The following is a 140,606-nucleotide window of genomic DNA, read 5'->3' on the forward strand; positions in this document are numbered from 1 at the left end:
CTCCTGAGGCAGCCTGCCCTGTCCAGAGAAAGCACCCGCATTGCCGTCCACCCTCAATTTCTTCCAGTTATCCCTCCGCCTCCACCCAAGGAACCACTAACCTGGTGCCCAACTTCCCGGCTGTGTGTCCTTGGGCAAGTAACTTCCCCTCTCTGGGCCTCAAAGTCAGCTTATCTGTAACATGGGAATCCTGATATCCCGTGGCTCCCTCATACGGAAGCCCCTCCGTATGAGGCCCAGGATGGGTCTCAGGGGAGCTGTAGCCTCCCCTCCTCCACGAGGCATGCGCAGAGCCAGTGCGTGGCCACACCAGGTGTCTGGATGAGTTAATTATGGAAAATGAGAGCCAGTCGGATTCCTGCCTCCAGGAAACTCCCATTAAAGTCTGGACAAGGCCACACGGGGCTTTAATCATTCTCCAGGGGCTGGTGACATGAAAGGCTCTTCCTGCTGCTACAGATGATCCATGGAGGAACCAATCGAAATATGCAAATACGGCTGAGGCCGAGCTGGGAGCCTCTAGGAGGGAGCTTGACCCAGCAAACCCTGAGCAGGGACAGGGTCTCCCGCCTCCAGGCTTTCTGCAAACAGGCTGGGGTTCCCCTCCCCGCACCCTGAATCCGCTCCTGGTCCAGGGGGACTTCGTAGCTCCTGCCATGAAGAAGTGGAGACCACCACCCTAAAAGCTGGCTCTGCTCTGTAGAATACAGTGGGAGTGGCCATGGGACAGGTGGCTCCCAGCTGGGGGAAGACACATGGAGCAGACCCAAATCAGACCCAGAGACAAACTGAGGAGTAGCAACTATTTGTTGGAGGTCACTAAGACTTGGGGGTATTTGTTACACAGCTCTACCATAGCAATAGCTGACTAATACAAATATTCCATTCCTGAAAATGCAAAGCATTTTCCTGAATTAGCATATTCAGTCTTCACAATAACCACAGAAAAGAGGTACTAATCAATCCTCTGCTGGTCTACGTATTCCTTTGCCCACCCTGACATTAGGAGAAGACCAGCATGCTGCCCAGGACATAATATATGCACAAAAAAATATTTAGATGAATTAAAGTGAACGTAGAAACATAGTACTTACTTGCTCTGTGACCAGTATCTGAGTAATAATAACAACCTACTGTATGCCAGGGAGTTAGACGGTCATTTACCTAAGAAATTATTTTGGCCAAAGTATCTGGAGAGCCTGCTTCATTCTAGGCTTTGTTAAGTGGTGCACATTCTGAGAAGGTCCAAAACAGGACCGTTCAGAGGGGACAGTCTTACATGGTAAGAGCTGGAACCTCATGGGTGGGTCAGTCCACTGCTGGGGATTCACTGGGAGGTGACTGCAGGCAGGTAGGGAGTGGCTGGAGGAGGTGACCCCCGGGGGTGTGCCCTTGGGATCACAGCAGCCCAGGCCCCTTGTTCTCTCTCTCTGTCTGCCTCCCGAGCTGAGCTGCTTTCCTCCACCCCGTCCTTCCGCCATGATGGTCCACCTCCTCTCAGGCCCAGAGTCCTGGAGTCTGCCGACCGTGGACTGAACCTGTGAAACCATGAGCCAAAAGAAACTTTTTATCTTCTAAGTTGTTCTCACTGGGTCTTTTAGTTACAGTAACAGAAAACTGACCAACACCACACACACACACACACACACACACACACACACACACACACAAGATAAAGATGCCTGGTGGTGACTATGTTACCTTGATTTAGTCATCCCACAGTGTAAATAACCCCACTAATTATTATATGGCAGGAAGACTTTTTTTTAAATTAGAAAACTGAGGTATTGAAGGGACTCAATTTCTTGGCACGTGGCGGAGCTGGGATTTGAATCCTGTGCCCCTTTGCAGAGGATCTTCACCAGTGGCCTCAACTTAGCTGTCAGCCTGGGGAGCCATGAGCTGGGCCCCCGCTGGCTGTGGGATCGGGGTTTCTGCTGTGTCCACTGCACACCACCTCCCAGAGGGGAGGTCTCATCCCAACGTGGCGTCCTCCAGGATGGAAGCCACGTACCTCGTCTGACTGTGGAGTCCTTTGTGCCTGGCCTGACCAGATGGAGAGGGTCCACAAGGGGACCTAGATGCTGGATGTTGTAGGCTGGACACACACACACACACACACACTCACACACTCACACTCACACACACAGGCCTGTTGGGGCTGGGGGTAGCTCGGTGGGAGAGCATTCGCCCAGCACGTGTGAGGCCCTGAGTCTCACCTGCAGCACACACAGAGCCAGCCCTAACTTAACCCTATAATATCTCTCCAATAATATTTTCCATTGATTTCCCATCAAAATGACAATATCTTTGCTGCATCAGCCCCTGACAGGCACCACACCATATCTTTGCTGTGTTTAAAATATACCATTTCATCTGGTTTCCTTTCTTACCATGGACACTAGGAAGCTCACAATTACACCTGTGACTTGAATTGGTGGCTCTTTACCAATAGAGTTCTCATGAAGCTCAAGGATGGCACACAAGTCACCAAAATCACATGGGAAAGGAACGAGGACCCTGGAACCTGACAGCAAGGGCCAACCCACGCCCCGTCCCTTCACCCATCCATCCCTCCAGGGCCCATTCGGCCAGCATGTCGGTGATGTTCCCACAGTGCCTGGGCCTGCCTGGGTTCAATCCCAGCTCCGTGCTGTGTAGACCTGGAAGGCTCCCCAACATCTCCCAGCCTTTCTTTCCCCCACTTTAAAACGGGGACCATGAAGCCAGCCACCTGGCTCGGCTCTCCTGGTGAAAACAACAAAATACACTCAAACCACATTCAGGTGAACCCAGAGACGGAGTGCGGCCGACCCACGGCAGAGAGCAGGGTCATCAGTAGCACCACCTGTTCCCACACCCACTCATGCATTCAGTTAGTTATGCGTGGAGCATTTATGGAGCACCTACTGTGTACCGCTCCCTTGCTCTGTCTGTGTGTACATATCCTAGTTCCGAGCCAGGCTCCCCTCTGGGACCACGAGGGCTTCCTAACGAGGTCCAGGACTCTACCTGCAGGGGAGGGTCTCAGGGTCACCCTTGAGCATGGACAGTGGGGACAAAGTGAGTGTGAGGGGTCTGTACTCAAGGGGCACCAGCAGCCTGGCTTGTCTCCTGCAGGTATCCCCTAGGTCACTTGTCCTCAACCCGCATGGGACAAGGTGGATGAGACAATACAGGCCCCTGGGAGCATCTGGCCCAGAGAGTCTGAGGATCAGTCCCCGACCCCAAGGCAGCCCTGTGGGAACAGCGTCCTCTCCAGCAGTGCCCTGGACACGCGATCCCCAACACCGTGAGCCATCGCGCCCCAGAACCACATGATTGGGGTCACACCCCTGCCCTCGGCCCACCGTCTTGTCTCTCTTCTTCCAAAGCAGGTTTAACAGAGGGAGGGCCTGAGTCTGGGGGGTGGGGCGCCTGGTTATTTTTGGAAGGTCGCCGGGTGGGGGGCTGGGGGGTTCCTCTGGGCTCCGCGGCCTCCAGGAGGAGCAGCCAGACCATCCTCCCAGCCCTGGGCCTCGCCAAGTTTGGTTGGCAACTCTTCCTGCCTGGCGGCTGGGAATGCGGGGAATGTGGGGTGGGCCCCTGAGCCCCTTCTCGGGAATTCCTCTGCCTGGTGCCAGCATGGTCTGGAGTGAGGGGACTCTCCAGACGGCCAGGCCCAGGCAAGCAGGGCCCGGAGTCCGGCCAGCCTGCGGTAGGTCCCCTTTCCTGCTGGGACACTTGGACTCCTGTGGCCGCTGCCCCCAGGAGGCAGGAGGACACCAGGCAGGAGGCAGGGCTCTCCCAGGGGAACCCAATGCAGCTGAGACTGGGCCTTGGCTCCCATCTGGGAGGCGAACAAGGCCACTCCCCGGGGCAGCAGCACCGGGGTCCCTGGTTTCCGATCCTGCCTCTGCCCTGACAGGCTGTGTGGCGCTGAGTAGGTTCTTCAACACTGAATAGGTCCTCAGTTTCTGGACTGATCGTAATCCACGTGGCACGGCTGCCGCGAGGGATGAGTGGATTCAATTCTTAGAGGCTTGCATACAGAAAGTGCTCCATAAATAGTGACCCATGGGTCTTGCATACAGAAGTGCTTAATGAATAGCAGCCGCCATGGGTCCCCGGGTACTGGTTGCTTTCCTTCCATCTGCGGGTCTGTTGGGAACACCAGATGGGAAGTTAAATGGATTCCACCGGGATGTCCTCCTGACTGTACCTGCGGCCTGGACTCGGCTTCCCTGTCTGTAAAATGGGCACAATCCCAGCGGCCACTTCACAGAGTGGCAACCTAGCAGGGTGCCGCAGCACAATTCTGTCACCATGCCCATCCACCCAGTCATCAAACATCTGTCGGGCTCCAGGCGCCAGCCCCCAGGAGAAACGCAGAGAGCTGCTACCTCTCAGGGCTCACTCGAGCACCCGGAGTCCCCTCAAGAAAGGGATTTTGTTTCCAGGAGGAAGAAGAGTGGAAAGTGGGAAGGCAGAAATGCCCGAGTCCACGGCAGCTCCAAGGCTCAGCTGGAGAGGAGGGCGGGGGTCCCACATGGTGTCGGGACCCAGTGCCCCTGCCCAGTCTCTCTGAGGACAGGGGGGTCAGCTGGAGATGTGCCCCCTACTGAGAGGCCGTGGCTATTTCCAGACTTTAGTGATGAGCTTGGAACAACACAAGCTCACAGAGCTTTCGGGGACAGGGCCCGTGTGGCCCATCAGCCTGGGAGGTCCTCCTGGGAGCAGACGCAGCCTCAGTCATGAAGGAGGGAATCCGCCCACCACATGGGCCTCCCCACCCCACCCACAGAGCTGTCCAGGCCCCTGAGCCCGAGGCCCTGACAGTCCCCCAGTCTGTCCCCTTGGCCCCATTGGACTCGATTTCCCTCAACTCGAGCCCTGCTCTGCAGTGCAGTCAGGCTGCGGGCCTTGCTCCCTGGGGCGCGGGGCACCTTTGGGTGTTGAGGAGGTGGACAGCGGGGGACAAAGCCCTCTTGTCTCCCCCCACCCCCTTCCTCAACTGGGTCAGCTCCCGGAGTCGAGGCGCACCCCTGCTGTGCACAACAGGCGCTTCCAGGCCGGGGCGGGGGCTCAGCGGTGGAGGGTTCCCCCAGTGCGCGCGAGGCCGTGGGTTGGATCCTCAGCACCGCATAGAGATAAATACACAAAGTAAAGGATTGTGTCCAGCTACAACTAAAAACAGGAAGAACCGGCGCTTCCAAATTCCCCGGGCTCCCTGGAGAAACCAACTGGGGGGCTGAGGTCCAGAAACGGGGGGAATGCGATGCGCCCTAAGAACCATTAGGTGGGGGGAAATGGAAGAAAATAATTTGGAGGGTTATTTGAGCGCCAGACCCCCAAAGCTATAAACAGGATGTTTGAACCCATTTCCAGCAGAAAGGTCGCCATCTGCAATTGAAACGTGGCCTGTTGCGCTCGGTGAGGTTTCAATGCCACCAATTCCCAGCGCGCCTGCGCGTGCGCCTGAAGTTCTCCCAGAGCGCGCCCCGCTCCGCCCTCGGGCTGGACTGGCCTGCGACCTGGGAACCCGCCCAGGGCGGGCAGATCCTTCGAGGACACAGAGGAGCCTTCTGCTGCACAGTGAGGGCCTTCTTCCTCTTGGGGGAAAAATAGAAGCAGAACTGAACACACCCGGCTCCCTTCGCCAAGTGCAGTGGTTCAGCCCCGAAGAATCGAGTCATTGACACACCAGGCCAGGGCCGGGATCGCCACCAAACCCCAAGCTGGCCCAGAGCCATTTGTGAACGCGGCTGGTCTTACCTGGGGGTTGGGCAGGTACCCGGAGATCAGAATCGCTGCTTGAAGCCTCTCGGGGTGGGCGCACATCTCGAGGGCTCTTTGGGGGCCGGGGGACAGCTCCAAAAGCTGGCAGTGAGGTGAGCATGCGCGTCCTTCTCCTGGTGGGACCCCTGCTGCGGGGCAGAGGAAGGTGGGATGTCACGCAGCTGCAGGAAGGAGGCTGACCTTGGAGTGGCTGCCAGGGACCCGGCTTCCCAAACTCAAAAATGTGTAAGAGTCACCCGGAAACCTTTGGTAAAATGCAGATTCTGACCCGGGGGTCTAAGGCGGAGCTGCATTCCCAGCAAGCTCCTGGGCGAGGCCAAGGTCTTAGGGTCACGTGCGGACAGCCAGGCTGCAGACAGCAGGCCCTTGCACACGATGTCCTACAGCAGGGCAGGGTTCCGGAGCCCAGCAGCCTGGTGGCCTCGTGTGCCTTTGGGGTATTGGAATGCAGCAAGTCAGACTAAAGAACTGAATTATTTTTGAGAAGCACATTATTTTTTCAAATGCTTTGAAGAATAAGGTATTTGTTTTTTGCAGGAAATCTCAAGAGGATATCATATCTGAGTTATGATATCTCATTTTGTAGAAGCATAAACTTAGAAACTGGCATCGGAAGGCTTATCAAAGCTTTGAAATAAACATGGAACGGAAAGGAATACATACATACATACATACATATTCTCAATATACATGTATATATGCATATTTATATTTTTATATATAATACATACATATATATATTCTAGAATTCTACATGGAAGTTCAACATTAACTTTCAAGTAGTTTTGAGCACAAATTAAATTTTCCCCTTGGAAAAGCAAGTTAAAAATCAAAAATGGACAAAGAGTCTCAGATTATTTAAAGTAAAATGTTCTTTTTGTCCCCAGCTTTATTGAGATGCTATTAACAAATAAAGGTTATACATATTCTTAAAGTATACAATATACTGGACCCAGGGGCACGTGCCTGTAATCCCAGTGGATCAGGAGGCTGAGGCAGGAGGATCACAAGTTTGAGGCCAGCATCGAAATGTAGCAAGAGCCTACGCAATTTAGCAAGACCCTGTCTCCAAAAATGAATAAAAAGAACTGGTGATGAGGCTTAATCCCTGGTACCAAAATATGAACAAAAACCTAACTAACTAACTAAATAAATAAATAAATTAGATGATGTTCTGATATACATGTATGTAAATATTGTGAAATGATCATCACAACCAAGCTAATTAATATCTCCATCGCCTTAAATAGGTATCATTTTTTTCTTTTTTAGTAAAAAACAAAAAAAATGGGGGGGGGGAGGAATTGAACCCAGGGGTGCCTAACCACTGAGCAAACTAACCACTGAACCAAGCAAACAACTCAGTAAAAAACGGGCAAGGATTTGAAAAGATTTGGTTGATTTTTTTGGGGGGAGGTGGATTTACAGGGATTGAATCTAGGGTTGCCTAACCACTGAGCCACATCCCCAGCCCTGTTTCATATTTTATTTAGAGTCAGGGTCTCACTGAGTTGCTTAGGGTCTTGCCAAGCTGCTGAGGCTGGCTTAGAACTTGCGATCCTCCTGCCTCAGCCTCCTGAGCTGCTGGAATTACAGGTGTGTGCCACCATGCCCAGGTGTGGTGAAAAATTTTAAGAGCCACTCCTCTTATTTTCCGTGTATGATAGAGTATAACTAACTACAGTCACTAGACTGTGCATGAACTTGCTCATCCCACAGAACCTGAAACCATACCTTTGAGAAGCCTCTCCCTATTTCCCCACCCTCCTGCCCCCGTGAAGCCCCCAATCTGTGCTTCAATGAGCTGGACTTGTTCAAATTCCACTTCTAAGCGAGGTCATGCAACCTTTGTCTTTCTGGGCAGGGCTTATTTCAGTTAGCATCAACTCCAACTTTACACATGTTGTTGGAAATGACAGGATGTCCTTCTTTTTGAAGGCTGAATAATATTCCATGGTATATGTATCTATCATTTTCTGTATCCATTCAGTCACCGATGGGTGGGTCTGTATCTTGGCCATTGTAATACAATTTTGCAACAAACTTGGAAGTCTAACTATCTATTGAAGACACTGGTTTAATTTGCTTTGCATATATATATAATTTGCTGGGTCATAGAGTAGCTTACTTTAAATTTTTTTTAAAAATTTATTCTTAAGCTTTAGATGGGCACGATATCTTTATTTTACATTTAGGTGGTGCTGAGGATCGAACCCAGTGCCTTGTGCATGCCAGGCGAGCGCTCTACCACTGAGCCACAACCCCAGACCCTCTATGTCCTCTTTGGAGAAATGTCTTTTCAAATCCTTGCCCGTTTTTCGCTGGGTTATTTGCTTGGTTCAGATTGTCAGTTTTGCTTAATGTGAGTTATCCTGATTTAACGAGGCCCTCGTGACTAGTGGCTACTGCTTTGGAAAGCACAGCCCCGGGCTGTAGCTGGCTCTTGTGTTCCCATCACTTACTATAGACCCTGGTCCTTTCTGGGTCATTCATAAATATTTACCGGTGACCCTGAGACCTAAAATAATTGGAAAAGGGAGTTTCAAATCATGTTTGTGAGACTCCTATGTCGCCAACCTCTGAAAGCCTCTGGAACTGCCAGAGACCCATCCATTGGCATCTGGATCCTATCAAAAGGCATCATGAGAATGGTAACTGGTTGCCTTCTGGTCTCCCTGGGCCTGTTGCATCATGGAGGTGGAAGGTTCTAGAAACCAAATAAACCCCAAGCAGGCTGAGCAGGAGTTTTGGGGGTGGAGAAACAGAAGGAAGGAAGTCGTGTTCCAGGGGGAGGCGTGGCATATGCAAAGGGCCGGGGGCCGCTGCGCAGGGCTGTGGGGGAGGCTGTGATGGAGACTGGAGCGTGTGGTGGGACCAGAGCAGGAGGCAAAGCGGAGGCCAAGCTTCTGAAGGCCCTGGGCACTGATGGGAGGAGCCTGGGCTGCCTCCTCTGGGTGCCACCAGGAGGCCACTGGGAGGCTTATCGGGCTGTGGAGGAGCTAGACCTGTGTGCGCTCCACCCAGCCATGGCCAGGTCTGGAGAGTGGGTGGGATGGGAGGAGGCCGAGTGCGGAGGATCCTGTGTCCTCAGTGTCTTTAAGGGGCTCCTGCTTCAGAGGTGGAGGTAGCACACCACCTCTGTCCCGGGTCCACAGGGGCTCCCTCCAGTCTCAAGGTCAGGCCGTGACAAAGGACAGGTGGCCTCACTTTCCTGAGCCTCGGTTTCCCATTGGAACCTTGCACTGGTGAGTTGGCAACCCCGAGCCTCTCCGGGACCTAGATCTCAGCCGATGTCCCTGTGGTCACCCGTGGGCGGTGACTCCTCGGCGTATTCACATGGAAAAGGGCCGAGTAGCGACGACATCGGCTTCTCGGAGCGGCTCTGTAACCGGGTCAGGCCCACTCCCAGGGACTCCAGGGTGACATCCATCCGCCAGCCCGAGCCTCTGTCCCCTCCTGGGAGCCTCGTGAGTCTGAATGGGAACCTGCTGGAAGAGGCTGATTTCTCAGGCGGGTCCCCGAGGCCAGCCCCGCATCTGGGGAGAGTGAGGGCCTCGTGCTGCCATTTAGGATGCATCTGGCAGTGACCCGTGAGCCAGGCCCCCAGAGCCACGTGTCCCGGTGGAAGGTCCCCAGGTGGAGCCAGGGCGGCGGGGGCCTGCAGCCCTCCACGTCCACAAGTTTGAGAAAGTCACCTCCCCTCTCTGGGCCCGGGACTCCATCTGCAGGGTGGGGACAGGACCCCCCACAGAGGGCTGTCTGGGGACCCAGTGCACAGATGCCAGTCACCTGGGCTCCCGCGGCCACCGTTTCCCTTGGGGTCAGGAGTCTGCGCTTCCCAGGTCCCTGCAGCATCATCGTGAAGGGCTGGCCACACACAGAGAAGATGTGGATCCTGTCCCCGGGGAAGGCTGGCCCTCCAGAAGCTACTGATGGTAAGGACCGTCCCTTTACCGTCGGGAGGGCGGGTCCTCTCAGTCCGAGGAGTGACCGTGAAGGTGTGAGCACGAATGTTCCATGGGGTCAGGATACACCTTGGGATGAGGGTCCCATCTTGGACAGGCGAGCGCAGAGGGCCATTTGGAAGGCTCGCCAGTCCATAGACACTAACTGAGCATCTACTAAGTGCCAAGTCAGATCAGACGGCGGCCTGTTCTCTTCCGGAGCCAAGCAGTGAATCATCACCACAGGCTCTTAAGAGCCACCGCACCCCCCGGCCCTCCTGGCACCTTACAGGATAAACCGATGCTCATTTGGTGTGAAAACCGCTGACTGATCCCATGGTCCACTGAGGACCAGCAGGCTGAGCCACCCCTCCGTCCCTCCGTCCCTCTTTCCTTCCTCCTCTTCCCTCCCAGTGCCACACCTGCGTGGTGGGCTCAGGTCCCTCCCAGTTCCCTCCCCTTCCCTTTCTCTCTCACCTCCACGGAGGCCTCTGCCCCTAGCCTCCTGCAGGTCCAGTTCCATCCAGGTGCCTCTTTGCCGAGGGAGGCCTGGATTGCTGGAGCCTCCCGCAGAGGTGAGGTCCACACTGAGGCTGGACTCACAAGTAGCCCTGGGAAGAGTGCGACCCGGCCTCCTGGGAGAAGGAGTTAAAAAATAAGCGATCCCACTGGGTTGCTCACTCTCGGGGGGCACAATGACATTAGCTCTGCCCAGAGCTGCTGGATCCCTTGGGAATTAAATGAGATGATCCAGGCTCAGTGGCTCAGGGCTGAACGTCTCTTGCAAAGGCCCTGGGGCCACCCCAGGGCAGGCAGGACTCAGGGGGACTGAGCGTTGCCTGGAGCCCCTCTGCGGTCCGGCTGCGTCACCTCTCTGTGGTCCCCACATCCCCTCCCAGGGCTCCAGGGCTCCTCGTGGAGGAATGAGACCCCAGGGGGACCGGCCTCTGTTCTCTGTGTTCCCAGCCAAAGGGACTGTCTTGCAGATATTTTGGCCACGATGTGCGGTGTCACCAAGGCAGGGTGACCATTATCTGGGTCATTGGATCCCCAGGGACCTGCCAAATCAGATAATTTGGGAGATTTGCCTTTCTCTGTCTCTCGGATCACATGTCCCGGGTCATGACCCTCGTCCCCACCTGGCCTGGCTCGTCCCCACCTGGCCTGGCTCCGTGGCCGCAGTCCCCTTCCCGGGTGAGCCTGAAATGGAAGCTGGTTTCAGGCGGGAGGTGGAAGGTCGAGGGCAGGAGGGACCGCTGGCTGCCCAGGGTGGCATGGGACAGCTCTGGGTCCTAGAGGCAGTCTTCTCAAGACCCTTGTCATGATGTCCAACATGTGGACGGAGAACACGGGCCCAGCCAGGGACAGGCCACCCCCACCCAGGTCCACCACAGGAGCATTCCCCCTAAACACCCCGTCCTTGGTAGCCCCGTCCCGGTCACCCCTTCCAGAGCCGGCCACCCCTTCCTCTGACCCCCGCAGCATGGACACTTTTGCAGTTTGGGGTTTGACATAAGTGACAGTGACCGCCCGCCTGCTCGGCCTTGGGCCTGGCTCCTTTGAACAGCGCGCGAGTGACATTGACCCAGGCGTCACAGAGCCACGATCCACTCCTCCCTCCTGCTGGACGGTGTCCTGTGGAAAGAATGCGACACTATTTGTCACGTTCCCCTGAGGACATTCGGGTGGCCTCCAGGTGGGGGCTGGGCACGGAGCCCACGGGGTGTGCGCTGGGGGACGCAGATGAGCGTCCACGCTGACAGCAAAGCTCTGGCTGCTGAGAGACGTCCCTGAGGGCTGGGGGTGGGGCTGGGTGGCCGTGAACTTGAGCAGCTTGGACCAGGCCCTGGGCTCCGTCCCCCGCTCTGGGTCCCCTGTGGTCAGCTCCCGAGAAGGAGGCAGAGCTTCTGCGGGGCCTGTGGGAAGAGCATCGAAGACCCAGAGACTCTCTCAGACCCTCTCACATGACCTTGGACACCTCACCCCCCCAGCCAGGCTCAGGTCCGAACCAGGTGACCTCAGGCGGTTCCAGTTCTCAAGTAATTCAGACTGCTGTTGGCCATCCAGCACCATGTGATTCAACAGCCACCGCGTGGCCACAGAGGACGTGGCCTCCAGCAACTCCTACACCCCATCTCATTGAATTCTTCCAACAGGCAGCGTTGGAAAGGAGTGGCTGTGTTGAGACCACTGTGGCTCAGAGAGGTTAAGTTCCTGACTGGAAGACACACAGCCGGCAGCCATCACCACAGGGTCGGAGGAGCGAGGCCCGTTCTGTTCTGCACCCTCCACGGCTGCATGGTTCTTTTTTATTTTTAATGAATTATCTCAGGCCTTCAGGAGCGTGCAGAGAACGATAGGATGAAGGTCTACGAATCTACCCAACCGTCCGGGCAACAGAACCCTAAAAATAGCCCGAAGCCCTGCCCCCTTCCCCCCCAGGGCAGTCTCTCTCCCTGAAGAACCTGCTGACCTCACCCCCGGCACGTGTCCACCCTCTTCCCATAGACGTAACTGCACCCATAAAAACCTGCTGGGTTGCTCTTGGGGTGTCTGAACTTTATTCAGGGGTGTCACCTACATGAGCCTTATGCAGAGCAGTTGTCCCCCGAGACCCCACACTGTGTTTTCTGAGATTCCCACAGTGACTCAGGGAGTTCTAGAACATTCATTTCCCCTGCTGCCCTTTGGAGTCGATGCACCCATTTGCTTATTGGCCAGCATCTAGAGTCTTCCCAGATTTTCACTGTGGGGAAGTGTGGCCGTGGATGCTCTCGGTGCTGATTTTTTTGGGGGAGAAGACACTAGGGATTGAACTCAGGGGCCCTTGACCCCTGAGCCCCCTCCCCAGCCCTATTTTGTATTTTATTTAGAGACAGGTTCTCACTGAGTTGCTGAGGCTGACTTTGAACTGGCGATCCTCCTGCCTCAGCCTCCCGAGCCACTGGGATGACAGGCGTGGGCCACCGTGCCCAGCTGTATTAAAATGTTGATGGACAAGCTGTCCTCATCGTACCAGGAGCTGTGGTCTCAATGTTCTTTCCAAGTGCATTTGTCAAAATTCTTGAGGAAGGATTTGAGGAGGTGGTCCTTGAAGGGTGGCTGTGTCAGGAGGACGGAGCCCCCACAATTGAGACCAGTGGCCTTAGACTAGAGACCCCAGAGAGCTGGCCAGCCCCTGGCACCATGCAAGGAGGTCAAGTGAAGGCCCTTCCTACATGTTGAATCTTCCAGAGTCTTGATCTTTGACTTCCAGGCTCCAGAACAGTGAGAGAGAAGTTTCTGCTGTCTATCAGCTGTGCCGTTCATGGTGTTTTGTTACAGCAGCTTGCAGAAACTAAGACACTTGCGTATCTGTGATAATACTGCACAGTTTAATTTGTTCATCAGGGTTTTTTTTCCTGAGCATCTATTATGTCCTAAGTCTATGCTGGGTGCTGGGGACAGAGAAACTGATCTCTGAGAGACCCAGCTCTGGATTTCTAGGAGTTCAGATGGGGGACCAAACCCCAACCTTGGACAGAGGGGGGTTGGGGTACTTAGGACTCACAGGAGGCCTGTGCACACAGGTGCTCGTCACTTAATCTGCACAAAAGCCTCATAAGGTCACAACTATCACTATGTCTACTTTTTAAAAGATGAAGCTCAGAGAGGTTAAGTAATTTACCCAAGGCCACCCAGCTAGGAGGTAGCAAAGCCAGAGCTTCATCCCATGTCCTCCATCCTTGGCAGGGTGGCCTGACATATCTGAACTCCAGTCCCCCTCTTGCCACTTGAGAACAAGGCCGTCAGAGGGAAGTTACTTAGCACCCGGCCCGGCCCACTCACAACCCGCCCATTCTCTCCTTCTGCTTTAGCTCCTGGGGAAATCAGAGCAAATTCTATTTTTAGACACTGTGGTTGAAATGGTGGTGACGGCCGGGTTAGTGACAAATTCTAGGGACCCAGCTCAGAGGTGGTGCCTGCTCTGAACCCCCAGGAACTCCCTGATACCATCTCCTTTGGATCTTCGTGATTTATTTCAAAATTCACTTTCTCTCTTCTCCTCGCTTCACAAGTCCCACCGTGGATGTTTGGCCGGAAACGATACAACCCGAGCTGACCTCAGAGCTGGAGAGAAGCCGGGGTCCCCGCGGAAACCTGGACCCTGGGGTCGCAGAGATAAGGGAGGAGCTGGGCTGGCCTCGGCACAAGATAGAATTTGTCCTCCATGAAGTCACTGATTGATCGACGTGTGTGTGTGTGTGTGTGTGTGTGTGTGTGTGTGTGTAACTCCTGCAACTGTACTGCCCACGTTTTATAGATAATCCTAATCTTTCAAAGACCAACAATGGGGTCAAACAAGGATTGTGGGTGCCCTGGCAACCCCAAGTCTGAGGCAGAAAGAGGAAGAACAGAAGGAGAGCTGGGCAGATGGTGGCGAGTGCAAGGCACAAACGCAGAGTGCTGACCACGAGCCGAGCCGGAACATGCACTACTTGAAACCATTTCATTCCTTGTCAACACGGCAGGGGATCTTGATTCCCATTCTATAGATTAGGAAAACAAGGCCAGAGAGGTTAAGCAACCTACCTCAGGGCACTCAGCTCATAACTATGGGCTTTCAGTGGCAAAATGGAACCCATCAAAATGCAGGACCAGTTAGATTTGAATTCCAGGTAAATAATGAAAAAGAAATTAGTACAGGAATGCCCCACATGCACCAGAGTAACACTAAAGCGGCACCTTAACCTGGCCTACTGTTCTCACCTGCAATTGTCCCCAAGGTTCAAGGTCCATTCTCCTCATTATTTCTCAGACATCCCTTTCCTGTGGGACTATAACCAGCTGACGGGCTTCGAGCAGGCCCCCAGCGTTACAGCCCATAACCAGCCCAGTCACCTATCAAGTAAGTACTGTCGCTGTTCCCACTTTGGGGATGAGGAAACCGGGGCTCATCATGGTGACATAAGCTCCTTCCCCAGAGATTCCCCCGGAATCCCTTCCAGGTGCATGGCATTACCATCACCCCTTTACAGAGGAAGACACAGAGGTTCAGAGGAGTGCTGCGCCTCGCTCAAGGTCATAGAGCTTGCAAGGCCACAGGCTCAGAGAGGGCGAGTGATCAGCCAGAGGTCACACAGCTAAAAACTGAAACAGCCAACGGAACACCAATAAACAAAACTGCCCGTTACTGGGTGTTGACAGTTTACCAAGCACCAGCGCCAGGGCCCGGGGTGGAGGGGGGAGGAGGAGGAGCAGCAGCGGTGGCGGCGGCAGCAGCAACAGCCGCAGCCGCAAATACTCTGCCATTTATGGAGCGCTTCCTCCAGGCCAGGCGCTTCGGCCCTTGGCGTCATCGTCTCGGTTAATTCTCCCCACCACCCTGCGACGTGGGTCTAGAGCCCATTTTGCAGACGGGGAAACTGAGGCGGGAGGCTGCGGGCGTCCCGGGCTGCCCCGGGCGGGAGGCCGGTGGCACTCAAGGAGTTAACGCGACAGCGCGGTGGCTCCGTGCGAGCAGCGAGCGGCGGAGCGCCGGGCTGGGGCGCGCGGCTGGCGGCGGCGCGGGGCCGGGCGCGGAGTCCCGGGAGCCGGGGAGCCGAGCGGAGGAGCCCGCGAGCCGCAGGCCGGCGGCCGGAGGGAGCCCCGAGGCCAGGCGCGCGGGCGTCCCCGGGGGGGTCCCGAGCGGGGCCTCGGCGGCGCGGGGCACCCGCAGTGCCACCCGCCCAGGCTCGGGCTCGCGGATCGCGGCTCCGCTCCCTCCGCGGCCGCCCGCCTCCCCGGCTCGCCGGCTGGCGTCGCCACCGCCTCCCGATCGCCGGCCACCGCTGTCGCCGCGGCTGCCATCCGGGGCGCGCGTCTCCCACCGGCGCGCGGGGGGCGCCCCCGGCAGCAGAGCCCGAGCGACAGCCGCGGGGCCGAGGCTGGGCTCCCGGGAGGCAGCGACTGCGGCGGCCGGAGGCTGGGAAGGCGCCCCCGAAACCCGCGCCCAGCGGACCCCGAGGCGCGAGGAGACTCCGGCGCCGGCCGAGCTCCGCGGGCAGAGTTTGCAAGTGGCGGCGACTCCCCAGGTAAGGACCGCGGCCCTGGACCTGCCCCGAGCCTCCCGGAGGCAGCGCAGCTGCGTGGGAAGGAGGCCACCGCCGCTGGGCTTCCGGGGCTGGCCGCCTCCCCGCGCCCACCGCTGGGTCCGAAAGGAACACACAGCGGTGACAGCCCGGCTCTGGGTGAATGACAAACTTTCCTCCGGTGGAGGATGGGATCCGGTGGCTCCTTCAGGAGGTCCCTTCTCTGGTCATCCTTCTGGTCCCCAAAGCGTGCACTCAAGGGCTGCTGGAGTGGGGCTGGGCCGGGAGACCGCAGGGTCCTGCTGGTGGGGTCTGTGTGTGAACCCCCCGCCTTGGGCAGCTCCGAGTCCCCCGGGAAGGGACCTGGAAGGGACCGAGTTGTATTTACGAGTTGACTCTCTGAGTGCTGGGGGGAGGGGACGCTGGGGAATGAGATCCCTTCATCAGGAACCAGCAGCCGGCCACCGGGCAGTGGGTTTTGTGCATAGTGTTTGCAGACTTGCTTCTGTGCATGCTGAGGTGTGGATGGAGAGAGAGAGAGAGAGAGAGAGAGAGAGAGAGAGAGAGAGAGGAGAGACTGGAGCCTGGGGGTGGGGAGAAGGGCCCATTCCGTTAGCACGCCCCTATCCAAGCCCCAGCAGCCCAAGTGTCAAGGCAAGAGCCTACACACCTCCCTGGCAAAGCCACCCGGAGGGCTGGAGGTGACCACCCGGTCCCCGCAGCTCCAAAAGGGCTTCTCTTTAGGGGGGGGGGGGCAGGGAGATTCCAGGGCTGCTCAATGGGCCATTCAGGCTGCATCCTGGGGAGGTGTGACTTTGTAGCAAAGGTTCTGGAAGAGCCCAGGGGACGGGCTCCTGGCACACCCAGCCCCAGCTCTGGTGGGGGGGCAGACCCCCCCAGTCCAGCTCCAGGCCCCTGGACACTCAGCTGAGCCCTGCCTATAGCTAGAGTTTGGCCAGATTATTTTTCCTCCCCGTGAAGAGCATGCTCCAAAGAGGCCACCTGAACCCCAAGGATCCTTTGGGAGCTGTCCCTGTGGCCACAGCCCCCTAGAGGACATTGCTTTCCTTGCTGGGTCCCAGCCTGAGGCTGAGGTCATCTTGATATTCTGGCCTGTAGCTGATGTACCTGTGAGACACGGATTGGACACGCTGGTGGTCCAAACCCCAAGTCAGAGATATTCCCAGTCCCTGTAATTGTCCCCTGCTGGGGCTGAGTACCTGCCTCTGGGGAGTGGCATTGCTTGCTGTGTGTTTGTCAATTCTTGGGACACAGTGGGATTCCGAGAAACTCCTGCCCTTATTGGGATAGAAGCCTTTTCCCCTGGCTGCCAAAACCCAGGAATCCCTCTCGGGCATCGGAGGCCTGGGCTTGGTACATTGGGAAAAGCCCCAGCTCTGGATCAGGTGGTTAATTTGCTGTGTAACTTTGGGAAACTCACTAGACCTCTCTGGTCTCTAGCTGCTGCTGCTTGGTTTCATGTATCTTCAGAGGTCCCCATCCAGATACTCTAGGGCCCCCAGCAATGTCACAGATGAGATTTTCAGAATCCAGGAGTTGATGGGACTTGGTGTTTAAGAGACCCTGGACAGATCACACTCAAGTTTGACAGACGCTCCCCTCTCCAAGCGTCAGCCTCCCCACTGTATGGCGTGTTTGTGGTCCTGCTTTGGAAGGGTGCCAGGAGCACCCAGAGAGAGCGGGTGCATCAGAGCTGCTGGCCCCGGTCTTGACGTTGCTAGCAACCCCACCGTGTGGTCTGGGGCATTGCGTGTGGGCCTCTGGGTGCTGTGTCCCCAGGGAGGGTGACTGTGTCCCACCCAAGCACCAGGTGATGCTCGGTTGGGGGCAGGGTCCTGGCTCTCCAGTCACGTGATACCTGCAGTCCCCGCCCCCTCCCTGCTTCCTCGTGAAGGACCAACTGCTCCTGGTGGGGAGCCTGGACGCCAGGAGGGCCCTGTGCACCCAGCTGCTGGTCGTCATGACAACGGGAAGTGGAGGTAAGCGTCTCCATGGCTTCAGCTTGGCAGCTGTCTAGGGACCCCGAGCAGAGAAGTTCAGTCTGGGTCCGGCATCCCGTCCACGGAGGGCTGCTCCACGCGGGCTGGCGAGGCTGCTGTCCCCACAGGAGTGTCCCCCGGGTGGAGAAGCGCTTTCTAGCCTGGTGATGGGGCCGGTGGGGAGATGCCCAGAGGGTCGGGGACACAGTGCGCTGACCAGTCTTGCTTCTTTCTGGCTGGTCCTGAGCTTGGGGGCAGCCTGGGCTCCTGGGGGAGACCCTGGCGGGGAGGACAGACCCCATGGGCCTGGTGGGGCTGCCGTGGGGAGAGGGGTGCCCTGGGAACCCGCGGGAGCGGCCCCTCTGCGCGGCCTCCATCTGTGCCCGGGCTCAGGGCTGAGGCAATGGGCAGTGTGCTCTCCAGGGGGAGCAGGGTGTGTGTGCGTGTGCACGTTCGTGTGAAGGCGTGCAGATGTGTGTGCTCTCAGGCAGGACCGTGAGCTCATGCGCTCGGGAGGGTGACTCTGGGAGCACTGAAGCGTGTGTGCACGGGTGTGAGGAGCGTCTATCCAAGTGTGTGCCAAGTGTCTGCCGGATGCACGAGTGTGGGTTCAAGCGTGTGCGAGCATGCTAGAGAACGGACACCGGTGGGAGTGGGTGCAACTCTGTGTGCACACTTGTGAGGGGTCAGGTGTTGTTAACTGCATTTTGTGTGTGTGTGTGTGTGAGTGAGTGAGCAAGCAGGCACGCACCCACAGAGGTACACCCATGTGCGGGAAGCGTGTGTGGAAACACCTGTGTTGGAGAAGCAGGGTGTGCACCCAGAGGGGGACATGCTGTCCCCATGTGAACAGGTGGGCCTGTGGATGTTTGCAAGCACCTTCATGAGTGTGAGTATACACACGTGCAATTTGTGCTGTGCACTTCTGCACATACGCCTCCGTGTGTTTCCCAGGTACCTTTGTGCGTATCTGTGTGTGCAGGTGAGTGCACTTGTGTCTGTGTGTGCGGTGCCCGTGAGCGTCTCTAGGCGTGTGGGTGGGTTTCTGAGCACGTGCACCTCAGAGCGTCAGAGTGTGATTGTGTCTCTGCGTCAGTGCGTGTGTGTGTGTTGCAGTGCACATGTTTGTGTTTCTCTTTTTGTACATAATCCTCAGTGCACGCCCGTGTGCAGCTTTGCACACTTGGTTGAAACTCTATGTGTGTGCTTCGGAGTGTTGGTGTCTGGGTGTGCTGGCTTCGGGGCACACAGTGCCTGTCACGCCTTCGGGTGTGCGTGTGTGTGCTTCTGGGTGTTTGCTTGGCTGCGTGGCAGCGTGACTTTGGCACATCCCGTGTGTGCATCTGTGCGCTTCCCAGCACGCACATCTCCAAGGTACGTCTGAGTGTCTGCGGGGCCCTAAGTGGCCAGGGGGGTGTCACATGTGCAATTTCAAACAGCCCCAGCCCTGAGCCCGCAGGGTCCTTTGCTGGGCCGGGCACCTTCCCAGTGCTGACTCTGCGATTGGTGCCAGCTCTGAGCCGTGTTGGCACCATGCTCCAGAGCCCTGGGGTGTCCCTGGACCCTGCCTGACTCTGTGCCCAGCCCCAGCCTCTTCACCCGCAGCCTCCACTGCCCCAGCCCCAGCCTCCTCACCCGCAGCCTCCACCTAGGACAGCTGCTGGACAGACTTGCAGATGTGCAAAGCTCAGGTAGATTTTAGGTCTGAAGTGGGGCGGCCGAGGCCCCGGAGCCGAGCTCCCGCCAGCAGTCTCCTAATTAGGAGCAACTTGTTTTCCTTAAATAAACAAATCAAGTGAGGAAAGAAATTGCCTGAGATTAATGGCTCCCCGAGCAGGTCCAGATGTTGGGAGATGGAAATGGGGCTGGGCGTGCGAGAGGCTTTGGTCCCGGGGACTAAGGGACTAAAGTACTTGGTGCTCAGGATCCCTGGAGATCCCAGGAGCCGATGAGGCAGGGGCCATGTTCAAGGTCAGGCCGTGGGTGGCTGCTAGCCCCGGTTCCTCCCTCCCTCATGGGTGCCTGGGTTGCGGGAACTCTCTCTGCTTCTCACTCCACGGGTGACATGTTTAAGCTTTTGATCCCTTACTCGGGTTCCACCCTGGGAGTAGCATTGCCACTCGATGAGGTAGATGTCACCATGTGCCCTGTCCTTAGGGAGTCCCGCCTTGCTTGCTCCCCATCCCGGCCGAAGCAATGATGTCAGCAACACCAGGTCCACACGACATGTGGGTGACTTTATATACAATGACCTATCACCCAGAGAAACGCGTGAGATGGTTTCTGCTAAGATCTGTGCATCTCGGAGAGGCAAAGCCATTGAACCGGGTCACGCAGCCCAGAAGGGGTCTTCTGGGGATTTGCACATGGAGCACCTGGCCATCACGTGATACCGCCTCCCCAGTGCCAGCAGGGGTGACGGACATCACTGATGTCATAGCACACAGTTGGCATTTTCCTCTGAGCCCATCTGGAAGTTGGGCTGAAAGAAAGGAATCAGGCCACGGAAGTGGGAAGTGTCTGTTTCAGTATGGGGAGCTTCGCCCACCCACCCATCCTCCCACCTGCCATGATCCATCCATTCAATCCATCCATCCACCCATCTCTCCACTCATCCACCCACCCACCCATCCACCCACCCATCCATCCATCCACCCACCCATCCATCCATCCACCCATCTCTCCACCCATCCACCCACCCACCCATCCATCCACCCATCCATCCATCCATCCACCCATCCATCTACCCTTCCATCCATCCATCAATCCACCCATCTATCCACCCATCCATCCACCAATCCATCATTTGTCTACCCACCCATCCATCTATCCATCCATCCACCCACCCACCCACCCATCCATCCATCCATCTATCCACAAATCCACCATCCACCATCCACCCATCCATCTACCCTTCCATCCATCCACCAATCCACCATCTGTCTACCCACCCATCCATTCATCCATCTACCCACCCATCTATCCACCCATCCACCCACCCACCCATCTGTCCATCTGTCCATCCATCCATTCATCCGTTCACATTCACTCAGCATCGTATGGGCTGACATCAGTGTTTCCTCAGAATCTTCTAAGTGACCTCTTCTGTGCTGGGCACTGACCATCCCGGGATGAGACTCCCGGCTCCGTCTTGCTGAGCGTGTGGTCTGGAGAGGGAGCAGGAGAGTCTGAGCTCTGGAGGCGCCTTAGACAGGCCCCGTCCCCCTCCCTGGGTGGTGGACGTTGGCCAAGTCCTTTGCCCAGTGCCCGGCCTGTCAGAAGCTACAAAACCTGCAGCCCTCCTCCTCCTCCCCTTCCTCCTGCTCCTTATTAGGGAGGAGACAGTCCCCTCTCAGGAGCTTGTGTCCAGCGTGGTGTGGGACAGGGAATCGCTGGCCTCGGTGACTGACAGCTCCGGGAAACAGTGCGGCCCTATCTAGTAGGCAGGGCAAAGGGCAAGAAATGGGGCCTGTGTGAGACAGGTCCGACCCCTGGCCTAGGTGTCCAGTAAGTCAGTGACATCTAATACCCGGCAGAGGACGGCGCTCCTGGGGACATTCAGGAAAGGCAGGTTCTCTGTGTTAGAGAAATCCAGCTTCAGATGGCAGCCGCTGCCCAGGACGGTGGCTCACTCTGGCCCTGGTATCTGCCTGGGGACCTTGGGGATGGAGACATTGGGCCGCAGCTGAGGTAAAAGCTCCTTCTTGTGTGCGTGGCAGAAGGAACAGCACCGTGACGTCCTGCTGTGACACTGGCTTCGGTCCTCTGTGTCTCCCGTGGAGCTGGGCACACGCAGAAAGCTGGAGAGGACCCTCTGGGAAGTGAGGTCCCCACACTGGATGTTGGGCACCCAGCAGCACCCCCAGGACACAGTGCGGGATGGAGTGGGGTGTGGCACCTGCAGAGATGCCCCTCCTCCCTGTGGGCACTCATGTCCACACAGGGGCCACCTGGTTGGCTCTGGTCCCTGCAGGAGTGGAGGCTAAGAGCCTATCTTGGGGACCGAAGGGGCTAATTTTCTCAGTTTTGATGGGCCATAGGCTCTCAGCAGACAGGAAGGACAGGAAAGTGCCCGGGCAGTGCCATGGGGCAGTTCTGAGGCACCCCACAGGGTCCTGTCCTGGCTTTCCACCTCCCCGGGGCCGGGGCTGTGACTGGTCTGCTCTGCGCCTCGGCTTCCTCCTGTGGAAAACCGGGACAGGGAAGATCAGACCTGCCGGGAAGGCTGTGTGACAAATGACCAGAGTGGACAGGGCCAGGGATATCCTGCAGCTGCTCCGGGCCCTGTCTCTAGGTCTGGACTTGAGCAGGGCAGTGGGGACCCCCGGGACAGCTGGTGAGCCCTGCAGCCCCCTGGGCATTGTGAAGGTAGGGTTGGTGGGACATCCTGCAGAGCTGGTGACACAGTTTGGACCCCAACCTGGGTCTTCTGTATCCTGGCCCACAGCTGACCCTGGGCCCCAGAGATTCCCTGCTACCTTCTCATAGGAGGTATGAGCTTCCTCTTGCTGCTGTAACAAGTGACCCCAATGTGGGGTCTTGAGCAGTACAGACCTGTCCTCTTGGGTTCTGAAGTTCAGAAGTCTAGAAAGGCTGTGCCCGGGGGTGAGGGGCCACCGTCCTGCCCTTTCTCACAGCTGGTGCTCCTGCATCATCCGCTCAGTCCCCGGGTGGGTCTCTGGCTCTGCACTCCTGCCTCCCTCTAGGAGGACCTGCGCCAGGGGGCAGTGGGACATCCTCCCCACCCCAAGTCCCCTCACCAGGTACGGCCACGCAGCCCTGCTGGCCAGCGCTGACCGTGAACAAGGGACTGGGAGCCAGCACCGGCTGTAGGTGAGCAGCCTCCTGCAGATCACAGGGGCCATGCGCACGCTCCCCCAGGGCCACCAAGGGCTCCGCCAGGGTCCTCTCCATCCAGCAGCCTTCCGCCATCTGGCCTGACAGTGCTGAGGGCTCCCCCTGTCGGCGCCCTTCCTCGTGGCCTCCCCTCCCCATGGTGGCTGTCCCAGGTCACCCAGGTACGATGAGCCACCTGTCACCTGCTGGGCCCTGGGGGACAGAGGTGCTTGCTGTGAGCGGGACTCTGGTGGTGGCTTCCCTCCGTCACTCATGGTGGAAGGGTCCCGTTATCCCTTGCTCCGTTCAGAGAGCCCAGCTGTGCCCCAGCCAAGCTCGGTCCCCCCCGGGGGCCAAAGCGCCAAACGCGACGCTCACGCATGCGCACAGTGGGACCTGCGTGCATGGTGTGGTCCCTGACGCCCTGGTCCCCTCCACACAGAATGGGACAGGTGTAATAGGTTAGGGTGGGATGCGCGTGTCGTGATGCGCACACGCCACTGGGGACAGTAGGACATATTCTATTTATAAGTGCATGTACGTGTTCCAGTATGTGCTCATCTAAAGGGCCGGGATCCTAATCAGAAAGGAAGGGCACGGGCACCCGCCACAGGCCCCTGACCCTTGGCGTCCCGCCAAGTGAATCCAACCAGACACACAAGGTCACCGCGGACGACCCCACTCGGGTGAGGCGCCCAGAGCGGTCAAGTTCACAGAGACGGAAGGTAGAAGGGTGGGCACCAGCAGGGACTGCGGGGTGGGAGCTGGGGTCTGGGGTCCCTCAGGACACATCTCCGTTTGGGAGGAGCAGGCTCTGGAGAGGAGGTGGTGACGGCCGCACAGTGTGGGAACGTCGAGAGCCACTCGACTGCTCTCGAGAGTCTTAGGTGCATTTGACCAGAAGCAAAATCGGCAAAACCAAGATGCAGGAGGCGGAGCTGGGCCTGGATCCAGGGGGAGCCAGGGGGACACTGGAGGAGCCTGCCCCACCCAGCACCATGTGCTCCTAAAGGCTGAGCAATCTGAGACCCTAGGGCGAGTGGGCGGGGCCTCAGGCTCAGCCGGGCCCAGGGTGGTGTGGGCCCACCCACAAGGGCTGGGAGTCCGCATCTCAGAGCCTTTCAAAGGCAGGGGTCCCCGAGAAGGGGGAAATGAGCTGGGAACAAAAGGATTTGTGAGTAAAGAAGGAGAAGAAGGATGTGAAGAGTATGCCCTAAAATGAAACAGCACATGCAAAGGCCCTGGGGTCAGTAGGAGAGTGCCGCCAGCCCGCCCCCAGGCCAGGTCGGATCCCTTTGAAACCCATTGGGGAGCAGGGAGTCCTGCGGAGCTCAGCCTTCCCTGGGAGAGGCAGCTCTGGGAGAGAGCCCACAAATGAGTTTTTTGATTTGTTGTCAGTTGCTAAAATGCCCTGCCTTGCCTCTACTGTTACCTGACAGCCTGTGGTTGTTTTGACTTTTATTGGAGATTTTTTTTTTTTTATTAAAGGAGTTATGTTTAAAAACAACAACAACAAATCCCAGCTGTGTTTTGATAAGCTAGAATTAAAAATGGCATTGGGGAAATGCCACCACCCAGGGCTCTGGGTTTTCTCCTGATGGCCTCGGAGCTGATTTAAATAATAATGACAGTTTCATTTCCCCCACCCTGGCCGCCCCACAGCACCACAGGGCGGGGACCAGCTGCTGAGACCCCCACTCTCAGCTCCTGGCAGCGGAGGAACCGAGGCCCAGATGTCTAACCCAACAGATGGGGCCCGGGGCAGCTGGGGGCAGGGGAGGGCAGGTCCTGCTCAATGCAAACCATCAACTCACCATCCTGTGGCCGTGGCTCCTTTTACTCCAGCCCCCTTAGCCTCCAAGTCCTCGTGCACCCTGGCGATGATGGCAATCTTCTCCTTTATGGGTATAAGTGACAGAAGCCCAGTTTCCAGATCAGGAAAGGGGATGTATTGGCTTAGGGTCCAGCTTCAGGCTTGGCTGGATCCAGGAGCTCGGCAATGCCAGGGGTCTCTCCTCTTTCTTCCTCTCTCCCCCCCCCCCTTCCTTCCCTCTCTCTCGGGGTGAACCTTGGACCAGGCTGAGGAAGCCGCGCTCCAAGAAGGCACAGGACGGCTCATTCTAGTTCCCAAAAGCTCAAAAGGTGGGGGTCTCAGAGAGGACCCAGGAAGGACCCCGAGGGCCAGGAGGGGACGCTGCGGGCGGGGGAGGGGCGGGTCTGGACTGGAGGGACCCCAGTGGCGAGGACGTGGGTCTGCCTGGGGCAGATCCTGCTTTGTTTTTCTGTTGTCCTGTGTATGTGAGTCACAGTTCTCGCTAGGAAAATGTCCCTGTGTCCCCAGGCGGTCACCTCTGGGGACCCCATCTGGACCCTCCGTGCTGCTGCCTTGTGACAGAGACACACCCTCTGCTGCCCTGTGCAATCCGGGTCCTTTCCGAGCTGACGGCCACACAGCCCGCTGTGCCCTGTCCCCTGCCCCGGAAGCCCCGGGTGGCCGGCCGCAGTGGCTGTGTGGTCAGAACCTGAGCTGCTCTGTTTGGGCCCCGAGGACAGGCAGCTCTTGTGTAGACTGTGATAAGGCTGGGGACAGATGGCCCCAGAGAGACCCCAAGACACAGGGAAAGAAAGACAGATTCAGAACCCGGGAGGCAGCAGGCTTGGCTGGATCCAGGCCCTGGATCCGCAGGCACCGAGGACAGCCGGGGTCAGGTGACGGGCTGGGTCGGGCTGGAGTGAGGACATGCCCCGAGGCCCAGGAGGGCAGGTCCAGAGCAGCAGGCAGGGCCCCTGCGCTGGTCACCTGGTTGTCCTCCGGGGTCTCTGGGTGGGCGGGGGGCAGGTCTGGGCGGTGCCCTTGAACCTGGCCAGCCACAGAGCTGGACCTTGAAGCTCGGGTGGGGCTGGGTTCCAGGGGTCCCTGAAGCTCCGTCCAGCCAAGGGCTTGGGATCAGGAACCCACTGGGGACGCCCTTCTCCGCCCCCCTCCTCCACCCCCGTTTCTCCACCTGTGTGTCCTTGGGACCGAGGGGACCTGGGCCCCTCCTGGCCAGGCTCTGCCCAACCCTGGGGGTCCCCAGAGCAACCAGCCAGTATGGGCCTGCCAGCCTCGGCCCCCCGCCCTGGGACAGGCATCCGCCCCGAGGACCCCGGAGGGTGGGCCAGACCCCACTGGGGGAGGACCCAGGTGGGAACGGCTGGTCAGAGGGAGGTCCCCGGTGGTCACCACGGCAGCCTTGGCGCCTGCTCCGGGCCCTGCTGGTGACAGTTGATAAACAGGGCCACCTGACTCCTGGTGATCGTGGCCACCGGCTGCTTTGTCTTCTCTGGGGCTCAAATTCCTCTCTCCCACTACAGAGGGTCAGAGTTGAGTGGCCGAGGGGAAGAGCGCTAATCCAGCTCCACCCTGGCCTTTGAAAACCAGATTCAGAGTCTTTTTTCTTTGGATTGGGCTGGGAATTCCACTGGGGGCCTCACACAGGCTAGGTGACCGCTCTACCACTGAGCCACGTCCCCAGCCCTGTTTATTTTATTTTATTCTTTTACTCTGAGATAGGACCTCACAAAGTTGTCCAGCCTCACCTCAGACTTGCAATCCTCCTGCCTCAGCCTCCCCGGTTACTTGGATCACAGGTGTGCTTCCCTGTCCCCAAACTATTGGGCTGTGACTACCCGCCAGGCCCTGTGTTTCATGTAGATGGATGGTGTCATCAGAGCCTCTAACAGTGTCTTAAGGGGGTTATTAGCCTGTGTTTACAAATGGGATCTCTGAGGATCAGAGAGGTGGAATGAGTTGCCCACAGTCACACAGCCAGGAGCGGGGAATGGGGGGTCTGAGGCTGACTTCCAGGTGAGGTTATGGGGCACAACCGGCCTTCCACCCGCTCCTTGGGCCCGAGTGCCTCCTGCAGGCTGACACCACCCAGGCCCAGGGCTGCACCTCCCACCCGCCAGACTGGAGGCCCACACTGTCACCTTTGAGACTGCCCTGTGTCACCTCCCAGGAGCTCCCTCCGACCAGGTCTCCCTGATGGCCTGTGGTCATGCTCTGACCTGCCATCTGCTGCGGGTGTCCCACCCCGTGCCCTGTGGGCATGCAGAGCTGTGGGGTGGGGGTGCCGGGTCCCCTGGAGGCCGAGGAGCCGCATCCCCGTCTGTACCCACCAGATGCTAGCGAAACCTCCTCCCTCGACTGGCACCACAAAAATGTCCTTGGATGTTGACGGACGTCCCCCTGGAACATCAGAACCACTGGTGTGGGCAGCCCTTACACCTACTCCAGGATGGCGATGGCCACCTCTCCAGGCCTCAGGCCTCTGTCGCTGGAGAGGGAGGAGGACGTCCTGAGGTGGGACAGCCCCCTCCTGGCTCGACTCCAGGCCATGGGGACGCGTGGGTGACTCACAATGAGGGCATTTAGCAGGTCTCTCTTCCCCGGGGACATCCAGGGAAACTAGAAGAGAAAGATCAGAAATGAAACCCAGTCCCCGCTCAGGGTGGGGTGCCACCTGGGCCAGGAGCCCCGACGGCTCTGATGTCACAGATAGGTTAGACAGTGCCCCTGCCCGGCTCGGTTTCCCTGTCGGTGGGCTGATAGGGGACGGTGGCCAAGCAAGGACAAAGTTAGAGCCCCACTGACCCCCAGGCGGGCCTCCAATCCGAGCAGGGCGGGGTCGCAGCCAGGAGAACAAGGGCTCTCTGTGCGCCCGGGCGGGGGACCTGGGCGCCGGCTCCCGCGGGCTCCAGGCAGGCGCTGGACACAATCAGAAGTCCATGATGTGGCCAGAGAAATATGGGGTTGGGCAGCCGCCGGTGCTGTGGCTTTGAGCCCTGCACAAAGCGTTTTTATGATGGGCCACCACTGGGACCCTGATCAGTTCCAGGTCTTGGTGCCAGAAAATCAGCCAGGCCCATCCCCGAAGCCCGAGGGGGGCTGGGGTCTGCCTCCTTAGAGACTCAAGAGAGCCCCTGGGAGGGGCTGCGAACCCGAATGCCTTTGGGGACCAGGCAGGTGACATGGGCAGGCTTGTGCAGACGGGGACCCCACACCACCTCCCCAGGGCCAGAGGAGTGTTTACACCAGGTGGGTGTTTACAAACCCCCAGTCACTGAGTGTTCGAGATGAATTCAAGTTCGACAATATGATAAGACCTGTCCCCGGCTCTCGGCAGCCCAAGGCCCACGAGCCCACCCACCCAGCAACCCCTGGCCAAGGGCTCTGGGCAGACTTGGCCTCCCTTCCTGGCTCTTGACTGTGGGCTGGTGGCTTAATCTGTCCTCGGCTCGTCTGCACCAAGTGCAGCATCTGTCAGGATCCTGGCTCACTCCAACTGGGGGGAAATCGCAAGGGATGGTACCGCACCCCACAGTTAGCAAGGTTGAGTCCACGTTCCCACTCCCAGGCCCAGGCAAGGCTTGGTCCCTTGCCCAAACCTACCTGCCGAGTCTCATGTTCTGGGAACTGGGGCGTGAACACTCTTGGGGGACATTATTCTGCCCACCATGAAGCTTCCCAGGGGGAAATAATCTTCCCAGTGTGGTATTCAAGAGTCCCCAAATCCTCCAGGTGAGGTGGCACACGTGTGTAATCCCAGCGGCTCAGGAGGCTGGGGCAGGAGGATTGTGAATTCAAAGCCAGCCTCAGCAATGGCGAGGCCCTAAGCACCTCAGTGAGCCCCTGTCTCTAAATATTATGCCAAATAGGGCTGGGGATGGGGCTCGTGGCCGAGTGCCCCTGAGAACTCCCTTCAGTGCCGTGTGGCTGTTTCTTTAAATGGATTCTAAATTGACACAGCTTGGTCCCAAGGGATGACCCCTGTGAAATCGAGTTTCACTTACAACGTGTCTAACTGTCCCCACTAAAAATGACTGCACAACCTTTAACACGGTAAAGACAGCGTGTCTGCGTGTCACCCAGAAGGACCGCGGGGATCGCATTGGCACGCGCCTACCACACCGCAGGGAACTCTGGGTGGCGGCGTGAGTCGTGACCGTGGGCAGGTGGCTGAATCTGTCCTTGGCATGTTCGCATCAGTGTGGCATCTGAGAGCCACTCGGAGGAGGCAGAGTTTGCTTTGGCTCGTGGTGACAGAGGTCCCCTATGTCGTGGGCCCACTCCATTGTCAGGGCTAAGGCCAGGTCCTCATGGCGGAGGGCAGGGCTGAAGAAATCTGGTCAGCTAGTGCTGGCCAGGAGGCAGAGGGCGGGGAGAAAGGGGACACAGGATGACGCACCCCTCCAGGGCACCCAGTGACCCATGCCCTCCAGCCACGCCCGGAGTGAGCACCCAGCCGTCCATCCAGACAAGGAGCCAGGCGGGTGGCCACACCTGCAATCCCAGAGACTCGGGAGGCTGAGGCAGGAGGATCGAGAGTTCAAAGCCAGCCTCAGCAACTTAGTGAGGCACTTGGCAACTCAGCAAGATCCTGTCTCTAAATAAAATACAAAATAGGGCTGGGGATGGGGTTCAGGGGTCGAGTGCACCTGGTTCAATCCCTGGTACCAAAATATGTGTGTGTGTGTGTGTGTGTGTGTGTGTGTGTGTGTGTGAACACTGATGAATACTATTACCGTCAGCAGCCCACCTCCCTCACTGTCGGGGAAGATGGAGATAAACCGTGAAGACCCCCAGCTTCTCCCAGGCCTTTCAGGAGGCACGGGGACCCTGTGTGAGGTGACACACCCCAATGGTGCCCTCACCCACACACCAACAAGCCACCTGCCGCCGCCCAAATACGTGCCCAGGCAATATTTTGAATGTGTCTGGAGATGGAACTCGACGCTCTCCAAAAGTAGAAATTTCACGTGCGCTGAAAATAGATTTTTTATTTGGCTTTGCCTCATGGAATAGATGGCCAGATGGAACGAGAATGAGGACAGGAGTGTGGATTCCTCACAGGGACGAGAAGGAGCCAGGCAGGGCTGGGTCACCTCCAGGCCCTGCCACTTCACGGTGGGTGGTCACCAACCAGCTCCCGGGCTCCCCGAGCTCCTCCCTCCTCTCTACTAGGGGTTACCCTCGGATTAACCAATCAGGTGAGCTGGTCATCCTCGGATTGGCCAATCAGGTGAGCTGGTCATCCTCGGATTGGCCAATCAGGTGAGCTCAGCACCCAGGGATGCCCAGCCAATATCAGCTCCTGGAACAATACTCAGGGGTGGCCAGCACCTAGTAGGGTCTTCATGGGGACCTGGCGGCCTCACCTGGTGGGTGGATTTGGGGTGGTTTGGGGCCGAGCTGTCCCAGGAGACAGCTGACACCCAGCCCTGTCTATATTAAGGTGCTGGTTTGACAGATCTGAGTTCCGCAGGGCGGGCAGGTGTGGGTGGGGAGGAGCAGGAGACCTATTTAAGCCCCCAAATTCAGGTGTCCCAGAAACCTCAGCCTCCTTAAACCTCCTGAGGTCAAATCCACTTGGCATCCTGACTGAGCTGAAAGAAGCTGGGTCCCAGGCATCCCCAGGGCTCCCTTCTCCAGGACGCATGATGCCCCCCCCAGGACTTACCCGGGCCCCCTGCTCCCCAGAAAGCCCCATCTTTCCTCCAAGTCTAGACCCTCGGCGACTTCTGCCCCGAGCGTGGAGCAGGGGCCACGTCAGCCCCGTGGGCCTCTCTGGCTCCGAGGACACCCTGGGGCGCCCTCGGGATGGTCTGCAGCCTGGTGACCTCCGCGCCCTGGGAAAAGCAGGACTCCCCTCTAACCTCCTCCCCGGGTGCCCCCTGTTGGCTTTGGCCCCTGCTGCACTTCTTTGCCCTCCATTTGTTGTGACCGACTTCTCTTGGGGAGGGGACAGGTTTCAGCTACAGGAAAATCGAGCAGAAAGCACAGAGGGCTCCTGAGGGCCGTCCTTCCCCAGCGTCCCCAGCCTCCCCCCAGAGCATCTTCCGTGGGGACGGGACCTTCCGCGCCCTTCGGAACCAATATGGATGCAGATGGGTGTTGTTGGTGGCTCGTCCTGGGGCTCGCTGTGTCACACAGCCTGTGGGTGTTGACAGATGTCTGCTGACATGTCTCCATGGTACAGAATGAACTCACTGCCCCTAAGGTCCTCTGGGCCTCCCTCCGGGCCTCCACCCACCAAGCCCCACGACTGCTGATGTCTGGCCATCTCTCTCGTCTTTGCCTTGTCTATATTTTTAACCCTTCATTCTTTAGTTTCTAAGAGTGAAAAGGTGAATTATTCTATATCCAAGTCCAGACGTCAGCTGTCTCTTCCGAATGGGGGTTCCCGGGGCAAACCTGGGCTGGGGCCGAGTTCCAGGCGCTGGGGCCCAGCTGCTCTTCAATAACCTCACGTGATCTAGCCTCCATTCCTTGGTCTGCGATTGTGACTTAGCCCGACCTCTAAAAAGTCCAGGTCAGGCTGGGCTTGGTGGTGCAGGCCTTTAATCCCAGGGAGGCTGAGGCAGGAGGATCTCAAAGCAGCCTCAGCAGCAGCAGCAAGATGCTAAGCAACTCAGGGAGGCCCTGTCTCTAAGTAAAATACAAAATAGGGCTGGGGGTGTGGCTCAGGGGTCGAGTGCCCCTGAGTTCAATCCCTGGTACCCACCCCCCCCCAAAAAAAAAAAAGATTAGAATAGCCTTGGACGCCTGGGCTGGGGCTCTTTCCTGCCCTGCAAGTGTATTCCCAAGATGGTCCCCAGTCCCAAGCCACCTGCTTGAAATCAGGAGAAGAGGGACAGGACATACAGGTCCTCTGGAGCTCCTGGGATGCTCATGGGGCCACTCCAACAGGCAGCCACCATGGACCTCTGAGGTTGCCACCGTGTCACCCACATCCAGCCCTTGACAGATGTCCTCTGCATCCTGGGCCCAGCCTGGACCCGCTAGTTCCCCGAGGCTGCGGGACCCCGCGTGGGTGACGCCAGAACCCATGGATGGCCAGCCCAGCGCGGGGTCAATAATTCATGCTAAGGCTGTGTCAACCCCGCTGACCCCCCTTCTGGAGCGAGTCAGAGAATGGACACCCAGAGATCAAATTGCCCCAGGAGGGGCGCGGCAGGCGGCCGCTGAAGAGAGAGGGTGGGGGTCAAGGCTGAGCCGGCTGCCGAGACGGAAAGGCCCGCTGCCCCGTCCCTGGCTGCAGAGTTTTACTCCAGGGAGAACCGGAGTCTCTAAGCAGTGACGCGCTGCTACCTGGCATCATGCTGAGTGCGTCCCTGTCCTTGTCCCCTGCGTGGCTCTGACACTCCAGGCGAGGAATGGTCAAAACAGTTGCAGATGCAGAGCCCCATACCTGCCACCTCTGTGCTGTGTGATCTTGGATAGGTTGCTTTGTGTCTCTGAGCCTCTGGAAAATGGAAGTGACAAATGGTGCTTGTGTTCCCTGCAGAATAAACAGGAATGTCCACCTAGGTGACCTCTGTGTCTCTTCTCCCAGCCCTGGGTCCGTCTACCCAGGTCATCTCTCTCCCTCACCTGCCACATGTATTCAATCCACAACTACTTGTTGAGCACTTGCTGTGTGTCAGGTGCTAGAGATACCGTGGAGAGCGGGACAGGCCCCCATCCATCCCCCACCGCCCTGTCCATCCTTCCTGTGGGACAGGTGTGCTGATCCAAGCCACCTCTGTCTTGTCTTTTCCTTCGATTCTGTAACGTCCTCCTCAGTGCAGCTAGACAACTTCCTGAGACACACGTCTGCATGTGAGGGACATTCTGTGGCTCCCCAGTGCCCTAGAGTAAAACCGCAAGTCCCCGGACCCCAGCCATTGCAGCCTCTTGGCCGCTCTGAAGCTGGTCTGGCCTCTCTTGCCTCTGAAGGCTTGGCCACAGTGTCCTTTCCTCCACAGAGCGTACCCTTCTCCCCAGGCGTCACTCTGGACTAGTCAGGACCCAGCTGGCCCTCCCTGGCCCTCCCGCCTCCCCAGCCCAGCCCCGTGATGACCGCGGCCTTGGTGCATCTGCTCTGCTCTGAGCCCATGCGTTAGGTCAGCTCCTTCCGTCCTCCTATCTCCAGGTAGGAGTGAGGGCTGACACCCATTTTGCAGAGGAGACAACCAAGGCACAGAGAGGAAAGTGGTTAAGCTGGAGTCCCACACCCTACGCTGGCCGCTGGCCCCTGGACGGTGAGGCCCATGAGGCAGGGAGTCTATTTTTGCCACCTCTTCCTTCCCAGCACATAGAGCCTGGCTCCTAGTAAGTGCTCAATAAACCCACTGAAGGCTGCAGGTCCGTGTCGCTGGGTAAACGCACTAGTGACGGCCACAGCCCAGCTCCCTCTGCTCAGGGTGGTCTGAATGCGAGGCCCGTTAGTCCTCCAGGACCAGGAGGACTCTGTCTTCCTGCCTGAGGGGCCCTGGAGGCGGATGAAGCGTTTCTCACTGGGGACAGGGCCGTGGGGGGCCTTGTTCTGTGTCGACTATTTTCCAACCCAGACGCCCCCTGGGCTGGAAACGGACTCCGGGGGTCTGGTGCAGTTGGGGGGTTTCTGGCTGAGGGTCCTGGGCCAAGGGAAAAGGCGTTGGTGTGACCAGGCTCTGCCGGGGGCCTCGCGGTGCCGTGAGCCCCGAGGCTCACTCCTCACAGCCTCACAGTTGGTTTAGGAGTTTGGGGGGAGCGGGGCGCGGGCTGCTTGGCCTCGGAGCCGGGCCGTGAGTGCCAGCCTCCCCAGGACCCAGGTGGACACCAGCCTCCTCTGGGTCCTGCAGGAGGGCAGCTGGTTCCAACTCGTCCCAGAGCTAGGAATCCTGTCCCTGTCCTCTGTGGTCCTTCACCAAGTGACAGAGGACCTGGCCTCGCCTGGGACGGCGTTATGACGTGAGGTGGTGCCCTGTAGGCTTCGGTGCGGGGACCCATCACACAATAACACCGACGCTTCTCAGCGTCCAGGGGGGTCGCTCCTGTTGTGAACTGCAGCTTGACATTGAAGATTCGGACGCCCAGGCGTGTCTGTGACCTTGGTGACAGGTCTCCCGCTCTGTGACCTCAGCAGGGCTGAGAAAACGCCGGTTCCCCTCGGCCCAGTGGAGCCGGGGTAGGGGATGGCACCGTGCATTCAGAGGTGGCCTGGTCGACTGGTGTCCCCACCCAGCACAATCCGTGTGTGGAAGTCCTGACCCCCCTGGTGTCTCAGAGCGTGGCCTGGTGTGGAGATAGGGTCCTTGTGATTGCCATGGGCTGGGTTCAGATGGGCTCAGAGAGGAGCCGAGGGGACCCTCCACCCAATGTGGCAGGGTCCTTCTAGAAAGAGAAACGTGGACACACGCTGGGAATGTGTGGCAGACACGGGGCGCCTCTGCCAGCCAGGGAACGCCAAAGCTTGCCGGCAGCCCCCCAGAAGCGAGGGGCCAACCCTGCCAGGACCTCCACCCCAGAGCTGTGGGACAGCCTCCAGAGCTGTGTGACAATACAGTTCTGTGGCTCCGGCCACCCGGCTTTGTTAGGAATCCTAACGAACACAGGCCAGGGCTCAGCCCAGAGCCTGGCACAAAGTGGCCATTGCAAGTGGCCATTCTTGTCCTGACAGTCACGACACTGTTCTGCCCTGTGACTCTTGGTCACTTGTGGTGGCTCAAGAGCTGGTCAGAACCAGATGTCCTCCAACAAGCTGGGCTGTGTGATGTGAGCCGGTTGCTGTCCCTCTCTGGGCCCTTGGCTCCCTGACCCATAAAATGGAAACTCCCCCTGGTCAAAAGAGCTCATGAAACCCCCGCACCTGCAGAGTCCACCTCGGTTTCGTGTCACAGGGTCAGTTGGACCCTCATCTCAGCCAGAAGCATGGCCATCTTCCCCATTTTAGAGACGGGGACATGGAGGCTCACAGAAAAAGGAAACCTACAGCCAAGGCAAGTGTCCCTGTCCAGCCCTTCCCTTGGTCCCAGAGCTCCGTGGGGCAGAGGGGCCGGGCCAGTGGCTGCAGGTTCTCTTCCAAGCCTGCTGGGGACACTGGCCTAGGTCCTGTCCTTCCCTCCCCGGCTTCTCCCAGGAGGCGCCCGTCACACCCCGGCTCTCTGAGTCCTGCCGCGTCTCCAGGGAGGAGTCGTGACCCCCGTTCAGAATCTTGGCTGGTGTGGTGGCGGCAGGCGCCTTGGAGACCAGCAGGGGACCTCCAGCTGTCCAGCCAGAGACGAAAGTGACATCTCTGGTCCCCTGAGCTCACAAAGCTTCCTCCTCCCAAGGGGATCCGCTCGCCCTGCCTGTGTGGGCACCGAGTTCCACTGTGGGCAAAGAACTTCAAAACCCTCTTCCTCTCTGCATCTCAGGGTCCGATTTCCCCCGAGGGCCAAGGAAATGCCACTTGGATGAGCCCCGGGCAGCACCAGCAAAGTGCTCCCAGCTCCCCGAAGGACGCACCCGACATTTCCTGGAGGGGGTGGTCTCCAGGTGACTCTGCCGGACCCGGGGCCCCCCAGGGAAGTTTGTGAAGGAGTCTGAAGTCACACAGGCCTGGGGAGCCAAGGGCCTGGCACCCTAGTGGGTGGCTTCTTGCATCGAGATCGTTTGTCCCTTGAGCGTCCCTGAGGTCTTGGGCTACTTGCTGAGACCCTCACCGTGTGCCCGACTCTGTGTGAGTAGCCTCACAGGTCACTTCCAGCTCCTCTGGCAGCCCCAAGGAAATGCAGTGACAGCCCACTGGTGTAGATGGGAAATCTGAGACTTCAGGAGAGGCCAGGTCGAGCCTCCGAGGACACGAAGCTGGGGAGAGGTGGCTCAGTGGTCGGCTCCTGACAGATCCCACCCGGGTCCCTCTCTGAAAGCCTGGGGGGTTGAATAAGGCTCCTGTCCCCCCCCCCCAAGCTGCCCGTGGTCTAATCCCAAAACCTGGGGCCAGAGGAACCTGGCGTATGGAATTGGTCTCTGATGGGGTCTGGTGATGACACAGAGAGGGCAGGGCCGTGTCACCAAAAGGGTCTAATAAGAGAGAAGAATGAGGTCAGAGACAGGAGGACGATATGTGACCTCACAAGCAGAAGTTGGGAGTGACACGAGGAAAGATCGAGGAGCCCAGGAGAGTAGGTGGCTTCGAGGACCTGAGAAGCAAGGACACGGAGCCTTCCAGAAGAACCCAGCCTTGTGGACACCTTGACTTTATCTATTTTTTTTTATTATTTTTATATTTTGGTGCCAGGAATTGAACCCAGGGGCACTTGACCACTGAGCCACACCCCCAGCCCCTGTTTTATATTTTAAGTTACCCAGTGCCTTGATGAGTCGGTGAGGCTGGCCTTCAACTTTCCATCCTCCTGCCTCAGCCTCCCGAGTGGCGGGGATTACAGGTGTGCGCCACCACGCCCGGCGGCACCTTGATTTTAGGCCTCTGTCCATCAGAGCTTTTATAAAATCGTGTGGTTTTAAGCCACTAGTCTGTGGCAGCCAAATACAAATTAAGAAAAGATAAGAAAACAATTAATGACGCTCTAGAGAAACAGTGGATGAACGAGGGGTTCTGACGATGTCCTGCTGGACACTGCCAAGGGTCCTCACTTTCTCATGGCCCAGGACCCCAGGAGGCAGTGGTCACCTTTGCTAGTGGAATCGATGGTCCTTTATTTATTTTCCGTCCGTCTACCTAGTTCCAAGACTACTTGTGCGCTCCTTTAGAACTCGGTTGATGTTCATAGACTACTCCATTGATCATTCAATCCCGAATCCTTATTTTAGGGGCACAGGGTACTAGAGAAGCTTTTTACAAGTGATAACTTTGCAGGTGCAAAAAAAAAAAAAAAATCAAAGAATTTTTACAAACATCTAGAGCCACCCTGCAGCCACCATGGAGGTAAAGAGGGAGGACATTCTCATCCCCTTCAAAGTTCTTCTGTGTCTCCTGATGAGTCCCTGCCGTCCCTGGAGATGGGTTTGCCTGCCCTTGACCTTCCCGGGGTGGAGTCACGCACTCTCTTTCCCTGAGCGCGGCAGCGTTCTGTCTGAGATGTGCCCCGACCTTGCCTGTGTGCGGTTCCTCTCATTTCCCCTGGATTTTTATCCACTCTGCTCTTGAAGGACATGCCACTGGCAGAGATGCTCAGAACGTTCTCCTACAGGTCTCGGGGGAGAGAAAAATGCACATTTCTTGGGGCTGGGGATGTGGCTCAAGCGGTAGCGCGCTCGCCTGGCATGCGTGCGGCCCGGGTTCGATCCTCAGCACCACATACCAACAAAGATGTTGTGTCCGCCAAGAACTAAGAAATAAATATGAAAAATTCTCTCTCTCTCTCTCACTATCTCTCTCAAAAAAAAAGCGCATTTCTTGAACTTCAGAAGACCCTGCTGCACCGAGCTCTGAGCACGGGGAGCCCCTGGGTGCCTGCATCTGATTTCTCTCCTAGACGGTCACCTTCCACCTCTGTGCCCTGCTGGTGACCCTGCTGGTGAGATAAGGAAGGCCTGGGGGTCCCTCTCACCCTGGCCAGGAGCACCTTAGCTGACCTGGTGGGTTTGGGGGAGATGGGATGCGGGGGACGGTAGGAAAGGAAGGGGAAGCCACCCTCCTTTCTAGGTCGGGCTCCCCATTTCCTAGTTGATAAGGCAGAAATCCCGGGCTCAGCGGATAGAGACCTTGGCACCATCTCCCAGACTTAAGTCATTGCCACCTTCACGATTTTTCCCAAATTTGCTTTATTTTTCTTTGAATTGATTTCGTTTTCTAGCGAAAATTGTTTATCTGAGAAGTTAACTTACCTGCAAATAGGAAATCGATAAGCCTTTCCCTAAATAGAGGTTAATCACTAGAAATACTCAAAACCACAACCACTTCGCTCAATTGCAGCCCCGCGATGTCCCCAGCCTGGGGCTCAGAGCACGAGGCTGGGTGTCCTGAAGGCACAGGAGCCGGGGTTAGTTAAAGATCTATCGGCACCAAACGGGGACTTTCTTTCTGGATGTACCCAGAGAGACCCAAAGGCAATTAAAAGCGGCTCATTTCTCGCTCTATGATTGGAGGCGTCGGAGCCCGGTCATCCTGTCTCAGGCCCAGAATGTCCCCGCCCTGTGGACGTCCCTGATGTATTGAAAGGTCTTGGGATGGGAATCAGATCTTGCTCTGAGTGTTCTGCCAGCTCTGTCCCAGTACGTGGGTGACTTCCCCTCTCTGAGCCAGGACTCCCTCCTTGGAGGCACCCAAGAAAGGACTCTGCTGCTGGCCTCCCTGTGCCAGGGACATCTAATGACCGCTGACAAGGGCCGCGGAGTGAATGCCCCGGATGTTTCTGGGCTGAGATTCTGTAGGGCTCCTCCTCCGGAGCAGAACTGTCCCACGGAGTCAGCAAAGCCTTCCACCATGCTGGGGGAGCGTTGTTTGCCCTTGGGATCCGGCCAAGGTCAAGTGTAGAAGACTCGGTCCTAAGTCTTGGCCTCAGAGAAGCCCCGCCCCTCAGATCCCATCGCGTTCCAGAGCTTGCCAGTGTTCGCACAGCCGCGGTGGTCCACAGACCTGGGTGGACATTCTGCAGCAGCTCGGGCTCAGGTAAGACTTTCTTTACTGAAGGCCAAACACAACTAGAAAGAGTTTCTTAAAGAAAGAAAAAAAAACTTATTTTAGCTCACAGACATCAAAATCTACCAATATCTTGCAAGCTTCAGGTGTGGCCTGATCCAGGCTCCAAAGAAGCCGGCTGGATCCTGGTTTCTCCACATCTCTACCTTGGTCCAGTTGTTGGCAGCCCCGGTGGTGACAAGAGGACCCCAGAAGCCCAAGCTCACAAGATGCCCTCTTCCATAAGAAGCCGGAACCTCTTTCTCCCAGGCAAAGTCTCATTGGTCGTGATTAGATGATCTGCCTGTTCCTGAGCCAATCACCGAAGGGGGATAGGGAGATGGGCTGCGCTGATTGGCTCAGGCTTCCTCATTCTGACCCTCCTCAGACCGCACCTTCTGCACGCCCTTTCGAAGCAGGTGCCCAGGGCTGGAGGATCCAGGGGCTGTGATCAGCGCCTGTTCCAGGACTTTTCTCTGTCCTCTGGCAAAGAAAATCAGATTTTCCATTAGAAACCTAGCAACGCAGCAGAACTGAAAAGCAGAGCCCCCTCCCCCGCCCCACCTCACTACCGTGCAGCCCAAAATAACCAGGGGAAGGCAGCGCGATGAATGGAACCAGCGGCCTCCACACTCATTTTGCCTGCAAGCTGGAGCTATTTCGGGCTCCTCCCGAGCCCTGGTTTAGCTGAGCTGTGAAGGAGTCGGCTTGACCTCAGGAGTGGGGTGGTTGCAGTAACTGTGCTGGGCAACTTCCACAAGCACATAACCAGGGCTGGGCTAGGTCAGTGTTACCTAAGAGAATGGAGATTCTGAGGTCCAGGTGGGACAGCAGAAGACTAGGGAAGCCACATCTCTACTCTCTCCCAGTGTGAGATATCTAGGGCTGGGGCAGCCTGTCGCTCTCTCCTGCACCTCCGCATCTAGACTTGGGCCCGGTGTGTAGTAGCTGCTCAATAAAATCTATTGAATAAATGTCCCAGTTCAGCATGTTCTAGGGTGTTCTCTGGCTCCACTGGGAGCACAGAACTGCATAACGAGGCTTGACAGCAACGTCACATTTGAAAGGCCACCGTGAACCCAGGGGAGGCAGCTTCCTGTGTAGCTGATTATAGTGGCGCTGAAATCGCTTCCCTTCTTTGAAATCCCTTTCTCTGCTCTCCCCGGTTTTCACCTGCCCAGAGCCTTGGGGTCCCCCAAGTCCACTGCCACATCCTGTCGCTGGCATCAAAGAAGGGGACGGAATGGGGGTGGAGGAATGAAGGAGTCGCAGAGAGGCCACCTTCAGGGGCAGGGGATGGACAGGTAGCAGAAGAGCAGGCAGTGGGTTTGACCGGGCACTTGGCTCGCAGTGACTCTATGGAGCTGGTCTTCAGCGCTGTTAGAAGACCCAGCACCATGTCCCCCAGGGACAGCATCCTGTGGACCCAACCCCGGAGCTTCCCCATGGAGTGGCCAAGAAGCCAAGGCGGAGACTGCGCTCCTGGACCTGCTTTGCTGGGAGAAGAGTCTACACCCTGGGGCACCTGGACGGGCCTTCTAGAAGCTGCCTGCGGACAGTGCTCTTCGGCCAAAGAAGGGACCCTGACTCGGTGTGCGGTGGGCAGCTTCCCAACAGAAAGCCATGCATCCAAGGACCTTGGACCTCTCCTCCAGGGTGGCTTGGCAGTTGGGTGGTGCCGGGGCAGTATGTCCATCCCCAGAGTCTCAGTGCCTCACCTTTAAAGTGGGGGTAGACAGAGTCCTGTGAGGCCTGCTCACCCACGACGTCTCCCATGAGCCAGCATTCGACAGACCACAGGGACCCTTCCAGCTCCCGCACCGTGGTCCGCACCGTGAACAGGAAGTCTCCCTATGAACTGGTCCCTACAGAAGAGTGGGCAAGTCCCCCAGCTCAGATCATGACCCTCAGAATGGAACCTCTCTGGAAACAGCGTCTTTGTGGGTGTCCTTGGTTCAGCTGGGCCCGAAATCCAACGGCCGGCGTCCTTGGAAGACAACAGACACACAGACAGAACAGATCGTGAAGACAGAGAAGGTGGGCGGATGCTTCTAGAAGCCAGAGACGCCGGCAAGTGCTAGAAGCGAGGGGAGACGTGGAACAACTTCCCCCTCGAAGCCCCAGAAGGACCCAGGCCTGCCCTGGGGTCCTGGACTTCTGGACTACAGGGCTGTGGCTTTAAGCCACCCTGCGTGTGGACTCGAGGTGCTAGAGGGTCGGTGACCCCAAAATCCATTTGCTGAAGTCCCGAGCCCCAGGGCGATGGGGTCAGCAGGCAGGACGGTGGGAGGTGAAGAGACAGGAGGCCAGGTCTGTCTCCGTCCTCCCCAGCTGACGCAGTGGAGAAGATCCCCATCTGCAGACCAAGAAGGAGGCCCCAAGGGTTTTGGATCAGGGGGCGCTCTGCCCTGGACTTCCCAGGTTTCAGAACTAGGAGAAGTTAATGTTCGTCGTTGTGAGGTCAGTGGGCTTATTTGTTATCGCAGCCTGAAGCAGCCTGACACCAGCTGCGCTCTTTAGTCAGCCTCTTTGCCTCGGTGACCCACAGACCTGACAAGCCCAATCTCAGAAGAGGGGAAGTTTATTTGGGGCTCACGATTTCAGGTCTCAGTTCACAGAGGGCCAACTCCATGGCCCCGGGTCTGAGATGAGCAGGACATCAAGGCGGAAGAGTGTGGTGGAGGGGAGCAGCTCAGGACTCCGCCATCAGGAAACAGAGTGAGCCCCAAGGTCCACTCACCAGGGACAAATATATACCCCGAAGGCACCGCCACCCCCGTGACCCACCTCCCCGGCCACACCTACCTGCCTACAGTGACCACGGTCAGTCCCTATCAGGGGGTCCATTCGTCACTGGGTGAAGGCCTCTCCTCTAACCCGCTGTCCCCCACATGAGCTTTTGGGAGACACCTCACATCCAAACCATAACAAGGGTCAGAGAGGAGCTCTGCCCATGGGCCCTCCTCCTGTCCCCAGCCCAGACCCTCCCTGCAGCTGGACAGCCTCCCAGGCCCCCAGCTCTGGGCGGTGGGCAGGGCACCCCCCCTTGAGGACCCTGGAGAGCTGTGGCAAATCACCGCTTTCAGTTGAAAACAGGGTCTCAGCGCCCAGCGGGCAGCAGGATGCTCCTGAGTTACACAGGAGCAGAACCTTCGGGGCAGCGGCTGGAGGCCCGAGCTCCCCACCCTGCACCAGGCCCTGGAGGGACAGCAGTGCCTCTTGGTGGCCCCCCAAGGACAGCCTCTGATCGGAGGCCAGACCCAGGTCCCGGGGGCTGCGGGATGGACACTTCAGTGCGTTCAGGGTCCAGGGTGCCCAGCTCAGCCCTGCAAGGGGCCAGCTGCCCTAAGTGGAGGGTGATACAAAGACACCCGCCCCTGTCCCCAGGAGGCCTGGATCCACCTCCTTACCTGGGGGATCTGGTCAGGTGGGAACACACATGGTGGCCAGAGTCCCACGGACTTGCTGGACATTGTCCCCCCAGCCCGGGCAGCTAATCACCATTGGCTTCAAACCGGAAGCTTCTAAACAGGAAGGTGGTCTGGGGAGGCCGTGGGGGGGGGACAGGGAACTGCGCTCAGGTCCTCCCTCTGTGGGCCCCAGTGATCCTTAACGGGACATGTGGACAGTCTCTATTGACGAGTTTGATGGGCCTCAGGACTGGTGGGTCTCCCCGGGGGCAAAGGGTGGGGGATGCCCCTCCCCCAGCAAAGACGCCTCTGGGCCCCCAGGGTCACCAGTGCTGGGAGTGGGGGGACACCAGCAAGCACACCTGTCCCCTCTGCACGGAGACCCCGGGGCTCTGCAGACTTGCTGGGGAAGAAGCAGGGTCCCCTCCTCCCTCCTCCACCCAAGGCTGCCTCCCACCAGCAGCCCCAGGGACCCCCATCCCTGTCCCTGTCCCTGTCCCCGAGTTAACAGGATGCAGGTGGGAGGCCAAGGTGAAAACAGAGCTCAGTGCCAACGTGTTTTCCTGTCAGCACAGCAAGGTGGCGGCTGCCTGGGGGAGAGCCAGGGGCTGGCACTTCTCCCAGAAAAATAACCCCAGGCTCCGCTGGCAGGGAGCGGGGGAGAGGGCCACTGGGAGGCCAGGTGCTGCGACACCCTGCAAGTGAGGGTCCCTCCGCCCAGGTGAGCCCGCCCCAGGGGCCCGGGAAGAGCTGGCAGGTGACTCTCTCAGAAGCATGTTTCTCGGGAGGCAGCTGGCGCGGCAGGAAGAACGCCCCGGGTTGCTGCTGGCTTCAGGGGTTATTATTATTATTATTAAGTAATAATTCACCTACAGAAAAACTCAGCCATTTCTTTGCGGTCTCTGCCACCGTCAAGCTATCCAGGAGCCCCGTGCCCCTGGCCACTCCTCTGTCCTCTCCCCACCCTCGTCCCTGGCAACCACTGCTCTGAGTGTCTTTGGACCTTTTCTAGAATGTTCTGTAAGTGGGATCCTGCAGTGTTCTGACTCTGGCTTTTTCCAGTCCCCTGTGATATCCGTCCGTGCTGGGGAGCGCCTGGTTGTCCCCCACAGGGCTGAGTGCTACTCAGGACCTGGACACTCCAATCTCTTTGTTTTAGGCAATCACATAATTAGGGCAGCTGTGACCATTTGCATACAGGTTTTGTGACCAGCACGGGGTTCATTTCTTTGGTTTAACTGCCCAGGAGAAGGGACTGCGGGCTGTGTTGAGTGGGCATTTCTGACTGTGTAAGAATGAATCGTTGTTGCTGAGTCAGCTTTCCTGTACTGTGACTAAATGCCCGACACAAAGACTCAGTGGAAGAAAAGTTTCTTTGGGCTCCCGGCTGCATGGCTCTGGGCTTGAGGTGAGGCAGAGCATCAGGGTGGAGTGTCACGCCCCAGCTCCTGGCAGCCAGGGAGCAGAGAGAGAGAAGGAAGTGGGGACTGGAGAAGGGGCCAGGGACAAGATCCAGTTCCCCAGGGTGCTCCCTGGTGACCTACTTCCTCCAACCCCGCCCCATGGCCTGCAGCTCCCACCACCTCCCCGTCCATCCAGACAACAGAGGGAGGGTCAGAGCTGAGGCCAGAGCCCGGGGCACCGGCCGTGCCCCTAACGCTCCGCCTCTGGACACTCCTGCCCTGGGGCCCGAGCCTGCGTGGAACATTCTAGATGCAAACTGCAAAAGGCCCTTTGCCCCTCTCATTCCTGCCCCCAGGTCCAGGAGCTCCAGTCACCCCCTCCTGCCCTGCACCCGGGTTGTTGGTTTGGGCTGGTTTTCTGGGTTGTGTGTCCGGGCGGTGGCCACCGTCCCGTCTTATCGTGGTTTTAATTAGAGTGCCACCTGCCGAGTTGCGGGAGGCAGCGGGAGGCAGAGGTGAAGGGGACAGATTTGAGGAGCAGCTCTGCCACTTGCGGGTGGTGGCCGTGGGCACCCGTCCACCGCCCCCGCCTCGGTCTGCTCTGTGAAAGGGGATCCCGGGGGTGCTGGACGACGCGGTGGTGTGGGCGCCGTGTGGACCGTCCGTAGGAGCCATGTGGCTTCGGTGCCCCTCTTCTCCTGATGGCCTCCGACTCGTGACGGTTCCACTTGTGACCTCTGTGACTCAGGGTGGTGCGCGGCTGATACGGGTCGAGTGGAAACTGTGCGTTGAATTTCGGAGCTTGATCTTCTCCTGGGCTGGCAGGAGCAGGAGGGGCCACCTCTCTGTGATGCTGGGGAGCAGGGTGCGCCGAGGCCCCACCATGCTGGGAGGGGACGTTCTAGAACACTCCGTGTCGCTGAGCCGATGCTTGGTGGGTTCGATGGGGCAGAGAGCCCACTGTGGACCTGACCCAGAGTTAGAGCCATTGCTTATTAGAAGTCCCTGAGGGTGGCTCATGGATGAGTGCCAGTCGTACTTGCTGGGCATTGACTGTGTCTTATAAAAGCAGTGGGTACAGTCAGTCCTCGCTAGGCCACCTATACCCTAGCTGTGTGACCTTGGGCAAGTTAAAGAACCTCTCTGGGCCTCTGACCCCAAACCTGTAAAATGGAACCTTTCTCCAGGGCTTTTTATGAGGGGGCGAGGGGGTTGAAATGTCAAGGCTGGGCTTCCTTTGTTCCGCATCCTTCAGCTGTTACAGGACTCCAGGATGTGCAAAGTGAATCTATGGTGATAGATGACAGAAAAGTGTGGTTGGGGACAGTTGTGTGGCTGAGGGACGGTTCAGGGTCTTGATGTAGGAGGGGTCCCAGGACTGTGCACCTGTGTAAAGTTCCATCCACCTGGACACGTAAGATGTGTGTATTTTGGCCAAACTGTACAGAAAGTCTCTTTTATTTCAAAAACGGGGGTAGAAACCCGAGGATCTTGGCAGAGAGCAGTGTGTAACTGTCGCAAAGTGCCACCGCCTGGGGGCTTACACCACAGAAACTCATTGTCTCAGGATTCTGGAGCTGGAAGTCCAAAGTGAAGTCCCCAAGGGCCGCCCTCCCCGAGGGCCGAGGGGCACCTGCCCCTGGGCTCGCCAGGTCTGATGAGGCCAGCCTCCTCCTCCCTGCCTCCAGTGGCCTTCCCTGGACAGAGGTGTCCAGAGTCCCTCCTTCTGTGAGGACACCTGTCGTATTGGACGAGGGCCCTCCCAGTGACCTTATCCTAACTTGAGGACTCTGTGCAGACCCTGTGTCCCAGCAAGGTCACGGCCGAGGTGTCCATGTCCATGTAAGGACCCGAGGAGACCCAGGGCAGCCTCCAGCCACCTGGACGGTCAACAGCGCTTCCTGCCGTGAGTTCATCCCTGCTGTGAGGATGCAGGTCCTCACGGCTCTTCCGGGGAGCCCGTCCACTCAGCCTGTGGAACCCGAGGCTCAGGGAGGCTGCATGGGAAGCCCGTCCCTCAGGGAAGCCAGGGCCACGGAGAGCTGGGTTTTGTTTCTTCTTTAGGAACCGGAAGTTGAACCCGGGGCGCTTGACCCCTGAGCCACACCCCAGCCCTTTTTAATATTTTATCTGGAGACAGGGTTTCACTGAGTTGCTTGGCGCCTCACTAAGTTGCTGAGGCTGGCCTCAAACTCGTGATCCTCCTGCCTCAGCCTCCGGAGCTGCTGGGATGACAGGCGTGGGCCACGGCATCTGGCTGAGATTTTGAATTGATCCCTTTGATCAGGATCAGATCCGGGTGTCTTCCAGCGTCCCTTCCCCCTTGGCTGCTCCGATTCTCTAGGCAGAAGGCCTCCGGTGGGTCAGTTCCTGAACCAACCCCCTCAGCCCCATCTGGGCACATGTCAGAGGGCCGGCCCCCAGGCTGCAGGCTGCTGACTCAGGAACTCTGGGGGCAGAGCGGGACCCTGTGCTCTAACAAGCCTCCCAGAGGGTGCCCAGGGACACTCTGGGTTGAGAATTCCTACCTTGAATCCTCCCTGAGGATTCCACAGTCACCCTGAGTAGCCAGGTACCAGAGGGGATGTCAGACTTCAGCCCCAGGTGGCTAATGGCCAGTGGCTCCTCTGGTCTTGAACACCTTCCTCTCTCTCTGATTTGGGAGACTCTAGAGACCAGCTTGCTACTTAAGTCCTCCCCATGGTCTGAGAGGACTGACTGGCAGTTGTACTCGGGATTGCTTCAGGAATGGTGTGCTCCAGGTGCCCCACCAGGATCTGCTAGGGGATGCCTCATTCTGAGCAGCAGTAAGTCAGCCATGGAGCTGAGGGGAGACGGTGCCAAGGAATACATGTTCCCTCTGGAGAGGTAAACCTCTAATCGGGAGGTAGTACTGTCACCAAAAACCCTCTGAAGCCACATGGCCCCTGCTTGAAATCCTAGCTCAGCCACTTATGAGCTGTGTGACCTTCAGCAAGTCACATAACCTTTCTGAGCCTCAGTTTCTGGTCCTTGGAGAGTCATTATGAGCCTCAGACGTCGTGCATTTCAAGGTTGTGGAGGCTTGTTCAGTGAAGGACATTTGACATTTGCTACAGCTGGAGACCTACCCAGACCTTGGCTTGGACCGTGGCTGGCCCTCGGCGAGTGCTTATCGAATGAGTGAGTGAATGAATGCATCCGGCAGCTCTGCCCGTTGTACTCAGGATTGCTTCAGGAATGGAGTGCTCCAGGCACACCGCACTAGAGCTTAAATATGGGAGAGGGGCAGAGGGAACTGGAAGACATTTTAAAGCAATTGTCATTGTTGTGTTTCATTACCAAGGACCTGGAGGATCAGAGAGGGTAACCCACCTGCTCTGGGTCACGCAGCATGATCTTGACAGGCGGGGTAGGAAGAAAGCCAGAGACCACAGTATGGGCACTTGCAGGGGCAGGTCAGGAGCCTCTCTCCAAGGTCCTCACAACCACTCAGGACAGCTCCCTCATTTGCAGGCTCAGTGCAAAATGGAAACGCAGAACCACCTCTTCATAATCGGTTAAGAATCGCAACATCCGTGTGGACACCTGTACCCAGTGACCCAGGTGCTCTCCTGGTCCCTGCCGAGCCGGTGACACACACAGAGGGCCTGTAGTGGCCACCAACCAGGGCCTGGGAGCTGTGGTCCCCATCCTGTTTCATGGCTGAGAGGCTGTGGCCCGGGGAGGCTGAGCCGCCCCCCCCCCCCCCGTTCTCTGTTAGTGACGAAGCCAAGATTCAAACCCAAGTCCAGTGGGTGTCACAACTCACACAGTCCCTGCCACTTCCCTGAAGCCACAGCGGGTTATGAAAATGAAGACACAGACAAGCAAATTGAAGAAATGGCCCCCAGCCTCCCCTGGGAGGCCGGCCTCTGTGCCCGGGGCCAGTTCCCGCCGGCCAAGTCCCCTCCCGCTGGCCCTGGTGTCCCCTAATTGCCAAGCAATTTCCAGATGACTCGGGATCTATAATTCATGGCGTCTGTCGTCCGGTCGCTGGAAGGCAGCGAGGTGTGACCGTCTCCCTGGGAGCGGTTCAACCTGGACACGGGAGGGGACGGGGCTCGGAACCCAGGGGGCCACCGCATGGATGGGCACAGCCTGCCCGCATGTGGTCCGAGGTTCGGGGACCCCGGTGTGGGACGTCCCCGTGGGAGCTCATGATGGAGAGTGGCCTCCAGGCTGTGCACCGGGGACCTGGGGTCCACCAGGGGTTCATTCACAGGGGCAGGGCCCAGAAGGGCGTCTGGACATGTTGGTCAGGGTCCCAAGGGTGGCATCCAGCAGGTGCAGGCCAGGGACGCCGGGGACCACCCCACAATGCCCAGGGTGGCACCCCCATCCCCAGCAGCAGAAAACCCTCCAGTCCAGGGTAGTGTCCATGGGGGTGGGGAGCAGGTGTGTGCTGGGGACAGGGGAGGGGTGGGCGTGGTGGTGCCCATGTGGGCGCACACGCGTGGCTCTCTGCTGGCCTGGGACCGTGGTGTGACGAGGGACCACGGTGCTGAAGCGTCACTGGGTTTCTGGCTGTGGTCTGGGGGCTCAGAACCTTCTAGAAGGTGCTCGTCGCTCACACAGGCTCTGAGCCCACAGGGAAGAAAGGCCCCCGAGGGTGGGGACTCCCAGTGGCCCCAGCCGCCCCACAGTCAGGAGGCCCCAGGGTCAGAGGTCGGACATGGGCAGCACTGGGGAGTCACAGAAGGTTCTGGAGCCTGGGCCTGGGCCTGGGTCTGGCCCTGCTGCTGGCCAGCTCTGCCGCCAGGAATGGGCTGAGCTCTTCAGCCTCGATGGCCTCATCTGGAAAGGGAGACGCGGGGGAGAGGCCGTGGCGGTGACGGTGGAGGGACCCGGCGCACAGTAGGTGTGCAGCCAGGTCCACCCGGGTCTCCTCCCCAGGGACGTGGCCAGGCTGAGGGCTGCAGGGCAGGAGGCCAGACCGGCAAGGAGTCGCTCTGTGATCCCTGGGTTGTCCCCTCCTCCTGGGGCTTGGGCTGCGAAGAAGCCGCCCTGGGGACGGTGGAGGGTCACCTGGGGCTCTGGGGGGCGTGGGCCCCTCCCCAAATTACAGCTGAGTCCCCTTAGTCAGCATGGAGCCCTCGGGAGGCAGGGTGCTCTTGGCTGTGGCTGGGAGTGATGGGGGCGGGCAGCAGGGTAGACCTCGGGATGAACCTGCAGGGCAGCTTGGCCCTGGCCTGGCTGTGTGACCCCAGGTCACTCTGTCAGCCTCTCTGATCCCGAGAGTCCTCATCTGTAAAACATCAGACTTGCCCTGGCTGGTTCTGGGCCTCTGAACTCGAAGGTTCTGTGATGCAGTAATAATGATGACGTTGGACACTTACCCGGACCCAGGCCACACCAGGTGCTTCACAGGACAGGGCTCCTGTCGTTTGGTCTCCCCGGGGCCTCCGTGGGTGGGAGATCTCCAGGATTCACCCAGCTCTTTGTCACATGCCCTAAGGACGATTCAGAGTGACCAGAGGGGGATCTTTGAGCACTGGAGACAGGTGGCCTTCCTCGGTGGGCTCGGCTGCCCCCAGTCTGCACATGAGCTTCTGCTGCTGGTGAAGCAGGGACCCAGGTCCACGCCCTGCGTCCCCCGAGGACTGGAGCCTCCGCCTGTCTCAGCTCCAGAAACCCGGGCACTCCCCCAGCTCAGCCGCGGAGCCACTGGACGGGGCCTGGCCCAGTGGGGCAGAGGGTCCTCGGCTCCCCCTCCAGCTCATCCACTCAGGAGCCACCACAGCCAGCCTCGGCCTGGACGGGCCACCACAGCCTGGGGACACCTTCTCAGAGGGTCCTTCTGGGACCACCCTCACCCGCCCCCGTCACTCGGGCTGTCGGATTATTTGGGGGAAGTTGCCTGAGGATGGCCATTGGCGTTGGGGTGGCCGCGGAGCCCAGCGGAGAGCCTCAGATCAGCTCTGCGGCTTCCACTGCCACCCCCAGAGGTCTGTCCCCGGCTGCCCTGCCCCCCAGTAAACAGTCGGCCCAGAAACAGCACAGCTGGCCATTATCCCCCCCAGAAAATTAGCAGCCTATTAAGGCAGCCTGTGCTGATTGACCCCCGAGGGGGAGGGGGGGAGGGGGAGGGGAGGGGGGAGGGGGAGGGCTCCAGATGGCTTAATGACAGGCCAGTCCCTCCTGGGGAAGGAGAGCCAGGCTCAGAGGGGGCTGCCAGCTGCCCAGCAGGGGCCTGCACCTGGGGCACCTGTCCTCACTCTGCTGGGCCAGGGGGCTCTGCTGGTTCTCCCTGTCCCCACCAGCCCTGTCCCCTCCTGCAGCTCTGCCCCTCCCCCTCCTAGAGTTGGCCCCACAGCCATCAGTGGGCCCTGCTTTGTGGATACCTGATTGTCCTTAAAAAAAAAAATTAGGATAATGGCCCACACCTGTCATCCCAGTGGCTGGGGAGGCTGAGGCAGGAGGATCACAAGTTCAAAGCCAGCCTCAGCCAAAGCAAGGCCCTAAGCAACTCAGTGAGACCCTGTCTCTAAATAAAGTACAGAATTGGGCTGGGGATGGGGCTCAGTGGTTGAGGGCCTCTGGGTTCTATTCCTGGTACCAAAAAAAAAAAAAAAAGGATAATATGTTAATTCTAATTGTCACATAGTCATGGGGACTGCACTGTGACATTTCAGAATACGAACACATTGTGCAAGATCGGATCCGGGTAACTGGCATTTCCATCGCCTGGAACATTTATCATTCCTTTGTGTTGGGGACAGTCGAACTCCCATCAGCTGTTCTGAAATATGCCATTAGTCACTGTTGAGCGGGGGTGGGGACAGAGCTCCATGGCAGAACAATCCCTTGGCATTGTTCAATCCTCAGTGCCACCAAAAAAACCCCAAAACCAAAACAAGACACATACCATCTCGCCCAACAGACTTGGGTTCTCAGGGCGACTGATGAGGGGGCAGAGATTCCCCATGTCCCTCCCCCTCCCCCACAACCTCCGGCACTATCAACGTCCCCACCAGAGTGACAAACTCATTACCTTCCAGGAGCCACAGTGACACATCAGTGTGGCCAGAGACCCCAGTGCACCCTGGGGCTAGCTCCTGGTGTCCTGTGTTCCCAGGGCCACCGTGTCCTGCAGAAGGCCTTCGCTGCCCTGGGGTCTCCCTGTGCTTCCACCAGCTCCGCCCGCCCTCCCGCCGGCCCTGGCCACCCTGGTCCCTACCACTGTGCCCTGGGTTCGCCTTTTCTGGAATCTCACGCGGCTGGGAGGACGCAGGGTGGAGGCCGGTCCCATGGGCTCCTCTCTTGGAACTGAGCCTCCACGTCCCCCGTCTTCTGGGGCTGGAGAGCGCGATCCTTTCCAGGGTGTCCCCAGGTCGCACGCCATCGTGTAAATGCCAAGAGCAGGGTCTGGGGTCACGTGGCCAGAGGGGAGTTGGGCTGCCACGGTCACAGCCTGCAGAGCCATGGTGGCTAAGGCGCCGGCTCTGCAGTGTCCCCAGTGGGGTAAGAATGGGGTCTGGACTCGGGAAGGGGCTGGTTCTGGGCTCCTCCGAGGTCAGGAGCCCAGGGCTTGCTGGGCCCCCAGGCCTCCCCTGTCTCTGCCCCTCTTGCTCTCTGCCCCAGTATTCTCTTTCTTTGGAGCCCTGGGGACTGCTCCTGAGGCCGCAGGTCTTTAGGGCAAGTGGGCAGCAGAGACAGCCGGGTCTCAAATCCCAACTCCACATCCCGGGGCAAGTGGAGGGTCTCTGGTCCTGTAGCCGTGCCACGGGCAGGGAATGTGGCACAACATGACCCCGAGAGCTGACCCCCGTGGACAGGGGCTGGGGATCACACAGACTCCCCCCAGGTGTCCTGCTCACCTGCCCCGGGTGGCCACCAGCCCTGAACCCTCATTTTTTTCTTCACCACAAGAAGGGGTGAATGCTTTGCTTGGTTCACCAAAACTGGAACAGAGAATGACCGTCCACAGAGAGACTGTTGGTCACGCAGAGCCAGATCACCTGGGTTCCCTATGTCTTGTACCACTTTCTAGCTGTGTGACCTTGCACAGATGACCAAACCTCCCCGAATGTCAGTCTCCTCCTCTGTAAAACAGGTTAGGATAGGACCTTTCCCTTTGGAATGTTGTACCAATGAAATAAATCACTCTGTAGAACAGCGACGGATACATAGTAAGTGCTCAATAAACAGTAGCCGACGCTCTTAGGAGGGAGCTGTGTGTTTTATACCTTGTAACCCATTTAACCCGCCAGAGGCGGGGTGGGCTGGTCCGAGTCACAGAGAGGCCACTTGCTGAAAGCCACATCGTGCCTGCTGCAGCTGCCCAGAAAGGTCCAACCCCTCCCCGCGTATCCTTCCTTCCTGCCTCACTGTGTGGCCCAACCTGCAACAAGTGAAAGCGGCCACAGATTGTGCCCACGGAGCCAGAGGACTCGAAGTCATTATCCAGGGGAAAATGTTAATATTTATTTATAATGGGCACCATATGGCCCTCCTGATTTTTTAATTTAATGACATCATGGCAGATGGCGGGGGTAAAGGCCGTGAGCTAACGGCACTTGCCTCCTCGTTTATCTTCTTGAGATCTGGAGGAGATGAATGGGAGTGGACCTGGATGAGGAGCTGTGAGCTGGGGGTGGCGGAGGGCGCTAGTCCTGGGAACAGAGGGTGGCACGCAGCTCCGGGGGTCTCCCTGGGGCTGGGGCACATCCCCTCCCTGTGCATGTGTGTGTGTGTGCGTGTGTGTGCGTGTGTGTGTGCGTGTGCATGTCACTGTGCAGGACAGTGGCCACAGCAATCCCGCTGTGATCTAGGTCTGTACCTACAGAAGGGTCCCTTGCGCGTCTGCTCAGAATGATCGCAAACCTGGGGACACCCTGCGCGTCTGTCCTGGGCGTCATGGGATCATAGAACCACAGCCTCCCGGGAGCAGAAGGGTGACCCCCAGAGGGGGTCATTGGTGATGGCGTCTCTCCTCAAGCTGTTTCGTCTTGCCCAGCAGCTGCCCCAAAAGCAAGAGGACGAGGAGTCCCTTTGTTGAAGGAACCGGGGACAACCATGTGCCAGGCCCGGTTCATTCCCAGTGCCACAAAACAAGGGGTGTTGCGCGGTCCTTGGGCCCAAAGCAGCCTTTGAGGGGTGCTCCTCCGCGTTTCCAAGCTTAGGAGACCCTCAGGGGATGGTGGGACTCCACGGAGAGACGCCGGGTTTAGGAGGGAGCCCAGCTGTCCTGTGGCTCCAGCTGGTGTCCGCCAGGGTGGGATGGCAGTGAGGCTCAGGGTTCCCACTTGACCCCGGGCTCCTCTTCTTTCTGGCCCTGGGTCTGGCGAGGTAAGAAGCTCCCGAGCCTCAGCCTCAGCTTCCTGTCTGTGGAGTAGGTCTCTGTGCAGCTGGGCTCCGTCGGGGTCCACAGGTCCTGGGGCGCCTGCACAGAAGCCTGGTGAAGATCTCCCACCTGTGACGGCCACGTGCAGGGGTTGGTCATAGCAGGACTTACTGATCGGGAAGGGACTTTGCAAATATTGTTCATTTAAGAGGAAGGAAAAGCTTGCGCAGACCCTGCTCTGTTCCAAGGTGAGCAGCAGGGGAGGGGAGGCGAACTCTCGCCCTTCCCTGAGTGGGGGAGAGAGACGGGAGGAAGGTGTGGGTCAGGGCAGCCAGAACCAGGGTGGCCGAGGCTAGAGGCGGCTGGGGACACTCAGGAGCCTGCGTAAAGCACACCCCCCAGTCATCGTGTCATTGGCCCCAGCCGCTTCCAAATGCTAACTCCCAACCACCAGCAGGTCAGGCGCAGGGGCCCAGAGAGCATCTCCAGTGTTGGAGAAAACCCCCAGGTAAAGGGACATAGACACACACCTGTTTGCTCCAGGTCTGCTGGATGGGGACAGCAACACCAAGAGCCACGCTGGAAAACAAACCGATCATTATTAAGATTGTCAGAGGATGCTCATGAGGCCCGACTCCATGGCAAAGTGCCAGTAATCCCTTCAACTCGGGAGGCTGAGGAAGGAGGATCACAAATTCGAGGCCAGCCTCAGCAAAATCAAGGCGCTAAGTAACTCAGTGAGACCCTGTCTCTAAATAAATTACAAAATAGGGCTGGGGATGGGGCTCAGTGGTCGAGTGCCCCTGAGCTCAATCCCTGGTACCCTCCCCCCAAAATATTTTAAAAATGAGTAAATAAAAATGGCTGGGAATGTAGTCAAATATATATACATGCACATACAGAAAGACCTGGGAATTTCATTTCCACTCTGTTAATTCTTGTCTACAGGGTGCAGGAGAGAGGCAGGAGCTGGTCGGAGAGGCCATTAGGAGAAGCCATTCTACCCGACATCTGCGTCTATTCACTTATTCAGTCCTCACACCTCTTTCAGGGATAGATACTAGTATTTCCCCCTTCTAGACGGGAAGCTGAGGGCCACAGGGGTGAGTCGCCACCCCCTGGAGGTTTGTGAAGAGCACTCAACAGCGGGTGCCATGCGAGGCACGTAGTCAGTGTTCAGCGAACAGTGTGTGTCAGGCTGAGGCTGAGATCCCACCTCTGGCCTGGGCTCCCCGTTTCTTGGAAGTGTCCCCCATGGGTCCCCCTCCCAGCCCTCCGAAGACATCAAATCTACCCAAACCAGGATTCCCAGCTGCAGGGCAGGGGCTCCTCTTGGTGCCCCCTGCAGGCAGCTCCACCTGGCCACTCAACCCAGAGGTTCCAGCTGGTGCTAAAAATAGGCTGTTTCCCGGAGGCTCCAGCTGGGACCCAGACAGCGATGGCTAAAGGCTGCACATCTGTGGTCCGTGGATTGGTCTCCCCATTCTCTTGGGCAGACTTTTTGGGCAGAGAGAGGAGAGAGAGAGAGAGAGAGAGAGAGAGAGAGAGAGAGAGAGAGAGAGAGAGAGAGAGACTTGAAGAAACAGAGACAGAGACCCAGGGTAGAGAATGGCGATGGCCCCGAGGCAGGACAGTCTTTGGATTCCTTGGATGACAGTGGACTGTGGAGCCCCAGAGCCACCCAGCCCTGAATGACAGAAATCCTGCCTCCACAGAGCCCTGAATCTGCAGCCTCCCGAGGCCGTCACCTGAGTGTGTTGGCAATGGCATGAAGCCATGGGTGGCTCGGGCAGCATCTTTTCTCCTGCTCCCTGTCCCCTGCCTTCCCCCGCCCCCCTGCCAGCTGCTAAGGAGCCCATTTGGCACCCACTCAGAGCAAAGCTGTGTCGGAATGTAAAGGAACCAGGGAGCCACCAAAGAGGCCAGACCACAAATAGTGTCAGAGGCACGGAGCCACAGGGACCTCCGACCAGCAGCCCACGTGCAGATGTGGCCATCCGCCCCAGGGCTCCTCCGTGTAGGCTGCAGGGGGAGAGCGGGGTGGGGGCTTTCTCTGAGCATCCCCTCTGCCAGACAGCCTCCTGCCATTTTTTAGAGCTAGTTTTTTTGGGGGGGTACCAGGGATCGAACTCAGGGGCACTCCCCCTCTGAGCCCCATCCCAGCCCTATTTTGTATTTTCTTTAGAGACAGGGTCTCCCTGAGTTGCTTAGGGCCTCACTGTTGCTGAGGCTGGCGATCCTCCTGCCTCAGCCTCTTGAGCCACCGTGCCCAGCCTCCCTACCATTTTCTTTCAATCCTTTCACAATTTAATTTTTAGGGCTGGGATCCTTTGGCTCATTTTACAGCAGGGGGACCCCAAGGGTCAGTGAGCAGCGCTGACTTGCCCAAGGTGCTCGGCCAGAAGGGCCTGGGTTTGAACCCAGAGCGGCTTGTGCCCCGGGGCTCAGGCTCCAGCCGAGTGTCTGCAGAAGCCAAGGTGACCCGTCCCCTCCCGGCTTCTTCTGCGGAAAGATCTGGCACGTGGGTGGCGTCTGGGGACACTGGGGATATTGCACATCTCCAGAGTGGCCCGGATGGCGGGATCCTGGTCTTTCTGAGGTGTGGGTGACGCAGGCCAGACCCCACCCGGCCAGGCACTGCCAGGCTCCCTGAGCTCGCTCGGCCCTTTGTCCTTCACCCAGAGAATCTCTGCTCCTCTCTGGAGACTGCTCTTCTTTCTTTAGAGCTGCCCTATCAAAGACTTTGCCCTGGGGAAGCCCGTCCGGGTCCCCCAGGCCATTCCGACCCTCACTGCTCCAACACCCACCTTCCAGGGCTTTCCACAGCAGGGCCACAGCCTCCTGAGATTTGAAGGCAAAATCTGGGAATTGATGGACAAAGGCCCTTGTCTGGACACGTGGCTCTAGTTGTCGTCATTTTCAAAGGGGTAGAAAGAAGGCCGTGGGGAGGAAGATGGGCTTTGCAGTCGGGTGGCCCTGAATCTGCAGCTCAGCGGCCACTGTCAGCTGTGTGGCTCTGGAGGAGTGACTCGGGCTCTCTGACACTCATTCCCCAACCACGCAAAGCAGAGACAGCTCGCCCACGTGGAATTGTGACAGGGATTCGCCAGTGAAGTCCCAAGTTTTCAATTCTGAGACTAGTTCAACAAAAGTGACACTGGTGCCTTCAAATAAGCTGGAAATGACTATCCAGAGCTTACACAGATATGATATTAACTGATCTTATTACATTATGATTATTGCACTCTGATGGGATTATATTGTTGTTATTGTGATCTCTTCACATGTTCTGTAAGTTCTAACGGGTGTCTCACATCAGGGATGATGGGACCAATGGATTAAATCAGAGCACGCAGCTGTGTAGAAGGAACAACTTATGGCACATATCAAGTGCTCAATAAACATGATTAATGTTCAGTGCTGCTCTCCACCACGGTATTTGTCCTTGTCTATCTGGAATGGTCACTATTTAAATGGCCTTATCCCTTAGTTGACTCTGGATTCCCTGAAAGCAGACTCTGAGCTACTTAGTCCTCATTCCTAGCTCACACATAGTCGGCAACCAGCAGGCATTTTTAAATGATTGGGAGGAAAGTGGATGCCTGGGTGGACAGAGATGGTGGATGTTTGGATGGATGGGTGGATGGGTGGATGGGAGGATGGTGTGATGGATGGATGGATGGTTGGATAGATGGTGTGATTGATGGATGGGTGCATGGATGGATGGGAGGATGGATGGATGGGAGGATGGTGTGATGGATGGATGGGTGGATGGATGGATGGATGGATGGATGGGTGGGTGGATGGATGGATGATGGATGGATGGATGGATGGATAGATGGATGGATGGGAGGATGGTGTAATGGATGGATGGGTGGGTGGATGGATGGGAGGATGGTGTGATGGATGGATGGGTGAATGGATGGATGGATGGGTGGATGGATGGATGATGGATGGATGGATGGATGGATAGATGGATGGGAGGATGGTGTGATGGATGGATGGGTGGGTGGATGGGTGGATGGATGGATAGATGGATGGATGGGTAGATGGATGGTTGGATGGATGGATGGATGGATGGGTGGGTGGATGGATGGGTGGATGGATGGATGGGTGGGTGGATGGATGGATGAGTGGGTGGATGGATGGGTGGGTGGATGGATGGGTGGGTGGATGGATGGGTGGATGTTTGGATGGGTGGATGGATGGATGGATGGATGGATGGGTGGATGGATGGATGGGTGGATGGATGGATGGATGGATGGGTGGATGGGTGGATGGGTGGATGGATGGATGGATGGATGGTGTGATAGATGGTGGGTAGATGGATGGATGGATGGATAGGTGGATGGATGGATGGGTAGATGGTGTGATGGATGGTGGATGGATGGATGGTTGGATGGGTGAATGGATGGATGGATGGGTAGATGGATGATGGATGCCTGAATAGACAGAGAGAAGGATGGATGATTAGGCGGACAGACTGACTGCACAGGACCTGTCTTTTTTATTGTGTTGTTCACTGATCTATTCCAAATGCCTAGGAGGTGGTTGGTGCATAGGAAGTGCTCGGTACTCAGTTCCATAGTGGACAGGCAGGCGGCCTCCAAGCCACAGTTAAACTCCCCTGCTGCTGTCTGGATCTGGAGGGGCCGTCTCGCTTCAGAGCTCCCGTCCAGTGGCCCTGACCGAGATGGGCGTCGGGCGGCCGTGCTGTGATTTCCCCGAGGCCCTCTTCTGCTTTCTGATTCACACTCAGTTCCTCTTCCCGGCTGACGATCCCGAACATTGACTCCTACAGCAGCGGTCTTGGACTTTGTCCTCACACCGAGGGCAGCTTGCTAACCAGAGGCACTGACCAGAGAGGTCAGAAACCTTCCTGTGGACCAGGCTCCCCAGTGATTCAGAATCAAATGCTCCTCAGACCATTGTCTGAGAGACCCTGAAAAAAGACGAGCCCCTGTCTGTAACTGGTAGAAGGGACAGATGGCTCACAGCTCCAGGAACCATCTCTGAGTTCTCAAGTGATGTCCAGATGATGTGGGGGAAAGGCAGAGGCCAAAAGCCCGTGAGTAAGAGCTGGACTTTGGCATTGGAACATCTGGCTTCAAATCCCATCTCTGCCTCGCACAAGCCGTGCAACCTCAGTTTCCTCATCTGTGAACTAGGGAGACGCTCGCCCCCCCGTAGGACTGATGAGAAGGATGAGGAGATGCGTGCAGAAGGCGTGGCACAAAGCCGGGCACACAGTAGACACTCCATAAAAGCTGAATGAACGAATGTGTTGCCGAGTAATGCCACTGTCCCTTTCTTCTTCAGGTAGAGGAGAGGGACCTGTGGATTCCATTTCTGTCCCTAGAAAGTGAGGCTGGTGAGCTTTGGTCTCTCTGGCGCCCAGCCTTGGACCGTTCTGGGCACATAGGACGGCTCTCCTGAAATATTTGTTGGGGGTTAAATAAATGAATGAATCTGAGCAGATTCAAAATCAGCTGGGCCCAGCGGGTAGTTCAGCAGGAACTAGGAAATGCCTTGGGGACCTCACCCACATCTGGATGTTCATGTTTGACAAAGATAGAAGAAGCGTGGGGCAGAGCACAGTCGGTCTCTGTATCTGCAGGTTCTGCAACCAGAGATCCGACCGAATGCAGATGGAAAACATGATTTTGCTGTTCTGCACAGGCCCAGACTTATTTCTTGTCCCTTTTCTCTGAATACAGTATAAAAACTGTCTCTAGAGCATTGACATTGCGTGAAGTATCAGAGCAAGGCAGCGATGATTTAAAGTATTTGAGAGGTTGTGTGCAGGTTCTCTGCCAATACGGCACCATCTTCTAGAAGGGGTTGGAGCATCTGTGGACTTGGGTGTCTGTGGGGTGGGGGCCGGGTCCTGCAACCAACTCTGTCCCCCATCAAGGATGCTCAAGACCCCCTTGGTCCTGTCTTTGGAGAGGGGCTCCTCACGCCGGGTTCTGTGCTCTTTTGCAGGTGGCTACCCGGTGACCCGATGCTTGACAAATGGAGGCCCATGGGTTTCTGACCCCAGAGGGTGGACCCTAGGAGCCTGGCCCCTGGCTGGGAGATAAGGCCAGAATCCAAGGCCTCCGTGAAGTCACCGGCTCCCACAGGCCTGAGGAGCGGAACCTCTGCGGAACTGCCACTTTCAGAGCCACTGGGGGGAGTTCCGAGGTGAAGAACAAGATGTAGGGAGATGGGACCACCTCCCGCGGGTCCCCTTGCTTGGCCACAAGAAGCCCACCTTGACCTTGGGCCGCCTCTCCCTTGGCCTAACCAAGAGCTGGACTTGCCCTGGGCCTCAGGCCTGGGCTACCCCCTTTGCAGGGGGAGGAAGACGGAGGACCCCCCAGGGTCCCGTCCCTAGGGGAAGCCCGGAGAGCCACGTCCCCTGTGGCCTCCCCAGCCGCCCAGCAGCCAGTCTGTCCGGAATGCCCGCGCCATGGCCAAGCTCTGGGTCAAGGTGCAGCGCTCCTGCCGCAGGAAGCCCCTGCGCTTCCTCTCGCTCCTGGCCCTGTACCTGGCGGCCGGGAGCCTGGTCTTCCTGCACTCGGGCTTCGGGGGCCAGCCCGCCACCTCCCAGGGCCAGGCCAGCCCCGCCGCAGGCGGCGTCCAGGGCCACGAGCTGCCCTTCCTGGGCGACCTGCACCTGGGCAGGGGCTTCCGCGACGGCGAAGCGTCCAGCATCGCGCGCAGGTACGGACCCTCGTTCAAGGGCAAGGACAGCAATGAGAGAGCCAAGCTGGGCGACTACGGGGGAGCCTGGAGCCGAGCCCTCAAGGGCAGAGTCCTCCGCGAGAAGGAGGAGGAGCGAGGTAAGAGCCCCGCGGAACGGGCAGGAGACAGAGGGTGACAGCACCCTAGCGCCAGCGTCCTTTAGGAAGCAGGTGTCCTAAGCTTGTAGTGACATGGTGGAGATTTCACTCTCGCCCCCACTCCACAGAGGGAAAAAAACCCTGAAGCTCAGAGAGGTTAAGCAGCCTGGGCATGTTTGCACAGCTTGTTTGCATTGGAACCCCGCCCTCAATCAGAGCTCCAAGTCCACCCCATCTCTGCAGCCAGTCTCCATCTTCAGACAAACACCAGACAGCGCCCCAGCATTTTAGGCCCCATATTTCAAGCCCCGGCTCCATGGTAGGCACTTGACATGTTTGAATTATTCCCACAAATCTGTACTTGGCTGCCACAGTTCCTGTGGTAAAGATGAGGAAACAGAGGTTCTGAGAGTCTGTGTTCAACTGACTGCTAAGTGCCGGGGCTTCACCTCCACCAAACTGCCCCTGTGGTCCATCATCCTGGATCCTTGGGGATGGGTCCTCAGGGACATCACTGCCCTGGGCATGTTTTGCTGCATTTCTCAGCTGTCGCAGGCAAAGGGGGTTTACTCTGATTTTCACTGAATTCCATGGGGTTGAATAGGACACTTGCAATCCTGTGCCCAGTTAACCGATGTGAAAACTGAGGCTCAAAGGAGCAGAGACACTGGCTCTGGGCAGCAGTAGCCCTGGGTTTTAAATCAGATCTCCCTGGCCTGGACGCTTGGCTCTCTGTGTCACACCCCAAGTCCACTGGCGCCTGACGGGCATGCTGGGGAGAGACCCAGCAACCCTGGCCATCCAGGAGATTAACACAGACGAGGTTCCCAGAACTCAGGCTGGATGGTCGGGGGCATAAATGAAGGGGAGGGAAAACCAGCCCTGGCTTCCACTGAGAGTCAGCTCACAGAAAGCCCTTTCTCCCACCAAGGCCCAGGCCAACGGCTTCTCTTCCCTGTGCCTCGGATTTGAAATCTGTAAAATGGAGATAAAGATCCCTTCCCCCCAGGCGGTCTGAGAGTTCAGTGAGATGCCACCCGGGAAGCACTTGGCACCCCCAGGTCTGGCACCGAGTGGTTAGAGATGTTCAGGGGGTGCTCCTGGGGTCTGGCTGGGGGGAGCCCTCTCACAGGTGAGGCAGGAGGAGTTGTGACTGTCCCTCCATATCTGTGGGTCCACACCTTCAGATACTGAAGGATTGCTGTACGCTGCTGCTGCTGTTACTACTAATTAGCCTTTCTTGAGCAACTACTACATGCCATTAAGTTGTATTTGCTCTTCATAGTTTAGTGACTTGTGTAAATGCTTATCCCATCTTCTGGCTCATGAACACAGGTCCCTGAATCGTTGCTGTCATTCTTAGTAGCAGCTGGTCTCTACTGGACGCAGTGATGCAGGGCTTGAGCTGTAGGCAATGGAGACCCTGCCGCAAGCGGAGGCAGAGGAGGGGTGCTGTACCACCGAGCTGTATTCCCAGCCCTACTTACTTATTTATTTGGGGGGCAGGGTCTCACCAAGGTCTCACTAAGTTGTTCAGGGCCTTGTTCAATTGCTGAGGCTGGCCTCAAACTTGTGATCCTCCTGCTTCAGCCTCCCAAGCTTCTGGGATTATAGCTGTGCACCACTGTGCCCAGGTTTTGTTGTTTTGTTTTTGTTTGGGTATCAGTTACTGAACCCAGGAGCACTGAACCACTGAGCCACATCCCCAGCCCTTTTTATTTATTTATTTTTATTTTGAAACAGGGTTTGTATTTACAGACAGGGTCTTGCTGAGTTGCCTAGGACCTTGATAAGTTGCTGAGGCTGGCTTTGAACTCACAATCCTTCTGCCTCAGCCTCCCGAATTACTGAGATCCACAGGCGTGTGCCACGCACGTCACCTGGCCCCACATGGCCATCTTCTTGTAAGGGCCTTAGTCATATTGGTTTGGGGCTCACTGTCCTCCAGTTTGGCCTCGGGACTCAGTTACATGTGCCGGGATCCTATTTCCAACAAGGCAGCATTCTGAGAATCTGGGGATTAAGACTCCGATATATCTTCTTTGGGGGTGAGGGGGACCCAATTCAATCCATAACAGTAGAATTCTTATTTTCACTTTTTCTGGGAGAAAAATCATACTTCCAAGAGCCCGAGTGGCATTCAGAGCTTCCTGCAGCTCTGTCCCGGGGATTGAAGCCAGACCTGCCTGACTGCAGGACAGGGAGACGCCGCCTGGCACAAATCCACTTACCAGGGACTGGTGGGGGGTGCAGGTCAGTGTGTGTTCGTCTCCCGGGGACAGAAGGCCCTGCTCACAGACAGCAAAGCCTTATTTTATTAAAGATGAGCTGGAGCCACAGAACAAAGTTAAGAAAGAAGGATCAGATGCCCCTCACGGGAGGGTTCCTGACGCTGGTCTCTGGAAACCTGGCCACTCCAGCAGCCGGTCACCATGGAGACGAGCTGACAGCTGGAAACTTGGCCATAGAATCCACCCTCCAGTGGCCTGGGATTTGGGGAGGGGGCCCCAGAAGAGAGCTGAAGGGGTCAGCAGAGGCCGTAAAACCCCCAGGACAGGGGCAGTGGTAGGGGGGTGGCGGCCTCCACCAGACACCAGGGGGGAAGGCGTCCCCAGATCTGTCCCAGGACCCGTAGGAAATGGCCTCAGTATCCACACCCAGCCCCGGGCTCTTCTGACTCATCAGGCCCTGGTACCCAGCACACAGGACCCTGAGTCTGTCTGTCCCTCCCCCTGTCCACAGATAAGGAGATGGAGGTCAGTCAAGTCCCTGTTCTGAGGGACACTTCAGCCTAGTGGAGGGGAAGGTGAGGGTGGCCCCGCACTCCAAAGTCCAGGCTGTGGGGACAGTGGCTGCATGAATCCAGCCTGGGTTTCCTCCGAGGGACCCAGCCTCTCCCGACCCCTCCAGAGTCATCCGAGGAGTCTGCAGGTAGCGCCCCTGTCACTGCGGTCCCTGGGAAGGGGACGGGCTGGGCTCGGGGGATCTGAGACCATCACTGCCGGGTCAGCGCTGCCAGTTGGGTGACAGTGCGTGTTGGTCACGCCCCGCCGGTGGCAAAGGACAAAAGTCCCCCAGAACCAGCTTCAATAAAGAGGAAAATGCACGGGGCCATGTCACCAGGCTGCAGAAGGGCTCCCTGGACGCGATTTTTGTCAACTCACCACGGTTGGAGGAGCTGCTGCTCTCTGTCCACCCCGTCTTGGCTGCTTGTCCTACGCAGCTGCTGCTGGCCTGGGGACTGGCTGTTGGTAGTGCTGGACTTGCACGAGGCCAGCATCCCTGAGAGGCTTCACCCAGTAGGAATCCAGCGAGCACCTCGTGAGCCCTTCCCTGGACCAACACTGTGGCTGCAGGGTGGGCACTCTGAGAGGCCCTATCCAGGTCAAGGTCTGAAAACCAGGGAGAGGGGCGTTCTGCAGGCCCAGAGCGCCCACCTCGATCCACCCTCCATGCCACTGTGGAGGTCCGGATGCACCCGCCCTGACACACTTTTACTTCTATGATTAGACAATACCATCCTATCCACGTGATCGCTGTCCCCCGGAAGCCAAATGCACCTGCCCGCAGCCTAAGCTGACAGCCCCCAAAGTCATGTTGCAGCTGGTGCCAGGCCCAGCCTTGGGCCTGGAACTTGGGCAGATTACGTGGCCTCCCTGGTTCATTTAGAAAAGAGGGGGACAGAGGGAATGTCAGTAGCTGCCCATCGGAGTGCACGCCCAGTGCCCAAAGTTGAGATCCGCTTGTGAGGCCAACAGACGGAAGAGGCACGGCGGTCAGTTTGCTCATCTGTGAAATGGGTTCGTGAGAGCGCAGATTGAAAGGGACGGGGTGTGGCTCCATCCACGTGGCCCAGCATGGCCCATAAAGTGACGCATGCGCATCTGGTGATGAAGCCCCTCTCCCCTGTCTCTCCCTCCCTCTCTCTGCTTTCTCCTCTCTCCCCGCCAGCTTTTTGTCCTCCTGCCTACCCCACTGTGCACCCTGGACACTCATCCTCTAGCGAACCACTGGACACGCCCACCCAGTGCCCCCGCCCAGCTGGGGGCGTGGCATCCCTGCTGGAGTCCAGGGGCTGCGGTCCCAGCCAGGAGGGAGGGCCACAGGTGGCTGAGCCAGCACAAAGGCAGGGGGCGGGGCCCCCAGAGCGGCCACTGTCTGGTGTCCCTGCTTCCTCTAAAGGTGGACTGTTCTCGGCCCAGCAGATCAGCAGATCGCCTCCGTCTCCTGAAAGAAATCCCAGGGGATGGCGGCGCGTCTCCTGCGGCGCTGGGAAATGCTGCTCTTGGCAGGGGAGCAGCGAGGGGCCTGACAGGCCATTGTGACAGGCGGGCGTCCTCCAATAGACCTGCTCCTCATGACAAGGCTGGGCGGGGGCGCACGGTATAGACTGGACAGCATTCTCGGCAGGGAAAGGGGTCAAGGGGTCCCTCCGTCTTTCCCACTGGCTGGATCCGCGGTCCCGCCTCTGGGTGTGTCTGAGCGCAGCGGTGGGGAGAGCTGGTGTGGGTGCCCCGGACCTGACTGAGGAGGCTTTGTTCAGCCACAATCAGCTGCAGATCCAGGCAGGACACCTTTCTGGGCCACTGAGCGTGAGGACCACGGTGCTTCCCGCTACCCATGGGGCATTGAAAAGACCCCCTGGTTCAAGAAGCAAGAAGTTCAGAACGTGGGCTCTGAAGCCAGACTGCTTGGGTCCAATTCCGGCTTCCTATGTACAAGCTGTGTTACCTTGGGCAAAGACTTACCCTCTCTGGGCTTTGGTTTCCTGTTCTGTATAGAAGGGGAATAATATTCTCATGGGATTATTATAAAGATCCAATGGAGACAATGTGCATGAACCACTTACCAAAGTGCATATCCAAATAATAATAATAACAGTAATTTTAAAGAAATAATGGGGCTGGGTGCGGTGGTGCCGCCTCTAATCCCAGCAGCTCAAGAGGCTGAGGCAGGAGGATCGTGAGTTCTAGGCCAGCCTCAGCAACCTAGTAAACCCTAAGCAACTTAGCAGGATGCTGTCTCTAAATAAAATATAAAAAAGAGTTTGGGATATGGCTCAGTGGTTAAGAGCCCCTGGATTAAAAAAAAAAAAAATTTAAAAAAAGGAAAAAAGTTTATATAAACTGTAAAGTCCTGCCCTTTGTGCATGAGAGTTCACTGTTTACCATGAAGTACAGGAAAGTGTTTATTACTTTAAGAAAACTAAGTGCATGGTTTATAGCTAGATGGTTATTTTATATAGTTTGGAATTGTCCTTTGGATGGGAGAATTCACCTTGACCCACCAAGGACAAACTGTAAAGTTCCTTACACAACACTGTGAATGGCCCGTTACTGAACCCATTTACCTGAACGTTGCGCCCCTGACGTGCAGGACCGTGGGAGAGACAATGCCCACACCATTCCGTCTAGACCTCCCTGGGCTGTTAGTTTCATGCCCAGGGCCCGTAGAAATCCTTTACCCATAGAGCTGCTTAGTATGGGCCTCATCCAGGGTGGCTCGGGGATGGCCTTGGCTTGGATTTCTGGGTGCCCCGATGTCACCAGGGAACCCAGGGGCTCGGCTGCAGCTCCCTGCTGTCCCCTGCTGGCCTCCAGGACCGCGGCCCCTCCTGGACCAGGTTCCACCGAGGCCCAGGAGGAAGGAATCGGTCCCCAACGCCCAGCCAGGCCACCGGGCCAGCCAGCCTGAGGCTCCTCCTGTCCCCCACGTCTGACTTCTCTCCTTTCCCCCGAAGCCAGGTACATCGGCTGCTACCTGGACGACACCCAGAGCCGCGCCCTGAGGGGCGTGTCCTTCTTCGACTACAAAAAGATGACCGTCTTCCGTTGCCAGGACAACTGCGCCGAACGGTAGGTCCCCTCGTCCCCAGATCCACCTGTTGGGGTCCCTCCCTTCTCGCTCCTGCTGTGCCAGAGTGGGGGGGGGGGTGAGCACCGAGGGCGGCTTGCAGGCGAGCGTGTGCGCATGCGTGTGCCAGCAGACTGTCCCGAGCTGGCCGCGGGGTGCGGATGTGAGCTCAGGAGCCAGTGCCTGGTGTGCAGAGTGGGGTTGGCTGGCGACACTGGGGAGCGCAGTGGCGGAGCCTGATGATCTTCTAGTAGAGGTTGCGGGCTGGAGCCGCGCACCGTGGCCAGGTAGCCGATGGCACTGCCCACACGCGGCACTGAGGTGACGGCATACAGGTGTGAGGACTTGCAACTGGTGGGCGTGTGCGCATGCACACTGTACACACGGAGCTCGTGAGAAGGGGGAGGCGAGGGCTTGGGAATGGGGGTACCTGGCCTCTCTCCCAGGGAGAAACACTCAGCTCTTCAGGCAGGATCCCCAACCCAGGAACAAGGGGATAGAATGAGTTTGATTAGAGTGGGCACCGAGGGGGCCAGGAGCAGTGGCCCATGACTCTTATCCCAGCCACTAGGGAGGCTGTAGCAGAAGGATCGCCAGTTGGAGGCCAGCCTCAACAATTTAGCAAGATACTGTCTCAAAATAATAAAATCAAGAGGGTTGTGGATGTGGCTCTGAGGTAAAGTGCCCCTGGTTCAATCCTCCCACAAAAAAGAATGTGCTTTGTGGGGGAGAGAGAGTTGACTTGGGGGGGTACCAGGGGTTGAACTCAGGGGCACTCGACCACTGAGCCCCATCCCCAGCCCTATTTTGTATTTTATTTAGAGACAGGGTTTCCCTAGTTGCTTAGTGCCTCGCTGTTGCTGAGGCTGGCTTGGAACTCACCATCCTCCTGCCTCAGCCTCCTGAGCCACTGGGGTGACAGGCGTGCACCACTTTATCTTTTTAAGAGCAGATGAGTTCACGTAGGACCCGTGAACAGGGCCAGGACCCTTGGGGTGCCATGGGCTTGATCTTTTCCCCTGTCTCCTGGGAGCCTTAGCCTTAGTTGGCACACAAGGTGACCTGGAATCCACTCACTGCCATACTTCATCCAGCTGACTGATGGTCACAAGCTCTGCTGGCCACATGCTAATGCAGAAATGGGCTAGTGGGTGGCCAGGGAGGGACCCTCCCTTCAGTCCCTGAGTAGGACACACTGTCCCCTTTATAATGAGCTGCCTGAGAAGCAGAACATTAAATTCACAAGCTCGGGACCCTGTCCAGCTTGGAAAGGGCCACGGGATCAAGGATGTGGATTTGCTAATTTATTTGCCAAACCATGGGGAGATGGGGGTGGGTTCCCCGGAGCCCCTGCCCCCGGGAGCTCCCAGCCTAGACTGGGTATAGACGAGTACACGTGGCAACCTGTGAACTAGGGTTGCAACGTGTCACCGCGGGAGCTGGATAGCAGAGAGGTCCTGCCACCCAGAGGTCCGGAAAGGCCGCTCAGGGGTGATAGCCAAGGAGCCCTGGGGCCGCTGTGGGAATTTGGCTCAGCTCAGGGACCATCTGCTGGCTGTGCACACTGGCTGGGGATCGGGGTCCAGGCAACTGCAGCCCTGCCCACGGGGCGCCCCCATCTCACTGGGGAAGCCGAGGCACCAACAGGTTAGCTATGGAGCAACAGCGTGTCCACCCAGGAAGCACTCGCTCCTGCCGAGCACTGTCCCAATGCATTTCGCAGTTCCTAACTCTTCAATGGTACACGATTCCCGTGAGGCAAGGGGGCCAGGAACCACATTCTACAGATGGGCAATCTGGGGTGTAGACACACGGAGCATGATGGGTGCTGTACAGCGGAGATCTGAAGGCAGAAGGGGTGGGGGGCTCCACATGGGGGACTGGGGACAGATTACAAAGGTAAGACCCTGAGTGGGGTTTTGAAGGATGAATAGGAGTTTCCTTGGTACTCCCAGTAGAGTATGCGGAAGAAACATCAGAGCCTGAACTAGGGAGCAGAGAGAGAGGGAAGGTCCAGGCTTGCTCCTTTTAAACTCACAGAACTACTGAGGGTCCCATGAGAACTACCTTAATCCCTTCCATGGGCACACCCCCAATGACCCAAGACCTCTCACCAGGCCCCACACCTTAAGCTTCCACCACCTCCCAATAGCCCACCCTGGAAAACCAGGCCTTTGACACATGGACCCTTGGGAGACACTCAAACCATATCCAAACCCAGAACACCTTGGAAGGTACTGCCATCTGGGTTCGTCAGCTTGCCGTCACTGTGACAAAATACCTGAGACAATTAGCTTATAAAGAGAAAAGGTTTATTTGGGCTCCCAGTTTTTGGAGTTTCCAGACCATGACTAATGGGCCTCGTTGCTTTGGGCCTGTGGGGAGCAACACACCATGTGGAGCACATGAAGAAGCAAAGCCACTCACCTCTTGGTCAGGAAAGGAGAGGAAGAGGAAGGCGCTGGGCCTCACGGTTCTCTTCAGGGCATGTTCCCAGTGACCTAAGGACTTCTGGCTAGGCTCCACCCCTGCAAGATTCTACCACCTCCGAGCAGCACCACCCTGGGGACCAAACCTTCAACACTCTGGAGGACACTTGGGATCCAATTCATAGCACCGTCTCCACTGTCACGTTCTGTTCATTGGGAGTCACCAAGGGAGTCCCAGCTCCAGGGGAGGAGGACTAAGCTCCATCTTTAAAAGAAAGGAGTGGCTCAGAATTTGTGGATACAGTTCCGAACCTCCACCCTCCTGACCCAGGACACTCCCTGGCACGTTTCTTTCCAGAGCGGCTGGACCCTCTCCTGGGTGGGTCTCCCTGACCCACTGGGGCCTCCATCCTTCGGACCTCTGAGGGGTGAGGTCCCTCTTGCTTTGGATTTGGCAACACTGCTGGGCCCTGTCTTGGAAAAGGCTGCTTCTATCAGTGGGTGCCATCATAAAAAAGAGGACCCAGGACACCTGAGAACCAGGCCCTGAGAGACAGGGAGCTGAGGCAGGCAGAGGAGGGAGGCTGGCGCAGCCCCAGGATTGTGCTGGGTGTCAGATCCCAAGATGCTCAGCTCACCTAAGATGCTCTGGCCCCTCCTGCCCAGGTGAGCAGATGGCTGTGGCAATGCCACCTTCTACCCCAAGTTGCTGGGGCATGTGGGGGCCACCAGCCTGGGTGGGCATGTCTCTCCATCCAGGACCACACCAGCCATATGTGAGCACACAGTCCCTGCAGGCTCCTCGGGTGCCCAGTACTTTGCAGGCTGCTCTGGAGGCCACCATATCTCAGAGGCCAGCGTGGATGAAGGGGCCGAGCAGGGCCTGTCTTCCTCCCCTCCCCAGCCCCCCAGGCCTGGGACCCGAGCCAGCAGGGACCTTCATTTGTTCCTAGACTGTGGAGCCCCTGAGCATCCTTTTTAGGAAAGGATTTCATGCTTATGAAAAAAAAAAAATAAAAATCGAAGCATGCCTGGATTGTTCTGTTTTAGGGGAAGGAATTTCTCCCTTGGCTGGGTCTGGGGCTAGTTTTGCCATCTTCCAAAGGAAAGGAGAGTCTCTGCTCCTCCCCTGGCCCCAGCTCCTCTAGAGACACAGCCACATCATTCCTGAGTGACATTTCCTGGAATAAAGAGGCGGGGCTCTGGGGAACTGAATGTCTCCGGTCCTCAGACAGGGAGGACCAGGGGAGGGCACCAGGGTCTGGGCGAACGTGTGATTGTACCCTGTAGTGGGGGCTATGCAGGGGTGACGGTGGGCGTGGCGGAGAGGGCAGGTGGGTGGTCCCTGGGGTGCTCCAGTTCCCTTCCTGGGTTTCTCTGACCTCAGGGCCTCTTTTCTTTCTTCCTGGCTCTGGAACTCCCCAGCCTCCCTGACTCCTCTTAGGAGTTTCCTGGAGTCTCCCTCTCCAGGATCCCCAGGGTCTCCTGATGGCCTTGGGATGCCTCTGTGTCCTGAGGGCCCTTGTCCACCGGGTATCCGCGCTGGCGGGGTCTGTTGTCGCGGGGTCTCCCTGTGGCAGCCTCCCCCACCTGACAGCGGCCTCCCCTAGGGGTTACCTGTACGCCGGGCTGGAGTTCGGCGCTGAGTGCTACTGTGGCCACAAGATTCAGGCGGCCAACGTGAGCGAGGCGGAGTGCGACATGGAGTGCAAGGGCGAGCGGGGCAGCGTGTGCGGTGGCTCCAACCGCCTCTCGGTCTACCGGCTGCAGCTGGCGCAGGAGTCGGCCCGCAGGTGTACGTGAGTCGGCCCCGCCCAATCTGCGGCTCCTTCCTTGGCCACACCCCTGTGCCCTGCCCAATCTGTGCCTTCTCCCTTGGCCACACCCAGGCCCCGCCCCATCTGAGGCTCCTCCCTTGGCCATACCCCTAGGCCCGCCCCATCTGCGACTCCTCCCTTGGCCACACCCCTGGGCCCACCCCATCTGAGGCTCCTCCCCTGGCCACACCCGGGCCCCGCCCCATCTGAGGCTCCTCCCTTGGCCACACCCCTGGGCCCGCCCCATCTGAGGCTCCTCCCTTGGCCACACCCCTGGGCCCGCCCCATCTGAGGCTCCTCCCTTGGCCATACCCCTGGGCCCACCCCATCTGAGGCTCCTCCCTTGGCCACACCCCTGGGCCCGCCCTGTCTGAGGCTCCTCCCTTGGCCACACCCCTGGGCCCACCCCATCTGAGGCTCCTCCCTTGGCCACACCCCTGGGCCCGCCCTGCCTGCAGAGCTCTGCAGGTCCCATGCCCTCTGTCTGCCCCGGGCCTCCCATGGCTCCCCATTACCCAGAGGCTACTGCTGTGCCGCCCAGCCCGCCTCCCACACCTTGGCAGAGCGAGCCAGTTCCTGCTTTCGGGACATTGTCCCACGTGGCCCCCTTCCTGAGGGACAGGGCTGTTTAATGAGAGTTAGTAACGATCTGTCAAACATCTGCCAGGTCTCTGCTAAGCCTCGGGCAGGCCTGGTTTTACTTACCTTCCCTACAGGCTTTTAGGGTCACTGCCATTGTTAATTATCCCCATCGACAGCGAGGGAACAGAAAAAATTACAGTGAACTTGCCAAAGGTCACACAGTCTAGTGCCAGATGACCTTCAGACCTATTAAAAGATCTGCTGGGCTTGACGAGGAGTGGGGGGCTGGGATTACCCTCTCTGGCAGTTGAACCAGAGACAAGACAGAGCTCCACAGTGAAACCCTCTAGCCCTGTGGCCTGCGCTTCCCCAATTGGAACATGTCTGAGAGGCCCCGGAGACCTTGTTCAGCTTCTGTGTCAGCAAGCCGGGGACATTCTGCATTTCTAAGGAGCCCTGTGTGATGCCAGGCTGCTGGCCCATGGACCAACTTTGAATAATGAGGCTTGATCTCAGCAAATCTCTCCTAGAATGCACACAGAGAGTTACACCTCTGTTTGCATAAAAAGTCCTCCTCTATGTGAATTTCATATTTTATAAACTCATTGTTTGCTGGGGGTCGGTGGGGCACGCCTGTCATCCCAGCAGCTCGGGAGGCTGAGTCAGGAGGATCTCGAGTTCAAAGCCAGCCTCAGCAACTTAGTGAGGCCCTGAGCAACTCAGACCCTGTCTCTAAATAAAGTACAAAATAGGGCAGGGGATGTGGCTCAGTGGCACCTTGGTGGCTCAGTAACACCTCCTTGATGTCTCATTTTATACCTGGAGAAACTCAAGACACAGCCGAAGTGGCTCAGCTGAACAGCCCTGTGGGGAGGGGCTCCAAAGAGAAGAGGGCTTTGTAGAGGGGCCTCAAAAAATGCATAAGGTCATGCCCGGTGGATAGGGAGAGGAGATCCAGGCCAAGGAAGTGGTGTGTGCAGAAACCCAGAGGTCTTTTCATTTCTGGAAATAATGGGCAGGTGTGATTTTTTTTTCCCCAAAGCCATGTCTCCTCATAGTGACTGATCATGGGCCGGAACCCAGTCTCCCAGTTTGGGTGCTTACTCAGTACAGTGCTGTGGACAACCTGACCCTTGAATTGGATTCAGGATCCCATCTCCTCTTTGTTGGGGGTCACTCTTTAGCCCCAGTTGAACTCCTTCTGCTCCCAACCCCTGAGCCTTCCTTCTGCTTTGCTCCCCGACTCTAGGCAACATGAAACCACCGATGTTTTTTTTCTCTGACTTTCCATGCCCAGGGGATCTGTTTTATACATAAATAAATCAGAAAGAGATTGCCCTCCAAGTCACTGTCACACAACTCTAGCTTGTATCACATCAGAAGGAGAAATGAGCCGGTGCTTCAGGAAACAGGTAGCGCAGGGGACAGCTCCTGTGTGTAGAGTCACTCCTAAGTATTAACACTGTTTCCTAATGGTTTTCCCTGAAGATCCAAAAGTGGCTTCTTATGTCCCCAGCACTTTGATGACTGGGTGTCTGCCTGGGGTAGGGAGCCCGGCATCATGTTTTTGAGGCCACAGGGTGCTTTAGTTAGCTAAAGCACCAAAGGCTGGCAGAGCAAATATCTGCAGGCACCTGCTGCTCTCCATTCCTGCAGACTCCTGGACACTCGGGCTCTTTGCCCGGTTACCAAAGAAGCAGGAAATGGACTTCCTTCTTGATTGGAGTCTTTTTTTTTTTTTTCTTAATACCAGGAATTGAACCCAAAGGTGACTTAACCACTGAGCCACATCCCCATCCCTATTTTGTATTTTATTTAGACACAGGGTCTCACTGAGTTGCTTAGCGCCTCACTAAGTTGCGGAGGCTGGTTTTGAACTCCCCATCCTCCTGCCTCAGCCTCCCCAGCCCCTGGGATGACAGGGGTGCGCCACCGGCGCCAGGCTGGACTCCATTTTTCACAGTCGTCTGCTAACTGTGTCTGCCAGAGTGGCTCTCCTCCCGGAGAGGGACACCTGATGGATTCGTGGACATTATGATTTCATAGCATGTTGCAAGAATAGTCACTGGCCTCAAAGAGTCTTGCAGATTTGGGTCGCGATGGAAGAACGCTGCGCAGCAAGCTGTCCGGCCCCCGGGCGGCTGTCCATGGTGCTGACTGCCCTTCCTTGGGGCTGTAACCGGAGCCCCGCAATCCTGCGTCTCCAGGCCTCAGCCTTCTTTCTTCTTACCCTTTCAGCTACCTCCATGGAGACCTTATGAAGCTGGCACCCTCGCTGGGAAAATTCAGATCTCTGCTTCGTGCTCATGGCTTCCATGATGGATTTTGTGCAGGGTGGTTAGTGTTGGCCACTTGTGGGTTTTGAAGGTCACGAGAATTGAGTGCAGGCTTGGCCTTCATGCTCACAGCTCCTCCAGTCAACAACTCTGATGAGGGGGGCTCAGGGGACCCAGGAAATCTCATCTCCAGTCCTCAACCCCCCCCCTCAATATTTGTCTGCGACTCCTGAATTTTGTAACTCATACAAGACTTCACAGATTCCCTGTGTAGAGCCAAGGGGAGAAGAGAAACTATTCCTTCTTCTGTATCACAGTGGGGGAGACTTGGGGGTTTTGTTTGTTTTGTTTTGGGGATACCAGGGTTTGAACTCAGGGGCACTTGACCCCTGAGCCCCATCCCCAGCCCTATTTGGTATTTTATTTAGAGACAGGGTCTCACTGAGTTGCTTAGGGCCTCGCTTTTGCTGAGGCTTGCTTTGAACTTGTGATCCTCCTGCCTCAGCCTCCCTAGCCACTGGGATGACAGGCGTGGGCCACCGTGCCTGGCTTGAGACTTGATTTCTTTCTTCTCTCCTAACACAAATTCAGGAAGGCATTCTGGCTTTGGGAGCAGGGCCTGCAGACCTTGTTTTTATGCAAGACTTGCTGTCCTGACTCTGGCCAAGCCACTGAGCCACGGTGAGCCTCAGTTGCTTCATCTGTAAAATGAGGTCATTTCCTCACCTTTCACAACGGCTCTGACGTCCAAGTGGGATAAAGTCTAGAAAGCACCAAGTGCAAGGCCTGTTGCAGATGCTGCCCCTTCTTCCTCATGAAGACCCCCATTCTACCCTGAGAATCACCCAATTCTGGCTCTTCCAATTTCCAACAGCCTGCGGGTGCCTCTGGGATATCTAAAAATAGCCAGATCGCATCCTCAGACCGTCAGCCTCTTTGTGTGATTCAGTCTCTTGCTGATGCTAGGTAGCGAGGTGGCCGGGAGCAGCTTCCAGCTCTCGGCGGTTCCTCGTCAACAGCATTTTAATGCACTCGAACTTGGCCTAATTACTCAGGGGGGCTGGCCTCTTTCAAACCCAGGAGGACTCCCCACGCCTGCCTCTGAGCGGATGCCTGCTGACATTTCTCTCATTTTGGGGGAAGCCCCAGAACAAAGAGCTGAGAGGACTTCAGAGGGACTGGCCACTGGTTCTGGGCTGTTCTTCGTCTGCCCCTCACCTCTTGCTAGTAAAAAGCCTGGGCAGCTGAGGTCACACCCTGTCCCCGCTGGCCCGCCAGGGAGCTGGTAGTGTCAGAAGGTGGGGCACGGGCTTCTGCAAGCCGCGCTCCTGCTGTGGGCATGGGGTCTTTGGAGCCCCAGCACGTTAGGGTCGGGCAGCCCCCTGTACGTGGGAAATGAGGATGTGGTGTCCAAAGAGATGGGGGTCACATCCCAATTCTGCCCCCTACTGGCTGGGTGACCTGGTAGAGTGATCAGATCTTGCTAGGTCTCCGGGCCTCTGCCTGAACCACAGGATCAGAGGTTGTTGCAGAGATTAACTGAGATATAGTGGAGCATGCCCAGCACCAAGGAACAGCTGTTAGGGTTTTCATTATTGTTCCGCTTCAGTGAGGGCTGGTCATGGGGAAGATGCCACTCAGGGCCACTGGTATTGCCCAGGGCTTGTGGAGGGCACAACCCCAGGAGGACTAGGCTCTGAACTTTGTGAAGGATTTTCCTTAGGAATTGCAAATGCTCAGGATCCAAGATGGTCTCGGTTGGGTTTCCCCAGATGCAAGGACGCAAGCCTTAGGTGACCCTGGGAGATGATGTCAGTGTGCACCTGTAGGGGGATGGGGAAGGGGCCAGGAGAAGAAGGAAGGCCACCACTGAGGACAGCTGAAGCCTGATCCCCCAGCGGAGCCCTGGGAGGCAGGTGTCCCACCTGAGGGGACAGCCGGCTGCCATCTCTATTCCTCAGCTCCCAGCCATGAGCTGAGGGTGAATCCTGGCAGGTCCAGCCTGTCCCTCACTGGCCCTAAGGCAGAGAGTCATGGTCACCGCCAGCCCATTCTGGAATGGAGCATGCATATGAACAGGGGCTCTGACAGTGTCCCCTCCGTGGGATCCAGCCACCTTCACACACCATGGACAAGGCATGGGGAAGGGAACAGGAAGGAACACAGCACTTGCTGAGTCTCCGACAGTCATAAGTGCCCTTGCACGTCCACCCCAGCTGGCCACCCGCATGATGAGCCCCATTCACAGATGAGGAAAACTGAGGCTCCTTGAGGTGAAGACACCTGCCCAAGGCACACAGCTGGGCGTGTGCATGACCTGAGCAGATGCCCGTCCTGCTGGATCCAGAGCTCTCTGCAGAGAAGAAGGCATCTGCTCGCTGCTACAAGGTCCAAATGTCTTCAGGCCACAGGAGAATGTCCGAAAGGCCGAGGGATGCCCTGGCCACTTCTCTCTCAAAGGGAAGAGAGCGTCTCACCCCTGGAGGGGACAGCCAGGTGGCCCATATTCCAGATGGAGGGAAGTGGGAGATCAAATGCCGGGGCTGCGGATCCTGTTCTCCACGCCCAGATCATCTGGATGCTGTGGAGAGCCACCCGCAGAGACAAAGAGCCGCCCCGGGATTCCCTGGTTTCTGCCCCCACCTCCCAAGCAGACGGCGGGAAGATTCCCCATCCTGGATTCACTTCCCTAACTGTCCCCCGCCCCAGCACACTCCTTGATCAAAGAGACACACAGCAGTCACTTCTGAGGGTTTCTAGCCCTTTAAGGCCTCTGGAAACCTCTCCTGCTTTGGAACTCAGGACCTTCAGGGGCCCTCCTCAAGGGGCTGGGTACATGGGGCTCCTAAGCAGCTGCTCAAAGGTCAGAGGTGACCGATCTCTGCAGAACTGGGCAGCAAAGTCAGCCTGTCCCTTCTCTACTAAGCCAGGAGCACTCCCAGGCCCCCATTCTACAGGTGAGAACCCCGAGGCTCTGGAAGCAGGGAACTTGCCCCCGATCAAAGGCGAGGGGCGTGCAGTTGCCAGTAGGAGCTTCGTGGAGGACAGCTTCTTGTTCTCCAGGTGACGATGAAGGGTTCGTGGCCTTCTGGTGTGGCACCAGCTGGAAGACCTTCCAGGGCCCTGCGTTGGGGCTGGGCCACTCGAGGCCATCGGAGATGCGAGCTGACGTGATGCTGTCAGATGAAGCCCAGGAAAGGGAAGTGGGGAGGACAGAGCACTTGGCCATGGGACCCCGGATGAAGAGCAGGGGACCCAGCCCATGCCCTGGTGCCTTCAGTCACCCAAGGTCGTGTCTGCCAGAGCGACTCCCAGTGACGGTAAAGAGGACCCAGATCAGCAAGGGGACCCCAAAGACCACCCGAGATGCATGCTACCCAGATACCAGTGTTGTCCCTGGCTGCAGGCTGAATCAGGCATAATTGTCCCCCAGCTCTTGGCTTCCCGGGGAGAGGCCCTGCTGGGCTGGTCCCCGCCCCTGCCGTTCCTGTCTGTCGGGTGCCTTGTCCCTGCTGAGGAAGTAGACATCTTGTCCCAACCAGGCGCCAGCTGCCCGGGGGATTGTTGGGAAATGCCAAGCCCTGGTGGCACTGAACTGGCGGGATGCGGGAGGTCAGCTGAAGCTCAGCCTCACCCTGTGCCAGGAGGCCGGCAGCCCTGGTCAGCTAACTGTTGCCAGGCAACCCGGAGAGGAGGGGTCCTGTGTCCACGTGCACAACCCCCGTGGTGAGACTGGCCTCACGGCGGAGTGATGACAACCACCCAGTGTCCGCACAGTGTCCGCCAAGAGCAGGCAGCACCGTTGGACACCCCTTGCCAGGAGACCCGCCAGGCCGGTGGGCACGGCCACCCACAGCCCCAGATGACCAGGAGATCACGGGGCCCCAGTGTCCAGCACCCACGTGCCCAGTGGGAGGCTCCGTGTCCCGCTGCCACACTCACACGGGGACACACGCTGGCACTCAGACTCTGTGCACAGCCAGACGCACCAGCAGCCTCACGTCCGGACTCCCGATTGCCCCCTCGGAGCCATCGGGCGGCCATCCTGCCCCCAGCTTCCCACGGCCTGCGCAGATGGACCCAGCCGCCCACGTGCCCACACGCCCGTCACCCTGCCCAGGCTGCGCTGTCCTGATCCGAGGGCCGAGGGCCCCTTGGGGAGCTGTGGGAGGGGACACAGGGAAGGACCCGCCTTGGAGGATGAGTTGGGGGCAAGACCCCTTCCTCACCGGCTGGGGACAAGATACGGGGTCCCCGAGGAGCCTGGCTTCAGAGACCCCTGAGCACTGCAGGCTGCAAAGGCAGCATCTCACCGCCCTCTGTCCCCAGCTGGTCTCCCTCCCACTGAGCTTCCTGGGGCGGTGAGGGTCATCACACCGCTGGGGACGTCCTTCCTCAGTGCCCCGAGTGGCATATTCTATGAGCATCAGAAACGGGGCTCCCCCTGGGCAGCCCCGGGGCATTGGAGTCAGGATCCTTAGGTGGGGACCACAGGACAATCCAGCCTTCCAACTGCCAGTGTGGCCCGGGGACACTGAGGCAGTCAGAGGCATCTCCAGGCTTTCCTGGACAGCCCGTGTGACAGTCCTTGAATGGCCGGACCCCTCGTTGCCAATTGTGTGGGGGGAACTGAGACCTGGAGGGAGCACCCGGGGGTTGGGAGCATCTTGGCCATCACTGCCACCGCTGGCCGCTCCCTCACCTGGCTGGGGACAGAGTTAGGGAGCATCCGCTAGAAGTGCATGCGCTGCCTGCAGCCCACTCCAGAAATTAGCCATGGAACCAAAATCAGCTGTCCCTAGTGTGGTTTGGCACCTCGGTAAAGGACCTCTGGCTGCCAGGTGTCGGGTGGTAAAAATAATCGCTCGGTGTCTTTGGTGGCTAAAATTTGAAAGCATCGTTGGTACACACCCCCGTCCTTCTGCTCAGGGAGGCATGGCGTATCCTATTTTCTGCACATAAATATAAATATATGTGTGTGCGTGCTCAAAAGTGTCAAGTTCTATACTGAGATACACCCGATCCCACAGAGACGGAGGCTTCTGGATTTTTGCAGTTGGCTTTGCTCTTTCCAAGGGCTGACAGTTGTTTCTGAGATGAGCCTCAGGAAGGTTTTGCAAACAGTGGCTCCTCAGTTTCTTCCAAGCCCTGTTTCTGTCATCTGTGAAATGAATTTCCATGAACTTTGCCCAGTTTTCAAGAGAGTGGCAACAGCTGATGGTTCAAAAGTGCTCAGCGGCCAGGCGCGGTGGTGCACACCTGTGATCCCAGGGCTCTGGAGGCTGAGGCAGGAGGATCGCATGTCTGAGGCCAGCCTCAGCAACTTAGTGAGACCCTAAGCAACTTAGTGAGACCCTGTCTCTAAATAAAAAGTAAAAGTGGGGGTCTGGCTGGGGATGTGGCTTATTGGTTAAGTGACCCGTTGGTATTAAAAAAAAAAAAAAAGTGCTCATCATAGCGAACCACCCCTGGTAGGGACTTGATACTGGGCACCTGTTCTTGTGCTCTGGTTTAGATGCACACGATGTCACAGTGTCCTTTGTTTTATGTGATGTCTGCTTCTGGGAAGGTCATTCAACTCAAGATCTGAGAAATAACCGAGGCTAATTTTAAAAGTGCATGATGCAAATTTGACAGGGGCCACTTCTTATTTTTTATCTGTCTTTAGTCCTCGTAGGAAGAGTTAGAAAGGAGTCAAAGCCCAAAGATAGAAAGAAAATTTCCCTCTGACCCTAAGGGATCTGAGTTCTCTGATGTAGAACCGACTGGCTGTGTGGACGTATGTGCCTGTTAGGAGATCTGTTTTTAAGGAGTTGGTTCACATAATTGTGGGTGTTGGCAAGCCTGAAGTTGGTGGCCCAGGACAGACGCCTGGAAACAGGCAGGAGTGAGTGCTTTGTTCCGTCTTGACGTCGAATTTCTTCCTGTCCAGGAAACCTCAGCTATAAGACTTCAGGCCTTCGTCTGATTAGACAATGCCCACCCATATCGTCAAGAGCAATTTCCTTTACTTATAGTCAAATAATTGTAGGTGTTGATCACATCTACACAGTACCTTCATAGCAACATCTAGACGGTGGGACCAAACAGCTGGGCACCTGGGGCCCGCCAAATCAACCCAGAAAATTTACCCATCACACTTTCCAGAAACATCATGGTTATTATATGTCCCTCTGGGGATTTCTATTGATGGTTTTTTTTTTTCCTTACAAAATTGATATTTCGTGATAGGTGAAACTTTATATTCTTAGTTTTTATTCAATGTTGAATCTCAAACACATCTTTACCTGGTTAAAATAAGCTTTAGCACCATTACTTTCGATGGCGGCATAGAATCCCACCGCTGGTGTGGCTACGTATTTTACTTGTCTAATCCCTCATTGTTGGACAGCTCTGTTGTTTCCGGTCTTTCACGTGTTAGTTCAACAGAATGACCATCCTTACTGGTAAGGCTCTGTGCACGGCTGTAGGGTTGCCCTCATGGTTCCCAAGTGCCATGGGTGCCCACCCAGAGCCCCTTAGTACAGTGACACGTCCAGGAGATAAGCCGAGGACATCGTCTCTGAATGTTTGCTGGAGGTGACTTCTCCTGAGATAGCAGTGGCCTCCACATTGGCTACTGTGCAGCTGGCATGTTGCCAGGTCACATGGCCACACAGGGCGTCCCCCGACACAGCACCCCTTGCAGCCTGAAGGTGCTCAGTCCTCAGTAGGGGATTCCCAAGGTCCCTGAAGGCCAGGAGGAGGATAAGGACAGGGGCCCCTGGCAATCAGGAGGAAGGACAGGACTCTGGCTTCCTCTAAGCCTCGAATGCTCCACCATCTCCTGATGGGATCAGGAAAGTCCTCCATGGATTGTCACTTCCCCAAAAGGGGCTTGGCCACCGTGAAGGAGGAAATGACATACAGCAATGTGCTGCTGAAGGGAAGAAGGTAAAGTGACTCAGGAGGAAATCCACCTCAGGGACCCGGATTGTTAGCAAAGATGCCAGCACCCAGAAGAAGTCCTTTCCATTACACGGTGCGTTGACTGTGAACAGTCCTGTTTAAGAGCAAAAGCTGCCATTGCTCTTTCTGTCTCTGTTTTGACTTGCTGTGTGATCTTAGGCAAGACTCTTGCCCTCTCTGGGCTTCAACTTCCAAGAGTTTCTTCTAGAAGGTGGTTCTCCCATCTAGGTCTGACTCCGTCTAGGTCTGACTGTGCTCTCCCCTCCTGGTCTTCAGATGGGAGTGCAGTATTCCGAGGCTGCTTCCACCGGCCTGAGAACCTGTCCCTGGCCTTGCCCGTGACGGCCGCCATGCCCAACATGTCTGTGGACAAGTGCGTGGATCTCTGCACAGAGAAGGTGAGCACAGGGTCCCGCCCACCGCCCTCAGCGTGGGAGACCGCAGGGCAGAAGAGCTGCAGGAGCCAGAGGCAGGGGCCCGGCTGGGATGGACGAGGTGGTGGGCTGTGGTCAGTGACGGAGGAGAGGGCGGTGGTCACTTCCTGGGGACCCAAAGGGGCAGAGACACACAGGTGGGACCCTCCCTCTGAGGGAGTGCTCAGCAGTGAGGTGACATTCGCACGGGGCTTAGAAGCATGAATCAGGGGTTGCCAAATGAGGACAAGGACAACCCCACGGGGGACGGTGAGTCTGTGGCTGCAGGCGGGCCGCAGAGGCAGAACTCGGGGCCCTGGACAGCCTCGGCCACAGGTCCCTTCTCAGCCTAAGCTCCTCGATGCTGGGTCCCCCTCCTGCCCTGATCAGGGAGGAAGCTGCACCTCGCACATCCCAGTCCCCCACTTCCCAGCACAGAGAGGGACACGTGACCAGCACTGGAGGTGGCCGACGAGCCCCAGCCCTCCCCCAGATGAGCTCATGAAGCAGAGTTCGGGGTGCAGCCCCCCCAGGGCTCAGAGGTCACCCAGCTCCTGGCCTCTGCCCCCCTCCGTCATCCTACCTGGCCTTGCTCTCCCTGGGCTCCTGGTCCAGCAGCATTACTCCCAAGGGCCCAGAGGACAAGGCTCCGAGTGTCCTCCTCACGGCCCTCTCGGGCCTCGCAGTTCACTGCCCCCCTCTGGCCTACGGGTCGGAAGCTCTCATCCCCATTTCACAGATGAGAAAACTGAGGCCCGGAGCAGGCCAAGGCCCCCCAAGCTCCTGGTGCGAGTGACCGGGGGCACGGGGTGCACCCCGGGGCCACTCAGACCTGCAGGCTTGACTTCCAAGCTGCCCTGGCAGCTGCCGAGGGGCCTCCAGAGCCACTCAAAGGGAGCGGGACACTGGTGGCCGCTGGGCACGGGCAGCCAGGAAGAGGCTCCGTCACTGCCTCCTGCTCCCTCCCCAGGCAGGACCCCTCCCCCTGGCCTCCCCTCCAGGTGGACCCGGCTCGTCCCTGAGCCCTGGGGGAGCCTACGGGGGGTGGAGACCGGGCAGAGGTCCCCCAGGACTGGAAGGCCATGCGGGCGGGTGGGGGGTGGACAGGAAGTCCCCTCCCCCTGGCCTTCTCCCTGTCCTCTTCAGGGGCCAGAGGACAACACCCCAGGGTGAGGCGGGCGGGAGGTGGAGCTGCCTGTGCCAAGTGTGGAGGGTCTGAGGTTCAGGGTGACAAAGGGGACCCTCCTGCATGTCACCATCTCTGTCTCTGCTCTCCAGCCAGGGACCACAGTCCCCATGTGACATCTGTTAGAAGCCACACCTGGTGACGCAGTTTGCCGGGGGTGACTTGGGGTTTGAAACCGGGTTATTCCTGGATCAGCCACGACCCGGCACAACTCGGGGCTGTGGTTCTGGTCCAGAAGCAAATCGGACAAGGACAGTCCCAGGTCCATCCTGCTGCCACCTACCCACTGCAGTAAGCAGAGGTGTCTCAGCCCACGCAGGCTCTGAGCACGCGAGTGTCAGTCTCCTTTCTGGCTTAGGAGCACCGACTCCGACAGCCGTCCCCAGAGCAGGCTCTGCGAGTCACCGTCAGACCCAGGGGCACGGACTGTGGCATGCAGCGTGACAGACAGAGACATTTCTTTCTGGGTTCTTTCAAGTCCTCCAGGAGAAAGCTTCATCTCCATGCTGACGGGTCTTTAATATGTCCCTCAACTAATCCCTCTTCTGCAGAAAAAATGCAGCTGACCCCAGGTTGGAGTCTTGGCAGGCGACAGCGCCTGAGTGGCATTGAATTACAGTCCTTCCTCAGTATCCCCAGGGCATGGGCTCCAAGAGGCCCCGCAGAAACCCATGTCCTCGAGGCTGGAGTTCCTTAGGTGAAAAGGTGGAATATCTGCAGAATATCGCCTGTCTCCCCACAAGCTTTACCTCATTCCCAGCCAGGCACAGTGTGCACACCTGTAATCCTAGCAGCTAGGGAGGCTGAGGCAGGAGGATTGCAAGTTGGAGGCCAGCCTCAGCAACTTAATGAGGATCAAAGCAGGACCCTGTCTCAAGACAGAAAATAAAAAAGGGCTGGGGATGTGGCTCAGTGTTAAGCTCCCCTGGGTTCAATCCTTAGCACCAAAAACACCCCCTCATTTCTGCATGATCCACCATCCTGACACAAGGCCAAGGCTAGGTACTTAATTTTTAACTCCATCGTTCAGGGAATAACAACAAAGAAAAAAGAACACGTGTGCCCCTTATCAACACAGGTGCAGATTCTCCCCACATATTTTCCATGCCCAGTTGGTTGGACCTGCGGATGGGACGAGGGGCGCGGAGGCCGGCTGGCCTCGTCGTTTTGCAGGATTTGCTGTTTGTGTTTCCAGCTTGGACACAGGGGACCTCTCCCAGGGCTCCCTGCAGGAGGGACAGCTCCCTTTAGAATTTAAGTTTCAAAAATTGAGTTGATGAAAGGAACCCAGTCACAATCCGAGGACTCCAGGCAGGGGGAGGTGGCGGGGCGACCCTGGAGCTTGCTCTCCCCGGCTGTCCCCAGGAGTACCCGCTGGCGGCGCTGGCCGGCACCGCGTGCCACTGCGGCTTCCCCACCACGCGCTTCCCGCTGCACGAGCGGGAGGACGAGCGCCTGTGCGCGCAGAAGTGCAGCGCCGAGGAGCTGGAGAGCTGCGGCAGCCCCGGCTACTTCGTCGTCTACCAGACACAGGTCCAAGGTGAGCCCCCCGCGAGACCCCAGGGTGGCCGGGCGCTCCTCCAACACTGCCTGCAGCAGGGGGCAGCCCGGGGGGGACAGGGGCAGGGGCAGGGGGCAGGGGGTAGGGGTGGGAGCAGGGGTGGGGGCAGGGGACAGGGGCGGGGCAGGGACAGGGGCAGAGGGCAGGGGTGGGGGCAGGGTCAGGGGCAGGGGACACAGTCAAGGGCGAGGCTGGTCGACTTGGGGGACCCGGGTTGGGCGATGGAGGCAGCCCAGGGGGAGGCCTAAGGACCCCACCGCGGCCCCTCGTGGCCAAGGACCTCTGGGGCCCTCCCTGGAGAGTGGAAGCAGCAGGACTGAGTAGAGGAAGCCCGGGGCCCCGCCTCCATCACGGACCCAGCGTGTGGCCCTGGACGGGGTCTTTCCTCCCCCCGGGCCTCAGTTTCTCCATCTGTAAAATGAAGCCACAGGTTGCTCACCTCCCCCGTCCTGCCGCTAGACCCCTGGACGCTTTAGGTTCTTCCTCCTCCAGCGCCTTCTCTCTCCCTCTTACCATTCCCACCTCCATTGCTTTTGCTCCAATAGTGGGGCTCACACTGTCTACCTGGGGCACCAGGTGTGGTGGTGAGGAGGGTGAAGATGCTGATGGCCATGAGAATGGTGGTGATGTTGGTGGTAGTGGTGGTGGAGGTGGTGGTGGTGATGGTGATGGTGAAGGTGGTGGTGATGGTGGTGGTGATGGTGGTGATGGTGGTGATGGTGGTGGTGATGGTGGTGATGGTGGTGATGGTGGTGGTGATGGTGGTGATGGTGGTGATGGTGGTGGTGGTGGTGATGGTGGTGGTGATGGTGGTGATGGTGGTGATGGTGGTGATGGTGGTGATGGTGGTGGTGGTGATGGTGGTGGTGATGGTGGTGATGGTGGTGGTGGTGGTGGTGGTGGTGATGGTGGTGATGGTGGTGATGGTGGTGATGGTGGTGATGGTGGTGGTGGTGATGGTGGTGGTGATGGTGGTGATGGTGGTGATGGTGGTGGTGGTGGTGGTGGTGGTGATGGTGGTGGTGGTGGTGATGATGGTGGTGGTGATGGTGGTGATGGTGTTGGTGGTGGTGATGGTGGTGATGGTGGTGATGATGGTGGTGATGGTGTTGGTGGTGATGGTGATGGTGGTGATGGTGATGGTGGTGATGGTGATGATGGTGGTGATGGTGGTGATGGTGATGATGGTGATGGTGGTGATGGTGATGGTGGTGATGGTGATGATGGTGTTGGTGGTGATGGTGATGGTGATGGTGATGGTGGTGATGATGGTGGTGATGATGGTGGTGATGGTGGTGATGATGATGGTGATGGTGGTGATGGTGTTGGTGGTGATGGTGATGGTGGTGATGATGGTGATGATGGTGGTGATGGTGGTGATGGTGATGGTGATGGTGGTGGTGGTGATGGTGGTGATGGTGGTGATGGTGGTGGTGGTGATGGTGGTGGTGGTGGTGGTGATGGTGGTGATGGTGTTGGTGATGGTGGTGATGGTGGAGATGGTGATGGTGATGGTGGTGATGATGGTGGTAATGGTGATGGTGGTGGTGATGGTGGTGGTGGTGATGGTGGTGGTGGTGGTGTTGGTGATGGTGGAGATGGTGATGGTGGTGGTGATGGTGGTGGTGATGGTGGTGGTGATGGTGGTGATGGTGGTGATGGTGATGGTGATGATGGTGATGGTGGTGGTGGTGATGGTGATGGTGATGGTGGTGGTGATGGTGATGGTGGTGATGGTGGTGATTGTGGTGGTGGTGATGGTGGTGATGGTGGTGGTGATGGTGGTGATGGTGGTGATGGTGGTGGTGATGGTGGTGATGGTGATGATGGTGGTGGTGATGGTGATGGTGGTGGTGGTGATTGTGGTGGTGGTGATGGTGATGGTGGTGATGGTGGTGGTGATTGTGGTGGTGGTGATGGTGATGGTGGTGGTGGTGATGGTGGTGGTGATGGTGGTGGTGATTGTGGTGGTGGTGATGGTGGTGATGGTGATGGTGGTGGTGGTGGTGGTGGTGGTGATGATGGTGATGGTGATGATGGTGGTGGTGGTGATGGTGATGGTGGTGATGGTGATGATGGTGTTGGTGGTGATGGTGATGGTGGTGGTGGTGATGGTGATGGTGGTGGTGGTGATTGTGGTGGTGGTGATGGTGGTGGTGATTGTGGTGGTGGTGATGATGGTGTTGGTGATGGTGATGGTGGTGGTGGTGGTGGTGATGATGGTGATGGTGGTGGTGATGGTGGTGGTGATGGTGATGATGGTGATGGTGGTGATGGTGATGGTGGTGGTGATGGTGGTGGTGATTGTGGTGGTGGTGATGGTGGTGATGGTGATGGTGGTGGTGATGATGGTGATGGTGGTGGTGGTGGTGGTGGTGATGGTGGTGGTGATGATGGTGATGGTGATGATGGTGGTGGTGGTGGTGGTGGTGATGGTGGTGGTGAGCAGCAGCACTGGGGAGACCTTGAGTTCTACTCTGTGCCAAATTCGGCACAGATGCCTTCATGTGCACTTTTTCCTGGATCTTCTCAGCTGTTCTCAGTGGTGGGGACAGTCTTGTGCCCTCTTTCAGGGAGGGAAACTGAGGCCCGGGTTGAGGGATTTGCCTGAAGTCACACTATTGATGACCCTCTCTCCCGGGGCATCACAAACAGCACATGGCTCACAGGGGCATCCCTTCCTGGAGTCCCAAGGAAGCCCCTGAGGCTCGCCTGCCCATCGGCCATGCCCTGGCCTCAGGGGAGCCTTCTCTCACTCAGTGACAGACGTCACCAGCACACCAACGGCCAGGGCAGTTTTACAGATGAGAGACTGAGACCCAGATGGGTTGGGAACTGGCCACAATGATGCATCAATTTGCTTTCAGGCCTCCAGAGCTCTTGCTAGAAACTTCTACCCAGGGTATGAAGAACACTCCCCACCCCCTCTGAAACGTGGAGAGTCAATAAAACACCTCCTCCTGATCCCCTCCCAGTAGCCAGGTTGCCATGTGTGGATGGGCAGGTTGGGTACTGCACAAGCGCGGCCTATGAGAAAAACAGTGCCCAAGAGCCTGCCCTGGTGGCCTGTGTGCTGCACGTCCTAGATGGCAGCACATCAGCCCAACAGCACAGGGACACTGACCTTTTTCTGATTTGCACAGAAGTACTCTAGGGGTTGCCTCCTGTTTGGCTGAGGGCACCAGCAGTGGCCAACTGGCTGATCCGTGGTGGCTGAAGTCCTGGGGACAGCCGTGAGCCAGCGCGGCCCTGGGCTGTGTACATTCCATGGGGGAAGGAGGAGCGTGTTTGTGGCGGGGGTGTTGCTTGGTCTGGGAGCTGCATCTCTGTGGCCAGAGGAGAGGATCCTGCACAGATTAATTGTGCTGTGACCATGAACCGCTTTGATGTGGCTGAAATAGATGCTGGAGTCTTTTCAACAACAGAGTCTCTAATTGATGAGCTTGCTCATTCCCAGTGTCCTGCCCCCAGGCCATCGCTGCTTCTCAGTTGTTCCCTGTCAGCCTGGCAGTTCCCTTGCACTGGGAAGGTCTGAGCCTCAGTGGCTCATCAGGCTGCCAAGAGCCTGCCACGCATCACGCACCTGCGCATGCTCAGCTCTGATGCTCCTGAGGAGAACTAGATCATTATTGAACATTGATTGTGTGGCCAGCACCGTGGGAACCCTCTGCCTGCCTTCACTTACCTGACCTTCCCATCGGTGGAATGACCTAAGGGCTGTGATGACCCTTTTACAAATGAGATAATAACACAGAGAGGTTGAGAAGCTTAGTCAGAGTCACACAGCTAAGACAGGGCAGAGTTGGGATTCAAACCCAGGCTATCAGGGTCCCAAGACTTCACTGCTAGACCGCAGCTTTGCAACAGACATTGAGAATCTTTCACATTCGTCATCCTATTTAATCCCGTGAGGTTTATGAGCTGCTTTATGAGTGCAGAAACTAACCTCAGAGAGACCAAGAGCCATGTTCAGTGTCCTGAAGGTCCCCGTGGACACCCAGGGCGTCTGCTTCTCAGGCTGAATCACACTGTTCCCTGCAAACCCTGCCTGGCTTCAGAGGCTGAGCAACCCATCCGCTTCCTCTTTAGTGTGGAGTGGGTCTCCTCCTCGGGGTTGTTCCTGATCTCCCAGGAAGGGTTGAAGAAGAAAGGAAGGAGCCAGCTCCGGCCCCCAGCGCCCATCATTATGTAAAATAGTCAGACCTCGGGGACAGAACAAGGGTCCCGAGGGAGCAGCCTGTGCTCGGGGACGTCCCGCCGGTTGGCCCTGTGCCAGGCTGACTTCATTATCAAGCCCTCCCCTTCCCTTTCCCGGGTCCCCCTCATTCCCCACGCATTTTGGAGTCGGTGGCAAGCCTTAATGAGAGCCCCCTGTTTCCATGGGATTTTTTGAAGCGGTGCATCCGGTGAGAGCCGCTCTCAGGTCACCACCTGGCTTCCATGCGGAGGTGGCCCCTACCCTGCAGCCACAGCTCAGAGCCACCACGGCTGGCCCTTAACAGGGCGTGGGCCGTGAGCCAGCAGGGCTCTCCTCCATCGGTCCATTTTACAGCTGCGGAAACTGAGGCTCCGTGGAACCATTTCTTCCAGACGCCCGGGAAACCAGTGGAAGAATTGGGGTTGGAATCTAAGACTTCAGACCCGTCTGCCCTGCCCAAGGCTGTCGCCCTAAATCAGCAAGGCTCACAGTAGGGCTTCAACGAGCTGCAGCTCTCCCAGGACAGCCGGGACCCAGGGGAAATCTTGGGGTGAAGTACCAGAGAGCAGAGGGGACCTGCGCCCTCAGGGCTGCGGTGGGAGGTCCCGGCCCGTTTTCCATGAGCTCTGCGGGGAGTGGCCCCCGGAGGGAGGCCAGAGGGTGGGGGACATCGGAAGGGCACTCGGCCAACCCATCCTGCAGATGCGAGGACTGAGGGCTGAGAAGAAAGAGCAGCCCCGTTGGAGCCCTTTGGCGCAGGGACAGATTCCCTGCATCATCTCATTTAACCCCCGGGAAACCCTGCAGGGAGCCATGGTCCCCATCCGCAGGCCCGTCCCTCTTCCCTCCAGTCCACCCGTCCACCAGCCCCTTCATCCGCCCACGGGAGCATCTGCCAAGGTCGTGGGGAGTCACAGGTCATCTACGGGGAGGGTTTCTGACAGTCCCGGTATGAAACCGTGGTCCCCTCGGGTTGCAGGGGAGGTGACAAGGTCCTGTGGCCTAGGAGTTTCGTCCTGTGCCTTCTCCGTGGGCGACAGGCCCTAATGCACAAATGCTCATGATGGGTGACAGTTGCCCACTGTGTTCAGGACAGTCACCTGCCGCCGCCGGGGTCTGCAGCCCGGGACACCAGGCTGCGCCCCAGAGCCAGGCGCGGGGCGGGCTCGGTGGGTCTAAGTCCGCGCCGATGTTCGCACCAGAATAAAATCACCCACGATGGGGCGTCGCTTTGGTTGAGCCACTGTGACTGTGTCCCGGGATCACTGTTGAGACCAGCAACGTGCAGGAGACAGACCTGAAGCTGCAGTGACAATAGCTTCTGGAGTCAGTGGAGGGGGGACCGAAGTCCCAGGTCCTGTGACAGCCAAGGACCAAGCAGGCAGGAGGCAGCGGGACCGGCAGAGTCCCCCCAGGCCGCGGGGCAGGAGGGGCCTGGGTGGGGCCGGGCCTGCCACTCAGGTCCTGGAGGTCAAGGTGACAACTTTGGGCTGGATCCCGTGTAGATGGGGCCGCTGGGGGAAAGGCTGGGGGAGAAGGCCAAGGACTCGCTCTGCTGGGGGAACCGCAGGGCGCAGAGGCTCCACCCACCCAGCGGCTTTCCTGGATCCCTACTATGTGCTGAGCACCTGCTTGTCCCTTTTCTTGCACTATCTCACTTAACCCTCGCCTGGATCCTGGGGAAGAGCCGTGGCCCTGTTTTACAGATGGGGAAACCGAGGCCCATGAAAGTCTGAGCTGAGAAGTGGGGGGTGGGGTGGGAGTGGGGGGTGGGGTGGGAGTGGGGGGCTGAGACTCACACCCTGGTCTCCCTGGGACAGGCCCGACCTGCCCAGGCGCTGACCCTTGTCTGTGCCCAACTCTTTGCAGACAACCGCTGCATGGACAGAAGGTTCCTCCCGGCCAGGTCCAAGCAGCTGATCGCTCTGGCCAGCTTCCCTGGGGCCGGCAACACGTGGGCCCGGCACCTCATCGAGCTGGCCACCGGCTTCTACACCGGCAGCTACTACTTTGACGGGTCCCTGTACAATAAAGGTGAGGAGACCGAGTGGGGTGGCTCTCTGGGCTCCGGAGGGTCCCCACGAGGAGCATCCACAATGCCCCTCTCGGAGCACCAACAGTGTGCGGGGCACCTCATGGAGGTTCAGAGCACCACGGATGCTCTCCTGGCCCCTGTGCCTGCTGTGTGGTCTGGTCTAACCCTGCACAGCAAACCTGGGTTGGGAGAGAGGAAATAACATGCCCAAGTTCCACAGTCCACCAGGGGTTGCGCCCTATCCTTTCCTGATTCCAAAGCCCACGTCCTTGTTACTCTATCACACGGGCAAAACATCCCTAGGTGTCTGACTGGGGAAGTGAGTTTCTTTTGGCTGTGTGACCTTGGGCAAGTAACTCTACCTCTCTGATCCTGCATGACCATGTACAAATAAGAGGTAACAATACTTACCTCGTGAGGTTGTCAAAGGCAATAAGTTGGTACTTGCAACATGCGCAGCAATAGTAAACAGACTATGAGTATTATGGTCTGGGTGCTGATGAGGAAACATCCCTGAGCCCTAGCTGGGGAGAACTCAAGATGCATGTCTTTTCCAGGGAGAGAAGCAGAGGGGAGGCAGAGACTGGGAGGTTGGAGTCGCAGGGCAGAAGGCCGTGGCCTGCCCTGGAACCCAGCTCAGTCGTAGTCATTGCCTCTGGTGGACTTGAGCTGTCATTGGCTAAGTGCCTGTTATGTGCCAGGCTCCGTGATGAAGGTTCACATCAGGATTTGAACTCGGGCCCTGTGCTCCTCCACCCAGGCTGCCCTGTCTTTAGGGGGGTTTCTGGGAGGAGCCCAGGCAAATTCTGGAGCAGTGGCCAGAGGGGAAAGGCTCAGAGGAACCCTCGGCTCAGCCACAACCTGACCCTCCCTCAGGATCCTTGAGGCCAAGGACCCACAGTGGCTTGATGTCCTGCGCCCTTTCCAGCGGCCCCTGCTCCAGGGTGATGTGACGAGGAGGATTCTGTCCTCCCTCAGAAACACAGTGACCGCCTCGTGGATCTGCCCATGGAAAGCTCGACTTTCGGGGTGCACCGTGGTCTCTGTGGCCAGGGCTCGTGATCCCACAGCCTCCTAACCTCAGGGACAGGGACACCAATCCCTAGGCAGAGGCAGAGCCTCCAACTTTACTGAAAGTCCCACCCGAGGCTTCTCAGCAGTGAGATTTGGGGCAAGAGTCTCGACCTCTCAGAGTCTTAACTTCCTCACCTGGAAGATGGGGCGGTCAGTACTGGACCCAGATTTTCCAACAGTGAACCCACAGGCCTGTGAGATAAGAGGGGTGAGGCTTGGTATGGAACCTACATTGTCTTCGAAGTGACCAGTGACCTGGACCGTCAGCTACCTTGGCCAAGGGCAGGTGGTCTCTGACGACCTGGGAACCACCAGGGGCCTTTCAGGTCCAAGGTCAGGCTGACCCCAGTCCACTCCTCAGGATCTTGGGAGCGTCCAGGGCTCGGTGTGTTTGGGTCTCTCCCCAGCCCTAGACTGACCCCAGCCTCCCTACTTTAGTATTCTAGAATCGCAGGAAGAGCGACTCATGGGGCGAGGTGTCTACTAAAATCGTGACTTTTAAAAAATAAAAAAGACAGAAAGGAAATATAGACCCTCCCTGTCAACGCGCCCACCTGGAGCTGGGTCTTTTTGTTTGTTTGGTACCAGGGATTGAACTCAGGGCCACTGGACCCCTGAGCCCCATCCCCAGCCCGATTTTGTACTTTATTTAGAGACAGGGTCTCCCTGAGTGGCTTAGGGCCTCGCTGTTGCTGAGGCTGGCTTTGAACTGGCGATCCTCCTGCCTCAGCCTCCCGAGCCGTTCGGACAACAGGCCTTTTTATCAGACGTCTCAGTCCCCCTGAGAAAGGCCGATGGTGGCGGGTCACAGTCAGCTGAGCTGTTGAATGCCCTGCCCGTTCACTGGGGGCTTCCCGGGAGCTCATGGTTGGCAGTTGGGTGCAGGCAGCGAAGACCCTGCCAATAGCGGCTGCTATGGCAGAGGCTGGCACACAGTAGGTGCTCCAGAATTGCAGGAGCGGATGGCTGCGCGAAGGGATGGAGGGCGAGGATGCGCGGCGAGCGCAGAGGCGGGTGGGGGGCTCCGCCCCCCGCTCCCCGGCCCCAACCTCTGGCCTCGGCCTAGGGTTCAAGGGCGAGCGCGACCACTGGCGCAGCGGGAGGACCATCTGCATCAAGACGCACGAGAGCGGCCAGAAGGAGATCGAGGCCTTCGACGCCGCCATCCTGCTCATCCGCAACCCCTACAAGGCGCTCATGGCCGAGTTCAACCGCAAGTACGGGGGCCACATCGGCTTTGCCGCCCACGCGCACTGGAAGGGCAAAGGTGAGGCCGGGCGCGCAGCGGGGCCGGAGGGGCCGGGGTCTGTGGAGGGGGGGGGGGGGGGGAGGGGGTGGCGGACCTGTGCACGGACCCCAGAAGGACGTTCCTAAGAGCCCAGGGTCCTGTTGCTGTCGCTGAGCGCACAGAGCCGAGCTGCTCTGCCATCCACTGACCACCACACCCCCAGCATCGGCCTCCACCAGCCGGGCACAGTGGGACAGGGCCGGCCTCTGCAGCCGGCCTCCTGGGCGGAAGTCCCAGAGCTATCCGTTCCTGGAGAGATCCTTGACTACCCCGAACTCAAGCTGCACCTCTGCAAAGGGACCATTAAATCTGGTACTGGGCCTGGTGCCCTGGCTCACACCTGTCATCCCAGTGCCTTGGAGGCTGAGGCAGGAGGATGGCGAGTTCAAAGCCAGCCTCAGCAAAATTGAGGTGCTAAGCAACCAACTCAGGGAGACCCGTCTCTAAGTAAAATACAAAATAGGGCTGGGGTGGGGCTCAGGCCATGAGCTCTTAAGAGCCCAGGTTCTCAGAGCATCATTTCATGAATTCTCCCAACAGTCCAGTGTTGGGAGGCTCAGAGAGGTTAAGTGACTCTCCTCAGATCACACAGCTGGGAAGCAAGTGCTGACCCCCAAGATGATCTACTAGTAGATGACAGGGCTGTGTGGCTGTGTGGCTGAACATCTCAGCACAGAGAGCTGCCCAGCCCAGACTGTGGCCTGAGATTGGAAGTTAGACCCAACTGCTGCCGTCTTGAGTGTCCCCAACACCTCCAGGTCTTAAAACCCCATACTGACAGTGTGGTGATCCCTGTCACCAGTCACTGCTACTGAGCCTTAATGACAGTTGACCTCCTTCAACCCCTCCCACAATGATCCCCCATTTTATAGCTGAGGTAACCCAAGTTCAGAGAGGGCAAGGAGCTTCCCAGAGGGAGAGGGAATGGGGGGTCCCCGGTCGGTGAGTTCAGAGTCGCAGTGAGACCAGATGATCAGGTTCTGGGGCCCCTCTGGGCTCAGGCCTGCGGGCCCTGCACTGCGATCATGGACTGTAGATGGTCCTCAACTTAAGATGGCCCGAGGTCCGAGGACTAGAGTCTGTTTTCCTGTTTCCTTAGAGTACTCAGTAAATAATTATGCGAGACGGTCCACACTGCGTTCTAAGGCAGGCTTCATGTAGATGGCTTTGCCCGGCTGCGGGCTGAGCTGGAAGGTCTGGTGGGGCAGGGGACCAAGTGTGTTACCTGCAACATTTCCAATCTAGAATGGCTTGACTGGGAGCACCGGTCAGTGAGCTGTTGGTGGCCTTGAGCCACCTGGCCCAGAGGCGCTGACACCCACAGGTTCTCTGTGACTGTGAGCCGATGGGAGCTGGACCCTGGTCCAGCCTCCAGGAACCAGGCAGCGGCCAGCCCAGCCCCTCCCCACAGAGCAGAGCACGGGGGTCGGCAGCTCCCTCCTCCACGTGGTCTCCATGCAAAGCCTTGGCCTGCCTGACCAGCTGTGCCCTGAGTTCCCAGCTCCCCCCCCCCAGTGTCCCTCTCCCAGCCCCACTCCCCCTGTCGGTGAGGGCTGGAAGCTGGACAGGGGTGACGCGTGTTCCCTCGTCCCCAGGAGAAAAGAGGCCTCTGAATTATTTAACCGTTGGGAGTGAACCCTGGTCCCAGGGCGACTGAGATGTCTGTGGGTGCTCGTGGCAGTAGCGGGCCCCAGGGGACAGCCCCTGCTTGCCAGAGCCGGGGCAGACGGGGGAGATCACGGAAGCCCTGGTGGGCAGCCTGGGCTGCCCGTCGGAACCCCCAGAGGAACCTGGGGGGATCCCAGTGCCCAGGCTGCAGCCCTGAGCGTCACCGGGGTGCAGCGGAGACATCAGCCTGCTTGAAGGCTTCTCAGTTCCTTCCCAAGAGCAGGGGGCTGACAACCTGGGTTCTCTGTTATTAACAGGGAGACCGAGGCCAGTCCCTGGGACACAGTGTCAGGACTGGCCCCAGAGGGCAGCTCTGTGCTCAGACCGCCCTCACTCCCAGGCCACGGGTGGGGGGGGGGGCTAACCAGAGAAGCCCCAGAGCCCTGAGCATTTGCTGTCTCATCTAAACCCTCCAGGAGCCCGGGAAGGGACAAGGGCCGCTGTCATCACCCAGGTGGGCCACGTCACCTGGCTAAAGCCCCAGACTGAGCCGAATTCAAACCAGGCACTGCCCACCAGGCTCCGCTCCCCCAGGGACGTTGCTGGCCTCCTGGTGCCTCCAGAGGTCCTCCTCTCCCGGTTACCCGGCCACCCACCTTAGCTTCAGACAAGTCCCCTGATTCCCAGGAGCACCCGCCCGCCCTCTTTCCTCATTGAAAACAGCCGGGACCTTTAAATCACTGCGAAGGAAGGAATGGCGACAGGCTGAACCTAGAGGCTGTGGGTGGAAGGGGTCCTCCACACTCATCTCCCATCAGCCTAGGGTCCCACATCAGTCCGGGAAGAGGCCCCAACATCCCCTCCCAGGCCTGACCCCTGTCTTCAAGCAAAGAGCCCCCCAAAGCGCAGTGCTCCCAGGCCCCACCCTGCGGATTCCTCTTCTGCCCTGGGATCCAGAGTTTGAGACCCTTGCTCTTGAGTCTGCGCAGCAGCAACAGCTTGGCCAGGGAGCTCATTAGATATGCAAATTTTCAGGCTCCGCCCAATCGCTCCTGGATCTGAAACTCTGGGAGTGGGCCCCGCCCTCTGCAGTTGTGGGCCCCGCCCCTGGAGTTGGCCCCGCCCCTGCCGCTGTGGGCCCCCCTCTGCAGTTGGCCCCGCCCTCTTCAGTTGGCCCCGCCCTCTGGGAGTTACCCAGGAGAACTCAGGCTTAGGCACCTCTCCTACTCAAAGTGTCAAAGTGCGGCCGCGGACCCGCAGCACCTACACCACCCAGGAGAGTTACTGACTAGTCTCAGGCAGGCCCCAGCCTCGTCTTAGGGAACCGAATCTGCATTTTAACAAAATTCCCAAGTGCTTTGAGCCCACTTGGAAGTTTGAGACTTGCTGCTTTAGGATGCGCTCGGTGTGAGAGGGGAGGGTCCCCCTTAAAAGCAGAGGCCACCCAGCTGTTGTGTAGACCCATTCCCCCTTACCTTTGCCCCCCTCCCAATTATGGCTGGATTGAGGCTCCTACGCCCCCCTTTGGTTCCACAACATTAATTTTACAACCTCCCTGGAGCGAGTCCAAAGTAAAATTTTATGTGATCTGATTACACAAGGTGAATTGTCCTGGATCTGCTTAATGAAACAGAGACTGTGCTTAATGATTCCGGGGGGAACTAGGTAGAGGCAGCCATCCGTCAGGGCTGGTTCCTCTGTGGACAGGAAGATGGCCAGGCGCACCTGGGGTGGGTCCTGGTGGAACCCGCACTGGGGATGGGGCCGGGTGGCTCCGTGTGCCTTTGTTACCGGATTTGCAGGCGGTGGTCGATGACCAGGAACCCTGAGTTAGTTGAGGACTTGGGTTTTAATTTTCTTCTTTTTCCCAGTGAAGTCACTTGGGAGCTTGGCCACAGGACGGGGTGCAGAGGACAGATGTGTGGCAGAAACATCGAGGCTATCTGCTGAGCTCTGGGAGGGAGGCTCAGACCCACGTGGCGGGGCATTGGGGGGGCGGTCTCAAGAGATGCTGGGGGGGACCAGCATCAGCTCAGACGACCAGCACTTACGGAGCACCTCCTGAGCCCCAGATGTTGTGCCGGGAACTTTGCAGACCTTCCTCCGCCCAATCTGCACCATGTCTGTAGGAGGCGGCCTCATCTGGACTGCTGATTTGCAGATGGGTAAACTGAGCCTCAAGGAGAGCTAATAATATCCTCAAGGTCACCCCACTCAGGCGGAGAGGAACTGCGTGTGGAGCCCCCGGCCACCCGATCACAAAGTCATGGGTGAATAGACCCCGTGTCCTAGGTGACAGGCTGAAGGGCCCAGAGGGTGGAGGAGAAGACAGCTGCCCAGGACCCATCAAAAAAAAGAAGGGCCACAGCCCGTCACACCAGGGCCTCTTCCAGGGTTGGTGTGGAAGCTGGAGCCAGGTGCAGCCTGGGGCTGACGTGGGTTTGAATCCTGTCTTGGATGCCAATCGCCTCATGTCTCTGAGCATCCTTTGCCTGGGTCTCAGGTGGGGCTAGCCATTCCTACTCCGCAGGCCGCTAGAGAGACAGGGTGAGATTGGGCAAGGTGCCCCGCGCAGCCCCTGACGCCCCCCAGAGGCTCCCGCAGCGTCCATTCCCAGCTTACACCGGGGACAGAGGAGCCTGGTCTCCCCCAGAAGTTTCCAATCAGCAAAAACAGTGTGTCCTCTCTGTCCCGCCTGCATCCAAGGCCTGGGCACCCGGGGGAGCCTGAGGGACCCGCCACCGTGCACACCAGCCCCTCCTTTTTCTCCAGGGCCACCCTCAACCCCCCACCCACCCTTTGGCATCTCTCAGGGTGGTCAGAAGTGACAGGGTCTAGAAGTGTGGGTGTGGGGGGTGCTGGGTGGCATAGCAGTCACCTCGCAGTCACCTCCGGTGACCGGTGACCACAGCAGCTGTCCTGAATCACCAGGGGTGCTTGGAGGTGACTCAGGAGTGGGGAGATTCTGGAGAAGCAAAGCAGACCCTGCCACCGCTGGATCCTCCTTAATCACCAGCTACATCTGGCCTTAACCCATTGTAACAGTACGGGCCCAATTAGCCAGAGACATTGTCAATAATTTATTTTAAGAATAAAAACTATCCCGTCACCACCATAAATATTTCTCAAGCAGCCGTGGGACCCCAGGAGGGGACGGGGGCGCAGGAGTCTTCCACAAACTCCGATGCATTCTGCAAAGGAAAAGGAGCCCTTTATCACGTTTTGAGGGTGGTTTGCGGATTTCAATTTAGTTCAACAGCCATTCATGGAGTCCCTGCTGAGTCCCAGGCCCGGGGAGGTATCTAGGGTGAGGCTGCGGGTGCCTGGGAAAGAGAAGGGGCTGGAATCAGGCAGGCTTGATCAGGATGATGCTTCTTGGCTGTGTGACCTTGAGCAAGTCGCCTCACCTCTCTGAGCCTCAGTCTCCTCTCTGGTGCTGAGTGAACAGGAGTCCTGATTTCAGGGTAGTTGTTAGGGTTAAATGAGACAATGGGTAGCCATCACCCAGCAGGAGATTCAGATTTAGTTGAAAACTAATAATAACTGCCCACACACACATTCCCCCCAGGGAGGTGCTGGGTGGCGCTGAGCCCACAGAAAACAGTAGTGCCCGTTTGGAACTTCAGAGCACCTGCCCTGTGGTTTTCCCTCTGGGCTCAGAGTTGAGGCGGGAGTTCCTTTTCTCTGTTCCCAGCATCCTCCTCTCACCTGAGAAGAGAACAGGGTAGCAATCACAGCTGGTTCGAGCCTCCATGCCCACAACTGCATGCGATTCCTGCTTCCTCTGTACAACAGCCCCATTATTACCCTCCGAGTAGGGGCTCGGGCCACATGGGACACGTTAGCCGCCGTTAAAAACCCAGAACTTGAAGCCAGATTGCCTGACCTCAGATCTGGCTCTGCTGGTTATTAGCTGAGTGACCCTGAGCAAACTACTTAACTTCTCTGTGCCTCAGTTTCCTCTCCTGTTGAGTGAAAATGATGATGTCCAACCCCACAAGGTTGGGAGGATTCATGGAATTAATAGCTATATTAGCATAGCTATGAAAATACAATTATAGCTGGGCATGGTGGTCATGCCTGTAGTCCCAGCTACTCCAGAGGCTGAGGCAGGAGGATCGCCAGTTCAAAGCCATCCTCAGCAACTTAGAGAGGTACTAAGCAACTCAGTGAGACCCTGTCTCAAAATAAAATGCAAAATAGAGTTGGGGATGTGGCTCAGTGGCTGAGTGCCCCTGGGTTCAATCCCCTGTATCCCCCCCAAAATATATGATTATAGGTATACACCATGATACATAATTGACATGTTAATATAAGTTCTATATAATTTATGAATGCATTTGATTCTATATTATAAATATATTATTTATATGTGATACATGGTTATTTACTTATTACATATATCACATATATTACATGTATTTATGTATGTAGTATACTTCTATAAAATTTAATGGTATATAAATATGCATGTATATGTATAAAATATGCATATATCACATATATTATATATTAATCTTGTATAATTATATAGTGTACACAATTTACATATTTCCTATCATATTTTCTATATTCATATATGTAGGGTGATGCGCATTTTCTGTCATCTATGATTGTGTATTTCTGTGTCCTGTGTCTCTTACGTTATCTTTCTATGCCGTAGTTACCCAGGTTTATACCTAGGGCTGTGCCTGGCCGGTGGTGACACCAAGTGGTGCCACCCTCCTCGGCGAGGAGGGCCAGAGGCGGTGCCAGGCGGAGGCTGAGGCTGAGGGCGGGGGCGGGGCTAGCGCGGTCAAAGGCCGCTCCGCCCCGGGGTCCTGCCTGACCGCTGGCTCCTCCTCTCCGCAGAGTGGCCGGAGTTCGTGCGCAACTACGCCCCCTGGTGGGCCACCCACACGCTGGACTGGCTCAAGTTCGGCAAGAAGGTGCTGGTGGTGCACTTCGAGGACCTGAAGCAGGACCTGTTCGTGCAGCTGGGCCGCATGGTGCGCCTGCTGGGCGTGGCGGTGCGGGAGGACCGGCTGCTGTGCGTGGAGAGCCAGAAGGACGGCAACTTCAAGCGCTCGGGGCTGCGCAAGCTCGAGTTCGACCCCTACACGGCGGACATGCAGCGCAGCATCTCGGCCTACATCAAGATGGTGGACGCGGCGCTCAAGGGCCGCAACCTCACGGGCGTCCCCGACGACTACTACCCGAGATGATGCGGCGCGGGAGGGCGGCGGCCTGGCCACGCCCACTCACCTGGCCTCTCCGGTTGGGGACCGCCCCGGTGGCGGCCGCTGCTTGCCCTGGGCGAGCCTCCTGCATGACAGAGGAGGCTCGAGGGAACCGACTGTCCAGGTCCCCGCGCCCTCCGCACCCGCCCCTTCCCTCTTGGAGATGCGGGCTACCTGGCTTGGGGAGTTCTGGTCACGGGCACCAGCGTCTTGGGTCCCCCGTGTCCCTGCGTCCACCACTCCGGGTTGCACTGGTGGGCTGCAGGGTTCACCGTGGTCGTGGAGATGAGCTGAGTGTCCTCCCCCGAGGGCCCGGTGTTTGGGACCTTGCCCGGATGGCTCACGGGGCAGAGCCTCGCTTTCTCCAGGAAGCGCTTGCTGTGACATGGCTCAGGTCACCTCCTGTTTGGGAGAAAGACAGCTGGCCGCGTCCCGGAGGCCTTAGACGTCTGGGGTCTGGGTGGGTGGAGGAGAGCGCCGTGCTCACGGCAGAGTGGGCACCCCAGGCAGGTCACACTGTGGCCCGTCCCCCACCAGGCTGGAGTCGCACCCCCTCTCCTCCCTCCCTGCCCAGCCCCCTGTCTAGGAGGTGAACTCGGAGTCCTGGATCCCATTCCCAGGGCTCCCCGGGCACCCGACAGAAGACCCTGTCTCACACCTCGATCTTACACTGCCCTGGTGACCCCTACCAGTGGGTCCCGCGCTATCCAGGTGAGAGCGCCAGGGGGCTCCAGATCAGAAGGAACCGCGCCTGGAAGAGATGCCCCTCCTCCCCAGGCCCCGGCCTCCCCTTGACCACAGCCCAGTAGGACCCGCCTCCCCGGGGTCCCTGAGGAAGGGGTCAGAATGGCCCATCAGCTCCACGCTCCGCTGCTTTCTTGACGCCGAGACACCAAACCAAAGGATTTCTGAGGACCTGAGTCACTGATCATTCATTGACCCGAGATCCCCTCCCGCCCGCAGGTCGGATCCTTCGGCTTTTACATCCTGTCCACAGGACCCTCCCACGAAGTCCATGCAAAAGCCATAGGTCACTGCCTCTTCGCCATCCTGTGCAGGGCGGCCCCCCTGAGCCGCCCCTCTGAAGACGAAGCTCGTTCCAAACAGCAAAGGGGCCTGGGGAAGGCAAGTGAAAAGAGATTTATTTTTTTAAGAGGTCTATGACGAATACATTCCGCCCCCTGGACCTCGGCCTCGCAGAGAGAGGGCACAGGAGTCGCACCTGATTCCCTTCTCTGGTTCCCACGACTGTAGGATCTGGACCACCCCAGGCCGGGCCAGGGGGCTCTGAATGTATTGTGTACCGAGTGTCTTTCCCCCGGTGAATTTCTAGTGTTCTTTCACAAAGCAGCAGCGGACTTGGCCTCCACTCCCACTGGGAGGGCAGCTGTCTCTGGGAGATTCGGTCCAAGACCTGGACCAGCTCTTTGCCGGTGGTCACCTTGGACCACCCGCCTCTGTCTGAAGATTCCTCAGGTCAACACTATCATTAAATGAGAGTTTTGTTGATAATTCTACCACGTGGCAGAGTGTTGTGTTCATAGACGGGATGTTTCCTCTGTGTGTGTGTGTGTGTGTGTGTGTGTGTGTGTGTGTGTGTGTGTGGCAGAGACAGACAGGTAGACACAGTGACAGAATATCTGGGGCAAGGGTTGGTGTCTAATCCTGAGGTCACTGAGATAGGGCGGGGAAGACAGAGCTCTGGGGACGGGGCATGAGGTTGCTTAGAGCTGAGGACAGTGTCCCTCTCCTCGGGGCTTGGTCCTGGCTCCTGGACACCATTCTGTGCTCTGATCTGCGCCCCAGGCTACCCTGGGACCCCATTGTTGAGCCAAGTCTGAGCTGGTCACAGACAGAACCCAATCCAACACCCCTGAACCTGGCTCATAGCTAAACCCTGCTCACAGACTGAGCCCTGATCCTAGGCACGTGCTGATCCATGATCTAGGTCTCCTACTGATCCCTTGTCCACACTCCACTCGGAGTCCCAAGTCTGACCCTGACCATACCAAACCCTGACCCTGCTCATTGACTTCACTCCCACCTGGGTCAGTCTGCCCAGAACCAGGGCTGACAGTGTCTCCTGACTGAGCCCTGATCTCTGTCACCTGAGCTCCAATTCCGGCCACAACCTGAGCCCTGGTCCTGGCCCTGGAGGAGTCCTGACCTTGATCACTCTGAGCTCTGGCCTGATCTCAGACCAAGCGTTGGCTCTGGTCCCAGGCTTGACCCCAGAACCCGTGTGCGGCCAATTCCCCTCCCACCCTCTACGCAGCCCGTTCCTCCCAGCCAGAAACCAGGGACGCCACAGAGCATCCAGCTGTCCTGGATTCTCCCCCCCCCCAACTCACAGATTCTGTGCCACATCCCACTCCCCCCTCCTTCATGGTGAATGACGGGAAGGTGGGAGGAGCTGGGGGCCAGGGGCGGGGTAGATGGACAGGCTGGCGCCCTGCTCTGTCCAGGGTCTGCCTTTGCCACCCCCTCGGCAGCCCCCTGGCATAGATCTTTATGGCCAGCCTGGGAAGGACCTTGGTCCTGATTCTAGGGACCACACAGGCAGACCCCCCATCCCTGCAGAGCTCCCACTTAACCAGGTCCCGAGCGGATACGTGTACGGGGCCAGACAGCTTCAGGAAGATGCTCCTGGACAGAGAAGGGGAGGACGTGGGCTGCCTTCACGGACACTGAGCTGCTCAGAGCTGAGATCAACTCCCTTTTCTGGGGACAGGGAGGCTCGTGCAATCACTGGCCTGAGCACAGAGCTCAGCTGCTGGCCTCTCCTTCAAGGGCCCCAAAGCCCATCCCGTTTGCAGAAAGTGACAGTCCCCCTGTGTCCATGGAGGAAGAAAAGCTGCAGATCCCAGTGGTCCTCGGTGCAGGGACGCCAGGCCCCGCAGCGGCTGAGAGCTGCCATCTACTCCAGATTCTCTAGGAGCCCTGGAGGTCACTGTGAATGTCTCCAGGGGACATGTGGGAGGGGAGAGAGGATAGAGATGCTGGGGACAGGTCCTATGCAGACCCCTCCTCCTTCTGGGGGCCTGGCTCCGCTCCCCCTCCCCTCCTCTGGTCCCCCCCCCCGCCTCTTCTTTGCTCTCCTCCTCCTTCTCCTCCCGATCTCTCTCTGGCTCTTTCCTCCCCCACCCTCCCGTCACCCCATCGCCATCTCGTCCCGTGGTCTCCTCTCCATCTCTGTCTCTACACCCTGCCTCTGGATCCTGGGCTCTCCCCCACCCCTGCCGTCCTCTCATCCTGGGGAGCGGGGGCGACTCGGCGGGATGCAGACGCAGTGAGACAAATGGTACCCAGGCTGGTAACCAAGGAAGTGGTTTCCTTAGCAACAGAATCTGCAGGCTCAGGCTGCGCTGCCCGGTCCCTTCACTACCGACAGGGAGGGAGGAAGAGATGTGGGGAGGGGGAGCAGGAAGACAAAAGAGCCAAGAGGACCCCGAGGTCCTGAGCCAGGCAGTTTTTGGGGGGGGGCGTATCTTTGACTGAGATGGAGATCACAGGGCAGGGAGTGGGCCAAGGGGGGGAGATGTCCCTCTGATTATAGCCCCTGCTCCCAAGAGCTCATCCCGCAGGCAGGGGAGGGCTGGAAAGTAGGGGACAGACACAAAAGCCCTCCTTCACGTCTCCCTTAGAAATTGACCCCAAGGTTGGGGGGGGCGGGGGGACCAAGCCCAGCCCCCTGGGCGGCCAGAGGCTCAGGAAGTTGAGCCATCTGCTTTGAGACACAAAAGTTGGTGGCGATACCTGGATTGTATTCTGGGAGAATCCAGAGACTGTTCAGAAGGTGAAAGAGACAGAAGAGAATATGGAGAGAGAGAGAGAGAGAGAGAGAGAGAGAGAGAGAGAGAGAGGTAAATCATTGATCTGGCAGTTTTTCCCACCAGGAAAACAAAAATATGTTCCATTTTAGAGAAATGAGAAGGAGGAGGAAGGAAGCCACAGTGCCCTACTGTAGGAGAGCTCTTGCTGCTATAAATAACTGTCCCCAAAGAAAACATCTGTCAAGACGCATTCCCTTCCGGAGAGAAGAATCATGTCCCCCATCCGTGTTGTGTGGGTATCTGAATGACTCAGGGGGGTGCGCAGGGGATGGGGAGGATGGGGACAGGCAGGGCGGAAAGTTGATGGATGCTACACGGAAGCCTTTTCCCCAAAAGCAGTTCAAGGTGCCGGCGACGAGGGCTGTGAATCCAGATGATGATGGCATCCATCCTCGCGGAAGCAGCGTGTTTATTTACCCCGTCTGCAGGTTGACCGACTTCCCCCAAGTTGACAGTCTGCAATCTGCCAGTGCACGGGGGGCGACCCAGGGAGAGGAGGACCCCGAGGAGGACGGGGGAGGAAGTGATCAAACACCGACGCCCTCACCCCACCCCCAGCCCCGCGGCCTCAAATCCAATTTCAGAAGGCGGCTCCGAGCAGGGCTCTCTCCCAGGCCACCGAGGGCCCGTTAAATGAATGAGCGTCGTGCAACGGAATGTGTTGCCGCAAAAATGACTTCTGTGTATTCTGGAAGAATCATTTGCTGAGCCATGAGGGAGAAGGAGCAGGCAGAGCAAGTCACCCTGGCCATGACCAGAGCTTCATGCGTTCTAAAGTGGGACCGAGAGGGAGGAGGAGAAACTCTCCTCGGAGACACGAGTTAGGCACCCAAGCCATCGTCACCGTTCCCTGGGCTTCTAGAAATTGCCACATCGGGGCTCATTTAGAATTTCTGAGTCTGTTTTTCCAAAAGATGGGGCTCAGCTAGACAGCTGTATTTTCCAGAGCGTTCCAGGTCCAAAAACCACTACGATACAAGAGTGATCCCGTAGATAACCGCCAGCCCCAGCTAAGCCACCGTCACCACGGGACAAAGGATGGCTGCCATCCCTCACACCTCTTCAGGCATTACGACCAGCGCATTCCGCCAACCAGCACACAGTAGGCACCGTATCTGGCACATAGTAGGTGCTAAGGAAACGCCTGCTGATTTTCTAAAGAAGCAAATCAAGGAATAGGAAAGGCTACTGAGTGAAGGGTCCCCAGTCACCTGCCGCCACAGGCCTGAGCCAGTCCCCGAGCGGCCTTAGTTCCATTTCCAGTATTATTCAGCTGTTTCTACTCTCTGGCCCCTGCTTAGAGTCCCGGAACCAGTGGTGCAGTACAGCTCACAGATCCTGGTCCTCAAGAGTCGCTTGAGCACATCTCCTCCCAAATTCTTATGCAGCGATGTCCCATGGGTAGCTCAAGGTCTATCCGAGAGGCAGCTCACACCACGACCCACAGCACCCCGGGAAGCCCCTGCCTGGCTAAAGCTCCACCTCCCCAAAACTCAGTTCAGCTCTTCCTCGTCTCCGCAGCCTCCCTGACCACAGAGACAGGTTCTGCTTCTCCTGTAACCACAGGGGAGTGAGAAACCATGATTACAGTGATGATCACAGCTAACAGTTATCAGATACTAAGCATGTGCCAGTACCATGTAGAATATCACCAAATTATCGCCGGAACCCCGGGAGACAGAGACTCTTATTCTCCCCATTTTGCACCTGAGAAACCAAGGCTCAGAGAGGCAAAGCAATTTCCCCGAGGTCACACAGCAGGGGAGAGGATGGGACTGGACTTTGAGCCCAGGCAGTCTGGTTTCAGAGTCTGCATTTTAACTACTGGGCTACATCCTGGGGAATAAAATGAGTTCAGAGCCAAGAAAGGAAGGAGAGGGTCTGGCAAGACACTGGGAAGCAGTGCTGCGGGAATCACCTAGCAAGGAGACTGTTACAGGGCTGGGGATAGAGCGCCACCAAAACAGAAGTAGAATCTCAAACATGAGTTTGAGATTTTGCACTGCAGAGCTCTTTAGCAATGCCTGACCATATTTGGGGTTTTCACTCCTGGAGGTGGAGGGGTGTTGCTGGCATGGGGCGGGGTTAGAAGTGTGGGAAGGTGGGGGTGCTGAGATGGGGCCTCTAGTGGGAGCCGCAGGCCAGACTCTCAGCTGGGAGGTTGGTTTACAGGTTCCCATGACGACGGCCAAGCAATGATCTTGGACTCCGCAGCTCAGTGGCTCTCTACAAATCCTTTCCTCTCTGCTTGGACCACCACCGCGCCCCGACATCTGCCCCCCAGAGATGAAGGGTCAGTCTCCCCGGGAAATACCACCCAGGAAGGAAGTGCAGCCTCTCCCCTTGGAACTGACAATGGAAGGGAAAGACTTGGGTAGAGGAGAAAAAAAAGGGGGGAAATCCAATCACCAGCAAGAGAAGGGGTGTTCCAGACCAGCTCCAGAATACAAGGAAAAGCCGGAATTGCCTCCCCAGGAAAAACGTGCACACACACACACACACACACACACACACACACACAACGTGTGTCTACAGCTTCAGGGAGCCTTTAGATCCCTTGGGGCCTAAATTAGAGAGTTAGAAATCTAAATTGGTGGTTCTCAAATTAGAGCAATTAGGAAACCCTATCAAAACCAAATGATCACCGTGTGGGGTGGCCCACGCCTGTCATCCCAGCAGCTCAGGAGGCTGAGATAGGAGGATCCAGAGTTCAAAGCCAGCCTCAGCAAAAGGGAGGCCCTAAGCAGCTCAGTGAGACCCTGTCTCTAAATAAAATGCAAAATAGGGCTGGGGAGGGGGCTCAGTGGCTGAGTGCCCCTGGGTTCAATCCCTGGTGCCAAACCAAACAAAAACTCAAAGGTGAAACTCTGATCTGGAACACAGTGGTTCTTGACCAGGGGTGGCTTTGTGGCCCAGAGGGTACTTAGCACATGAACTTTCCACCAGGCAGGGGACAAACCTGTCACAGAAACACCTTGACAAAGCCAGACACCACACATGGACACATCCAGGCTGACACCTTGGTACAAAAGCCCACCTTGTCATTATTTAGCTGTTTTTCCTGATTCACCTATTTGAACCCCGACCCTCATCCTTGGGGTGAGGCTTGATTTTCACATCTAAGTTCATTTCACCAGCCAGGCCCTTGCTCAAGGTCCCCTGAAGGCCGAGCGCTGGGCGAGGACTTGTGTGCAGGTCCTTTAATTAAGAAAGGAGCCTGGGGAGCAGAGGTAGGGAGAGGAGAAAGGAAAGGCCAAGGTCAGGTGCATGGTCAGGGTCAGGCCTGTGGGTCAAGGGGGTGTGACTCCCCCAGGACCTCCCAGAAGTGGGTAGGCCACCTCCCAGGACCATCTGCTACTGGTCAGGAGTGGTCATCAAATCTCCACCTTCCCTCCCCCACAAGGTCGTGTCAAGTCCATGACATTGGGAGGTCCAGGGCCCAGCGTGGGAGGCATCGTGCAGGCTTGAGGTGGCATCCCTCAGAGACCAGATCCCAGGATGCCAACCAGAGCTGACGTGAGAAGTGAGCCAAGGGGTGCAAGTGACATCACCAGTGGGAATGTTCAACCAGAGGGACTCACGATCCCTGAGGGTCTTCCTGGTTCAGGTCTCACCCTTACCAACTCTGAAACACCCTGAGCTTCAATTTTCTCTTCTTTAAAGTAGACATGACGGCACCTCTCTCACAAAGTTGTTGGGAGAGTGGGGTGAGCTTATGTTGGTAAAGTCCCTGGATAACAGTCAAGGATCAATAAGCACCTCATACCTGAGCAGCAGCCTTTTTCCAAAAGCAGCCTGTCTTGAATATGGAATCTGCTCCATTTCTAGTCGCCTCTTGAGCAGGATTTACATCAACCACAAAATGAATCTCCTGGAAGTAACTGTGTAACTGTGTTGGTGAGCTTTCCATGACTATGACAAAACACCCAGGTAAACAACTTATAAGGAAAAAAGGTTTATTCTAGTTTGTGATTTCAGAGGTCTCAGTCCATGGTGGCTTGGACTTGTGGTGGCTCAGTATGTTATGGTGGGAGCATGTGGTAGAGGAAGCCTCTTCACCTCAGGGCAGCCACAAAGCAAAGAGAAGGACAGGAAGAGGTCTGGCTCCCCAGCTCCCCAGCAAGGACTTCCCCCAATGACCTAACTTCCTTCCACTAGGCCCCGCCTCCTAAAAGTTCCACCCCCTCCCAACAGCATCGTGGGCTAGCAAGTCTTGAAACTGTGGATACCTTGACACATAGGACCAAGCCTTCAACCTACAGCCTTTGGGGGACACTTCTAAACCTCATCAGTGATTCTAAGGAACCCTGGTACGAAGAATAAAATGGACTGGGAAATAAGGGGGAGTGAATTAGAGAGAAGGGCCTTCCTGGCTTAATAAGGGTCTCCCTGGTTCCCTGTCAGTGGGTTCCAGCTGACCCTGGCCAGCTCACACAGACAAAAACTGTTTTGTTCCCCTTGCAGGTAGAGAGACCACCCAAGAAGCTTAGGTAGGTCCTAATACTCACACACCCAGAGGGTGCAGGTGATGCCACCAATATGTTAAGCATTTTGAGAGATCACAAAACAAAGGGAATAAATCCTCGGACCAAATCAAGCATAAGCTGGTAATGATGGGCAGAATTGGCATTTTGGAACTCTAGAATTTAATCCACAATGTACATCAACCGGGGGAAATACTTAATACAGTAAAGGAACCTGAATTTCAGCATTTAAGGAAAGCCTTAAGGTCACCCTATGACCACTAAAATAATGGAGCAGGGACTTCAATGACCACACGTGACAAGGAATACAATCGGCACAAAAGTAGTTTGAAAAAGTCACTGAGCAGAGAGTTTTGTCTCCTGGTGATCAACCACAGCAAATCCTGGGAAAGAGGGGAGACCATGATTCCAAGAGTGACATATTACAACACTCAAAATGACCAGTTTTCACAAAGCACAGAAAAGAACAGGAGAATATGGTACCTTCAAAGGGGAAAAAAATAAATCGACAAAGATCATCCGTGAGGAAACCCAGACATGGACTTAGTTGACAAAATCCTTAAATCAACTGTTCCAAATATGTCTCAGAAGCTAAAGGAAACCATGAACAAAGAACTAGAATCAAGAAAATGATGCAAAGCCAGGTGCAATGGCACACGCTTGTCATCCCAGAGGCTCAGGAGGCTGAGGCAGGAGGATCAAGAGTTCAAAGCCAACCTCAGCAACAGCAAGGCTCTAAGCAACTCAGTGAGCCCTGTCTCTAAATAAAATGCAAAATAGGGCTGGGGATGGGGCTCAGGGGTCAAGTGCCCCTGGGTTCAATCCCTGGTACTCCCCCTCCCACTCCCAAAAAATGATGCCACCCCCCCCAAATGATGCAAGAACTAAATGAAAGTATCAATAAAACAGAAGTAAAAAGGAACCAAGTAGAAATTCTGGGTCTGAAAGTTACAGTCACTGAAGTAAAAACTTCTACTAAAGGTGTTCAGCCACGAATGTGAGCAGGAAGGAAAAAGAATCTTTGAACTTTAAAATAGAAAAATGAGAATTATCCAGTCTGAGGAACAGAAAGAAAAGAAGGATGAAGAAACGTGAAGAGCTAAGGGACTGGAGGTCACCATCAAGGGTAAAAACATGAATTATTTGAGTCCAGAAGGAGAGAAGAAAGAGAAAGAAGAAAGACTATTTGAATAAATAGTGACCTCAAAACTCTCCCCCAAAAATGATGAAATACATAAACTCACACATAAGTTGCTCAATGAACTTCAAGTAGAATAACAAAGAGATCTTCATCAAGATATATTATAAGCAAACGGCCAAAATCTAACCCAAAGAGAGTCTTGCGAGCAGCAGGACAGGAATGAGTCTTCACATCCGCGGGATCCTCATAAGAGGAAGAGCCAACTTCTTATCCTTGATCACGGAGGCTACAAGGCCCCGTCCAAATCCTGCAAGAAAAGAGGTAAGTAAATAAAAGGGCCAGCCAAGGAGGCTAGACCCAACAAGAGTATCCTCCCAAAATGAAGAAGAGATGAAAATGTCCCCAGATACACAAAAGCTGACCAATAAGAAATCCCAGAGTCATGAGGGCGGAAACGAGAAGGTTCTGGAAAGCAACTCAGAGCCATGAAGACGTTTCTGGCATCTTGCTCCCTAAGGCCCACGGCAGAGCCACAGTCTCCTACCCCCTGAGAAGCTGGTCAAGTCAGGACCGATCCTGCCCATGGCAATGAGTGGACGGACAGCCAGGCTGATGGGGTGGGGACAGTCCCTGGTTTCTCAAAGAGAAAGACAAAGCATCAGAGGAGGAGGGCAATGGTTTCTGCCCCAGTAGCCGTCTCAGGTTCACCGTGGACAGGGCTCTGTGGATCTTTAATCTAGGAGACAGGTTCTCCATCTATCATGGTACAGTTGTGCCCTGCAGAACTCCCCAAGATGCCATTAGCCCCGAGTCATGCAGGTTGACATATTGTGATGCTTTTGGAAGACTACAGTGTCCCTAATTTGCAAATAAATAGCACAGGGGCAAATAGTACAGCTTTGAGGGGGGACTTGAGTGGTCTGGGGTCTAATCCTCTATCCCCAAGCAGATGACCACATAAAATATTTCCAAAACTAGAAAATCAGAACCTTGTAAATTACCTTTTTTTTTTTTTTTACAGGGAGAGATCAGGGCCCTGATAACACAAAGAATTTGCTTAGAGGAAAACGAATGGCCATCGTGAATAAAGAACAGTTGCTATTAATCAAGAACAGGCATTCTATCAGATACTTTTCTTAAATGATCTAAGATGACATTCTAGATGAAGAAACTGAGGGTCAAGGTGGTGAAGTCACTGACCCAAAAGTTACCCTCAGCGTGCATGACAGGAACGGGCTTCACACTCAGGCAGTGTGGCTACAGGGCCATGCATGATTGGCTTAAGGCACTGAACAGCTCATCTCTGTTCCACTGGGCACTGGCTGGCAGCCGGAACCTCCTAAATGTTCCCTGAACACATCAAGGAGCTGGAACATAGAGGCTATGTCTCTCTACCTCAGAGTCTCCCCCCTGGTCTGTCCAGCATGGAAGCTTCAGAGCAGTACTTCCTGCTGGGGGTCAGAACTCCCCGCGCACATCTCCCAACAGAGAAAGGCAGGTGCTCCTGAAGACCTGGCCTCCTGAAGCCACAGAGTCACAGGCCCACGCAGATTCAAGAGGAGAGGACACAGACTGTCTCCTGATGAGGACTGTCAACATCTCAGGGCAGAAGCAGTGTGCGGGATGCAAGGTGACAGTGTGGCATCTCTGAGCCACGCCACCTGTCATGTTGGTCGAGGGGGGGGGCAGAGGTGTGGGGGCAATGGAGCCCCCCAGCTGGAACCTGGCTCTTGGGCTCACCTTTGACTCAACTTTGCTTCAAAGTGCTCCCGGGTGGCCACGGGGAGTAGAGTGGAGGGGATGTGGAAGGGGTGGCCGGGGTCCAGAAGGGGCTTCTGGGTGATATCCAGATGCCCCTCTGGGTGCCACCTCCTGCTTCCCCTGTCTGTGCTGGGTCCAGGAGACGGACCTGAGGACCCTGCCCGGGTTTAAGCAGAGGGGAGAGCGGGCAGTTAGTGGGGGACAGGAGGACACTGCCCTGGCCCCTCCTTCCACGTGGCCACAGCTCCCTCTGCTCTGGATCCAAAGCTGCTCTGCTTCTCTCAGGACCCTCGCCCCCCAGGTTCGAGGGACCCTCTGTCCCCTTCCCGTCCCCCTAAGGACCTGGAGTGGGCAGTGCTCCTACTCGGGGTCTATGCAGGACTTGGAATTACCCCCACCAACCCCCTGAGGGAGACAAAACCCCAGGAGGAGAAGGTCCCTGTCCAAAGGCACAGCGGATGTCACACCTCCTTCCCAGATGTCAAAGCAAAGACTCCAAGAACCATCAGCCCTTTCTCTAGTTAATGAGCCCACTGAACTGAGGAGCTGGGCCCTGCCCTGAGGCTGGCAGGACGGGACCCAGAAAGCCACGCCCACCTCCTCACCTGGGGGGTCCTGGGAAGTGGCCACGCCCCCTTCCCTCACCTCCCTGCACAAAATGCTTCATTCAGAAACATGCGTTTAAAGCCAGCCGATGTGGAGGAGCGATGTTTAAGTGCTAATTACTGTTATCCCAGGCAGCCTTCCACCTAATTAAATGCACGACCCAGTAATTGTTAGCTAATTCCCCAAGAGACTCGAGGGCCCCTCAGGTGGTAGGATCGCGTCTTTCCCCAGCAAATGACCTCATTCTCAAGTCCTAGGCTGGCAGCCGGGTTGGTCTCAGGGCCTGACTGTGGGTCCTGCAGAAAGAAAATTCTGGTTCCAAGCCCCGCTTTGCCCTTCCCCAGTGGGGTAGCTGTGGGAATTGGCTTCATGTCTTTGAGCATCCGTTTCCTAGTCTAGAAAATGAGACAAATGTCTGTGGACATTTAAATACCCATTAAATAACCATTAAAGGTATTTAATTACTCTCGTCAGTAGTAGTATATCCTTCATCGTGGAATATTTTGGCCATTTTTGACCAATTTTATTGAAGCATATTTTGCATGCAGCATGTATTAGCCAGCTTCACATTGTGATAACAAAATACCTGAGGCAAGCCACTTATAAAGCAAAAAGGGTTATTTGGGGGGCTTGTGATTCTGGAAGTTTCAGTCCAAAATGGAGCAACCTCATTGCCTTGGGCCAGTGATGAGGGTGGCAGGCACACTATAGCATAAGCATGTGGCAGAGCAAACACTTACATCATTAGCCAGGTAGTACAGAGAGACTGAGAGAGTGGGGTTCCATGATTCCCTTAAAGTTAACCTGAGAGCCTTTCACCAGACCCCACCTCTCAAACATCCTACCACCTCTCAATAGCACCACCTGGGGACCAATCTTTGGGGGGACATTCAATATCCAACTGTAACACCAAATGTTGCCACTTTCAGACATAGAGTTTGATGAGTCATGACAGTGACCAGCATCGCTGTCACGCTAGAGAAGATTTCCATTGCCCCATAGGACTCTTCCAGGCCCTGTGCAGTCACTCTCCTCCCTCTACCCCATGGCTCCAGGCAACCACAGACCTGCTTTATATCCAGATAGTTTTGCTTCTAGAATGTCATGTAAACAGAACCATGCAAAGAGCCTTGCTTCTTTCAGTTAACAAAGTTCTTTTGTGATGTATTCATGTCATTGCATGAATTAGTTCATTCCTTTTCACTGCTCAGTAGTATTCCATTGTATGGACATACCACATTTTTTTTATACCATTCACCGACTGATGGTGATTTGAGTTCTTTCCAGTTTGGGGTTATTATCAATGAAGCTGCTGTGAACATTCACCTACAGGTCTGTACACAGACATCTGTTTTCATTCTCTTGAATAGGAGAATAATAAAGGGAGGATGAGGAGATCCCAAGAAAACAGAAGAGAGCCTGGGGGAGCAGAGGAAGGGAGGAGGGATGGGAAAAGGGAGGAATGGTGGAATGAAGCTGACTGAACGATCCTATGTATGTATGTGAATATGCCACAGCGAAGTTCACATTTATGCACATCCAGAATGCATTAATTTTTTTTAAATACTATAAATAAATAGAAGGCAGGCCAGCAGAGTGGAGGAGGGAAGCAGGGGATTGGAGGAGGGTCAGGAAAGGGGAAGTGCTTGGGCCTGACCTGGACCAAATAAAATTCCGTGCCTCTATCATTATGTCCAAATGAGCCCCGATATCATGTATAACTGTAATGCACTGATACAAGAAATCAAAACGTGGTCTCCTCTTAAAGGTGCTTAAAATTTAGATATTAGTAACAAAAATTCTGTTAAATAGACTCATGATTTCCTAGTAATATTTATGAATAGAAATGAGAGTGGTAAGTCAGCTTTTTTTCTTTTTCTTTTTCTTTTTTTTTTTTTTTTTGCTGTGACCTAAAGACCTACAAGAACAATGTCGAGGAGGAAAAGTGTTTTTTTTGGCTCCTGGTTTCAGAGGTCTCAGTCCATATACAGCTCCTCCATGGATGCCCGGCGTGAGATAGAAGGGCATCTTGGCAGAAGGTGGAGGAAAGCAGCTCAGGATGTGTAACCGAAGGTGGAGAGGGAGATTACAGACTATGTCACGCCCGTGACCTGTCTCCTGCAGCCACACCTTACCTGCCTATCATTGCCACCCAGTGCAACCCACCCGTGATTAGGTTCCACCTCTTTATCTCCTCATTCCATCTTCGAACTTTCTTGCGTCGTCTCACCCGTGAGCTTTTGGGGGACACTCATATCTAAACCAGGGAAGAAGGGAGGAATGGCCGACCCAACTACCCTACGTATGGACCTATCTGGTCTCCTACATGGTCTCCCAAAGCGCATGCCCATCTCCCAGTGCAAAGTACATCTGGCCCATTTCCAGGAGTCCCCATGTTCCCAACGGTTCCCACGTTACCCAGAAGCTGGGCCAAAGCTTTCAAGGGCAAAGTCTTCTGAGACCCCGAAGCAAATTCTCAGCTTGATCCCCTGTAAAAATGAAAACACAAGTTACCCATGTCCTAGAAATAATGGCACAGAGTAGACATTTCCATGTCACAGAGGAGAAACAGAGGCTTGGAGGACAGGAGGGCTGGACCCCAAACGAGGTGGAAGCCCAGCTCTGGTCCAGCACCCAGGGCACGATCCTCCAAAGGGCTAGTGTGGCTCTGCCCCGTGGCTTTGCTGGTTACAGCCCACGTGGCGCCTCTCTCTCTCTCTCTCTCTCTCTCTCTCTCTCTCTCTCTCTCTTTCTCTCTCTCCCTCTCTCTCGACTTGTTTGTACTTGATGGCTGCAGCTCTCCGCAGCAGAGGTGCCGTGTTACTGGCATCTCTTAATCTCGGGCATCTGCACTGCAACTTTGCCTTCCTTCTCACATTTTCCTGCATCACCCTCCCGGGAGCTGCCTGCAGGGACTCTAACCCTGCTGCACCTTACCTGTCCCCCAGGACTTCCTCTGTAACCTCAACAGAAGCCTCCAGGATCCCTCTGACTCCAGAGGCCTGCAATCCTGCAGAACTCGCACCACGTGGTTACTGCTGAACTCTGCAGTCATCTGGAGCAGTAGCCACACCTCTAGGGGGGACTGCAGCAGCCTCTGTGTACCCGAGTGACTGAGCCCAGTGGAACAGCTTCCCGGGCAACCCTCTGGAAGCAGAGTGTCCCACGGTCTCCTCTTGGAGGAATCTTTACTTTTACACCTTTGGCTGAGATGATGTGGTCTTGCCAACTCCTGAGCTGCCCGCCAGCTGTCTTCCCCATTATCTCTGTGCAGAAGACTCAGCATCTCTTTAGTAGCTGCCATGTCTTTCAAAACCACAACTTCCTTAGCCCCGGTTTTTACTTGCCCTTTTCTGATCAAGCGGCACGTTTTCAGATTGCTTTGCTTTCCGTTCTTGATTATTACAGAAAACTTGGCTAAAAGTTGCCAGCAATATCCATGCCACTGTCTGAAGGTTGTGCTGCCTTGAAATTTCCTCTGCCAGAGGAAATTTATTTAAATTAATTAATGTTTAAGATAAATATTTCATGTAATAAAACAAATTGGATATTTAAATTCGTTAAATAAGTGGTATCCCCAGAGCCAAATTTTATCGTGCACTTATATTGTGCAGGCACTAAAGTCTTCTACATATTCTGTTCCCTTTGTACCCGTCAGCTATTCTCTCAATAATGCTGCATAACAAGCTGTGACCAAAAGCTCAGTCCTTGTCCTCAATGCAAATCCAATAACGAGGACACAGTTTTGAGGAAAAGGAAACAGAATGCTTATTGCCCTATACCCGGCCCAGCAGGGGCTGACCTCAGCGTGACCGGCCCCAGGTGGGGGTGGACCTTGTCTCCTGCAGCCTCTTAGATTCTTCCTCCGCCTCTTACCACATACAGCCCTCCCTCAGCATGCCCGGGGATCAGTCCCAGGACAGTGAACGCCCTGTACATGCTAGAACAGCAGCAGGTACCCGGCGTTCACTGTTAAAAGTCACTTAGGGAGGGGGGACTCCACAGGCTGTGTGCAAACACCCTGCCGCCTTACCCAAGGGACCGATCAGCATCACAGTATAGGGGCTCTGAAGGGCTGCCTCTGCTGCCAAGCTCACGCCCTCTCTGGGAAGCCCAGACCCAGGACCAACTGATGCAAGGCAGAAGCTCTGGATTCCTCAGCCCAGTGTGGGAAACCCCCAAAGAGCCATTCTCTCCCTTGGGGGTCCACCAAGCCATCAGGGAGGTGCACCGTAGTACCACTTCTCTCTGCCCAGGCCTGGCTCTCTTCCCCTCCCTCCCATTAGTGTGGGTCCAAGGGCAGTCCCCACCCAGCCCCCACCAAAAAAAAAAAAATTCTGCATGTGGAAATCCATCTCAGAGTTGGTCTCCATGAAGACCCAACTTGGAACAGGTAGGCAAATAAAAATATCCCCTAGATGGCTTTTTTTTTTTTTTTTGGGTACTGGGGATTGAACCTAGGGGTGCTTTATCACTGAACTCCCCAGCCCTTTCTATTTTTCATTTTAAGACAGGGTGTCGCAGAACTGCTGAGGGTCTCATTGAGTCGCTGATGCTGGCCTCCAACTTGCGATCCTCCTGCCTCAGCCTCCTAAGTAGCCAGGATTATAGGCCTGCACCGCCACACCTGGTATCGCCACACCAGGATATCTTTATTCCCCAAAACAGGCTGCAGTTCACAGTGGAGTCAATTGAACCCTAGGGAGGAAACTCAGAGTTGCTGAGTGGCTAAACCGTGCTGTTCAGTGGGCATTTAAAAATAAATTATCACATATAATATCTGGTTCAATGGTTCTATGAAAACTACAGGTGGAATATTCAGTAACTGAGTCCCTGGCCACAGTACATGCTTAAATTATCATAATCAAAACAAATGCTTACTGAGCATTTAAAATGGACAAGGGTTGTACCCAGAGTTGTGAACCTGGTTTTTATTTTTCACTGAGTCCTGGAACCAGCAACCAGGCCCCAACCGACTGCCCTGCTCAGATATAGGTTTTCTGTAGGAGGTCCTTCCTGGGACCTGGCTTTGTACACAAGCCACAGCAGTCATGTCTCAGGACACACACCTGATCCAAGTGGGCAGTCTGGTCCCCAGAACAGCCGGGGAATTGTTGCTCAGCCCCGTGATTCCAGGGGGGCACCCCTCACTAGAGGGACCACATGGGAAGTGGCGGCTTCCTATGGCACCTGTCTCACTGAAATGTAGGAAGAAGATGAAGAGTCAAGAAGGGGGGTGTTATTTTTATATAAGAAAAGTGCCCGGTGTCCAATGCAAGATAGCCATACACGTTGAAGATAAAATAAGGAATCGTCAATATGATCTCCCGCCCAGGCTACAGGGACCCCTTGTAGTGCTAAAGGCCCTGCAGGACCTGTTTCCTGTCCTGCTGGGCTCTTGAGCTAGCAGAGGACAGCGGAGACGGCAGGATTGGGGGGGGTCACAGTGGCTGGCTTCAAAGCTCGGTTCCGTCCATTCACTAACTTCTACTTAAAGGGTGGCCCTGGGACCGTCCCCATCAATGTCCCCTAGGAGTGGGTCAGAAATGCGCCTTCTCAGGCCCCGCCCAGACCCTGGAGTCAGAATCTGCATTGCAACCAGGTCCCCAGGTGACTTGCCCCACAGCGGTCCCCTCCCCACAGCCCCCCACAATTTCACTTTCTGAAGTTTCAGTTGCACCTGGTCAGCCTGTGCGCGGAAAGCGGGGTGGTCGGTTTTCCGAACCTAGAATCCGGCCTTACCTGGATCCCATTGCACCGCCTCCCTTTCCCCCGCCCTAATTCTAATATTAGCCAATCGCGTAGATGAGAGCCCAGATCTCCTCCAATCAGAGTGAGGGGCGGGGCTGTGTGAAGCCCCAGATATAAGCAGGCGGACTTGCAGCCAGCCTCTGGCTCCGGCTCCTGCTCAGGCTCAGGCTCCAGCTCCGCAGCCTCCAGAAATGAAGGTTTGCTTCGCCACCCATTTTTGGAGCCCGCGTTTGATTCCTTGCGGCGCCTCGGAATGTCTCACAAACCATAGTCTGAAAATACCAATTTTGTCTTGATTTTTTTGGAGAGAGACCATAGTCCCACACTTTCCTAGAGTATGTTGTCGTAATTGTTGCAGGTGAACGGCGCTGTCCCTCTATATTGTGCCTGTGCCTAGGAAAGCCAGGACGCTGAGAGCCTGGTGCTATCCGCGGTTCCACGCATACGCGGAGGAGGGGCAAGTGTACCTTGTTGCAGCCCCAACCAGCTCCTGTTCGTTCTTCAAGTCCCAAGGCCTCTGGACAGCTACCCCTGGCCCTTCAGCCTGTGCTAGGTGGCCCTGCACACCTGTCGGGGGTGGCCTCTTCACTTAGCCAGCTGGATCTTGGCTTCCAATGGGCTTCTCAGTGGCTGCCATTTGGGGGGACCTTCTCGATGGCAGGCAATTTGCTAGCATTTACTTCTCCGGCCAACCCCACCAAGGGACCCCAGTAGCATGACCTCTCACCGCGGAGGGAACCGAGGTCCAGGGGATCCAATGAGTTGCTTAAGATGAGCAGGAAGGAGGCAGGACCAGGACTCGGATCTTTGATCTGAAACCAAAGCCAGTGGGTGGAACCATTTGTCAAAATGCACAAAGCACCCAGAGAAGGAGGCGGAGGAGAGAACCCACCAACCCGTGTGTGTCTCTGTAGGAGACACCGTCACAGTGACACAGCGCACCCTTTATTCAGCAGGAAGCAGCGCGGGTGCAGATGTTCTGTGGGGTTGGAGGAGGCAGAAAACCTGAAATCTCTGAGTTCTTCTTTTTCTCCAGCTCCTCTGTGGTTTATGGTTCCCCAAGCCAAGCCTCCCCTTAATCCAATTAAAATGGACTTGTGCATGCTTATCGCTCTTTATTTGGTGTGTTAAAAATGTGCAAATTACCCAGAGGCTCCTGCAGCCCCTGAACCAAAAGGCATCAATAAAACTATTAAGTTAAATCCAATTAAACGCAGCTGCTGGAGCCGGAGCTTGGTGGAGCAGGACAGAAGCAAGAGACGGGAGGGCAGGACCTTGTGGGGAGAGAGAGAAGGTCCTCTGGCCTGGCTGCCCTCCAGCACTGCCTGAGTGTGGTGGGAGGTGGCATAAGGAGCCAGGAGTTACCACATGCCAGACATTTCATCACATTGGTAGCTCTGCAAGGTGGCCACCATCGGACCCACTTTGCAGAAGGAACTACTTAGGCTCAGAGAGGTGGAGCCATATTTTGGGAATCCAGGGGAGGCAAGATTTGACCCTCTGCCTGGAATCTTGGAATGTCCAAATTTACAGGGTTCCTGAAAAGCTAAGAGCAAAGCTCCCTAGACACCCACCTGAGTCTCCACACCCAAAGAAAGCACTCGGCCATGCCAGTCCCCAGGGATCCAGGAGGAGTCAACGTCAAGAGCAGCCGACACACAGTCTGTTCCATGCTAACTCTGACAGTCACGAGCCTGGGAAAACCCGTCGCCTTCCCCATCTCCTTTTCAGAAAGGAAAGCTGAGACCCAGAAAAGGAGAGTGACCTACCCAAGGCTGATCCCAGGACACGCATCCTACCTCCGGGTCTGGCATCCCATTTCAGACCCTGTGCCTCCTGTCCATGTTGCAGATGAGGAAACCGAGGCACAAGGTGTAGAAGTGCCCGGCCCAGGCTCACCGAGTTCAGTGCTGGACACAGGAGCTCGGCAGCCAGTGTCCCAGGCACTGACACTCCTTAGCTGTGTGGCTTGGGCACAAGGCTTGACCTCTCTGAGCCCCTGAGTTCTTCTCTTTAAAAATGGGGCTGATCAAGCCCTGGGTGTGCTGGGGCACGCTTTAATCCCAGCAACTCAGAAGACTGAGGCAGAAGGATTGCAAGTTCAAAGCCAGCCTCGGCGATTTAGCAAAGCCCCAAGCAACTCAGTGAGATCCTGTCTCAAAATAAAATAATAATAATAATAATAATAAAAAGAGCTGGGGGAGGGTGTGGCTCACAGGTTAAGTGCCCCTGGGTTCAATGTCTGGTACAAAAAAAAAAATGGGGCTGATCCCTCCTGTTGAACTGAGCATTCCATTCGGAGTGGGTGGTGCCAGGCAGGTGAGGGCCTGTGTGAGCCAGAACTGCCATCTGCAGCCCCAGTCCAACAACTCCACACACTGAGGATTTGGGGATCTGCCTGGGCATCTGTTCTCGCCACCTGCAAAGGCCCTGGGATGGGTTTTTAATCCCTGGCAGCCCTGAGACCCAGGAGAGCCAGAGATGCAGAGAGGAAGAACAGATCTCAGGGTCCCAGGCGACCCCCAATCCCATCACACATGCATCAGGGACCTCGGGGCCTCGGCGGAAGCCCCCGCATTTCCATGGAGCCTCTCCAACCCCATCCCTGCCCACCCCCGGGTTCTCAGACATATAGTACGCAGCTCCACAGCAGTGAGCAGAAAATCATGGGTCACTGTACCCGGGAGCCTGAGGACAGCAGCGACCCACCCCCATCTCTGTGTCATTTCACCAGCCAAGTCACCGTGAGCAGGGAACGTCCCCTCTCCCTGAGCTTCCATTTCCTCCTCTGTAAAACGTGGAGAAAATGTATTTTATGGTTGAGGAGTCATAAACATGGTCTTTATAATGACCATTATGGCCAGACACGCCTGTCATCCCAGCGGCTCAGGAGGCTGAGACAGGAGGATTGTGAGTTCAAAGCCAGCCTCAGCAAAAGCAAGGCTGCTTAGCAACTCAGTGAGACCCTGTCTCCCCAGAACCAAAAATCATCATCATCATCATCATTGTGACTTTTTTATTTCAGTTTTTTTGGGGGGAGGGTGGGTACCAGGGATTGAACTCAGGGGCACTTGACCACTGAGCCCCCTCCCCAGCCCTAGTTTGTATTTTATTTAGAGACAGGGTCTCACTGAGTTGCTTAGGGCCTCACTTTTGCTGAGGCTGGCTTTGAATTCAAGGTCCTCCTGCCTCAGCCTCCTGAGGCGCTGGTATGACAGGCGTGGGCCACTGCACCCGGCTCATTCCAGTTTCTAAGACCTTAAGTCTTAGGTTTGAATGTCTGTGTCTCTTCCAAAATTCCTGCGGAAACTTAATCTCCAAAGCACCAGAAGTAAGAGGGGGGGTCCTTTGGGTGGGGATTAGGCCAGGAGGATTTCTCCCTTCCTGAAGATATTAGTGTAAGCAGGGCTTGAGGGGCGAGGCTGCCCTCTGTCCCTGTACCCCAACCCCACCAGGGCTTCATCACGAGCTTCCCGTCTCGGGGACTGTGAGAAATCAATTTCTGACCCCTCTGAATTGCCAGGCTTCGGGCATTTTGTTCCAGTGGCACGAGCTGGCCCACGCGAAGCCGCTGGGAAACTGCCCAAAGAATCAAGATCTAATTGTGACCAGTGGCTCCTCTGGAAATCCTGAGGACGCTCCTTTGGTTAGCAATCCAAGGACGTGATCAGCATCCAGCTGTCCCCAGGAGTCCACAGGCACAGGAAGAAAACAGGATCCCTTATGTAAGAGGCAGAAGGAGGCCCTGTTCTGTTTGTGATGCAGAATTGGACGGTTAGCTGGGCTTCTCGTCTCGAGGGAGGATTGCCCAACTTTTGTTAGTTATTTATTGGCAGTACTAGGGATTGAACCCAGGGCCTTGCTCATCAGGCAAGTACTCCACCCCTGGGCCACACCCCCAGCCCTCTTTCGTATTTTATTTAGAGACAGCGTCTCACTGAGTTGCTTTGGGCCTCACTTTTGCTGAGGCTGGCTTTGAACTCGCGGTCCTCCTGCCTCAGCCTCCCGAGCCCCTGGGATGACAGGGGTGCACTATTACTCTTTTCCATGCACTGAAGCGGAGCCCGGGAGACCCAGCTCCCAGACTCTGCCTGAGCCAGAAGCCAAACACCTTCCCTGTGTAACTCCGAGGCTTCCTGCAGGATGAGAAGGGCCGAGCCGAGGGAAGGAGGAAGGAAACCTGCTTCTTTTCGAGGACAGGGGTGGGGGTGGGGGGGAAGAGAAGGGGAGACGCTCAGCCACAGGAGCAGGGACCGGCTGGTGTTGGCTCCTTTCTCCTCTCACGGCTCGGCTCCGGGGGTCCTGGATCACAGCCCCACCTGCCGCGGTTCGGAGGTCCACACAGAAGTTCTTTCCTGTTGTGTTCTGTTTTGCTTTATCTTAGGGAGGGGCAGAAGGGGACACAGTTCAACCCACGCAAAGCGACAACTTCATGTCTGTTTGCCATGGTGGGGTGGGGGCCTGGGCTGTGGCACGAGAAGGACCAGACCACCTATCAGTGACAAAAATGGCCCTCTCCCTCAAGCCAGCCAGACTCTGGAAGCTTCTGGAAAGTTCTCAGTGCTCTAAGTGGGACCCCTGTGGATGGGCCTGAGGGCAGGAAGTCCAGGTCAGTCAGCTCTGCGGGCCTCCCGGACACAAGGGGCAGGGGCTTCGGAGCTCTGCTGGGTGGGAGCCAGGACCCCCTGAGGAAGCTCATCACCGAACTAAAATCTTCTAGAAAATGAATCACCCAAACGTCCACCAATAATTTGTTTTTATTTCTTTATTTGCTGTTTTCAGATATACCCGGCAGTAGAGTGTATTTTGACACAGACGTACGTGGGTGTAGCTCCCCATGTTTGTGGCTCTACATGATGCGGAGTCTCCCGGGTCGTGTGGTCATAGAGGGACATGGAAGGTGACGTCCCATCATTCTACTGTCTTTCCTATTCCCATCCCCTCCCTTCTCTTCATTCCCCTTTGTCTGCTCCAGGGAACTTCTATCTGCCCCCAATATCAGACAGAGATCATTCAGCCTTTGGTGTTTGGAACTGGCTTATTTCACTTAGCATAATAGCCTCCAGTCCAGTTCCATCCATTTAATGGCAAATACCATAAATTTCATTCTTCTTTACAGCTGAGTAAAATAAATATATACATGTGTGTGTGTGTGTGTATATATATATATATATATATATATATTATATAATATAATATATATAATATATAAAATAGACCACATTTTATTTATCCATTCATCTGTTGAAGGGTACCTAGGTTGGTCACCAATAACATTTTAACTAGATAAATTGTGGCACCTCCACTAGGTCTACTAGGCAGTGACTTGAGTGTCCAAGGCTGTCTAAAGGAACACTTGGTGACCTGATTAAAAAATGAATAAAAATGTGGTAGAGGGCTGGGGTTGTGGCTCAGTGGTGGAGCGCTCTCCTAGCATGCACAGGGCTCTAGGTTCAAGCCTCAGCACCACATAAATGTGAAATCAAGATATTGTGTCCACCTAAAACTTAAGAATAAATATTTTTTAAAATGTGGTAGAACAGACCCCACTGGTCTCTACCCTGAACTGCCCTCCTTTGTCCTTGGGACTGGAACCTGGTCTCATCTGAGTGGTCACCCCTCTCCCAGGTGACCCAGGAGTGGATCCTGATTGGTGTAAGCCACCCTCCTTTCCCTCACTGTGATTGGTGGAGCAGCAGCCACGTGACCCAGTCCTGACCAAAGAGGTGAGGGGAGCTCTGCCGGGGGCTTCAGGGGGAGGCGTTTTGCAACATTCTTAAAGGGGCAGTCTTTCCCCTTCTGGCAGATGCCAAGGTGGCTTCAACATCTGACATTGCAGAAGCCATCTTTGGACCAGGAGAGATGTATCTTGGGGACAAAGTCTGTTCTCTGAAGGTGACAAATCAGGGGGAAGGAAGTGCCCTGAGCCCCTGGTGTCAAGGTTGGGCTGCTGAGTTCCCACACTCCGGGCCTTTTCAGAAGGGAGGACATGCCTTTGCTTACGGCCTCAGCCATCTTGATTCAGTCTTCTGTTACTTGCAGCCCAAAGCACCCTCATGGAGATGATCTTCTTTCTTTCATATCTTGCTTGGTTTATTTCCAAGGGTGAGTCCAAAGGCAGATATTAACTCTCAGGGGTCTTCAGGGCTTTCTTTCCTGCCATTTATATTCCCAGCCTTTTAAAGTATGCTGATTGTTTGTTTCTCTGCTTCTCAACTCAAACTGTGAGAAAAAGACTGAGCCACAGAAGGGGCTGGGAGTGGAATTGTGGGGCAGGAGAGAAAGGTCTGGGGCCAGGGGAAGTCCCCAGTTCCTCCTTTGTCCCACAGAGGATCCTGGGAGGGGCTTGACTAGGCTGACCACAGGACCCCTTCCTATCCTGCATTTTAAGGTTAAGCAAGCTTTTTTCATTAATCTGTGGAAGATTCTGCAACCAGGGTACTAGAACAAGGATCACAGAGCACAGCAGGCCCAAAGAATCCAGAAATCACCAACCAGAGACATTTTGACTCCCATAAATGAGCACACCGAGTGTTCCTGGAGCGAGAATGGAAGGGGGTCAGGAAACCCACATCCCATTCTCTATTCTTCCTCCCACCTGCCTCAGTTTCTGAATTATTTTTTACCTCTTAGGAGCCATTCATTTGGGTCTCTTCCTGCTCCTTTTCCAAGGAGGGAAAGAGCCGTTGAATCCAATCTCTTGCCTTTTTGGAGAATCTGGGGGTGGGAGAGCAGAGGCTGACAGGTGCCTCTGGGACCCCAGAGTCTGCCTCCACTCAGCTATTTCCAGCCAAGCCGTGAGTCTTCTCTAACTATAGCCCAAAGCCTCTTCCTCTGATTGGTACTAATTCTTACGTCTCTGTTTTACTTAACCCAGGAAGGAGAATAAGCAGTGAAAGGAGAAGGTGCCACAAAGTCATATGGGTGTGGCGTGGGTTCAAATCCCAGCTCTGCCTCCAGGCGAGTGGTTGATCAGTTGGTCACTTGATCCCTCTGAGCTTTCTTGTCCCTAAATGCTGGTTTTACTGACCAGCCTTCCAACGGAGAGGAAGTAGAATGACTGACGTGGAATGGCCTCCGGCCACCTGTCACCATGCCTAAAGTCTCATCCCAAGCCAGTGGTTCCCAGGAAGACTGGACAGTGTCCTGGGCATCCTAAATCCTGCCATCGACCAGGAGTCCACAGGCCAACAGCTAAGGCTGTGAGCGTCCCCTTTCCCACCATGTCCCTGCTCCACAGGGTCAGCATCTGGAAGCCAACTGGAGACTCCTTCAGCCATCCAGATGCTTGCTCTTGGGTGCCAAATGTCCACAGGGTGGAGACCAGGGCAGGGCTAGCCCCGGGCCTCTGCCAGGGTCAGTTCCCTGGGCTCCAGAGTCACAGGGCATCAGAGGACACTCAGGTGTCTGGATGTGCTTTGTCGCCCATCATCTGTGCCCGATGCAAACCTGACGCCCCGTCGATGGCTTTATCCAGAGGGGTGTGAACACAGGAGTCCGCGGCCAGCCATGCCCGCCAAACCCTTCCCAGAGCTCTGATCCCGAAAAAGAACCGCAAAACCATAAGAGGAGCGGGGGAGACATCTGGTTCCTTTATTTCCTGGCTGCAGTAAATCAGGCCGCAGGGGAGGGAGGGGGGGGAGGGAGCCAGGGGAGGGAGGGGCCAGGGGGAGGGAGGGAGCCAGGGGAGGGAGGGGCCAGGGGAGAGGGAGGAGGCCAGGGGAGAGGGAGGAGGCCAGGGGAGAGGGAGGCCCTTAATGGGAACCTCCTTCATCTGATGGCTCCTAATTGTGCAAGAGAGCTACCGCGACTCCTCCACTCCCGACTGAGTACCCCAGGCCTCAGTGTCCTTGTCTGTGAAATGGGGAGAAATGGCACCCTCTCCAGCCTTCATCCATAGAGGAAAAAAGTAGAAAATCGGGTATATTTGGAAATCATGTATTTTTTTCCTATTTGTTCTTTTCTGAGCGTGTTTTGACATGTCGCACATACGTGGAGAAGAGCTTCCGATTTCTGCAGTTGTACATGATGTGGAGTTTCTCTGCCTGTGTGCTCCTGTGTGGATACAGGAAAGTTATTCAAATTCCTCCGACTCTCTTTCCTATTCCCATCCTCGGTCCCTTCCCTTCATTTCCAAATTTCTAATTCAATGAACTTCCCTCCTCTCCCCTCCCAATTGTGTGTTAGCATCCATATTTCAGAGAGAGCATATGCCCTTTGGTTTGGGGACTGGCTTATTTCACTTAGCATGAGAGTCTCCAGATCCATCCATTTACCAGCAAAAGTCATAAAGTTATTATTTTTAATGACTGAGTAATATTCCACTGTGTATGTATACCACATTTTCTTTATCCACTCATCTGTTAAAGGGCACTTAGGTTGGTTCTGTAGCTTAGCTATTGTGAATTGAGCTGCTATAAACATTGATGTGGCTGTGTCCTATAGTAGGCTGATTTTAAGCCCTTTGGGTATACACAGAGAAGTGAGATAGCTGGGTCAAATGGTGGTTCCATTCCAAGTTTTCTGAGGACTCTCCACACTGCTGTCCAGAGTGGCTGCACCAATCTGCAGTCCCACCAGCAAGGTATGAGGGTACCTTTTCCCCACATCCTCACCAGCATGTTTTGTTGCTTGTGTTCTTGATGGTTGCCATTCTGACTGGAGTGAGCCAGCATCATTGTAATTTGCATCATTGTAATTTGCATTTCTCTAGTGGCTGGAGATGTTGGGCATTTTCACTGAATTTGATCATTCACGTATTGTGAGAGTGTATTGTGACCATGACCATCATGGTCCTTGACAGTGATGGTGATAAAAATGTGAGCTGCTGACCATTTCTTCACTCAACAAAAAACTGTGAGCACTTTTCCGGGCTCAGCTCTGCCCTGGGTGATGGGGCTCAGTGGGAGGGACAGGTCCATGCCGGGCGGAGCTCGCCACCCACAGCAGAGCAGACCCAAGGCAGCCAAATACAGAAAGAAGTGCAATGATCAGACAGCACCAAGGAGGAAAGAGAACGGGGATCTGCTAGAGAGGGGGACCGGGCACCTTAGCCTGGCCTCTCTGCAGAGTGGGGGAGGGACAAAGGTGACCAGGCTGTGACCTGCGGGGGGTGGTTGCCCCAGGTGAATAAGGGCTAAGCCCTAAGGTGGGGGGTGTCTCCTTTAACTCCCTGGTAACCCCAGGAGCTGCAAACTCTGATCGGATCCACTGTGCAGATGAGAAAACTGAGGCTTGGGGAGTTGAATGAGCTCATCAGAGGTCTCCAGCTGATGCAGAGAGTAGACTGGGATTCGAGCTCAGAACGCGTGACTCCTGAGCCCACCTGCTCCTGTCACGGCGATCAGAGGCCCTTAGAGTCAGGGTCACACTGGGATAACCCCAGGAGGGCTTGGTCCTCCCTGAGACCGTCTCTTTGGACAGACCTGCAGGGGCCACTCCCCCCAGGATGATTCCCCCAGATCTGGTCCTCTCCTCCTGCCGGCTGGCCGGGGTGCCCGCGGGAAGTCGTTTCTACAGTTACCACCAACTATTTTATTTTTTAAAAGACTTTTATTGAGATATAACTTACTGCTGTGCGGTGCATTCACCGTAGACACACCGAGAAGGGAGCGTAACCTGTGAGGACTCCCATGTGACCACTTGCAGGTCAAGGAACACCCCTCTCCCACACCTGGGGCAGTTCGAAGGTTGAGTTCCTGCCCCAAACATCACGTCTCTGCCCTGAAGTGACTGTCGCCAAGACCTGCCTCCCTCCAGCCAGGATTCTGCCGAGGCTCCCGAGGGGCCCGCAGAGCCTGGGCAGAGGTCCTCCAGGACAGACGGGGGGCCTGGGGGACAAACTCAGAAGTGAAGGGGGCGGCCTGGCGAATGCCGACCACATGCAGGAGCATTTGCACTCACTTAGCGCACAGCGGCCAGAGAGGCAGGAGGTCCCCAGGTGAGCTGCACCCCCACTTCGTTTCAGTCTGTGAGCCCGAGAGGGGGAAGGCAGGGCAGGATGTGTCTCTTCCAAACTCCAAAACCCTAAGCCCCCCCCAGGCTGCCCACAAGTGACAAGCCCACCCGACACGGCTTCCCTCCCTCCAGGACAAAGCAATCCCTCAGACCCCCTCACTGGGGCCTCCTCAAAACCCGACACCAGAGAGGGAGCGCACCCTGCCATCCTCCCTCCGGAGAGGACAGTTTGTGTCTGCAGGTTGCTGGGGAAACAGAGTTTTTGAGACCAGCAGGGCTGGGACCCCAGCTTGATCACTTAGTAGCTGTGTGGCCTCAGGCAGGTCACTTCACCTCTCTGAACCGCAACTTCTCCATCTGTATGTGGAGAGAGCTACAGCTCCTACCACAGAGGTTGCTGCAAGGACTCAATGAAATAATGACACTCAAGTGGCCGCCCGCACTTGAACATGCCCGATGACATTAGTTCCAGCCACCAGGTCGTCCTTGTCAGTCACTGGACCATGCACAGGCCCGAGCTGCTGGCTGCTGGCTCCCCACCTTCCCTTGGACCAGGAATCCAGGCAGCCACATCCTCCGGAGGGAGGCACTTCTAGAAGATTCCCCCCAGACAGAGCCCAAGTGATGGCCAAGGCTAAACCCTGGTCCCCGCAGCTGGACATTTTGTCTGCACAGACCCCCGCGCCACCCCCGCCACCACCCCCTGAATCGCAGCATGAACAGGCCTCCCCGCCCCGAGGTGAACCTGTGTGTTATTTATGGGATTCATTATGTGCTCGGCCCCCGAGGATCGTGATTGTGCACCGGGAGTGGATTTGAATCATGTTTACTATTAATTCATGTCAATAAAGCAAAGAGACAGGGGCTCAGCCTGGCTTCCCACTCACCGCTCCCCTGAGAGGGCCCGGGCGGCTCTTCACTGTCTCCCCAGTAGTCCCCCTCCAGGGCTCCACCTCCCTCCCCCAGTCCAGGGACTGTCCCTGCTCAGCTGGGACACCTCAGCTGCCTGCTTCCTCTCTGCCCGGCTCCACTGGGTCCCTGCACAGCAGCCAGGGCCGTGGACACGGGGTGCAGACCCGAGCAGGCCTGGCCCCTGGCTCTCAGGGCAAAGGCCTCCCCCAGTCTGTCCAGCCTCCGCCCTGTTCCTGCACGGAGTCCCCACTCCCCTGTGACCGCTGTGTTGATCTCCCAGATCAACAGGACTGGCCCCCTGTCCCCTCCCCAGAGCGTCCCCTCCAGGGCCTCCCCCCAAGCCAGTACCCACCAAGGTAACTCAAGCATGTCCCCCAGGGAGCGTCCTTGCCTCCTAATGGGGTCAGGTCCCTCTAGAATAAGTGTGTGGCCTTCACTGGGGGTCTTCTCCACCGGGATGGGCGGGTTGGGTGGGTTTTAATGGTCAGCTGTCTGTCCCGCTCTCCAGAGGACAGAGACGGTGTGGCTTGGTTATCCTGTGTCCCCAGGCAGAGCAGGTGTTAAATGCGCTGTAATAGAGACTGGGCGATGGGTGGATAATAGGTGCTCATGTAACAGGTGGGTGGGTGGGCGGTGGGGAGATGAGTGGGTGGATGGTGGGTGGATGGTGGGTGTTGGGGGGATGGGGGAGTGTTGGGGGACGGGCAGTGGGGAATGGGTCCCTGAGCTGGCCCCAGCAGTGCTCAAGAGCAAGACTTAGGAGCCAGGAGGCCTGGCCTTTCTCTCCCATCCGCCACGTCTTTGCTGTTAGACTGACCAAGTCGCCACCCCTTTGCTTGCTTGGTTGCTAGAAAAATGGAGGTGGGGGCCCAGACAGCAGCCCTGGCTCCGAGCCAGCTGCCCCCTTCCCAGCCCGTGTCCCCCAGGCAAGCGTGACCAGCTCCTAGCCTGCTTTCCACACCACCCACGGGGCCACGGTGGTCCTCCCCCAGCAGCCCAGTCACATGGTAGGTGACACATGGTAGGTGACATGTGGTCGGTGACACGTGGTAGGTGACACATGGTAGGTGACACGTGGTAGGTGACACGTGGTAGGTGCTCAGTAAACGCCAGAGCCCTCTCCATCATCGGTGTGCTCTGCTCCCCCCTCCCTCCCCCACCCTCAGGTACTGTCTTCTCTTCAGGTCTCCCTGCCATTGTCCCCATGTCCCCTCGACCCACCTGGCCCCGGAGGTAGCACTGAGACCATTGGGTCCCGGCCCAGAGGGAAGAAGCCAGGCCCTGGGCGTGTGGGTTCCCCGTGGAGTGTGACCCAGGAGCACGTCACCACCTGCAGGGATGACAAAAGACAGGAGGGGACGTCCCGGTCACACCGACATCCCTAACAGAAAACGTCAGTCGGAACAGGGACGCTGGTGTGGCACCCAGGAGAGAGCGGGGAGGACAGCTGGTCTGCATCCGTCCTGCTTGTCGGCGACCCCCGTGACCCTGGCCCCCCGCCTGGCTGGGCCTCCCCCGCAGCCCAGGGGAAGCACTGTCCCCATATAAGGCCCGGAGGCCTGAGTGGCAGAGGACTGCCTCTGTAAACCTGGGCGGGGACGGCAGGGGCGCTGGGCCGTCTTCAAAGCTCCATTTCCCGTCCAATGTGCGGGTCCCCATCCGTGAGGCCGTCAGGGCCCGGCTCGGATGGACTCAGAGCTCCCCCATCGAAAGCCTCCAGACCCGACAGGAAGGAACAGTCTGTCCCTTGATGAAGTGTGACTCCAAACAGCCCAAAGATGGGGAACGGGCCCCGCTCGAGGCCGACGTGACATCTGGAGGACAGGCTTCCCAGCCAAGGGACCTGGACGGTTCGGGGCCAAGAGGCCGCGGTCCAACAGGAGGCCGACGCCCGCCAGGCCCCCTGCTCTGCTCCCCGGAGGCCTCGGGGTGCGCTGAGGGTGGGGGCCCCGAGGGCGGGGTGCTGATGGGTGTCCAGGGAGCTGGAGGCCAAGTGCATTTTCTCTGCCGTTTTGGATCATTTTGAAAACGATTTGCAGAAGCTCCTGAAAGGGCCATCGAGATTTCCACATTGATCTGCTGGAAAAATCAGGTTACGCTCAAAACCTGACCTCTCACCAGGCGCGGCGACACTCGCCTCCGATCCCAGGCTGAGGCAGGAGGAGTGCCAGGACGAGGCCAGCCTCCGCAACGTGGGGAGGCTCTGTCTCAAAATACAAAATGAAGCAAACAAACACACACACAAAAGGCCCTGGGGATGTAGCTCGGTGGTAAAGCGCCCCTGGGCTCAACCCCCAGCAGCACCCCCACCTCTCTAGCTCCTTCCTGCCTCTGCCGCCTTGTTCGAACCCAGCAAACTGAGGTTCCAATCCAGCCTCCAGCAAACTAGCTGGGTGACCCTGGGCAAGTCCCTTAACCTCTCTGAGCTGCAGATTCCTCATATGCAAAAGGGAAATCACCACTGTGCCTAGTTCAGGGCCACCGTGGGGAGTAAATATCTCATGGACGCTGAACATGGGCCACGTGATGGTCTGGAATCTCCTCAACAGACCAATTCTCCATACCAGAGGGGAGCCTCTGGAGGCAGAGCCTGGGGCAGATCGCATCTCTGCCACTGTGAGGCCGTGTGTGGTGCTGGGTGCCTGGCTTCCTTCCTCAGAGCCTCTGCTCTGTCATTTGTCAGTGGGACAATGTCACTTCCCGCCAAAGGAAGGAGAGAATAAGCCACACAAGGAGTGCACACACGGGAGCTGTTTGCCTTCGTCTCAGGTTCGTGGTTCGGGAAGGCAGCTTGCAGGCTGTCCTGCCAGGTAGCACCCAGGTCCCCACCGCCACCCCCACCCCTGGGCGGGCTGATGTGCCCCACCGTGGGGAGCTCTGGGGCCAGCTGCCGTGCCCACGCCTTGGTCAGTCTTTGCTCTGCCTTTCCACAGACCCCAGTCCCGGTTGCAGGCTCCCTGGTGTGGACCTTGCCAGAATCCACAAAGCCCTGCGGACCTCGTCTCCATCTTCTCAACTCCTCTCAAAGTCAAGTTCACGGTTAGAGGCATCTGTCACTCCAGTCAGTATCCTGTGCCTTTCCACAGGCCTCACCCGGAGGGACACTGCAGGGCCAGGATCTCGGGGGACGGAGCGTCAGCTGCTTCACGCTAGGTTCCCCCTGACCTCTCCTGCTCCCTCCAGGGACTTTGGAGAGGACCCGGGGTATTCCTGGGGTACCCAGTAGGCAGCTGAATACCACAGCCTTAGGCCAATCTCATTTCATGGGGGTGCTTTTGAGAATCCTTCCTTGGCTGCTCTGGGTGGGTCCAGGCTGCTCTCCCTTGAAGCTCAGGGTGCTGGTCCAAGGTCCATGTGAGACATGGCCTGCTCTGTCTCCCATGCCACTCAGAGACAGGGGTTCCCCACCCTGGATTCAAAACACGGTTCACCCCTACGCAAAATGCAGCGAGTATCCATCAAGGTGCAGTCAGGAGGTACCTGCCTTGGTCTTCAGAAGGCGCGTCCCCGGGGCACCCCTGGGCACCCCTGGGCTGGGAGTGACCGCTGCGGGTCTCCCAGGTGAGGCTCACAGCATGCTGGTCTCCCTCTCGTTCACCGAAGACTTGTCGTTCACTGACGACATCCGGGTGAAGCTCCTGTGGCTGGGGAAGGAGGAGTGGCCCGTGTCCTCACTCAGAGCGTTGACCAGGCGGGAGAAGAGCGTCACCTTGAACTTCTTGAAGTCCTGGCCCATGAAGACGTACAGAAGGGGGTTCATGCAGCTGTTGGCGATGGCGAGGGCCGTGGCCAGGGGCAGGCCCAGGCTGAAGACGGGGCCAGGCAGGACAGTGTGGTGTAGCTCCAGCAGGTAGAGAGTGTGGTAGGGACACCAGCAGCAGAAGAAGGTGACGATGATGGTGACGATGATCTTGAAGGGCTTCTTGGTCTTGGCCAGGCGGTGGCGCCGCAGCCTGCAGACGATGGTGAGGTAGCAGGCCGTGATGACGAGGACGGGGACCAGGAAGCCACACAGAAAGCGGGTGACGGTCACCAGCACGTGTGGGCTGGACCCGACCCGGCCGGCCGGGCCGGCGGCGGACAGGCTGAAGTTGTTGAAGCAGGAGGTCTTGCCGTGCAGGCTGGCGGTGTCCCGGAAGACGAGGGACGGGGAGCTCAGGCAGAAGGCCAGGACCCAGATGACCACGCAGGCCGCGTAGGCCAGCCGGACGCTGCGGTGGTTCTGGGACCAGACGGGGAGCAGCACGGAGACGCAGCGGTCCAGGCTGATGGCGGTGAGCAGGAAGACGCTGGTGTACATGTTGTGGATGAGCAGGAAGCTGCTGACCTTGCACATGGCCCTGCCGAACACCCAGTGGTAGTCCAGGGCGGCGTAGGTGATGTGCAGCGGCAGGAAGACGTTGAAGAGGAAGTCGGCCACGGCCAGGTTGAGGAACCACACGCTGTTCACCGTCCTCTTCATCTTGAAGGTGGCGATGACGATCACCAGGCCGTTGCCCAGGATGCCCAGGAGGCAGACGAGGCTGTAGATCACCACCACCAGGACCCGGGTCACCCTGGCCTCCGGGGGAGGGTGGTCGTCCAGCACCAACACGGGGCCCAGGTCATCCAGGTACTCGTCGTCATAGGGGAGGGAGGAGTTGTACTCCCCGTCCTCCATCCTCTGCAAGGCAAGGCAGGTCATGAGGGGCAGCGGGCGACCGTGACCGCCCGAAGCTGACCCGCGCCAGCAAGACCAACCGCGCCCTGCCCCGCTCTGAGCAGACGCCCCTCCAGCAGTGGCCCAAGGCCAAAGAGCTGGGAAAAGACCAAGCTGCCATTGAAATCCGAGTGTCATCCCAGCGGCTGGGGAGGCTGAGGCAGGAGGATCAGAGTTCAAAGCCAGCCTCAGCAAAAGCGAGGCCCTAAGTGACTCAGGGAGACCCTGTCTCTAAATAAAATACCAAATAGGGCTGGGGAGGGGGCTCAGGGGTCGAGTGCCCCTGGGTTCGATCCTCAGCACCAAAAACTTCCAAGCCTCAGGTCTGTCCTGTTGACGATCATATCTCCTGCCTCTCTGGGATCCTCTCCTTCCCCACCGTTTAATGGGGAAGGAAATATTCACCCCAAAGCCCCTAGAATAATGGGGAAATTGCCCCCTAGGACAGCGAGGCATGGCGCCACGAACTTGGTTCCAGCCACACTTCCAAAACCCTGCTAGCAGCCACCCCCGTGCTCCCAGCCTGGCCGGGGACCTGAGCTCAGACCACAGGAGTCCCTCACCGTTCAGTGCTATGGTGTCCAACGGGGGTCCCCGGTCGGCCGGTTCCTGTGTCCAGCTGGAGACACCTGAGGGGAGAGGGAGGCGGCAGGTGGGTCTGGGTCTGAGGACAAGAGGATGCGCAAGTTCAGGGCCAGAATCAGGAGCCCCTGTGGCTGCTCGCAGCAGACACAGGAGGCCGCAGAAGTTTGGCGTCTGAGTGGTACTCAGCCAAGGTCACTCAGCCCAGAAGCGATCCAGGTGGGGTTTGAACCCTGCATGTGACCTTGCACGTGACCACTGCTTCCAAGACCTCCAGCACTTGCGAGCTCTTCAGAGGCTGGTCCGGGCACAGTGGCGCAGGCCTGTCATCCCAGCAGCTCAGGAGGCTGAGGCAGGAGGATCACAAGTTCAAGGCCAGCCTCAGCAACTTAGCAAGGCCCTAAGCAACTCAGCGAGACTCTATTTCTAAATAAAATTTTTAAAAAGGGCTGGGGATGGGGCTCAGTGGTTAAGCACCCTGGGTTCATCCCTGGTACCCACAAACAAAAAAGAAGAACTAAAGTTGTCGGGGGTGGGGGGTGTTTTGCTGGGACCTGACACACAGCAAGCCCTCAGTAAGGGAGGTGGCAGCCCCCGGGGTCACGGCCACCCAGGGCTGGAACCCTGGGCTCAGCCCCCCGCGCCCACACTCTCTCCTCTGCCCGGCTCTCCGGTCTTGACCAACCGGCTCCAAACCAAATGCCGGAGCCGGGCGAGGCTGCCCGTGGATACTTCATGATAAACACCTGCAGGCTCCTGTGCGTCAGTGTGTGGCTGGTCCTCATGGACCTGGGGTTCTACTTTATTACATGAAAGTCGTCCTTTGCTTTTATTAAACAAAAGCAGTTGGGAAATTCCACGCAGGACTCTGAGATCAAGGGGCTCGGGATTTGAGCTTCGGTGTCTCTCCACTCTGCAGGCTGGGGGGGCAGCCCCGGGTGTCCACTGAGTGTCCCCAAGGGCACTAGAATAAAGACAGGGACACTGCAGCGGGCCTCGCATGATTGGAGGACGCTGACGGGGGGGTTGGTGACCCCTGGGGTGACATGCTGAGCTGGCAGGCGCCCGGGACTGGCAGAGCTCTCCATCCGGGTTGCTGTCACTCAAACCCCAGGAGGGGCTAAGTGAGGCTCCGGGAGGTGAAGGCCCCGGCTGAGGCTGGGAGAGACCCTGGGCCCTGAACCCGCAGGTCACGCTGCCCCTGAAATCGTGATCCATCCAAGTCAAAGGCTCCCACCAAGCAGGTCCCTGAGGAAGAAATGACCTTGTCCAGAGTCCCAGTGCTGGTTCTCCCAGGGACAAGGACATGGCTTTGCCGGGGCCCTTCCCACGGGAGCTCACAGGTACAAGTGCCGGCCCAGGGCAGGTCTGCAGGGCCCCAGAAAGCCCTGCGGGGGGACAGCCACCAGCCTGGGAGTCCGAGGCTTCCTGGGGCAGGGGGCTTCTGAGTCGAGTTTTGAGGGACAAGTGGAGTAAGAGGGTAGAAGGGAGGGGCCGGCTGGGGCTGAGGGGTGGGGCGCTCACCTGGCCCATGTGGGGCCCTGGGTCCGTCCTCAGCACCACGTAAAACTCAATAAACAAACTCAGGGCGTCGCGTCCATCGACTGAAAATATGCTTTAAAATAAAAGAAGGCAGAAGGGAGGGAAGCAGGGCATGCCGGGCGCCTCCCACCCCACACTCCCCTCGTGGGGACAGGAGGGACATCCAGGACACCCAGCCTGGACACCAGCGGAGACCAGCCTGGTGGCTCTCAGCCTGGGCTGAGGGTGAAGCCAGATTTAAAGTTAGGTAGTCAGTGTAGTTAGGTGGGTCTAACATCGAGTGAAATCTAAAATGGAGGCCATGCTGAGAATGACTCAGGGAAAACACAGAGGACAACTCATGGAATGTTAATGAAGTCCTGAAGAGGCCCTAGGCCAAAGTCCACCTGGAAGAAGTACTAATGAATAGCCCCCAGCAGATTTGAAGATAGCCCATCACCAGGAAGTGATAATGAAGTCCTTCCTGCTCAGACCACTTCTTTGGCCCACCTGTGTCCCACCCCTGGGGCCTTCCAACCTACATTCCATCACTGAAAGAACTATAAAAAGGGGAGACAACCGCACTTCCACGGATTCCACCTCCTGGGTCCCCTTCTTCCTCCGGGAGAAGTCTTTTCTTCTGTCCTTTAATAAATTTCTAATCTCTACTCTGACCTTGCCTCGGCGTGCTTCTCTGGTGTTATTCTTCAACATCGGGGAAGCAAGGACTCGTCACCGGCCAACAGCGGTAACAAGGGCACCTTGGAGCCAGAGGCCACGTCGTCCCATGTTTGGGTCCGGGTCAAGCAGGGCTGGCACAGAGGCCCCTGGGCACGTCTGTCTGTCCACCCCTCACCCCCGCTCCAGCAGGAGTCCAGTGGGTTCGCTTCCTCTGTGGGGACGTGCCCTTCCCCCGCTTCTCAGAATCCCCAGGCACCAAGGACCCCGTGAAGATGGCGATGCCCAGCCACGTCCTTCAGGTTCCCTCTGGATTACTTATGAGACGGGACGCAAGGCAAATGCCGCCTAAATACGCTGAATGGTTTGGGGACAGGAGGTGACATGTTCAGTGCAGATGCAATTGTCTTTCCAAAATATTTCCGATCCCGGATGCGGAATCCTTGGACAGGAGGGCCCCTTGCTGGTTATTATTACTAATTCCCCAGGCTTCTCCACGACCCCTTAAACCGTCTCTCCTCTGAGCGGAGAGGAGAAGGCCAGCTGGGAGGCCAGAGGACGGGGACCTTCCTGCCCTCCTGTCACGCCGGTTCCGAGTCCAAAGGCAGATCAGGGACAAGAGTAAGATGTTGCTTCTCAGAGCCGAGCCTCTCAGATGGAGGTAAAGGACCCCTCCCCCGAGTTGCTGGGAGCAACAGGCAATGACAATGACCCTTTGGACAAGTTTCCGTTGTAAAGAGCTGGCACATTTTAGTCACTTGTATCCCACCAAGCTTATGAAAGAAAAGAGTCTACGTGATTATATACACAGAATATGTGCGCACACGTGGTTAACAACTACTCGGGTGCTCACTATATGCAGGACTCCTACCGTACTCCCAAATGGCCCTGCAGGGATGACTTCCAGTTCATAGATGAGGAAAGCGAGGTTCAGAGAGGTGAAGCCACTTGCCTGAGGTCACACAGCTGGGAGGTCTGCCTCCAGAATCTGACTTCTAGAGATTCCCAGGTGAAAAGGCTCAGATTTCCCCTGCCTCCCTGCAGGGTTAACAGCCCCCACATCCCACCTACTCTGAGCCCAAGCAGGACCCTCCGCACATTCCTGGGGCCCTCACAGGGATCTGAGCCACCTTCTCAGACTTCCCTCCTCTTTACCCCAAGTTCCACATGAGATGACACCTGCCCAGCTGTGTGATTCCTGGTCCATGGCGCTGCCATTTCTTCCTTCCTGGCCAAGGACAACATTGTGTCTCCCAAGACACTGAAACTGTTTCCTCTTTCTCCCTAACGCAAGACCCTGCGACGGATCCGCTGTTCCTTTTTTGATGTGGCTACAAGGAAGCTCAGAGTGGATTTTGCAGGCTAAAGGCAGCCGTTCCCTCACCGCTGCTGGCCTCCAGCCTCTGCCTGGGTTTGGCTGGGTCTCTGGTCTGCCCCGGATGAGGCTTTCTGTTGGTTTTAGTTCCTTGTGAGGCAGAGCTGGTGGGGTGCACACAAGAGCCCGGGCGTACTGAGGACGCTCGGCTGCATGAGCTCATGCAACCCAGGGGTGACCCTGCTGTCGCTTCCGTTGAAGGGAAGCCCATGTCACAGGGTCAGCCAGGGACTGATGCACATCCAGGTTGCTCTGACCTCGACCTTAGCCCTTAACCACAGGGCTTTCTAGAAAGCCGAGCACATTTTCCTGAGCCTGTTCACATCCTTCCTGATGCTGCAGGGTCCCCGGCTCCACCCTCCGGGGACACTCTCAAGGAATGCACCCTCCCCAGATTTGGGGACAATCTGGCTGAGGTCTGGGACACAATTCCAGGGAGGGGAGTCACTGGCCAGCAGCCACATTATCCGTCACAGCCAGGCTGACAGCAGAGCCACCGTCAGTGACCATTTGGCGGAGCAGCCTTGGGAGGCCAGCGCGCTCCCCGGCTGCTCACCTCTGCGAGCCATGAGTTATTTATGTGACCGTGGCCAGGGGACGCCTCTGACCAGGCGGCAGGACATCTGAGCACAAGAACTGGATCTTATTCAGCGCCACGTCCCGGGACCAGAGCCAGTGGTGGGCACCCACTGGTCTTTGTTGTCTTGTTTTATTTTTCTGACTCGATCCTCTAAAGCACTGGTGGCTTGAGCCTGCTCCCAGCATGGTGGCCTCGGGGCGGTGACGTGTCCCAGAGCAGCCCTGGGCTGTGTTCGAGAGTGCTCTGGGGATCAGGGCTCCTGTGATGTCCCCTCGGGCTCAGGGTTTGGAAATCACCGAGGGTCACTTCTGCCCTCTTCTCTCTATAAACAATCACAGGCAAAGAAGGAATGCAGGGGGAAAAAAAAGGGCCTGTCACCCTTTGTCCCCAATGAGCATCTTACATGCCTCAGCCCGGGTCCCAGAATACCGTCCGGCAGATGGAGGGATGGACAAAGTGACGTCACCGAGCACCTCCTGGGCAGCCAGCCACGAGCTGCACTCTGACGTCACCCAAGAGCCCTACAGGATCCCAACGTGGTCACACCCATTTTCAGCTGGGGACACAGAGGCTCAGGGAGGCGAGGTCAGTGCCCCCAGAGGACGCGGCCAGTGTTGTTGTTTATTTTTGTTGTTAGCGGTGGCCTTGGCTGCAGCCGGGGTCCACCAGGCTCCTCCTGCCCCCCTCGCCTCCCTCTCTCCAGGTCCCCAGGCCGCTCCCTCTGCTGGTGACCGTTCTCCATGCGACGCTTCTCCCAAGGCCACCCACACACCAGGGGCCACCTGACACATACCGTTCCCAGTCATCGCCCCGCTCAATGCCCGGCATGCAGGGAGCACTTAATAAGCGCACGCTTAATATTACTGGCACCCTAGTGTATTTGTTGGGCACTTACGATGTAACGGTGCCCAGCCTTGTCACAGACTGTCCCACGTATGGCTGCAGCTCTGCAGTGTGTGGGGGGGTATCCTCTGGCCCATTTTACAGATGAGGAAACTGAGGCTTTGGAAACATATACAGCTTCAGGTCATTGCTGTTGTCATTGTTATAAATTAGAGCACCCAGTGCCCAGCTCAAGACGATCCGGTTTACAATTTTTGACTTTCATGATAATGCCAAGGCAATATGCATTCAACAGAAACCACACTTCATATTTTGAATTTTGGCCTTTTCCCAAGCTGGGGATAGGTGCTTGGATCCACTCTCAAGATGCCGGGCAGTGGCAGCTGGCCACAGTTCCCAGCCAATCTTGGGATCCTGAGGCTGACTGGGGCACAGTAAATGCATTTTTAACTTACAATACTTTGAACTTTGGGTTTATCTGAACACGACTCCATCAAAAATCAAGGAGTGCCCAGCAGCTGGGGAGGCTGAGGCAGGAGGATCCCAAGTTCAAAGCCAACCTCAGCAAGAGAGAGGCTCTAAGCCACTCAGGGAGACCCTGTCTCTAAATAAAATACAAAATAGGGCAGGGGATGGGGCTCAGTGGTTGAGTCCCCCTGGGTTCAATTCCCAGTACCCCCCAAAAAATCAAAGGGGTTGCTTGTGGTTCCTCCAAGTGTTCATTCTGCGCTTTGAAGCCTTCCCTCTAGCTCCCCGCCCTGCAGCCTCACCTATTCTGGGACTCAGGTCCCCAGACTCCACCCCCCCACACACACACACAGATGCACTTACACCACAGACACACACACAGAGACTCCAGTGGAGGAGGGTATTTATAGTCTCCAAACCCATCAAGGGATGGCCATCAGCATGTTCAAGGAACTCCTTCCTGAAAACCCCTAAAGACAGCGCCCCCCACAGGAAGGTGGGGAAATGTCGGGACAGGCAATGTCCAGGGGGGTGTCTCCCAAGCCCAGGCAACGGACCAACCCAAGGTCAAAGAACTGCCAAGGACAAGCACAAGGTGCGCAGCCCAACCCACCAGGCCGTGGCAAGAAGGAGAAAGCACGAGAGTCCCCGGCTGCCCAGGAGGGCACAAGACACCGTGTCACATCGTGGGTCCCTGTGGCTACTCCTGAGAGAGTGTCCAGGCCTGGGTCTCTCAGCAGGTCTCTACCTGCTCGTTGCTGTAGAGGGGCTTCTGCCGCTGCCCCCAGGAGCAAACCCTCGTGTGACGATTCCTGCAAAAGGATCTACCAAGGAAGCAATCCCGGAAAGCCCTCGGGAGCCGAGAGCCAGGGCTGTTGGGCAGGAGGCCAGGGCAGGGACCTGCAGAGGCCCACAGACGTGGCCCTGGCTCAGCCCCAACACATGGGGACCACGCAGCCTCATCCCGAGGCTGAATCCTGACTTCCTCGCGCCCTGTCCTGGGGGCACATCCCCAGGGGCTGCCCGGGTGCCTGAGGTCATCCCTCCCAGACTGTCCCAGTGCCCGCTGTCAGGGGCAAGAGTCCCCGGGGAGGCCAGGGCCTGCACACAGTCCCTACAGCACTCGGGCAGGCCGCAGACACATCTGCTGGATGCTGGCAGCCCCTGAGTGTCCATCCTGGCAGAGGGGACAGGTGACTGGAGGCGAGTCCCCACCCGGGGATGTTGTGCCACTGTCCAGACGACCACGTGCACACGCAGCCACATGGAGCCCTTTAAAAGCAGCAGGGGGACAGGCACGAGCCCCTGAGAGCGGGAAATGTGTTGGAGACGTGGAAATGCACGTCTAAGACCCCAGCCAGACGACAGGACTCCCCGGGGCAGTCCTGGGACAGAGGACCACAGTGGGGCAGGGGACACGCTCAGGGGCTCCTGGAGGCTGCGATGGAGGTGAGGTGGGAGTTGAGGTTGTAGGTGAGGTTGGAAGTGAGGTCAGAGGTGAGGGCGGAGAGGGTGTAATGGGGTCAAACCCCCCTCCTCTCCTGACTGCCAGAGAGACCCCAACATAACAGACCCCCGCCTCCCTGCCTGGGTTCATACTCAGGTGGTGCCCAGCCCAGAGCTGCCCCAGGCACAGGGCCAAGCGGGTCCTCTCTGCGGTCAGGGGATGAACTTGGACTTGGACAAACCAACAGCTCAGCCCAAGGCATCTGTGAGGTGGCCTGGCCCCAGGACCTCCCCAGATGGGGACAGGAGGCCTCCAGGCCGTGTCCTGACCACAACCCCACCACAGACTCCTGCAGGGACCCAGCGTGGACAAGGTCGCCACCGGTTCCCCGACACCCAGAACAGAAGCCCAGGCGGATGGTGTCCGCTCCCTTCTCACTGAACCACCTGCGGGTGGCCATCACCGCCCTCCAGCCGCCCGCCCAAGACTTAGGGGACGAACCTCAGCCCCAGGTAGCGCAGGACCCGAGGAAGCTCGCGGTGGCAGGAGCCCAGGGCTGGCCAGACCACCTCCTCCTTGGCCTCAGCCCCTGTGGAGCCTCCGAGAGCAGGACCAACCCACCAGGGCTCGGGGTCTGTGTCGCACAGTGCAGCTGGGACGGGGCTCCGGGCGCCTCTGGATTTCCTCCAGTCGGTGCCCGAGGGGAGATGGCCTGACCAGGAGCCACAGAGGCCCTTCCGAGGCGGGGGACCTTCCAGCCTCCTGCAGGCACAGGAGGGGCCTCTGCCCCTGGCCAGGGGGGACGCTGGGACACGGCAGGCCACGGAGGGAATGTGGCCTCGGCTCATCTTTGCCCTAGTGCCACAAGGTCACTTGGATGGACCCTGACCCTAACCCTGGGTCACCCCTCACAGCCGCCTGGTGAGCGTGAACCAGCTTCCCGCGAGCCGGGCTGACCTGTGTCCCCATGGGCTCAGGGGACAGTGGGGCCAAGGGACATCTAGGCAGCAGAGTGTGACTTCCATTTCTGCCTTATTGTCCCCTGGCCCCCTTCCTCCGCCCACTTCTCGTTGGACCTCTCGGTCCCCTCTCTCTAATCCTGTCCCCATCGGTGTCTCAGCCGCCTCCTCCTCCCGCCCTCCCCCTCCCCCTCCGCCATCCCCGCAGCCCTCCTGGCTGAGAGCCCCCGCCCTCACTGCCACCCACTCCTCACCTGCGGGCCCTCCCTCCGCCGTCGCCCCCCCAGCCCAGCCACAGGCCCCAGGCTCAACCCCAGGCCTCATCAGGGCCGTGGGCATGGGAGCCCATCGGGAGGCTGGAATCCCTCTCCACTGTGCAGATGGCCTTGTGGGGCCTGGCTCCTGTCCCCTCTCCCCCTTCCCCACGGCCCTCCCTGACCGTCTAGCTGGGCGGCCCAGACGCCTCTCCCCTGATTCTCTTGGCCTCCAAAAGGCTATGGGGAGCCAGGACGCCCCCTGAAGATGTCCTATTTTGTAGCTGAGGAAACCGAGGCCCCCAAGAGGGTGGTGACCCTCCCCAGGCCACAGAGAAGGGAGACCCCAGAGCCTAGAACTAACTGTACCTGCATCCCACCCGCCAGACAGCTGTGGCTCGGGATGTCTGCCTGCTGCGTGGTTCCCTGGAGGGTCCCCTCTCCCCTCTCCCACCCTCCAGGGCAGAGGGCTGGGGCCCCCGGCTCCCCCAGATGGCCATGGTTGCCATCCCTGGATCCCCAGGCTCTGGGCGATTTCTAACCTGGAACCCACACAGCACCAGCAGATGTCCCAGCCGCAGCCCTGGCTGCCAGCCCCGGGACAGAATTAGCTCCATGTCGGGAGAAAACGTCCTCCACGCTCTCACGCCCACGTGCGGGAGCCTGCCCTGAGTCACCGGTGGAGCTGGGAGGCACGGGCTGTCTGAGGCCGCCCCACTTTTCCTGGGCTTGGAGGGGCCGAGTTTGAGCTCAGGACCTGAGGAAGCGGAGGCCAGGAGAGCCCCTGCTCAGGGGCCAGGGGACCCCAAAACCTCTTGCAGCTCTGAGCACCAGGATGCAGGAGACTCCCCAAGTATCCAGCCACCGCCTGGCCTGTCCCCCGAGGGTACCCCTCCCCGAGGGGTGAGAGCGTTTCCTTCCTCGCCAAGGATCTCACCAGAGAGCTGCCTCCTTCCTGCCCTGTGGGCTCCAGGGTCACCCAGATGCCAACCCCAAGAGCCTCCTTGCCTCCCGACCTCTAATTCCAGCTTCTCTCTGTTGCTGGGCCAGAAGAGTGCGTGAAGGGGCCCACGGCTTAGCCACAGAGGCACCCTCTGGGACCCAATGGCCACGCCCTCTCCCAGCCCTTCAGCCGAGGGAGGAAAGTTCTCCTCGCCATGGCTGGACCTGGACACCAGGGCTTTTCTGCTCCTGGCCACCCCATAAGCCACCACTGGGTGATCACTTTCCTCCTCCACAGACCCAGGAGTCATGAGCCCACTGACCCTGGACTGAAACTAAAGCCGAGCCAAAAGAAACCTTTCTT

At 56.9% G+C, this 140,606-nt stretch overlaps 2 protein-coding genes across 2 annotated transcripts; one reads left to right on the plus strand and one right to left on the minus strand.

The window, feature by feature from the left end:
- The first annotated feature begins 14,996 nt into the window (after positions 1–14,996).
- Wscd2 (WSC domain containing 2) lies at positions 14,997–98,919 on the plus strand. The gene is made up of 9 exons (XM_026409210.2): positions 14,997–15,068; positions 58,121–58,962; positions 64,703–64,817; positions 68,855–69,039; positions 79,144–79,265; positions 81,832–82,006; positions 88,095–88,259; positions 90,401–90,601; positions 97,082–98,919. Exons 2-9 carry the CDS (start codon positions 58,590–58,592, stop codon positions 97,432–97,434), a joined length of 1,689 nt encoding a protein of 562 aa, XP_026264995.2. The 5' UTR covers positions 14,997–15,068; positions 58,121–58,589; the 3' UTR covers positions 97,435–98,919.
- A 27,327-nt stretch (positions 98,920–126,246) lies between these two features.
- Positions 126,247–131,224, minus strand: Cmklr1 (chemerin chemokine-like receptor 1). The gene is made up of 2 exons (XM_077795580.1): positions 131,157–131,224; positions 126,247–130,557 (listed from the first exon to the last, which is right to left on the minus strand). The coding sequence occupies exon 2, from the start codon at positions 130,552–130,554 to the stop codon at positions 129,463–129,465; it is 1,092 nt and encodes a 363-aa protein (XP_077651706.1). The 5' UTR covers positions 130,555–130,557; positions 131,157–131,224; the 3' UTR covers positions 126,247–129,462.
- Positions 131,225–140,606: the final 9,382 nt, after the last annotated feature.

This window comes from Urocitellus parryii, chromosome 3 (genome assembly GCF_045843805.1).
Source record: "Urocitellus parryii isolate mUroPar1 chromosome 3, mUroPar1.hap1, whole genome shotgun sequence".
NCBI classification, from domain to species: Eukaryota; Metazoa; Chordata; class Mammalia; order Rodentia; family Sciuridae; genus Urocitellus; species Urocitellus parryii.

Coding starts and splice junctions, on each gene's coding strand:
- Wscd2 (XM_026409210.2), top strand. CDS start 58,590: ATGGCCAAGCTCTGGGTCAAGGTGCAGCGCTCCTGCCGCAGGAAGCCC. Junction 64,818..68,854: donor CAGGACAACTGCGCCGAACG/GTAGGTCCCCTC, acceptor GGCCTCCCCTAG/GGGTTACCTGTACGCCGGGC. Junction 90,602..97,081: donor CGCGCACTGGAAGGGCAAAG/GTGAGGCCGGGC, acceptor TCCTCTCCGCAG/AGTGGCCGGAGTTCGTGCGC.
- Cmklr1 (XM_077795580.1), bottom strand. CDS start 130,554: ATGGAGGACGGGGAGTACAACTCCTCCCTCCCCTATGACGACGAGTAC.